Source organism: Dermacentor variabilis, chromosome 3 (genome assembly GCF_050947875.1).
Source record: "Dermacentor variabilis isolate Ectoservices chromosome 3, ASM5094787v1, whole genome shotgun sequence".
Taxonomy (NCBI): domain Eukaryota; kingdom Metazoa; phylum Arthropoda; class Arachnida; order Ixodida; family Ixodidae; genus Dermacentor; species Dermacentor variabilis.
The window spans coordinates 23,958,331-24,080,226 of record NC_134570.1 but is presented as its reverse complement, the minus strand read 5'-3'; the positions used below and the strand labels follow the sequence as shown (position 1 = coordinate 24,080,226).

At 47.3% G+C, this 121,896-nt stretch overlaps 4 protein-coding genes across 6 annotated transcripts; 2 read left to right on the top strand and 2 right to left on the bottom strand.

Annotated features, from left to right (window-relative positions):
- Positions 1-17,134: 17,134 nt before the first annotated feature.
- Positions 17,135-33,231, bottom strand: LOC142575297 (acetylcholine receptor subunit alpha-like 1). Its single transcript, XM_075684546.1, has 8 exons — positions 32,970-33,231; positions 31,545-31,589; positions 30,488-30,597; positions 27,806-27,986; positions 25,736-26,020; positions 24,697-24,972; positions 20,727-20,948; positions 17,135-18,041 (listed from the first exon to the last, which is right to left on the bottom strand). The coding sequence occupies exons 1-8, from the start codon at positions 33,225-33,227 to the stop codon at positions 17,844-17,846; spliced, it is 1,575 nt and encodes a 524-aa protein (XP_075540661.1). The 5' UTR covers positions 33,228-33,231; the 3' UTR covers positions 17,135-17,843.
- A 1,013-nt stretch (positions 33,232-34,244) lies between these two features.
- Positions 34,245-47,237, top strand: LOC142575296 (acetylcholine receptor subunit alpha-like 1). The gene is made up of 7 exons (XM_075684545.1): positions 34,245-34,749; positions 35,470-35,514; positions 36,530-36,639; positions 39,305-39,485; positions 39,870-40,532; positions 44,256-44,450; positions 44,827-47,237. The coding sequence occupies exons 1-7, from the start codon at positions 34,489-34,491 to the stop codon at positions 45,010-45,012; spliced, it is 1,641 nt and encodes a 546-aa protein (XP_075540660.1). The 5' UTR covers positions 34,245-34,488; the 3' UTR covers positions 45,013-47,237.
- A 974-nt stretch (positions 47,238-48,211) lies between these two features.
- Positions 48,212-70,160, bottom strand: LOC142574457 (sodium-dependent low-affinity dicarboxylate transporter 1-like). Its single transcript, XM_075683528.1, has 12 exons — positions 70,089-70,160; positions 69,533-69,619; positions 65,161-65,430; positions 63,143-63,275; positions 62,698-62,773; positions 60,547-60,666; positions 59,449-59,565; positions 58,620-58,700; positions 54,091-54,295; positions 53,260-53,421; positions 51,865-52,026; positions 48,212-50,729 (listed from the first exon to the last, which is right to left on the bottom strand). Exons 1-12 carry the CDS (start codon positions 70,158-70,160, stop codon positions 50,556-50,558), a joined length of 1,659 nt encoding a protein of 552 aa, XP_075539643.1. The 3' UTR covers positions 48,212-50,555.
- Positions 69,761-105,341, top strand: LOC142575295 (uncharacterized). Of its 3 annotated transcripts, none has more exons than XM_075684542.1 (7): positions 69,761-70,251; positions 82,566-82,842; positions 84,741-84,976; positions 85,461-85,620; positions 86,805-86,924; positions 104,047-104,159; positions 105,068-105,341. In XM_075684542.1, the coding sequence occupies exons 1-7, from the start codon at positions 70,159-70,161 to the stop codon at positions 105,137-105,139; spliced, it is 1,071 nt and encodes a 356-aa protein (XP_075540657.1). In that variant the 5' UTR covers positions 69,761-70,158; the 3' UTR covers positions 105,140-105,341. The 3 variants fall into 3 exon arrangements, with proteins under 3 accessions (XP_075540657.1, XP_075540656.1, XP_075540658.1); XM_075684541.1 differs by having other exon boundaries at positions 82,557-82,842; XM_075684543.1 differs by lacking the exon at positions 86,805-86,924 and having other exon boundaries at positions 82,557-82,842.
- Positions 105,342-121,896: the final 16,555 nt, after the last annotated feature.

Genomic DNA, 121,896 nt, shown 5'->3' with positions numbered 1-121,896 from the left:
TCAATTAGTGTTTGTAGCTGGAGACCCTTCCAATCCTGCCTCTGGTACCCCCATAGCGTGTTCTGAGCGTTGAAGTCGCCTATGATTACCAGGGGACTGTCTTTAGCAAGGCGGAGGGTGTCCCCAAAGAGTTTTCCTATGTTTGCCCGCCTTTGGCTGGGGGGGCAATAAATGTTGAGGATGAAGGCGCTCTGTTTCTGGTTGCCTTTGTATATTATTTCGAGAAGTACATGTAGTATGTCCACGTCGTCTATGGGTTTGTGTTGTATGGTTGTGATGTTTCTGTCTACTAGTGTGGCTACCTTCCACTTGTCGTCTTGACTTGTGTGGTATTCTTCGTAGCCATGTAGTGTTGGTCGGGTACCGGGCTCTTGTAGGGCTATGACCCCCGGTGGCTTTGAGGAATGGGTGATCAATTGTGTCAGCAGCCCTTTCTTCCTCCGGAACCCACGGCAGTTCCATTGCCAAATTTCTAAGTTTTCTTTGACTTGCCTGTATGGTCTAGGCATTATTGGACGTTGTGGTCGGTGACGTTACGATTTGGTTCGGTGCTGCTACAGGTGTGGCCTTGTAAAGGTTCTGTCGTAGCGTCTTCCGTAGTTTTATGGAGTGAAGCTGGTTCCTAAGCTTGCTATCTACAGTGGATTCCATGTGTTTTATTGCTGCATCTGTGCGTTGTATTGCAGTCTGTGTTATTTGTTCCAACTGGGCGCGTGTAGCGTCCATGAAGGCTTGCATCTGGTTGCGGATGGCATCGACATGGGTTTGTAGGTCGATGATGTCCTTGTGCGGAGCCATCTCTTGTGGTATTTGTGTGAGCTGTATCACTTGTTGTTTGAGTTGTCTGTTTTCTTGTGTGAGTGTTTGTATCTGTGCGCGCATGGTGGCGAGTTCCTGTTCCAATTTAACAGATAGTGGCGTCTGTGGTTTTTTATACGAGGGGGAGGCTACTGCTGCCCAGCTTACCTCGTGTACTTTGGTGGTAGTCCTCTTGGGTGAGGCTTCCTTGGTCTTTCGGTGGTGCTGCTGGGGCCCCTTGTCTTTGAGTGCCGCGGTGGCTGGTGCTGCCTGCTCTCCTTGTTTGGGCGTCGACCGAGATCGCCGTCTGGGCGACCGAAAGTGAGACCGGGGGCGAGAGCAGGAGCGGGACCTGGACCTTGGGTTGGAACCGGACCGGGATCCGTAGATGCTCGGAGACTCCGAGTAGTCGGAGTCCTCCCGCTCGGAGCTGAACCAGCGCGGGCGAAGGTCAGCCGCCTTGGTCGACTGAGTGACCGGGCGGGGCTGTCGTTGGGTTTTGGGTGTGGTCGTGGAGGTAGGCTTCCATCTGGGTGGAATGCGCTTGAGCTTGTTGTTGCACTCTGTTGCAGCCGTGAGATGGGCCCCTCCGCACAGGGCGCACTTCGGAACACAAGTGTGTCCGGCGTCTGGGTTAATGTGGTTGCAAACGTTGCACGCACGCACCGTTGGGTTGGGGCAGACGTCTGGTCGGTGTCCGGTGATTCTACAGATGGAGCAGAACTGCCTTGTCGGCTGGTAGTCTCGGCAAGGCATCTCCCCTCCGTAGTAATACACAAATCTAGGCACCTGGGGTCCCTCGAAGTGGAGTAGGGCTGTCTGGGATTGTCCGAGCATACGGGCCCGCACGATGCGGACTCCATGTGTGCGGACCCGAAGATTCGCCATAAGCTCTTCTTCGCCGGTGCCTGCGTCGATGCCGTGTACGACACCTTTAAGCAGGCCCTCGGGTGTTGATAGATACACCTTCACAGGGTGTGATCGTCCGTGAAAGGTGAGGCTTACAATTTTCATGAGGGTGGCCGCCGTGGCCTCGTGAGGGGTGCTCACGATGATGATGTTCGAGCCGTGTCGCAGGCGGACGATGAAATCATCCCCCTTGCAGGTCGGCGCACCTCCGGTGGCTTGGACGATCGCCTTGGCCACCTGGTGGGTCTGTAGTTTTCGAACTATGAGGCCCGGGGTCGGGCGGATAATGATTTTCATGTCAGTGCGCGGGAGTGGAGGCGCGCGTCGGCGAGGCCTGCTCCTTACAGCCGCGTCTTCAGAAATAGGTGTACCGGCTCCGCGCTCTTTGCAGGTAGCTTGCGACGTGGCTTTCGCGGCGGCGGCTGGCGCCTGGGTTAGAGCTAGCCCTAACGGTGTGGCTTTCGATGGCGGGGTTTGCCCGACTGGGTCTTGCTCACCAGTGGATTGTTGTTTTTGAAGACGGCGTTTCCGGTGAAGGGAAACGACCGTTTGCCACTGAGATTCTTGATTGTGGAGCTGCTCCGAGAGGACGGGAGACGGCCCGGGCAAGGCCTCGTCAGGCAGGGGTCTCGGGTGACTCTCGGATACGACTTCCATGGTTTCAGTGTCGGTGGGTTGGTGGGCAATGGTGCCTGGGTTTCCCGCTATCGTAGCGTTCTGGGCTGGGTCGCCCCCACAGCTCACCGTAGAAACGGTGGCTGCTTGCGGGTCTCCGAGCTCCCGCGCGCCAGCGTTCGGTGTTAGGGCTAACCCTACCGTCTGCGTGGCCGAACGAATAGGGCTCTCGTTGGTCTTAAAACTGCGGCTCACCGAAGTTCGGTTCCGTAGAATCCCCTTGATGTTTAGAAATATATTCCGCTGATCCCAGTGGTACCAGAAGATTTTGGGCGCTTGGAAAATTTGAAATCACGGAGCCGATGCAAAGCACGTCTGCACGCTTCGAGCTTCTTCTTCTTCCCCCTTGCCTGTAAAGCAGCACTCGGCCTGCCTGAAAGCACAAGCACGATCCGACTGACCGAATTAGGAATGATGAACACTTTCGAGGAATATGCAGCGGCCACTCTAATGGCGCAGCGTGAACGGCTAAACACGACACCTCAGGGGCGCTCGGTTTTACAAAGACTTAACTATCCACTGACACCACAATATTGTGGCGATGAAACAATCCTACTGCCATCTGAAATCCGAGAGCGGATCCACGTGGCGCCGATCCCCCGTCACATGCACCCAGTCCATCATGCGGCACGGAGACGCGCGCGGGCAGCCACCTTACTAAGGCGGCGAAGCGACCCGGATACTTACTTTACAGACGCGAGTTTGTATCACAAGAATCCAGGCACCCTCAATACATTTGCAGCAGTCGTGACTAGCCAAGGACGAACAACCGCAGCAGCATCTATACACACGAAATCGGTTGCAACGGCCGAAGCTGTGGCCATAGCCCTTGCTATACGCGCCGCGGAAGCTAAGGGCCAATCGGCCTATGTGCTGACAGACTCGCAGGACGCCTGCCGCCTCTTCCTTGGGGGGGCTTTACCGGGCTGCGTCTTCCGCATCCTAGGAACGAACCTCACCATGGATCATTGCGTGACCTGGTGCCCGGCGCACACAGGGATAGCGGGGAACGAACGGGCGGACCGCTTGGCTCGAGGCATGACAGGCCGAGCCGCGGGCCACACCGCCCGGGAGAACACCTCGACACCCGGTGCGCCAAGAGAAATCCTCGAGTTACAACGGCTCAGTAGGCGAACCAAAGCCCTTCCTCACCCAGACCTAGACAGGAGGCAAGCACGGGACTGGCGCCGCCTGCAAACAAACACTTTCCCACATTTATACAGGCTACACAAAATGTACCCAGACAAATACAGCAACACATGCCCGTGGTGCGAAGGAACACCGACATTGGAACACATAACATTCCAGTGCGCGTCACGTCCGGCGGCTGCCACCTCGCCGCTGCTAGACAACACTCCACATAACTGGTCGTGGGAGGCGCGACTCGCGGAAGTGGAATTGGGAAGCCAACTGGCGACCCTTGACCAGGCCCGGCGAGCCGCTGTAACCAGTGGGGCCCTGGAGGAGGGGCTCCACCCACTATAACCAAACAGTCTCTTTTAAAATAAACGTTTACTCTCTCTCTCTCTAGAGGGCAGTAAATGGGATATAATAGGGCTCAGTGAAGTTAGGAGGCCAAAAGAAGCATATACAGTGCTAAAAAGCGCGCACGTCCTGTGCTACCAGGGCTTAGCGGAGAGACGTGAACTAGGAGTCGGATTCCTGATTAATAAGAATATAGCTGGTAACATACAGGAATTCTATAGCATTAACGAGAGGGTGGCAGGTCTTGTTGCGGAACTTAAGAGGTACAAAATGAAGGTTGTACAGGTCTACGCCCCTACATCAAGTCATGATGACCAGGAAGCCGAAAGCTTCTATGAAGACGTGGAATCTGCGATGGGTAAAGTGAAAAAATACACTATACTGATGGGCGACTTCTATGCCAGGGTAGGCAAGAAGCAGGCTGGAGACAAGTCAGTGGGGGAAATATGGCATAGGCTCTAGGAATAGCAGGGGAGAGTTATTAGTAGAGTTTGCCGAACAGAATAATATGCGGATAATGAATACCTTCTTCCGCAAGCGGGATAGCCGAAAGTGGACGTGGAGGAGCCCGAATGGCGAGACTAGAAATGAAATAGACCTCATACTCTGCGCTAACCCTGGCATCATACAAGATGTGGACGTGCTCAGCAAGGTGCGCTGCAGTAACCATAGGATGGTAAGAACTCGAATTAGCCTAGACCTGAGGAGGGAATGGAAGAAACTGGTACATAATAAGCCGATCAATGAGGTAGCGGTAAGAGGAAAAATACAGGAATTCCGGATCAAGCTACAGAACAGGTATTCGGCTTTAACACAGGAAGAGGACCTTAGTGTTGAAGCAATGAACGACAATCTTATGGGCATCATTAAGGAGTGTACAAGAGAAATCGGTGGTAACTCCGTTAGGATACCAGTAAGCTATCGCAGGAAATGAAAGATCTGATCAAGAAACGCCAATGTATGAAAGCCTCTAACCCTACAGCTAGAATAGAACTGGCAGAAGTTTCGAAGTTAATCAAGAAGCGTAAGACAGCTGACATAAGGAACTATAATATGGATAGAATTGAACATGCTCTCAGGAACGGAGGAAGCCTAAAAACAGTGAAGAAGAAACTAGGAATTGGCAAGAATCAGATGTATGCGTTAAGAGACAAAGCCGGCAATATCATTACTAATGTGGATGAGATAGTTCAAGTGGCTGAGGAGTTCTATAGAGATTTATACAGTACCAGTGGCACCCACGACGATAATGGAAGAGAAAATAGTCTAGAGGAATTCGAAATCCCGAAGGTAACGCCGGAAGAAGTAAAGAAAGCCTTAGGAGATATGCAAAGGGGGGAAGGGAGCTGGGGAGGATTAGGTAACAGCAGATTTGTTGAAGGATGGTGGACAGATTGTTCTAGAGAAACTGGCCACCCTGTATACGCAATGCCTCATGACCTCGAGCGTACCGGAATCTTGGAAGAACGCTAACATAATCCTAATCCATAAGAAAGGGGACGCCAAAGACTTGAAAAATTATAGACCGATCAGCTTACTGTCCGTTGCCTACAAAGTATTTACTAAGGTAATTGCAAATAGAATCAGGAACACCTTAGACTTCTGTCAACCAAAGGACCAGGCAGGATTCCGTAAAGGCTACTCAACAATAGACCATATTCACACTATCAATCAAGTGATAGAGAAATGTGCAGAATATAACCAACCCTTATATATAGCTTTCATTGATTACGAGAAAGCGTTTGATTCAGTCGAAACCTCAGCAGTCATGGAGGCATTACGGAATCGGGGTGTAGATGAGCCATATGTAAAAATACTGGAAGATATCTATAGCGGCTCCACAGCCACCGTAGTCCTCCATAAAGCAAGCAACAAAATCTCAATAAAGAAAGGCGTCAGGCAGGGAGATACGATATCTCCAATGCTATTCACAGTGTGTTTACAGGAGGTATTCAGAGACCTGGATTGGGAAGAATTGGGGATAAAAGTTAATGGAGAATACCTTAGTAACTTGCGATTCGCTGATGATATTGCCTTGCTTAGTAACTCGGGGGACCAATTGCACTGCATGCTCACTGACCTGGAGAGGCAAAGCTGAAGAGTGGGTCTGAAAACCAAAGCAATGTTTAACAGTCTCGGAAGAGAACAGCAATTTACAGTAGGTAGCGAGGCACTGGAAGTGGTAAGGGAATACATCTACTTAGGGCAGGTAGCGACGGCGGATCCGGATCATGAGACGGAAATAATCGGAATAAGAATGGGCTGGGGTGCGTTTGGCAGGCATTCTCAAATCATGAACAGCAGGTTGCCATTATCCCTCAAGAGAAAAGTGTATAATAGCTGTGTCTTACCAGTACACACTTACGGGGCAGAAACCTGGAGGCTTACGAAAAGGGTTCTACTTAAATTGAGGGCGACGCAACGAGCTATGGAAAGAAGAATGATAGGTGTAACGTTAAGGGATAAGAAAAGAGCAGATTGGGTGAGGGAACAAACGCAAGTTAATGACACCTTAGTTGAAATCAAGAAAAAGAATTGGGCATGGGCAGGACATGTAATGAGGAGGAAAGATAACCGATGGTCATAAAGGGTTACGGAGTGGATTCCAAGGGAAGGGAAGCCTAGCAGGGGGCGGCAGAAAGTTATGTGGGCGTATGAGATTAAGAAGTTTGCAGGGACAACATGGCCACAATTAGTACATGACCAGGGTTGTTGGAGAAGTATGGGAGAGGCCTTTGCCCTGCAGTGGGCGTAACCAGGCTGATGATGATGATGATGATGAATTATGGCGTTCTTATTCTGACCCCGTTGAAATGCGGCTGCCGCGGGCAGGATCAAATGCGCGACCTCGAGATGTGACATTGCCGCAAAGCTACCGCCGCAAGCACTGAAGTGATTTGACTTGCCGATGCTTCCGTGGTGTCGCCTAGACCCTGCAGTGTGCTTTAATTAATGCGGCTCTTTTTCTGCGCACCCTGCGTAAGTTGTCCGCTTGACATATTTGCATGCTGTTTATTTTTCAGAAATAGCAGGGACGTATCTTGCTGTACCTTGAACTTGAATTTATCCTGTTTCCCCACAACCGCTGTCGTGTCTATAGTAGTAAAGTTTTGTTGCCTTATCATGTCATCTTTTCTCTTGTCATCTTTATGATGTCATCTATCATGTCAGCTTTTTGGATCTGTGCTGGTACTTCCAGCAAACATGGTCAGGCTCAAATTATGAGAGTTATGTCCAATAAGTGGATGCTAGATTCTCTCGCTGTTTCACACATGAACGTCAACCCCATTCCTTGCTCCTTGAAAATTTTCAATATGTTCAGCATCTGCAGCGAGCACTCATTTTCCTGAACAAGAATCAGGAATGCTGTGTTGAAGTCATGCCTCCACAAAGTATGTGACAGCTTGTCAGTGCCAGTAGCCCGGCTCCAGATGGCAGGGTTCCCACAGGCTGTCATATCTGTGTCGGGGAAAAAATTGCTCGAAGGATTAGAGAAGCAGGGAGTGAAAAAGGGCACATATGAAGCTAGTGGGACTGAGAAGAAAAAGCTCGCTGTCACCTCTTATGCCCACTGCCTGCCGCATAGGTTGAAAAAATTAGGGTAACGCGATGGCATGAATGTCGTCTTCTCTGCGAAGGATAAGCTCGCCACCATTTGTTCAGTCGTGCACGGGCGTAGTGAAAGATTGAGTAGCCGCACTACATATGTAAGCAATAGGTCTGGTTGCAGTGTTAATCATGTATCATACTCAACTTCGGGGGTGTATTCTGTGCCTTTCTCGTGTGGAAAAACATGGGCCAAACAGGCAGATGTCTTGAAACTAGGCTTAAAAAACATTCCATTTCCACTAAAGGGATTGCACGTACACGTCTTGCAATGCATGTAAGAGACTGCAACTCCCAAGGTAAATGCACACCCTTGTTTGATAATACTGCAGACCTTTGTAGGCACAAAGATCAAACAAGAGAAGTTGTATCGGCTCACAAGATAAAGAAAAAGGGGGCAGGGTGGGCGCACTACGAATGCTTTCGTGAAGTTTGTTTTTGTGCTTACTGGATGGAATGGCGAATGTTCGCGTTTAGGCAGAAAGCTCTAAACTGAATTCCCTGATCGCAGCCTAATATGGGAGTGTTACATGTGCACTGCCAAATGTCATGCCTGTATTTGCAATGGTGTGAAACACACATGAATTGCGTGACAAGCGAAAGTGAACCCCTCCAGCAGTCTCGATTGTCATAGTATTTCATGTAGTTGGTTGTCAGTGACTTGCAGCACAAGGAAAAATAAGTTAATGTTACATACCGTTAGCGGTACCTTTTTTGAAGAGTGCTCCATCTTTAACGATACATATATAGGAGCAAGATCACACTGAAGGTTCTGAAAACGCCTCTGAATTCTGTACATAGCACGTCCACCTGCTTCCATGGCTTTTTAGGCACATCATAGGACACGACCACTTCGTCGCTGTCCACAGTAAGGACTGCGATAAAAGGGAGGATCTTATTTTTAGAGTTCGAATTTTTGAGTCAGTGAACACTTACTGCTTTCACATGCATTGCCCAGTATAAAATCCCCATATCATATAGTGTGCAATAGCTTTAATGAACGTCCTCCGAATGTTCATTTTCCTGCTTCGAAATGGGTAGGCCTGTAGCATCTCTGCCTACGTCTGTCGTCGTCCTGACGCTGTCCTTGTTTGTCTTTCGTCATGTAATCATCGGCATTCAGTAGTCGTCGTGGCGCTGTGATCATCTATCAGTCATTCCATTGTCAACATGCACTTGTGCCGCTGTCCTAATTCCTCCATCATGCCATCGTTGGCATAAAGTGAATGTGGGGTCGCTGTCCTGATTCCTCCTTCGTCATGCCATTGTTGACATACAGCCGTAGTGCAACTGTCGTCATTCCTTCACTCCATCGTCGGCATGCAGTCGTTCCACTGTTCGTCACGTCATCATCGTCATAAGTCGCAGTCGTGCGGCTGTCCTCATTCCTCCGTCATTCCATCACCGCAATAGGTTGTCGTGCTGCTGTAGGCATACTCTTCATCGTACCACTGTCCTGATTCCTGTCATTCAGTTGTCGTGCTGTGGGTATCAGTCCTGCTTTGTCATGCCATCTTTGTAATAAATCGCCGTCGTGCACCTGCCATCATCCTCTGTCACTCCATTGTCCGAATACGGTCCGCATACACATCGTCGAGTCAGTGTCCTCATTCCCCAGTCATTGAGTCGTCGGCATATAGTCGTTGTGCCGGTGTCATTTCTGCATCATTTTATCGTCGACATACACTTGTCGTCGTGCCGCCTTCTGCATTCTTCCATCATGCCATGATTTACTTGTGATCGTTGTGCTGCTGTCAGCATACAGTCGTCGCACAATTATCCTGATTCCACCATGATGGAGTCATGGGGAATGCAGTCGTCGTGCCGCTGTAGGCACACACTCGTTATCATTCTGATTCCTCCATCATTCTGTCGTCGTCGTTTCGCTGACATTCATTTTTCGTGATATCCTTGGCTACACTTGTGCAGCTGTCCGGATTCCTCTGTCACTCAGTCGCCATCTTTGTTTGTTCGTCGTAGGTTTAAAGTGATCGCGCCACTATCCGTCATGCTATCGCCTGCATACAGTGTCGCCGTCCTCATTCCGCCGTCACTCCATCGCCGGAATGGATCGTCGTGCCACTGTCTCGATTCCTCCGTAATGTCATCGGCGGCATAGAGCTTTCGTGCCGCTGTCCTCATTCCTCCACCGCAATGAGCGCTGCGCCGATTGCGCGGAAGGGCACCAAGAGGCCCACTGTGCTGCATTCGGCTACATTTCAGCGAAATGTGAGAAATCTGCACCTACTCTTTGGGGAAGGATTGCTCGCGCTTTCAGAAAACAGTACTATGCCTTTTTGCGCCGTTTTACCGCACCATGTAAAGTGGCATCGCGTGGAGCAGCGGCTGCATTTATCTCCGTGGTGGGCCGAATCAACGGATCGTACTGATGTTTCTTCCGCGGATTGCTGTGTACGTTGCGTGCCTTCCAACCCCACGCGTGCTGGTTGCTTAGGCAACTGGACAACTTCGATTTTCTGGCGGCAGCGAGCGATCGCACTGGCACAGAGTCCGAGCACAGAGAACCTATAAAGCGTGACCGAAATTCCGGACGCTTTGGTGTCTAGCTCAATTTTTTTAACATAATACGCACATTGGTGAAGATATGACTGCCGTGAACAACATTTCCGCTATTCACTTTGTCAACAATCGCCCACTTTTGTGGGCGTAGTGATTTCACGGCGTAAGAATGGCGTACGGCCACTACCAATATTTTGGTCGACTCGGCACCAAACGGCTATGCCGTTCGATGCTGACGAAGCGCCGCTGGGTAAACTTGGCCGTATCATACACGGCCGTGACAAATTTTCGCTGCCAGCAGACGTGGTGGCTGGCAGATCGTCGGGGCCGAGATGACTTCCAAGATTTTCGGACCTGTAAGCCGCTTCGTTGATTGGGTGTGAGATCACTGGCTTGACTGGTGACCGGAAGCTGAGATTGGATCCCTGAGTGACGTGCGGCCAACTACAGCGAACGCTTTCGTAAAGTGGTTTTGGCACGTAAAACACCCATAATACAACATATATATATATATATATATATATATATATATATATATATATATATATATATATATATATATATATATATATATATAAAGTTTGTTATTGGCGCTTACTGGATGGAATGGCGAAAGCTTGCGTGTAGGCAAAGAGCTCCAAACTGAATTTGCTGATCACAGCCTAATCTGCACTTCGCAACGGTGTGCGACGCACATCGAACTGCATTACGAGCGAAAGGGAACCGCTCCGGCAGTGCCGATCATCGCAGTATTTCATGTATATGGTTAGTACATTGCAGCGCAGGGATGAGTAAACATTTCATATCTCCGGCAGTACCTTTTTTTCAAGAGAGTGCTCCATCTTGAAGGATACAGTTATAGGAGCAAGATCACACTGAAGGTTTTCAAAACGCCTCTAAATTCTCCACGTAGCACGTTCAAGTGATTTCATGCCTTTTTAAGCTCATAGGACACCACCGCTTCGTCGCAGTCCACAGTAAGGACTGTCTTAAAGAAGGGGGTGGGGGGTCATCTTTTAGTATTTGAATTTATGAACCAGTGACCACTTACTGCTTATACATGCATTGTCCACTGTAAAAGCCCCATATATTATACTTTACAATCGGTTTCAGAAACCTGCTCCGAAAGCATTTTAGCTGCTCCAAAAGCTGCTCCGAAATGGACTGGGCCAGTAGCATCGCTGCCAGTGCGATAACACCATGGCAGCGCGCCGTATGTAGGTGCGAGGGAAAGCGTGGAGAGTCAGCCGACGTGACTCGTGTGGCGCGACTGAGCGCGTACCCTATCTTGAAAGCGATCTGCGATGAGTGCATAGTCTTGGTACCGAGGGCTGACAGCTTTGTGTGCGCTGTATTATCGGCGCTGCTGCCGCTTTTCCTTACGCCAGCGTTCTGACAGTGAGATATCTTTGTTGGCCTATGCGCGCGTGACACCATGCTTGTATGCTTGTTAACTTAGTGAGCGAATGTTTATGAGTATAAATAGCCAATAAATCTTCTATCCTTATTTCATATAGCTGTCTACTAGTTTGCTATAACAATTGATGCTTCGCCTTTCGGGCTGAACTGCGACTTTTTCTGTCATTTGTTTAACCAGTTTCGTGGGTCCTGTCAGGATCGAAGTAACGGAAGTCGACTGTACTGAAATGTTCTAATCGAATACGAAATGAAATGTAAAGATTGCGTGGAATCTGCTTGGTAAAGCAAGAGCAATAATTAAATTGCTTGATACATGCATGTAATGCTGTTTGCTAGTGGTCATACGGTCAACAGAGAAGCATGCATTCAAAATGTGCGATACAACAGCACTGCACATTGTTTTAATGGGATGGAAACATGGTGACTGGACGTAGTAAATTGCTTTCCCTATATTGAGACTGTTTATAGGCTGCCAGAAAGCAACGAGTTCTTGTTGAATAGCTGGGAATTGTTCAACAGAAGTTATCTGCCCAATGTGTTGGCTAAAGAATTGATGATTCTGTGCTACAACCACAGCTCTCCTGCTGCAGGATCAATCCGAACAGTCTCCACATGCATTTGTCTTCCTCCCTCGAGACCCCAATTGAAGTTTTCTTGTCCCTTACATTGGAATTGAAATGAATATTCAACAGATTTGAATAGTGAATTCTCACATAGAATAGCAAAAATTCGTATGTGAATGTTCGCATATTCCTAATAAAAATTCATAGCCTCAGTAGGTACATTTCAGAAGTGAAAGTAGTGCAGCCTAAGCGGATTATTTTTTTATGCAATTGTTGGATCTACTTAGTTTTAATCGAACAAGCGCTGTTATTGTGTTTGCCACACAGCACTGTATGTTGAATAGCTTTATATAGTTGCAACATGACTATCCTTCTATGTGTCTCGAGGAAATTGTTGAAAGAATCACTGACTGCTGGGGACTGGTCACTCTGATTTGGCTGTACTTGCTGCACTATTCAGGAAGTGCATCACTTTAATCCTCAATTAAACAAGACTTAATTTCAGAGCCTTCGTACATGTCGTCGCGTCTTGATCATCGGTTTAAAGTGTTCATTCCTTTCTGTCGCACAAATGTTTTCCCTGACTCATTTCCGCCGAAAACCAGTGCCGAGTGGAACCGCCTTTCCCCCTCCATCGCCTGCATCGAGGAGGCATCATCTTTCAAGACTGCAATAACTGATTATGTATTGAATTTATCACCTTAATACTAATAATTGTTTGAGCATGTATTTATTATTATTATTATTATTATTATTATTATTATTATTATTATTATTATTATTATTATTATTGTACCCACCCCCTCTGCAACGCCCTTTGGGCCCTGAGGGTACTATAAATAAATAAATAATTTGCAAGAGCCGTCATTATTGCAGGTGTCACACTGCTATCGGAAGAATTGGTTCAATTACTACACTGAAACCTTGTTATAATGAAGTTGAAGGTGAAACTGAATTTACTTCGTTATGTCGATGATTGCCTTTTACTGCAGTATGTGCCCAATGATGTGCAAAGCTTTAGACATTCAAAGAAGACAATAGCTCCGCGGCCGCATATGCGACGAAAAACAGCAAAAGGATCTCCGGTGTGTGCAACACTTGAGTTGTGGGAACATGATGCGACAGCTTTAACAATAACCTCCTCCCACTTTTTACTTGGTTCACTCATCTTGTGAAACCGGCCACGCGGTCGAAGGGAACAGCTAGCACTCTGCGATGCGAACAAGGCGTCGTGTTCGAGCAGCACGTGGCAGGCAACATAGTACGCCCGACTACGCGGCTGGGGCTGTATTCTCAGGCTGGGGTGACCTCCATGACTTTTGCAGATAGATTCACTCACAACTTCGGAATCCGTTACTCGTGCTGCCAACATTATCAAAATAAAGATGACTACGATATGCAGAATCATGGCGACTCTTTCGCCTGGTGCTGTGCTAAAGTTTCCCGATTGTTGATTACAGTCGATGTGTTTCATAGAAGCCGAAAGGGTCCTTGCTGCCAGTCACCTTATGTGGATCGGTCTGAAGGACTTCAACGACAAAACTGAAGTAATAGTTGCTCTGTGCGTGCAGACGTCCGGCTTGTTTGGCAAGCCGAATGAGATTCTTCGAAGAGAAAGAGCCTTTCATGCGCGCGGTAAGTTGTGTATAGTGGGCCTCTCCGAAAGCTGCAAGCACTTGTGTGCGGCATTGCTCCACTGCTACGGGTAAGATACTTGACTGTTTTCGACCTTCATAGGCAAGTCCGCGCTGCGACTCGTGTTGCAATATATCGCATGGCATTCTACAATACAGACCAGTTCTTTTTTTTTTTTTTAACAGCCTCGTAGCGCGAGTGTCAGCCGCGGCGCTACCCTCGACACCAGGTATTGCCTTCTGTTGAGGGCTATGGAGACTGCTGGAGACGGGAGGGAATGGCTGCACTTGTGGTTCCTGTTAACATGCTGTTTTTTTTAGACGTGTTCTTGGCGGGCATCTGCTGAGCGGGATGCATGAATGCTATTCGTCCGGGCGGCACTGTACCGTCATTAGCTGCACAAACTACCGGCAAAAGGGGAAGCTGCTCTTGCAAGAGCCCTGTGATCTACGTTCACAGAGGAACAAGAAACTTGTTTTTCTCGAGTGTGTTCACTGCAGAAGCTTCCTGCGGCGCCTGAGAGACAACAACATAGGACAGTGGCTTTAAATAGAAAAGGATGTGCCCAGCAAGCTTGCTCGCGTGGGCATTATAGTTTTGTTGTAAGCTACACTATAGTTGCGTTTTGCCTGCCCACGCTATGGGCCTGCGGCAACAGCAAAACGATGCCGTTTATAACTCTTCGGCTTCTTTATTTTGGATTCGCTAGGTTCACTTTCTGGATGGAACGCGCGGCAAATAAACATGACTGCACGGAAGTTGGATGGTCTTTGTGTGCTGTTTTTCACGCAGAGGCACATTCGAGTACTTGTGACCACGAAAAGGGAAATCAACATATGACTAGCGAGCTCAGAAATGAGTGCACTCGCTTCAGTGCCTCTTAATTTTCGATTTCATTCGCGCAGTGCGTGGGTGCTTGAACTGCTCTAATTGTCTGATGCTCACACTTATTTACATGCGAAGCATGTCCAGTCGTTTCTAACCGAGTTTCTGCCCACTTCAGCTGTGTCATACATGTATACGCATATTATTGTGTTTGTTATTGACTGTGGGGCACACATTAATAAAGAGCGTGTAACTGGCTGCACACGCGATACATTATGCAATGCTTATATCTCGTGCACAGTGCACTGGCCCACTAATTGGTTATGTTGCAGAGTGCATATATGTGTCCGTTGTCCGTTTGAAATGCTGCTCATATTTGCTTCGCATAAGTCTTACGTAAGCACGTATGAGCTATAGAGCTTTCCCTGCGACTGTGTGCAGGGTGCAAAACATAAAAAGCTTTGTTGGACTGATACTGATCGTCGTATGTTAAGAGTGCACAACGATCGAGGTGACAAAACAGGTTAAAAATGCAGCGCAATGCATGGCGGTAGCGCATAAAACAAATATGATGCGCGCCTTTAAAAAATAAAGAAAACAATGTTTAGCGTACTAGATGCCATCTTGTATCTTTCATACACTGCCTCAAGCCCCCCAAAATTCGTGGGTAGTTACGCAGTTCTCGCAGAAAACAGCTTGGCCAACTGCACGACGTTGCAACTGTATACTGAAGTTGCAGCTCCGGTGAAGCTGGCGGTGCCGCATTGTGCCCTCGCTAAATTATCTCCGTGGTATCTTTCTGTGATCTGAAATTTGATCGCATTAAAGGAGACACACTTACCGGCATTCACAGACGACAAGAAGGCGGCATCACTTTTGAAATCGACCATCGCAGACGATTGACAAGCGCAAACGCGCTGTAGGCCGCTGCGTCCGGCGCCGCTTCCGCAGTCCTCTCATCATCATCTATGTCCTCCATGCCATCACCGCAACAAAAACATGGCGACCGCCTATAGGCACTGGAAATGCTGGTCTCTGCAGCAACGTCTCTTGTCCTTTCAGGAGCTAAATGTGCATATTGTGCACTGTTAGAACGACGCCCAAGACTGTAAAGTTGCCTGGTGAGTGTCTCCTGGGATAAAAGCAATTGAGTTCTGCTTTCGAGTAAGGGCGCGCCTTTCTTCTTCACTCGCCGATCTGTGTGGTTAAGTTGACTGGGTCCGATGACTGGCTCTTGTTCGTGTTCGCAGTATTCGAAGTAGGTCCCAGACTTGAGAATGCAGCAGATGCCCGCCGTCAGTAGGCAAACCCCGGTGAAAAGTGAGACCGTGTGAAATGTGTAACAACCAAGTTGCGTTTCTTTCCGAAATTTAGTGACGATTTCTTTTGAACAAAGTCAAAGTCATTTGTAAAATGCACGACTTAAAAACGAATAGAACCAGTTGTAACGGAATTAAGCTTCGCGTCGGAAAGCAAACTAGCGGCGCTGTGCGCATGTCGAGTGCTCCAAAGCTGAAACAAGCGCCGTTCGCATTTGCTCCTAAATTTCTCGCGGGTAAATAAACTGACAACTCACGGCGTTGACTAAGAAAACAGCCCCTCAGAAAAGGCATATTATCAAAACGATATGTAGCCTCGCAACATAACTTGCGTCATGGTCTAGTTCACGCCTTCGGAGCTAGTTATCGTACCCTGTTACATTCCAGCCGCTTAAACTGCCTAAAACGTTTGTAACACCAAGGCTCCGTCAGAGAAATAAAGAAAACTCAAGCAAGCCTAACGTATATCGCTAAGATTTTATTAAGAAGGCGTGCCTAAACGAAAGTACGTTCCGCCATTTGAAAAGCCCGCATGATATTTAATATATTGCCGCCAGCATTCCGAGAACCAACAGGCGCCCGCCGCATCCTGCGTCCCAAAGAGCGTCAAGCAAGGCACCGCAAAGCAACGCTGGGTCGCGGGCGCCACCATGCCAAGCGCTGACAGACCGGCGACTCGTGCTGGAGAACCGGGTGACTGGCAGGCGGCAGGAGAAGAAACGGCTGCCGCACTGTTAGTTACATTATATACTAAGCAGTGGTCTACTCGCCGGGAACAAAGAAGTCCCGGGTGAAAGGCTCCGTATAAACTAAACTAAAGCTGTGGTGGCATATAGTGGCTATGACGTTGCGCTGCTAAGCCCGAGGGCGCGGGATCGAATTCCGGCAGCAGCGGCCGCATTTAGGTGGAGGCGAAATGCAAATGCAGTGACAAAGACCAGTGTTCCTCGACGGCGTATTCGACGTGGCAATTTGGAACTTCCGCGCCGAACGAGTGCTCGATGCGCAACGGTCGGCATTTTTCAGTTTCGGAGACGGATCTAGTTCGTTTATCCATCGGCAGGGCAATTTTACTTCGTTAAAACGACGTTTTAAATACACGGATCTGTGTGGAAAGTTGAAGGGGAATTGCATTTTCTTCGTTATAACGACTATTTCGTTAGACCCGTATCGTTATAACGAGGTTCGAGTGTATAGCGAAATAAAAAATACATAACATGTTGCATAATTATGCCGGCCACCATAGCCCCGGTCCCAATATATTGCTGAACGAACATGAAAGGTATGGGACTGTTGGTTACACATTTTTAGGCATGAGCTGTAAAACGTGCTTGTTCGGCGGAGTTAAAAACCTGCTTACTGTGTAATGAGAAAATCGAATAAATGCAAAAAGAAACAGTAGGAACACGGTTCATTTTCTCGCTGGTGTTGTTTTACACAAATGTGAGCACTAGAAGTGGTAGAGCATAGCTGTCCATACGTAGAAGACCTACAGATGCACAGGTCAAGAGCTCGGAATGTACAAGTCTGGAACATTCGCAGTTGTCTTTCAACAATCGCTGACGCTACGCGCATATCCAGCAACTCATTCTTTTGCGATCTGGTTTCTGGCAACGCTGCCTTGCTGTTCTTTTTTTCGTATACACGATATTATACGGGATGTTACTGCAATTCTTTTACAATGCAATGCCATATTTTCTTAACCCAACATTGGGCACAGGTCTCAATCCTAAGTCATCGTATCACTAGCTCCTTCACGAACAATGTTTGATATGAATGCTGCGAATCCGGCAACCACATTTATGTATAGTGCACTGCTCTTATTTTTTGGCAAATGCGCAAATTTTGATTCTTATGTAGAACTACATTTGAGCAGGTACAGTCAGGCGTCGTCACAGTCTCCTTCCGTTTTGGACGATCATGTCAAGTTGGCGAGCGCAGGAACTAAATCGCCAGTCTCGCCACACTTGAAACTCGCACTGTGGTGCTATTATCTATGGGCTGCCAAGCGACACGCGTGTTCTTCTACAGCGCACCGTGCTGTCCCACTGTGAGCTCCTCTAACCAGTCGTCCCAACGCGTGCTGTCTTCAGACGTCTGTCCAGGGATAGTCCTTTTTCATCCGGCGAGCCACTTGGGAGAACTTGACGTCGATGGGGTCGGTCTGGTCGTAGAGCGACGGAGCCTGGAGGAAAATTCCCGCTGTGCCGACGACGCAGGCGATGGTGAAGAGCCAAAGAAAGAGCCGATCGAGGACCATGGCGACGTACTTCCAGTCCTCGCGGATCTGCACAGAGGGACGCAAGAAAGGGTGTGGCAGACGATTCGTACAGAAACCAAGCGACGCCTACGTGTTAGTTACGCTGCAGCATGGGGCGCTGTAGGCTTTACGGTACGCATAAAATGCTGTATGCTGGCAAGAGGCAGTGTCGATAACTGTTGCGCAGAGGCATACCTTACGAGTTCGGTCCCAAAAGTTTGCGCACTGAGTCAGCAAAAAAGTGGGAGAGAGCGTAGCGGCACCGCTAGCTCTTTCCACTCGAAAGGACGTGATCGACCTCTCGTACGAGACGGACTGCTGCATGACTAGGCATAATTTTATGCGAGCACTATTTCTGCAACCCATTTTCAGTCTGTCGAAATCGAGATCGACGAACAGACGGAAAACAGGATTAAGAGGAGCTTTAGGCTCGGGTCCTCCTATCTAAAAACATGTGAAGGGAGAATTCGTTTTTCTCGGCAACCACTGCACCAAATTTAACGAGGTTTCTTGCATTTAAAAGAAAATCTTAAAATCTAGGGTCTGTTCCTTTACAACATTTTATTAGATCTTCAATTTTTTGTTAAAATTGGCAAAAATCAAAAATTTTCAGGAAACGAAACTATCAAGTTTACAACTTTCTAACTCAGCAAGGCTAATGATACCACGATTCTGTGCATTTGCATCCGATAGTACATCTAAAGCGGACAAAATTGGTATGTTACACATGAATGTAAAAAAATAATCAGTAATATGGAAATACAGCTTTTGCAGAACCCTTGTACACGACGTAACAAATTCACGTAAGATATAAATTGACATATCGAATTTGTCCACTTTGAATGATCTAATGGATGCCGTTTACAGAACCGCGATATCTGCTTTTGATGCAGAACTATTAATCTATGAACTTCATGCGTATATATTTTTTTCGAATTTTTGAAAAGCCTTTTCACAAAATTCAGGCCCTATATCGAAATTCAGCTTCCAACAGTCACTTGAACTTAACGTTTTCTGTCAAATGCAACAAATTTAATTAAAATCGGCCCAGGGGTTATCTCAGAAAAGCGTTCTTGCGTTTTACATGTGTTTGAATAGGCCGCGTCGGAGTTGGGCCCGAGTTAAAGCTTCCTCTTAATATGAAATGTCTTGTGAAATTAACCAAGAATGGTGTAGAAATTCACAAAATGTTGTAAAAGGCCTATGGAAAGGATGCCCCAAAGAAAACAAGTCTATTCAAATCAGACCATGGTTTTTCGTGAAGTCCGTGAAGACACGAAGGCGGATGCAAGGTCAGGACGTGCCTCCACCTTCCAACCCGCGCGGAAATGAAAACGTTGGCCTTGTGCGTTCTGTTGCGCTCAATGACCGCCGAATGACTGATAGGATATCAGAAACACTTGGTTTGGGAAATTCATTCGTTTACCAGATTTTGTCTAAAAATTTGGAAATGAAAAAGGTTTGCGCCAGGACGGTACCGAAAACTGGCGATTCCTGAGCAAAAGTTGCGACGAAAAGAATGCTGTATTGATTGGGAAACTTCAGACAACAGCGATGAATTCTTGCAAAGAGCCATCAGCGGCGATGAAACTTGGATTTATGATTACAACATCGAGATGAAGTCGCAGAGGTAGGAGTGGAAAATGAAAGACGAGCCAACGCCGATAAAAGCGCGGGAAAACAAAGCAGAAATCAAGGTCATGTTGATCACTATTTTTCACTGCCATGGGATGGCCTGAAGGTCAAACTGTCAGTTCAGCTTTCTATGTGAAGATCGTGAAGCGTCTGAAAGATCGTGTGCGCCGCGTGCGACCAAACTTGTCGAAAGAGGTGCGCTGTATTCTGCGCGTCGATAGTGCCCGTGCGCACGCTGCATTGGTAATCCGTTAGTTTTTGGCACGCAATTCCACACATGTGCTCAAGCACTCTCCCTATTGGCGGGATTTAGAACCTGAAACTCACCAACCGTCCCCACCTCCGTTTTAAAACGTAAACTGGTGCTCAGGTGACGGCTTTTAGGGCATGTGACAACAATTCCAAGAGGGCTACCAAGGGGTCTTCTAGCAATCGAAGAACAGGGGAGACCAGTGTAACGGGTCTAACGTTGAGTATTTCGAATGAGTCCACATTGGGTGTATCTGAAAGTTTGCGAAACATATATTTTTTAAACGTACTGTACGGACTTGTGGGGCAGACCTCGTACGTTGCGTAATTCCGCAAGTTGAAGTCGCGCAAAAACGCTGCGTTGCGTGAGGAACAGATATAGAACTGCATCAGGATGCGATTTGACGTGCGCTTGGTGCAAAATTGTAGCCCCCCGCGCGCCAGCAGAACAGTTCGTAAGTTGGCTGTATGCGTACGTTTACCTTGGACGTAAATTGCACCATGTGCCTGTGGAGACGTTGCTGCGGAAAGAATACACTGACAGCCGAGCTTTCGAAGCGCGGTGCCTTGATGCCGCTTTCCTCGGCACTGGCGTCGAGGCAGCCGCGCTATTTGAGAAGCGCGCGTTAGCTTCACTGGCGTAAGATGCACACGTTGAAGCAAGCTTTCGAAAGTTTGACGTCGAAGATTACCGTTAAAGGTGGAGGATATGCAGCTAGAGGTAAAAAGATCTCAGTGTGTATCTGACATCTACTCCTCCTGCTTCATCGCTTAACATGAACCCCGTTACAACGTTTACGAACACGTGGGTTGCATAAAGACACGCACGCTCTCGAAGTCGTCGTTGTTGTCAATGTGCTGCGCGATGAACATGGCGTTGTGGATAGCTCGCTCGATGTCCCCAGGCGGCTGGTCTCCAACCACGGGGTCTGCTTGGCGCAGCCCTTGCGGCCGCGCCAGCAGCAATGGCTCGGGTAGGATCATAGAATCATCCACGTGCGCGTTGCCTTGGTGTGCTGACTTGGCCGACGACGAGGAACCTTCGTCCACCTGCGAACCAACGGCAGAGGCCCCTTGAAGCCACAATCACATATAGTGTAACGTTCCTGCTCACTTTACTGTCGCCCCTGTTTCAGGGCGTGGGTGGGGGGGTGGGGGAGGACCCAGCTTAGAAGTTGCTCCCTATCAGATGCAGAAAGCGCCAACCCCCGTTGAAAGGCGATACAGCAAGGCGACGCACATGGCGCCAAGACAATTAAGCGTGAACGTGTTATTATTTCTCCATACTTGTTCTTTGTCAATCACTTGAATAAGGAGCGCTGAACACACACATATAGTTCGTGACAATTAAGCGAATTCAGAATTGAGCATGCAGAAGGGGAGAGAGGAAGAATTGCACCTAAGAGATAGTGACATCATAAAGAGCATGTATGAGTATGTGCGCTAAATGTGCAAAGCAAAACGTGCATACGAGATTGAACAGACAGAAAAAATTGGAAGGCGTTTCAACGTCCTGTTGAAATTGATGGAAGACGTCTTCCTGGGTGACTTGGGGGTGAGAATGGTGTATGAACCGTATACGATTTATGGTGAGTGCCTCGCTAGGGCCACAAAGCTTGATCGACGTCAACTAGGGGTTGAATCGCCTTCAAAATTTTCATCACTTATCATCCTCAGCGCAATCGCAATCGTGATCATCATCATAGTAATAACATACCCAGTAACCCCAGTGGCCCGTACTCAATGGCCCATACCCAATGACCCCAGTGACTTATATTCAGACTGCACTTTATTCGGGATCGGCCCACGAAAGAGGCTAGAAGCAGGTTGTAAACAGACATGCCCGATACGGAAGTGTGGTGGTAAGTTGCCAAGGAAGTCATTGTTTTGAAAATCATCACCAGCACGGAGCCGAACATGCCACACCAGCTGCAGCCGCGAATGGCAGCGTTATCAAGACTAGACTCCAGGGAATCACCTTTGTGGGACGGAATTGATAAAACTTTTCTTTCGCAAGAAATTAGCATAGACTGATTAGCTTCCTTCGATATTACGGTTTCGTCGTAGCATATTGTTACTACATGTACCGTTCATTCGCGCGAATGGCTTTGGAGAATTCTGTTCTATATTACGAACGTTATATGCAGTGGAATGTCGTTAACTCTTTCCGTACCGCGCCCATTAGGCATCGTTAGCCCGCTAACGATGGTTTGATACGCCGTTTTCAAGACTTTCCGCGTCGCTCACGAACACACTGGGCTATCGGACGTGAAGGAGGACAACTATATTTTTGTGTTCTAAGCAGTTTGCTTTTTCCCGCCAGGCGGTGATTTTTGAACGCGCTCCGAAGTTTTCGCAATCGTCAAAGTAGAAAGCAAAAATGGCCCCCGCAATCTGTGGTTCTTTCCGCGCCGCTCGCGGACACACTGCGCCATAGGACATGAAGGAGGAGAACTATATTTTTGTTTTCTAAGCAGTTCCCCTTTCCCCCTCCAGGCGTTAATTTTTGAACGCACTACGAAGTTTCGCAATCGTCAGAGTATAAAGCAAAAATGGCCGCCTCCTGGAGCGGCGCACGCTTCGAAAGATCGCAGATCTCGCGGTTCCACTGCGTCTGCGACCGATTTTATCGATGGATAGAGGAACAGCGAGTCTGGGGATGCTGCCTTTTCGTCAGACTTGGTCTCTGAGAGCGACGACGACGCAAGCCTGCCCGGAACATCGGCGGCCGCAGCCCGGCACGCAAAACTGTAGTGCGTGCATTTAAATTTTACGGCGAAGCTGTATACCTCTACCGTCCAAGGAAATTTTCGTGTCGTTAGCAAAAAACTCGCCATACGTGGGCCGATCCCGAAGATACTGCAATGCCGGGCCGACCCGCGGCGGAGGTGAAGCAGGCGTTAAGCACTACCCATACGGGGGCCGATTCCGAAGATAGCGCAGTGCCAGGCCGACCCGCAGCGGAGGGGAAGCAGGCGTTAAGCACTCCCCATACGTGGGCCGATCCCGAATATAGTGCAATATCGTCCCGAACCGCGGCGGAGGTGAAGCAGGCGTTAAGCACTCCCCATACGTGGGCCGATCCCGAAGATGGCGCAATGCCGGGTTGACCCGCGGCGTAGGTGCAGTTCTCTATTATGTGGCCCACCCACATAGCTTCGCTGGTCATCCTTCTTCACAGAGTGGAAGGGCAGTGAATTTTTTTATAGTGGAATATCGGTTAAATGAAAATTTCTGATTTTTTTCGGAGATAGTGCGTCTTACACGGCAATACATTTTGGGATTTTTGTTACATTTGTTTCTTAGTAGATACAAGAGGGTTTTTGCGAACTTCTTTCAATTATATTCCAAAATCTTCCTTCTGGCAATTTATATCTTTCTTATGACATATATCTCGTTAATAAAGCTTTTATGCATGAAGAGGGCATTCATTCTTTTGTTTGTGTATTACGTAAAATATTAAGTGCAGTTGTTCCTTCAGAAAAAAAATCTGGCGTAGCTTACAAGAAACACCTAGTTTCCCCCATGGTAGGGAAAGACTCAAACGTAATTTCTACTTAAAGCCCAAGACGTCGGAGGATAAACTTGCGAGTCGGCCAAAGCTCGCCATGTTGCACTTGAACGATCCATTGTGGCACGGAGTCGTGGAACGAACGGATTGATGGCCCATGTCACTGGACGACTGCGACTAAGGTAAACGTAGTCGGTTGCATGGTTCTAAGAGGTGCATGGTTCTAGGTGCTGTTGCGGCTCGGGGTAGCGTTTAGGCCAGGAATCTTCTAGGCACAGGGATGAGTACCTCCGAGAGTAGGAGCGAAAGGAGGTTTAATTTACCTATTTACACTGGCTCCAGATATGGAAGTCCACTCCCTGCAGAGCGCTTTAAATGCCTGAACTCGCATGTCTGAGCCCACACACGTCAGGACACACTCAGTGCACCAAATATGTCCAATTTTAAAGCAGGAGTCTTCCCTAGGTGGTTAGACTAGATAATCTGATGACTCTCTCGGCCAATCACAATCGTCGAACCGTTCGCGAAATCCCGCCCATGACGTCGCACCGTTCCGCCGAACTCCGCCTCCAATGTTGCGCGATCGCACCGCATACGACGCAACCACGTGGCAATTTGGGAACCTGAAGTCGACGCAGTTCCCGCGGAAGTCCTCGACATTGTCCCCTTACATCAATTTATGGGATTTCCGTGACGGTCAGCTCGCAGCGACCCGGGAAGGCTGCCCTTCACGGTTGTTACCGCGCCTACATGGTTATTGTCACCTTGAAGGGATCTTCGTTGCTGTCCCGTCAACAGTCGGCGTTGGGGCTTCGTCGTCTGGCTGCCTCATCGAAGGGGCTGCCTCGTCGGAAACACCCAAGGAATGCTCATTGGCGCTTTGAGACGTAACAGTGCACCCTGCGCCACTATAGGCGGCGGGCAAAATTTGGGCACACAAACTAAGGCGCGACATGCCGTGCGTGTGTGCTGTGTCTAAGCTTGTCTTCGGCACGTCCTGTTAAAGGTCTCGCGTCGTAACACACAAGCATCCACATTGTCCAATTAACATAGTAAGTGGGAAGGTATGTCGAGTTGGATGCCCAATGTGTTGGAAGGTGAAAGGGTGCGAAATCGAGTTAGAAGAGGCAAATGGTCCAGTAAATTCACGCGTTCTGGAGAAGGAACAGCATAGCAGGCACTCAAGCCAGAACTCGTGCTCCTGCGACTTTCTGGACAAGTTATGCTCGAGGCTCCACCAATCGAAGCCTCCCACTTAGACAGTCCTTTGTGGAGCGCATCACTCACCTCTATGCGGTACTGCGGCGGCCGCATGAGCAGCAGACGCGGCATGAGGTGCACGAAGAGGCGGCGCACCCAGGGCGCCATGCGGTGCGTCGACGGCGATCGAAAGTGCACGTTGAGCACGGCAATGGTCACCAGCACCGAGACTGTGACCAAAATCATGGTGAACACCAGGTACTTGCCCAGTAGCGGCATGGCCAGCGACGTGGGCGGAATGATCTCGGCCAGCACCAGGAAGAAGAATGTCAGCGACAGCATGATCGATATCGAAAGCGACACCTGCGTTATAGAACGTGCCATTGGGGTGATCGTTCACGGAACACGGCTTGTCTACTAGGGCCACATACGTTCGGTTACCTTTACCTGTCTTTCCTCTACCCTGGCGACGTGTAGCAGGCTAGAGACACACTTTTCCGACCGACCTCTCCCCCTTTGTTGTCTTAAAATATCTATCTATCTATCTATCTATCTATCTATCTATCTATCTATCTATCTATCTATCTATCTATCTATCTATCTATCTATCTATCTATCTATCTATCTATCTATCTATCTATCTATCTATCTATCTATCTATCTATCTATCTATCTATCTATCTAATTACTTTACTAAAACAGACATCTGAAATAAAGAGAGGAAACTGCGTTTTGCTGAGACATCTTCACTATTGCGGGGAAAAACAGATAAAATCCTTTCTTGTCTGTTGTTCCTAAAATGCATGCAAAAGTCGCCTTCATTCGCCAGCTGTGGATGTGAAGGAGCTCTGCTTCCTACCCCACTGCCGGAACACGGGGCAGCAAAGCGGGCTGTAGCTCAGTATGCGACAGCTGAGACGAAGCTGTTGCATTTGAAAATTCTAGTTGCACGTTGAAGTTATCTCGATATATTTGCGCTGCTACGTCTGTGCTTGGAGGTACGGCGGTGTCATCGCATTTTAGCCCCTATCGTACTTCCTAACTTCCAACTTCACTCTCATTAGCCACCGTAGTTAGGCGACTGGTGATTGGCCTTTAATTAAATTTAATGAAACCACTGGCTGACCTTTTCGCCGGAGTCTGAAGGCAGGTAGAAGACGAGGACGGATAGGCAGGAAATGCCGACGCAGGGAATGATGAGGTTGACAGTGTAGAAGAGCGTCTTTCGCCGCAGCGTGATGTTGAAAGTGATGTCCGGGTACGGCTGCTCGCAGCACGAATAGAACTTCTCGCGCCGCATGGCCGGCACGGCCATGATGTCCCACTCGACGCTCAGGTAAAACTCAGTCAGGTCGATACCCACCGGCACGATGTTCGTGTCCGGAATCTCGCTCACGTGCTTCAGGTCCACCTGCACAGAAGAAAACAAAACAATGAGAACAAGTACGGGAGTCGCTCAATGGTGGAGGCGTGACAGAAGCCAACGATACCAACTGCACGGCACGGCAGCAGTTGTTCCCTGCATGTCCCCTCCTCCTTGTCCCTCTCACACGCGCTTATATGTAATTATTCCGTATCGGAAACAGAAAACCAATTGTCAAAACAAAGAATCGGGCGAGGGGTTACCCTCGTTGTTGACGTATGTAACGAGTTCGTACAGGAGGCGGAAAGGCGGTGATGTTGATGATGTCTTCTAGCCTCGCATGGGGAAGTAAATTGTCGTTTACGTTTCTTCAACAAATCATACGGTGGACAGCGTTTGTGACATTCAGTCTCTTCTTGTGTTCGTGTGCTAATTTTCGCGCCGTTTTTCCACCATGAACTGAGCTGTCACGTCGCTGAGGCGCCATGAGCAAAGAGCGCGATACACACGTGCATCTGTGGGCGAGAAGGCAGCTCTCACGGTGCGGGTCCGCCGCGAGTTAGTGGGGCATGGGAACAAAGGCAGTGCTCGCCGTTCGCGTTAACGGGTCGCGCAATTATTTAACGAGGGGCTCGATTTAGATTGAGATGACTGCGGTCCCGCTGTGGACTAGGTGGGGAGGCTTTGCATTGTATATTGCACAAGCGCGAAAGAGGTGTCAACGTGCACGGTGCCCTTTTTCGCCTCTTTCACGTGTGTACGGTTTTTCACGTGTGCATAGTTTGGACGTTGACACAGACGGTCTCTTGTTGTTCTACTTGTTAGGAATGTCTGTTATATTACTGCATTGGTTCTTGTAGTACTGAGTTTCCTTCTTGTTTGTTTTTCCTAGAATAAGCTTTGCGTGTGTTGGGATGAGCGGGAAGGGAGACTCAAAGTAAACAGGTGAAGTGCACGATAAAACGAGGCAGTGGGGGAACTTGGCTGGAGCTGGCGGGACGGGTCGGGCGTGTGGCCGGCACTTTCCGGCGCCGGATAGTTGCGCGGAAGATTTTGGACATACGTACGCTTGGACATTCAGAATAACCTTACCGCCAGACATCAGACAAAGTCAATTGCTTAATTGTTTGGTCGATGTGATTAAATACCGTTTTCTCGAAGCCTCTGGCCAGCTGCCTCAAATCGGTACGCTGAAGTGGTCAACGCATTCTCAGTGGCTCCATATACGAGATAATCTACTTCCCCATGAGAGGCTAGAAGACACCATCAACATCACTGCCTTTGCGCCCCCTGTACCAACTCGTTATATACGTCAACAACGAGGGTAGCACCCCGCTCGGTTTTCCGTTTGTTCTGATTATCGGTTTTCTATTTCTGATACAAAATACTTCATGAAGTTCCAGTGGCCCAGTCATGGAAGCATCACTATACCTTCGCTTCTGCGATTTAATCATTTAGACTGCGATTGCTCAACACAATATTTCTCTTTTATATCCTCTTCCAGAATTTGCTTTTTCGTTGGGGGTGGACTTGCAGTGAAGAGGTGGTGGCTTCAAACGAGAGCGCCGTAGTCTCGGGACATCACAGAGTATCAGTTAAATAGCTGAAATGTTTCTCTTCACCAATCATCGCCCTTCATTCGTTTAACAACTTATAGTTGTGGAAAAGCCAGCGACGTGTTGCGCTTGTTGCCAACATTTCCAGTCCACAATGAATAAATGAATGATTGAATGAATTGCTAAACAAATAAATAAATAAATAAATAAATAAATAAATAAATAAATAAATAAATAAATAAATAAATAAATCGAGGCGTCTACTGGCTTAAGTCACCTGGAATCCGTCATAGGTCCAGGATCCGAACTTCATGAAGCAGTCTTGCTTGTCGAACGGGAAGTACTGCACGTCGATCTGGCAGAAGCTCTTGTATATGGCCGGTGGATTCCACACCACTCGACCGTCCTCGTGAATTATAGCTTTCGTCATGATGGTCACCTCGTAGTTGCCGTCAGCACTGCGCATTGGCGGGAGGTAAGGCGCCTGCCAACAATTCCTTCGACTCTACAACACAGACACTTTGGTGTCGAAACTTATTCGAGCTTGATATGTACACTTTTAAGCACGAAATGCTTTTAGCTCCTGTTGTCGGTGGCCTTCGAGTGACCTTGAGCCAAAATCCAGAGCCATTATGCGGACACTCAAACGAGAACATCCGGGCAAGTTGCGAGAACAAAATGAAATATCCCTCCCCCCCCCCCCCCCCCCCCTTTGTACAGGACCGCATTGATATTTTAGTTACTCCCAAACAAGTTGCAAAATATTGCTTCCGAGTTCTGCCTAACGTTTGTTCACAATATCACTCAAGCTTTACCTTCTAGCACGCTGAAGTTTTATTTCTCATCTCCAATAGGGGGGGGGGGGGACATTCAAAAGATAGATTCAGGGCACCATATACTTCAACATTGGGAAATAGAATTTGCTGCAAATCTACTGCGCTTGCCGAGCTTCGGCGTGGCGTGGCGCCGGACGCGTCTGATGCGCTGCTTTGCCTTCATGGAGAAAGAAAAAGGGAAAGAGCATGGAGGAAGGAGATAATAGGAGGGTGCGTACCGCAACGCAATTGAAGCCAAACCTGTCGGCCCAGCGCGTGATCGCTCGTCAAAGTGCGCGGTTGGTTTTAGTGTTCCCGCGCTGCCGGTAGAGCCACGGCAGGGCAGCTGAACGAGCACTTATATTCAAATAAAAACTACTGGCATAGCTACTGGGAACCAAACGTCTCAGCAAATCTCGATTCTTGCTCCGTGATCTCGGGACATCACAGAGTAGCAGATGAATAGCTTAAATGTTTCTCTTCACCAATCACACCAATGCTCCCGCCATTCCTTTTCCTTCTTGCATGGAAAAGAGCATTAAGTCACGCATCCAGCCTTGGCAAGCGAACGCTCCGTGGAGCCAGCCCATTGCTCGGTGGCGATCCAACACGTGACCTGTTGCGTCGAGATCGCGGAGCAAGAATCGAGATTTGCTGAGACGCTTGGTCGCGCCTCCTTCGGACGCTTTTCTTCTTCTAGCTGGGTAATGCTCTCTGTCTCCCTGGCGTCTTTCGCTGCCTGTCGTGCCGCCTCCAGCCGGTTGTCTTCTAGCTGGGCAGCGTCCATATGGACCAGTGCACAGCATGGCGTGGTGCGGTGTGGTGTGCCGTTGCGAACATGCACTACATCCATTTTAAGATCGTGGCTAGTATCATCTCCAACCAATCTGCTTGGCCGGTTGCCATTTCATGCTTACGCACACTCTCGATTACCGGAGCGCCAGTTATTTAATTGCACACCCTTTTATTCCGTAATTTTATCACATAACAATAATCGTCACAAATGTCATGTGAGATAATGGTGACAAGAAGGAAACATCATACCATTGCTTTAAAGTAGGGTCTTTCACGTGGAATTGCTCTGTGAATCTTTATATACGCGTCTCTTCCTCATACCATCATCATCATTCACCAGTCCTTTCCCTCGCCGTCCCTTTTCCCCAGTGTTAGAGTTGCAGGCCAGAGCGAGTCAGGCCGACCTCTCTGCCTTTCTGTAAATACATATCTCTCTCTCACGTGGAATAAATTTTTCGGTAAGGATTCTTTCCTACTCTGTTCCCGTCCCTTTACTGCAAAATAATTTACACCTGCAAAGGTTCTTTGAACTGTGTATATGGCTCATGCCTCTATACCCTCCATGACCGGTAATTCTCTTGAAGCAGCTGTACGATGAATTGTTGTAGTATCATTGCGCCTTAGTTAAATACATGTATTTCTAACCGAGATAACTGTAACAAGAAAACCTTTTGAAGGGAAAAAAAATGAAATTCAGGGGTTTTCACGTGCCAAAACATTGATCCGATGATAAGGCATGCTGTAGTGGGGCACTCCTGATTAATTCTGATAACCTCGGGTTCTTTAACTTGCATTTAAATCTAATCATACGGGCGTTTTTCCATTTAGCCCATCTCGAAATATGGCCACCACGGCCGGGATTTGAACCCTCGGCCACGAGCTCATCAGCGCAACGCCACAGCCACTATGCAACCATTTCGGGCCTTTTTGGATGGAAGATGGCTTTCTTTCTTGGCAGCTTTTGAGTTGATAATTCTAAACAATTTATTCTTGTAGACATCGCACATCGATGGAGGTTGATGCATGCCTGCTATACAACATCGTGCTTTGTTAACGAATCGATGGGCATTGTGATAGGCGCAACCCAGCTAGAGAGACCTTGTGACAGCAGCAAAAAATCCATAAATGCGGAATAATAATAATAAAAAACTTTAATTAAGGTTTAAATCCTTGGATAACAAAAAAGAAAGAGAAAGAAAGGAAATGCATCCAACTATTGCGCTGTAAATCTACTGTGCGCTGTCCTGTAGTGTTCATGAGAAGAAGTTCACTACTAACTCGCTACGCGTTGAAATTCGACGCATGCGCAGGGCCGAGACAAACTCGGAAATTAGCGAAGTTTGACCCACTTGTTGTAGAGGACAATGTCAGGGAGCCAGATTTGTTCCGCAGGTACGTAGAGCTCAGTGACCCCGCCGTACTCCTGCGGGTCCCACTTGAGCTTGTGGTCCGACCATTCCTGCGGAAAATCACGCAATTCTGCGTTTACACTACAAGTGAATAGTGCTGCAGTGGTAAGGTTAATTGGTAATATGTCTAAAACGTGGCAGTCATGACGTGTTTCTGGCTCTACGATTTCTCCCGGCTGCTACAGTCAGGAAAAGCAAAGCCTTAGCGATCTTTATGTTACTCAGAGTAAGCAGTCGCTGGGACGTGAATTTCCACACCATCAGGTAATGCAGGCTGTAAGCGTCGGTGCAGTTAACACGGACCAGCTGTATGTTGAATTATGCATACAACAGTTACGTTCGTGTGGAAGGCTATGCACTCGAGACGCTTTTTTTTTTTGTCACTGAGTAACGTAACTGATTGGGCTAGTTCGTGTTGAAGCATCTTGTTTGAAAGCGCGATACATTTGTGACGGTCTCTAGACGTTAACTTATCTTTGTCCGCCCCACTGTATCTTAATCTATGTTTAGTGAGTTCGCACGTATGACGAGCCACTTCATTAACCAAACAGCATGTGTCCGTAAATTTCCGGCGCAAGCTGAACGTTTTACCTGCATGGTGCGAGACACACCGGTCGCTAATACTTCAACGCGAGAAGCGCATAAGGGCCAGATACCTCGGAGGGACTTGTGTTGCCACTCTGTCACTTATTTGGAATTACGGCATTAGTAGAATTTAACTGTATAAATCTGATAGAACGTGCAGCATAAGGATAAGAATGAAAAGGAAAGGAAGAAAAAAGTTATTGTCTATGTTAAGTACAGCGGGATTGCAGTTGTGGTACATGATGTATTCTAACTAGCATCTGATTGTCACCACTATACAGGTATTACATTGCGTAGGCGGTTCCGACTCGTACACTACGGGTACTCCTTAAGTTGTTGGGCAATTTCTGTGCCGTGCAGAGCGAGAATTCACAGACAAGAACGATATGAGTAACTTGATTTGGCCACTTACCTGGTTGACCCAAACGTTGGTTGTCATTATCTGGTTCTTTAGGTTCTAAGAAAGAGAAATGATAAAAAAAGACACATTTGATTGCACGTTAAACAATGCACAACAAATAAATAATAATAGATGCACTCTATATCTTTTTTCTCCTTGCCATCGATTGTATCGTGTCACTTGTTATTACCCATCTTCCTTCCTTTGATATACGTGGAAAGCTGGTTGTATTTTGGCGTTGTCACAACGAATTTTTATCGCCACATTGGCTTGTACGGATGCCAGATGCAGTCCCTTCCTTACTTATTGTGATAATATGTCTTGCTTCAACAGTTTTGTGATTTCTCTTTCGGAAGAGTTCTGTTTTCGCTTGGGGACGGTGTCAGTACAGCAGGCAGCCAAAGACTTCGCCCTTAATTTCCTCATGCCTTGCCTTAGCGTACTGCTGTTGGCAGAAAATTAGATGACGAGGTCGTTCATCGTTCGTTTCCTCAGCCTCGCTTCCTAGTTTGCGGAGACGGATGTTCACTGTGTTTGACAAGGAGTGGTGAGCTTACAACGGCAGAACATTGGAGTATGAGGCGTGCTGGTTCTTTCCCAAAACATTACGGTTAGAGCACTGAAAAAAAATCACCATTTGTGTCGTATTTATTCTTAGGTTGCCGCTATCTAAATAGTTGTGATATGAGAGATATACCACAGGGTGAACATTGCGTCTTTCCGGGAAATTTAGGAGTGCAGCAGCGGTTACTTTTTCGTTTGTCCAGATATTGACGTTCGTTGCAAGGTTCTCCTCAAAGGAACGAGTCTGCAACAATAAATTTTGCCTTGTAAGCGGCAAAAGCAGCTCAGAACCGAGTCGGGGAAGAAAGCATTCTCACTGTAGCCGGAGACGAAGCAGATGGTGAGATGTCAGAAAATGCCGTTGCCACTTCGTCAAACAGACAACACTGGGCCGGAGGCTACAGCGCCTCTGATCCTTTGGCGACAAGGTACGACACAGTCAGAACGCGAGGGTGGTAAATCTGACCACATGGCACCGCGAGCGTCAAGAACGCAGCCACGAACGGAAAGAGGGAGGATCTCTGGAGCCCAGAGCACTAGTGCGGCGTCTGCCTCCTGCTTCCTTTCTCTGGAGTTGCTTAGTTGCGTTCTTTGCGAGCGCTGCAATTCGCGGTTGTTGGTACGCAATCGAGATGCATGCTTCCCAGAGAAGCGAGAACCAGACCCGGACCTAAGGAACAGACACGCACAGAGAAACAACGCTACACCGGTGCAGGAAGGACATGGACAGCGTATGTGTGTCCACTTCTTGAGCCCGAGTCCCGTTCGCGCTACGCTAGAAGGCTTTCGCGGTGCGCGTTCTTGGCGCTCATCATGCCGCCGATGCACATCGCGCAGCCTGCATATAGGCGGGGCGGCTGTCGCGAGACGTACCACATCTATGAGCTGGGAGAGCTTGAGGCCCATGCGCACGGTGAGGCGGTCCGAGTTGTTGCTCACGGGTCGGATGAGCCGGTTGTAGCTGCTCATGAGGTCATCGTAAAGCCGCTTGGCGTCCGGGTTCCCCAGGCAGCGGGGCGCGCAGAGCGCTAGCAGAGCCGCGACGAGCAGCTCCGCCGGCCCCGCCATGGATGGAGAACCACGTCGTGCGCCGCCGCCGCGCCGCCGGCCGGGGAACGACCACGACGCCATCGCCACCGCCCTCCTCCTCTCCACGTCTCCATCCACGCCGACGTCGGAGAATCGATCCGCTGCTCCCGCATCTCCCGACGGAGAAGGAAGAGGATCCGGGAAAAGGAAGAGAGTCTGCCGGCGGCGACCGGCCTTTGCCGGCTGCCGGCTACGCATCTACCGGAAACATTTGGAAAAAGGGCGATGACAGCTCGGGGAGAGCAACTTTGAGAACACTTGGCAGTTGAGTGGATAGTGAAGCACCAGGACATAACCAATTACGGCCAACAACAACCAGTTGCCACCGAAAGTGGCGCGGCCACACGACATACCGAAGCGTGCGTAAATGCGAAGGAAAACGAAGAAGCCAGATCGACACCTACGTTGTATGGGAATTGGATGGGGCATCCCAAAGAGAAAACATTCCGAGTGAAAGCGAACCGATATATCAGTAAAGAAGGCCAACTAATGCTGGTATATTAAATTAAGACTAACCTTACCATACATACGTCTGAACAGCTCAAGAGTAGTGCGCAAAAGGGTGCCGGTGTTTCGAAAACACAGACAGTGTGGAACAACCGAGGTATCGCTGAGTAATAGCAGTTGTAGAAGTGGTTTCAAAAATATCCGAGAGAATCAACAGCATGACAGCTATAAAATAGAACAATGTTGTTTTACAGAACGCTCGCTATGGTGTAACACTAATCGGTTTCAGAGAGCGAGGCATGCGAAGGAAAAGAGAAAAAGAAGGGCGAGTAACGCAATCTGCGAGGTAAATATACCAGCCTCAGAAGTATTGCTTTGTTGGCTATAAATGTTTAGTATGTTGCGCAATGGTGTCGTCCCCATTGATTTACGTTTTGCGCACTCGCAAAAATAGCCTGTCACACGCTCCCATGTCCACGCATACGCGTGGAGGCGCAGACGGACACGCCTACGACGAACCAGAGAAAGCAAACACGGTGTTCCAACAGCGTTTCGCAGCCGCCTACCGGCGTGCCGCAGAGCGGCGCTTGGCGATATCGCTCGGCGGCCGCGCGCGCGGCTCCCTCGCCCTGCGGAAGAGGAGGCATCCGGAGGGAGGATGCGGAGCGCACTGGCGGAGGAGGGAGGGCGTCGCCGGTGGAGTCGACAGCACGCCGCCGGAGCAGCAGCAGCAGCAGCGGACGCGGTGGCGGCAACGCCGGCGCGGGGACAGCTTCGCCGCCGGGCGCCCACCAGCGCTCACCAGCAGCTGCCCGCGGCCATGCGGCGAGGCATGTAGGCTGGGTGGCGGTGTGCCATGGGCGAGACCCCGTCGAGGACCACGAGCGTGCCGCCTCCGGCCGCTGCGGGCGGCGGGCCGGCATGGCGGCTCCGGCTGTCGGCGCTCATCGTGGCGCTGCTCAGCTGGCGCACGCCGTGCTGCGCGGCCAACGCGGACACCAAGCGCCTCTACCACGACCTCATCAACGGATACAGCTCGCTCATCAGGCCCGTGGGCAACAATTCGGACCGGCTCACGGTCAAGATGGGCCTCCGCCTGTCGCAGCTCATCGACGTGGTGAGCGCGCCATCGATCGCCTCTGCAGCGCAGCACCGTGTGTAGTGCACCCCCGCCGAAACGCGCGTCCGCGCTGTGGCGAGCTGCCGGCTGGCTGTAGGTCGCGGGTTCGATGTACAATTGCAGAAGAACCACTGAACAAACGTATACCAGGACTCCCGCCGTCTATTGGCGGTTTAGTGTGCGGCGAGTTATCGGCAGCTGAAAACAAGAGGGCACGTAACAGGGCGCTCAGACTTACCGCGAGAGGTCAGACGAAACTGCACTCGTAATGGCAAGATTTTACTGAACACTGGTCATTCGTTACTGACCGCTTGCTTTTTGGAAAGTGCACATTTCGCGCACCGTTGTTAGCGGTGGACTTGAGTGAAGTTAATCATTTATACCATCCCACATAAAAGCATTGAGAAATGCATTTCGCGGAAACGAGGAAGGGAGCAGCTCTCATGGTGTAAACACTATTTGCATACGAAAGCTTTATTGGGTGACACCTCGTCGGCAGCAGACAAATGTTGGCGATAACTAAAAAGGTTCCTCTCGTGTTCAATGTTTGTAACGCACTCACACGCACACGCACGCACAGCACCCCAGTAAAATAATCTGTTGGCTGGCCGAATATTAATTGGCCACTCGGCAAGTGCTCACGGCTTGCCGGAAACTGAGTTGCCAGAGTGTGTGTTATTGAAAGCGCTGAGAGAGATACACCTTGCCTCTTTTCAGAACCTCAAGAATCAGATAATGACAACAAACGTATGGGTTGAGCAGGTAAGAGAATACTTTTTATTTCCAATTACTCTGCGAAAGAAGAAGCACGATACGTGCAGCCGCTTTTTCTTTTTTCTTCCATAGCTCAATCTAAGAGCAGCTCCGTAGGAATTGCCTCGATTGTCATGTTTAGCCGGTTTGATGGACTCGTGGTTGTCGTGAGCAAAACTTTGTGCCACTTCAAGCTTTCTTACCGCGACGCTGATGTGTTGGGACAATGTAGAAGAAAGATTGCAAATGCAGTGACATCCGGAATAAAATATAGTTCAACCGGTACTGTCGCAGGTTGTTTTCAATCAATCAATCAATCAATCAATCAATCAATCAATCAATCAATCAATCAATCAATCAATCAATCAATCAATCAATCAATCAATCAATCAATCAATCAATCAATCAATCAATCGTGTTCATATGAAAGCATCAACCTTAGAGCAAACGTGGATAGCTCAGCAACGACAGTAGACGACCTGGAAAGTCTGCACCCTGTAAAGTCTGCATCAGTAACCCTACTAAAGTGCGTCAAACTAGGGTTAAAAAAGAAAGGAATAGTAAAATTAGTGTGGCTTATCATTCATCACTAGCATCCATTGTAGCGAGAAGGTTCAGTGTGCATTAATTTCCGCGTCTGTATCCGACAGCATTTATTGTTTGTTGGCTGTTTTTTGCCGGCGCTCAGAAGTTAGCTAGCATTGTAGACTCTAGTGCTCTATCTAGTGTCTGACTGCGTGTTAGTTCTACTAATGCATGTGCTATGGTGGCTATGCATGTGCTCTGCAAAGAAAAATATCAGCAAAGTTTTCCATGTTCTTGTTTCGCTCATAGCTTAGTGCCTGTCGTGTTGCTCCATCACTTACAGGGCGTCGCATCAGCTAACCGAGGAATGCACTTTGTTGCAATGCTGGGCTGACTATACAAACTTTATTTATAAATAAGATGTGTCACTGCCGATGCACCAGGACTGCAGAGGGATAGAGGGCGTGAAGTGAAGAATTGCGTTGTGCTTTCTCCGTAGGAGTGGAACGACTACAAGCTCCGCTGGGACCCAGAAGAGTATGGCGGAGTGACTAAAGTCCACGTACCGGCTGAACAAATTTGGTTGCCGGACATTGTTCTTTATAATAAGTGAGTGGCTTCCATGGACATTTTTTTTTCTCCTCACAACGAAAGCATTCCACTACGCTGCCGACAGTGTCTGCTCATATTGTTGGTGTATTTTGCGCTCAAGGTAAACAGATTTCAGAGCTGAGGAGCGTAGAACAATATTTCGAAAAGTAGGTGATTATAGTTACGTGAATGCGAGCAGAAATTTAAATAATGCACAATATTTGTACATTGATATTGACAGGTGTACCTATTTGTCCTTTTTAATTGACATTAAGTTACGGGGTTTTAAGTGCCAAGACCACTTTCTGATTATGAGGCACGCCGTTGTGGAGGACTCCGGAAATTTGGACGGCCTGGGGTTCTTTAACGCGCACTTAAATCTAAGCACACGGGTGTTTTCGCCCCCATCGAAATGCGACCATCTTGGCCGGGATTCGATCCTACGACCTCGTGCTTAGTAGCCCAACACCATAGCCACTGAGCAACCGCGGCGGGTTGTCCTTTTTTTTTTCTGGGGACCGCATATCACCCGCTAACAATCTAAGGTTATCGCTCAGCGTAAGACGCGCCGGCATTATTTGGAACTTACTCGAATGTTATCCTTGATTCTATTTGTTGTGTATGTTCTCGCTGAACTTTGTGTAATCAAGTTAAAGCACGACACGGATTGTGTAGTACTTTCTGGAAGGCACGCGGGCACAAGCGATTGTGCTGGAACTACCGTCGAGTCACGTATATAAGCCGACATGCTTGACCCGCAGGCCAGATTTCGACGATCGCCTACCATGCTCGCCGCTATCGTTGTGCTTTGAGTGCCACTTGTGTTGCTGGGTGCAGGTTCGCCCAATAATGAGGTAACGTTTTGAAGTTAAGGTTTTGAAAGTGTGTTTTTCTACGCCGTCACGACAACCTGACACTATGCAAATTTTAATAAAGAATGACAGGAGAACTTTTTGTTTGTTTGTATTGTTCAAAATTTTAAACCTTGCCATTCTCAGACTTCCGAGGAATAACTTTGTAAAGAATGAAAGACAACGTATGAGCAACTTTGGTGGCAGAGAAGTGGTTGGGTATGCTTGATTCAAAATTTGCTTCGAAATTCTTTTTACGTCCGACGCCGGATTTTCTGCGACGCGGGCTCCTTAACGCTGTCGCGTTAAAAACACCGACAGCGCATGTTTAGCTCTTCTCAGACTGAAATATTTAAAGTGCTAAACAATAACAGGAGATCGACCCACGCAAGAGGCCGCGTTTCTACCAGAAAGCTCGCCTTCGTGCATGGCGTTCGTAGTCAGCGTTTCCCGGTAAACGTTACGGTTACATAAGCTGCAGTTGCCGGGAAGCATGAAAATCAGTAAAGGGCCCTTTAACGCTATCGCGTTCCACTCTTAAAGGCGAAGCTAAAGCGTCTTCCAAATTTTGTCGTTGTTGTTATTGTTGCATTTAAGACAATATGCGTACAGGTCCATCGCCTTATTACCTTACCTGCCAACCTGCGATATTTAAAAATCATAAAAATTCCGCGAATGGGGAAGGCGGGGAGGGAGTATGGCACGCATACCTAAGAGCTTTGCGCCCTGAGTACACATCTTTTCTAGCATACGTACGCGCTTTTTTACTGATTTACATTCAGACGGAACCCACAAGCAGCAGCAAAAAGCAGAGACTGAGAAGCAGCACATTGTCTTTAGATCGCACTGCCTTCTTCAGCGACTTCGCTGTTGCCGATTTCGCCTGTTTCAGGAACTACACTGAATACTATATACTGAATAGTGCCTCATTATGGCGGCGCAAGTTCATTCCATTATTGCTTGCAGTTTTCTGAAATTTCGCGTCACCCCATCCATCAACACCTTTAAAACTTCTTTTTCGGCAACGCTATTTATTTTTCATAAAACATGACGCATCACTCGTAAAATCGAAGAACGAGCCCACATTCGTGAACTTAGCGAAACATTTGGTAGAGTTTGCAAGTATGCTATTAATGAAAGCAGAGTCAAACCCTTGACATCTTGTTCGCCAATAATGATTCAATTTCGACTGCATAACGAAACTCTGACTGTCATTCGGACTCAAATGCATGTTTCAAGTTGGAACAGTTAAAAAAATGACATGCAATATTTTCTTTTCGTAGGTTTTTCTGCCTTCTTTCTTCTATGACCTTTCTCTTCCTTGTTCCAGTTCTTGCAGATTAACATTTAGGTGAACATTGGCACATGTCTCTGCGCCTAAAATCGGAGCGTTCTCCTTGCTGAGTTTAACTTCTTCCTAATTTTGTCAGCCATATTTGCTGAAATTTCTCTTCTGTTCCAGGACCTCATGCTTATTAATCCGATCACATCTATTTTGTACCGTATTACTGGTTAGTTTGTCCAGTCTGATGGTTTCGCAAGTCGGCACGACAGTCGAAAACTAGGATATATGTGGCTCAAATAGGCACTATCAAATTTCGGCTCTGTCATTTTTCTTCGTGACTTTGAAGTGACATATTTGTACACAAGACTTCCCTGCCACAGCTTTCCGTCACCATACATGCCAGACAGACGATACTAACTAAAATCTTAGTTTGGACTTTAGAAATGTGACACTGCAGTTTGCGTAGCATGCCGTACATTGTGTTTGTGGTGTGTCGCCAAAATGTGACATCCGCTCCTGTCTCCACTGTGCACTTTTCTGTGGGCAGCGCTGATGGAAACTACGAGGTGACCATCATGACCAAAGCCATTCTCCATTCGGATGGCCTCGTCATCTGGAAGCCACCCGCAATCTACAAAAGTTCCTGCGAGATAGACGTGCAATATTTTCCATTTGACCAGCAGACCTGCTTCATGAAGTTTGGATCCTGGACCTACGACGGATACACGGTTAGTGTCTGCCTATGACACCTTGCGCGCACCGGACTGGCGGTGTGTTTATTGCGCTTAGCGCTGCTCAATGCGACTGTCTGAAATGCGCAGGCCTACTAGAGCTGGCCAATGTAGAACACAGGCCAGCATTTGGAGTATCTGTAAAGGAACTCACGTGTCTTGTCTTGGGGCTCACCTCAGTTGCTTTAACAGGTGCTTGCAAGAGAGTGGGCATAAGCACGCAGCAGTGGCAAAAGAGCTTGAAAAGAAATTGCTTGGTTGATGTGTCATTTGCTAAGCCTCTGTTTTCTGAACAGGCACAGAAAACGGGCACTGTGTGCCGTCCCTTGACGCCATATAAACAGAGAGAAAAGCTTGAGCCGCCGCTGTGCACACTTGCAGGTCGACCTGAAGCACAAGCACCAGCGCGACGATTCCAACGACATCGCGGTGGGCATCGACCTGTCCGAATTCTACCTGAGCGTCGAGTGGGACATCATGGCGGTGCCCGCGCGGCGCAAGGAGAAGTTCTACTCGTGCTGCGAGGAGCCCTTTCCGGACATCACCTTCAACATCACGCTGCGGCGCAAAACCCTGTTCTACACCGTCAACCTGATCATCCCCTGCGTGGCCATCTCTTTCCTCTCCGTGCTGGTGTTCTACCTGCCCTCGGACTCCGGCGAGAAGGTCTCGCTCTCCATCTCCATCATGCTCTCGCTGGGCGTCTTCTTCCTGCTCCTCTCCGAAATCATCCCGCCCACGTCGCTGGCCGTGCCCTTGCTCGGCAAGTACTTGCTCTTCACCATGGTGCTCGTCTCCCTCTCCGTCTTCGTCACCATCGCCGTGCTCAACGTCAACTTCCGCTCGCCGGCGACGCACAAGATGGCGCCCTGGGTCAAGCACGTCTTCCTGAAGGTCCTGCCCCCCGTTCTCCTCATGAAACGGCCCCAAGACGATGATGACGATGACGATGCCAGTGCCATGGGCTTCGATGCCACGCCGTCCGCCGACAACCGAGCTCCGCCGTCTCCTCCGCCGCCGCCACCGCCACCACCGCCGCTACAGGTACGCGCGCTGTTCGCGCACGGCACGCTCGTTTTCCAGATCTCGTGCCTTGACGGGGAGCGCTAAACGACGCGGCATCACGTTTCAACCCTTGCGTGATTTTTACTGAGGCCTGCTATACGTAGGTGTCAGGAAGACAGGAAGCGGCGCGAATGGACCGAGTGAAAGAGGTGTGTTCGCTACGCATGTGCACGGTGTATGAAACGTATGTCGAGGCGACATTTTCCACATTTGTGCCTGCTTCTGAGCGCATATCGCTATGCATGTGTATAAAAATGGACGCAAGTCGATGCAGTCGTCAATGGTCTAATTAAGCCTGTGCTACGGTGATTTCAAAGTAACGAGATGCTTGGCATGCAATGTGCGATGAGGCATCCAGGTACAAATGAGTATGAGTTTGAGTTTATTCAACCCTATGGTAGGTACATAAGAGTACACATAGGCTTGGTTACGTGTGATGAGAAAAAAGCTGCTCTTGACAGCTTGACTGGCCCCATAACGCGGAAAACAAAATTTCAGAATTACAGGCAGCGGAGAGCGACAATACAAAAGGAACACGCATGTGGCCCCATCACAGCAAACCATAAAATAAACCTCTGAAATAGATAAAAAGCATTAAATAACAAAGCAATAGATAATTGCATGACACTAATTAACCATCACAAAGATGACCCAATAATACACGAATAGCACATTCAGGATATCCTACGTAGTATATCAGTTTTGGACAAGATACGTAAACTTTCAACTGTTAATTTCCGTTTGTTCAGTAAGCTCGGAAGACAAATGTAATGTTTGCAGCCCGTAATTAGCACCAGGATATGGTACATACCAATTCTCTGTATGTCGAGCTAGGCGACTGGCCGGATTTGGTTGCAAATCGGCCAAAGTACGTAAGAGGGTACTTCCTCTGCGTGTTTATGACTTAAAAGTTGACAAAAGCTGGTATTCATAATAACTGTTTACTCTCAAAATTCTGTACTTTATAAATAATGGAGCGATGTGCGCGCGTTATGTGATGCACCTTCAATACACCACAGGGCATGTTTCTGTAGCACGACCAGATTATTTAATGATGCTTTAGAGCCTCTGGACCAAACCAGATGACAATAGTATAGATGAGAAGAAAAAAGAACGTTATATAATAATAATTTTTGTTTTACAGGTAATATATTCTGACACTGGCGCAACACACCTAAAACTCTGCAATGTTTATGGCTTATGTGTTCAGTATGGTAATTCTATGCCATATGTTCGTGAAAGAAAACACCGGTAGTTTTAACAATTTGGGAAAGTTCAATTTCATTATTATTTAGGGTTAGCTTGAGATACGTTTCGTATAATTTGGATTTCGCACGGGACAGTACAGCCTTGGTTTTAAAGCAAATAATGCGTAGTGAATTTGCTATAGTCCATGCATATATTTTATTTAGTACTTCATTTGCCGACACCATAAGGTCATCAGCAGTTTCACCAGAAAAAATTAGACTGGTGTCATCCGCGTAGAATACATAATTTACAGAGCTGTCAATTTCTACAATATCATTAATAAAACTATTAAATAAAAGGGGTCCTAATATTCTGCCTTGGGGCACCCCATTCTTAACTTTCATGGGTGATGACAGCTCTCGTTTGATTGATACGCACTGTTGCCGATTTGATAAATAGCTTTTTATTAAAATAACACCCGAACGCTATAACACTGGAGTTTTTCTAACATTTTAGCATGATTTATCCTGTCAAATACCTTGGAGAAAGCTAGGAATATTCGTAGGGTAAGTTTTTGTGCTTGTATAATCCTTAGAATCAATTTCTGACTGAAAGCCGAACTGTGACGACGTAATAACGTTATGTCTATTAAAAAAGACAGTCGAATGAAAATAAGTTTTTCGCATCTCCTAGAAAAAACCGGCAAAATTGAAATCGGTCTATAGTTTCCTAAAATTCCGTTGTCTCCGCCCTTATAATATAACCGTTACTTAAGTGGTTTTCACTTTCTGGGGAAACACTCCTGTGGTAAACGCGAGACTATAAATATGTACTAAGCAAGTATATATGAGATCTAAGATAAATATTATAGGTTCTAATTTTAAGCCACTTATGTCCTCATTTTTGCTCATTATGAAATTTCTAAAAACACTTTTCACCTCCTGTGCGTCTGTGGGATTTGCAAACGAAGAGTCAGTCAGAGCGGGAAGCAAATAACCTGATGAATCGCAATTATGAGTACTGTCAACCAATGAGGTAAAATACTCATTGAACTTGTTCGCTAGCACTGCACCATTACATAATTCATTGTTGATAGACAGCTCACAAATATCGTTAGTAACTTGTTTAATAGATATGATAAAATTTAGTTTATTCCACATTTGTTTAGAATCAATGACACCATCAAACATCATGAAGTAATAATTACATTTAGCTTGTTTTTGTATTTTAGTGAGTTTGTTTCTGCATGCTTTAAAAGCTTTAAATTTATCCGGGTCTCACTTTATCAGAAGCTCTCGATATAGCCAATTTTTTTCTGTTGTCATATTAAGTACTGTTGAAGAAATGCAAGGTTGTCGCGCCCACCTTGGTCTCTTAAAAGCTTTGTAAGTAAAATGTTTTTTTATACACAGAACATAGGGAATCAATAAAACCATTATAAACGGAATCACAGGAGGAACCAAGACAGAACGTTACTCCAATTTATTGTTCTAACTTCGTCTCTGAAAGAAGATAGTGTTCGCGGACTTATTTGCTGAAAATAAGCGGCAGGAAGGGTTTGATTCCTTTTATTAGTTATGTTGTCAAAGACTAAATATATGGATCGCTTATTGGGGCATCAAGCCTGCCTGTATAGTACTATTTGTACTATTTGTAATGAGCAAGTCTAGTAGAGTAGAACTGGTATCGGTAATAGGCGTTGGGATAGTGACTACGTTCCTTAAGAAAAACGAAGCAAGAAAGTCTGAAAATATCGTCTGTTTAGATGTATTGCGCAACATATCCACGTTAAAGTCTCCTCCCAGCACTAATGTATAATTAAGCTCATTTACAATGGAAAATATATTTTCTAAATATTTAATAAATGAATGAATATTGCCATCAGGTGGCATGTACATTACTACAAACATATAGCTCTGATACTTTAAGGCTAACGCCTCAATGTCCTCTGTACACAGAGATAAATCTCCAGCATATTCATACACAAATCGAGCATTTACATATCAAAGTAACTTATTTTAGACGATGGAGTGCACCATGACCTGTTGACCACGACGGCACCCTTAGCGTTTTCATAGGTTTTCCCGAGGTTTTGCCCTAAAGGCTAGTGACTTTCCTATAGCGAAAGAAACGTGTCGGCACGGTTGATAACAAAACATAATATCGGAAACTAAACTACAAACGTGAGGTCTATGCTTCTGCAGAATGTTTTCTAGCAGCTTCTTCAAGTGGTGACATTTTGTCGAAACGTGTTTCGCCTTTTTTTTTTAATGTAGAGTTGCTGTCATTTACTGTTTGTTGTTGGTAAGTGAGTGGGCGAGTCAGTGAGCGAGTGAGCGAGCCATCAGATACATGTCTTGTACACTGCTGGAGTCAGCAGTGCGGGTTGGGTGCCGACAGTGGTTCGTACCGTTGTTCGTTGGTTTCAACGCCGGTCGGCATTTTCGATAACCTGTTCCACGTTATTCCCCCGTCACCGAACCTTCGTCACGGGAGAGTCGCCGCTGTGCGCAGGAACTGACACTATGCGCGTACCACTCCGCCGAGCCGCCCGAGAGCGGCGGGGACGACGCCTCACCGCGGGCGTTGCCTTCGCCTCCCGATGGCGGCGCCGACCCGGGAGCCCTGCTCGACCAGGACCTGGCCAGGCCCGTGTTCAACGTGCGCTTCATCGCGCAGCACATGGAGAATGCCGACCACTTTGACCAGGTGCGCCGAATGCTCGACGTGGTGTCTCTCAGTGAATGCCGGCGCATTGCTTGCCTGTAACACACCGACATTTTGCGGACGCTCTCTCTAGTTGACGCCAATCCTTACTTCGATTATGGGGAAGATATTCACGGAGAGGAAGGCCAGGAAGGACGTGCCTGGAAGGACGTCGTGCTTTTTTTTCTTTGCGGAATATATTTTGTAAGGGTGGTAGTACGTGGTTTCGGTAGTAGGTGATTTCGATGGTATGTTTTGTAAAGAAAGCTTGCGAAGGAGCACGTTTCTTGTGCACGGCATCACGATAGACGCAGTAGCCGACATGTTCGCAGCAACCCTGGCCCAATAAATTTATCACGTGGATCGAACGTGCGCGCAGGTCATAGAAGACTGGCGTTACGTGGCCATGGTCCTGGACCGACTATTCCTGCTGCTGTTCACGTTCACGTGCGTCGTGGGCTCAGCCTGCATCATCCTCGAGGCGCCCTCGCTGTTCGACGACAAGCTCCCGATTGACATCCTCATGTCCAAGGTGGCTCCGCGGCTGCGGCGCATCCACGACTGAGCCTGCCGATATCGGTCGGCCGAAGACGCTTCCTCCACCAGAAGCCCTTCCCGACACTTGTCCTGGCCAGAGGTGGCCTCGCTTCACGCTCTCGCTTCGCGAGTTGGACATCGTCAGCCCAATCCTCGACGTGCTGAAAGAGGACTGTGACACGAGTGACGAGAGAGTGCGCGGCTGTGAAAGAGAGACTTGAGACTTTACTGTTTGTAGTGAGCAGAGTCAAAACGGGGCACAACTGTGGCCGAGAAAACAAATGAACGGGACACACTCGACGTGGGGCGATACAGTCTAGATATTTTGTACGTTCGCCCGCTTCGTAACGCGAGCCCTAGACGAACAAAAAAAAATATTTTGCCGGGGAGCCTTTCTCCTCTGTCTTTCGCTTTTATTTTTCAGGGTTTTTAACGCTCTTTCAACGCGGAGTTACATATAAAATGGTAACGCGGTCTTCGAATAGCGCCGTCGTCCGCCTCGCGTCGTCTTCGGTTTCGCTTGAGCCCTCCCTTTCACATCCTGTGCTCACCTAACGATATCGCTCACTTCCAGTCCTAATTTCCAAATATATCCTCGTTTACTGGTTTAGTTTATGAGTGCGCGAGTTGGCGGGTTGGTACCGACTTTCATTTCAGATTTTTTTTTTTAATTGTGCTCAGCCTGATGCTGCCTGTAGGTGCGAGTCTGGAAAGGGACGCCTGCCGGGTGTACTGTTTTCCCGGTTGCCACTTGCATCTGTCATGCACTTGAGACAAGCACGACGCATTTCAGAGTTTTCAGCCTGGAAACCATTTAGTGTTCGAGTGAAAGTTGTCAGTGCTTGTAGTAGGCTTGATGTGTGTTACTACTGGCCGCCCCGTTTCTTTTCCCCCCAGTACGCACTGTTTCCTTTTGTTTTTGTCAGCGGAGTCGCCTTGTTGTTACGCGTAGGAACGCGCGCCCGTGGGGGGCCGAGATTTCGCTGGACTCGTACGGAACGCAGAGCGCTGATTATATAGGGCGTCTTTAAAGTAATTTATTTATTTATTTATTTATTTTGAAGTGCTCCTAAAGGCTTTCTTATGAGAGTATAGCATACGGGTAGGGGTCACAAAATCAGGTAATAGATAAATACAAACACATTTGCAGGTAAGGCTCAGAATTTCGTCAGACATCGCAATGAAATGAAAAATCCAATTCGTCTGACTGGAAGACTTTTTTTTTGCACCGCCGTTACAGGGACGTTCGCTAAAGTCCTAAAGCGACGAAATCAATTAATGTCGTACATCACAATGAATACACAGCGTTTGAAAGTAGTAAATGAGGCGAAATCGCAAATTAAGTGCGCCAAGCTAAGATTCTAAGGTGCTTTAGACTGAAGTTTGTCGTGCGTCTCTATTTAGAAACGTTGGCAAAAGTTATCAGAAACAACCGAAAAGCAAGGAACACATGTTTTGTTTTGGCTTATTACCAGTACAATTAGTCCCAAGAAGTCATTGTGGAAGGATATAACTCTATTGCAGAGGATAGGGCAAAACACTCTATTCCTAATCCGTGACAGCGCATCAGCGACCTGGTGATATGATACAGAAGGACAGTTTAACAGTCGCACCTGACGGACAAAGAAAACAGATAACAGGACAACGCGTAGGTAACACAACAACGCACGAGCTAGCCCGCCACTGCGTGTTACTTCAGTTCTTGAAGCAGCAAAACACCGCCGCGGTTGCTCAGTGGCGTGCGGGGCTGCTTGTGGGAAGCACGAGGTCGCGAGATCGAATCCGGGCCACGGCGGCCGCATTTCGGTGGGGGCGAAATGCGAAAACACCCTGTACTTCGGTTTAGCTGCGCGTTAAATTACCCCAGGTGGTCCAAATTTCCGGAGTCCCGGGGATCGTGGTTTTGGCCCGTAATATCCCATAATTTTTTAAACAGCAAAACGGCAATGAACAGGGGCGTTGATTGCTCCGGTGGTGACCGCTGGCACGCCCAGGACGCCTCAACGGCGCGTGACGCGCGATTTCGGCGAACTCTCTCCCTCCCCGCAGTATGGCGCCGGTGCGAAACCGTTCAGCCTGTGCTTAGCCCAGTGGATTGTTGCGTCGTAGCATTCCGGGATCAGGCTTTGCTTCCGGTTTAATCTGTGTCGGTGAATGCGAGCTTGTGGCAGAAACGCAAGCCAGAGATAGTTGTCTTCGAGGACTATTTCTGTAGCGTTGTTTCCTAATAAAGTGCGTTGCCGTGCTGCTGCGCGCCTTTGTTGGAATTGATGATATTTCCGCACTCCTGACGCGCGCCATGTCAACACCGAGGTTACTAAAAACGAACAATGTCGCGAAATTTATTGAGTGACGTTTGATCAATGCGTTCATTGAGCTTGAAGGAACGAAGCAGATAGTTGAAGGTGAAAGTGTGGTGCTTCTGTGATATGAAATCACACACTTCTGTGTTCGTGGAACTTATTGTTTCTTTCTGAAGTATCTCACTTTGTGTATTCAATTTCCTTTACGAACGCGTGCCGTATATCAAGACTACAACAATAATAGCATGTGTTCACATATGCAGCACTAGTTGGTGTTGATTCACTATGACGACAATGAAGGAACAGCACGCCCGCCTGTTCAGCAAACTGACATAGACGACACTTTATTGGCCATCAGTTATTGCATTTTTGTTATTTAGAAGGAAGGAAGTATGTGTCAGCATAGGACCACCCTGTAGCAGCGCCTCCAGAATGGAACAAGGACTGAAAGACGGATTACCCGGCTAGGCACCCAGAAAACAGTGGTCCGTCGCTCTCCGGGGGTTTACAGCTCCGTAAACCGGGGTAGTTGGAGTTCACAATTAGTACATAATCGGGGAAACTGCAATATTAAAATGATTACCTCAATCCTTGTCAGAATACCAGGAAGAAGTTCAAATAATAAAACAAAATATTGAAACGCAAAGTGTGAACAACATATATAGAGCACGCGGAACGCACGTGGTGAAAGTTCGAATTGTAAATGAGGAAATGTCCACCTTGTTAGAAAAAAAATTGAACGCATGCTGGCGCTGTGCTTTATTAATGAAAACATTCAAGGGCTTTAGGGTTCCTGAAATTTCGGTGCCCTTTCCTCACTCTGTTTTCTGGGACATATCTTTCGACTCAATATGTGTATATATTTACTCCACCTTCAGTATGCGGTGTCCTGTGCTAGGGAAAAAGAAAGAAAAACGTGTGCCTGAAGGTCTCCGATAAATCAACCAGCCAAACTGCTCGGTTTTTCAGGCTGTGATAGTTGCACAGTTCAAGGAAGTCGTCTAGGAAATACCCAGTTTACCAAGGAAATTATAGTTTTCTGTGGCCCTATAACGTAAAACTATTCCAATATATCTTTATTACAATTTCCTGACCTCAAATTTGCGTAACCGCTGACGCAAGCATCAGGCGGTCACCCGCAGGGTTGTCTGAACAGACGAATCAAACGCTCTCCTCGTTCATAGGAGATCACTTTTGTTTGCTTGAAAAATGAATAACATTGCCTACACTGAGCGGCTTGTCTTGTCTAATTGGCTCACAAGTGGCGAGGAGAATGCTCAAGTGGAGAGGGATTCCAAGGGGCCGAGCCACTGCACTGAAAATCGGTAACCCGATGAAGAGGTTGATGTCGGAGTGTGCGATTGGTCCGCTTTCCCTTAATTAGCTTGCGGTGGCTCGTCGACAATCGCGGCGGCATGCAACGGAAGCTTGAGAATGACGCTAAAACTGATCCTCAGCAAAGAAGAGTTGGCAGAACGAGGTCGTAAAAGTGCCGAAAGTGCTCGAAAATGTTACACGGCCACGCAAGAAGTTTTATTGCACACAAATAAACCCATGGTCTCCGGCAGGAGCGAGAGCCAGTGCCTGAGCGATTGGCGGCAGTCATCTTTTATTCCTTTTGGAACGGGGCAACCTGGGACTATTCAGAAAAAAAGTCAGTTTTGTTCGGCATATTAATGCATCTTTAACGCGTACACGTCACTTTGACGCGGTGAGTTTTCGCGGTTTCGTGACGTCGCGTGACAGGCAGGTAAGTGGGTGCAGTCCGAAAATTTTTGACCAATAGCCGAGGGCTGATGGCGAAAGGGCGCCGAATCAGAAATAACTTTTGCTTTTGTTCGATCAAATCATGCATAATCAGTGTGTACACGTCATATCAGATGGGGAGGTATCGCGGTTTTCGTGACGTCGCGTGACAGACAGGTGAAGTGGGAGTGGTCTAAAAAAGTTTTTGACCAATCGCAAATGGCTGATTGGAGAATTGGAATAGAAAAGTTTGGAATAGTTTTAAGTTATAGCGCCCCTGTTCTAGGAAACCCACCCTCCGAAGATATGACGAGAATAAGGCAATTTCTCTCTCACAAAATGACATTTGGCAGACCGAACTGTGACACACCTTAAGTGCTTCTTGAAAAATATCTGATTGACTGCTGATCACGCATATCGAGCTTACGGACACCACGCATGCCTCACGGAGTTTTCTTTAGTATTAAGTCACTATTAACCTTTAAACTTATAGGCATACGAAACGGATCGAACCTCCGACACAAGAGAATAAAATACGTACGTACAGCCAGTGCTGTCTGTACACGCCCTTATTTAGCGTGTGGTTTTTTAAGCTATTTGTCGTGGAACACTACCTAATGATATTTCTTCTTTCCGAGCACTATAAACCCGATACTGAAGGTGAAGTAAATATAAACACATTTTTCGCCGAAAGACATGTTCGAAAAGAGTGATGAAGGGAAAAAAGAAGCTCCTTGACTTACCTACCCGCACATGCTGTATAGAGTTCGACAGAGATCCGCCTACAACGAAAAAAGAAAGCTTATGATATTAGGTACCCCTGATCAAGGAGTAAACGAACGCGCACGGCGAGCGCACGCAAGCACGTACGCACGCTCACGCAGGCACACGCACAGAGAGAGAGAGAGAGAGAGAGAGAGAGAGAGAGAGAGAGAGAGAGAGAGAGAGAGAGAGAGAGAGAGAAGATTGTCAAGCCTGCATATGCCTGCAGACCACACCGTAGCTGTCTATGCGCGCTGCTGACACCTGGACACTGGTCAGCAATATAAAGAAGGAGTAGGACGAGCGGAAAGATGACAGAGCTAGGACGGGAAAGAGTTCTATAGGAGCTGACAACCCTGCTAATTTTTTGCCGTTTCGGAGGGTTGTCTGAAGAGTAGAAAAAGACCACAGCAATAGCTTAGAAAATAGAACTATATGTTTGACATAAATGCGCCAGCAGAATGAAAGAATCAGGGTCGAATGTTTTTGGCAAAAAGCGCGGCCGAGGTCCGAGCGAGTTGCGGCGTCGTTTAGGAGCGCAGCCTTCACCGATCCCGCAACGTACGCGAAAACACCTTCATCTCTTCCAGGAGGCTCGATAACAGGTGCAGTAGGGAAACAGCCGTCGTCGCACTAAAGTGTTCCGTAAGCATGCGTAGATCAAGAAAGAAATGCAACAAAGTTTTCGCGAACAAGCAGCCGGCAGTGGCCCGTCACGGCGTAGCGCACGGGAGGCGTGGCTGCGAGGTGACGTAGCGTTTCAGAGGCCCCGGAGGAGCCGCTGGATGGCAGGGGTAGAGGAGGCGTTGGGCGCCGGCTGCTGTTGCGCCCAGCTGGGCAACTCGCTCCACGAGAACAGCATCTCGCCCACCGTGTTCATCGAGAAGATGAGCGACGTCAGCGTGACCACCTTCACCACCGTGCCGTGGATGAGCTGCAGCATTGAGAGTGACATACGAAGAAAGAGGACTGTACAGTCTCCCGCCCGTGCCAGCGTTTAGACAACAGCTCGATACTTTCTCGGGAGCAATGACAGGGACAGTCTCTCCCCCCCCCCCCCCCCCCCGAAAAATAGAAGTCAGCGCTGTACTGAACAACATCTAGAGTTGTAAGGTATCTGGCACGTGACGTCACGGACGCAGCTTCTTACCCGTGATGGTTCTCCAATACGGCGTCTAGGATGATATCAGTGTATCGTATTCGCTGCGGCGGGTAACCAGCTTCCCAGAGGAAGGAAACCGTAGGGGAGGCCCCTGCCTTACAGGAGAGAGTTGGAGCCGCGCGAGACGTAAACGGACGAAGTTGCTTACCGTGCTTGTTTACCAACATGGCGCCCAGGATGACGCCAGTGGAAGCCACCTCTTAATTTTTACTCATGTTTCACGAAGAAGGAAAGCTGCTCCTTCACACTTACAGAGGAGGGTGCAGACATTTCACTATTATAAGATATAATACATATGTTGTGTGTTGACTGAGGTTCACGTTAACGAACCCCCGGTGGTCAAAATTAACTCGACACCCTTCACTACAGCGCCTCATAACCAACTGTGCAGTTTCGAGATGTTGAAGTGCATAATTCATGATTAATTAAGGCAATCGCGCAACGCTATTTACATGCACAATGGCAGAACAAGCCCTACACTGACACCTAACTTTATCCAGAGGTAGAACAAACGTATGTACGCGTATTAACAAGCAATGCATTTCGCCGCACTTTCTCTATTACGTGCTCTCAAAGCCGCAGCATTAAGAAGGGTGTCTAGCAAAGGTTTATACTTTAAATACTTGCCTTCAATTGGGCAGTCACGAAATTCCCCATAAAGTTATTCATTAGAACTTAATTAAGCATTCGTTCAAAGAAAATTATATTGACGATTATGTTTGCAATCGCTGTGACTAAAAAAATTACATTTTGTCTCGAATTCGTTATTTTTTTTTTCAATAATCAAGGAGACAGCCACCGCCGAAGCGCGCGGTATGGCGGTGACACCGATTTTTGTCGCAGGCAGATGCAGCGCGCACGCAAGGGATGTGCTGGTGCGTGAATGGTCGAACGCGACGTGACTCACCATCTTGCGCCGGCTCGGAGTGAGCACGTCGTCGAGGATGGCGATCGACATGGCGGCCGTGGGAAGGACGAGCGTCGTGGACGACGCGACTGCCACGGGAATGGCGAAGTACAGCGGGTTGCAGGGTATCTTCAGGGCCTGCACAAACAGGGGATCACTTACCTGACAGTATACATACCGCAAAGCTATATAAACCATTCCTATATACTGAATGGCTCTGGACCGTTCCTGAATCTTCCTCCACTTTGAGGATTTCCGCGCAGCTGATCTGACACATGCGGTGCCCTTACGCTTCAAGTTATCGATTATTTGTGCTTCATCCTGCAATCTGATAGCCTCCTGATTCGCCGAAATCCAAGAGTGACCTCCCAGGAATGGCGTTTGTGCCGGGTTCCGCGTCCGCAGCCGTACAAATTTTTAAAAGTGCGAAGCTTTCTTTCTGAGAATCCTGTATGGGTTTCCTCCGTAGCAGCACACTACCATCGGGCGGATGATATATTTTCCTTTCATGAAAGTTTTTTTCACATTGAGGATTTCGGCGGGACTGAGTTGCCATCGAGACTTGTCAGGTTTCATCAGACTTACTGCATTCTGGAGATTGGTACATATGAAGGACCTATGCGCATGTGTACTTGCAGAACTTGTGCGCGTTTCTCCCAACTTTCTTGTAGGATTCTCCAAACGCTTGGTGCGGCCTTTTGTGCTTGGGAATATTCGTGGGTTTTTCTTGTCTGTATAGCGATTTGGAGACATTTAGCGATATCGCCGAATCTCTTTCTACGACTACTTTCCTTATACTATTGTAAACGAGAGGAGAGGGCCACCCATGTGCGTTCTCACCGTAATAATTTTTGTTTGCTTGCTGTTCTTTTACAAATGACGTGAAATAATTTGGAATGATCCGCACATAGTTGCCTCTCGCTAAAGAAGTGGAAAAGGCACCCTAAAAGCTTAGCGCAACAAGGTGAGCTAGATCGGAGCGTGGCAACTTGGTGTTCAGAAGCTTCGGAATAACAAATACTGTTGTACGCACACCGGGAATCGGTGGCGACCTCATCAATATTTTCTAAAAACGTTCTAAAAACTGCAACCAGTGTTTTCAATAACTGAAGCCACTTTCCGAAGCATCGTGAATCTTCAAGGTGCAGAGAACATCTTCGCATACTCGAACACCTCTCGTTTCTTTAGGGCCATTTTCTCGATACGACGTGCCGCTTAACCGGGTTCGCTTGGAGAACACTATCGATGACCTAGCTTCATCTGGATACCGCGGGCTCGGAGAAGGTAACGTTTTTTTGTCAATCACCGGTGCGTGCGCGCGCACGCGATGTGCATGTGCGATGTGTGTACGTGCGTTCGTTTCGCGCGCGCAGCGTGTGGCGGTTGTGTACTCGCCAGGTCAACGACGATGGGCAGCAGCGTGGCGACAGTGACGTCAATGCTGACGAACTCGGTGAGCACGGAGGAAAGCACGGTGAGCACGATCTGGATCGTCGTCGGCGGGAACAGGTTGAACTCGTTCAACAGCGCCTGGATCCAGTACGCCGCACCGCTCACCTGCGAAGAACGAGGCCATGAACGCGCTGTTGTGTTCCTCTGCGCGAGTATAATACCGTTCACACTCGAGAGCTAAGCACTTATACCGTGAAAAAAAAAGGCGAATTTTGCCGGGAAGACCGTCGCCCTAGCGACCAGTCTGATACACATTTTTATCATTGGAAATTAAGCCCCGTCAGTGTCTACCCGGTGTGAACCAGGTATTAATTAAAAACGAGTGATTAGACATGAGCAATGAATTCATAGATACTAAAACAGCAATATGGACATATATGGACGCGATCGGATAGGATACACGACACTCAAAATGTCCCCGCATGAATGGCGCCGCCATATCAACTTTAAAGCAGCACCAACTCGCCAGACATTTTGTATTTTTCAACTATCACCGATGAATAACAGCTAAGCCAAGATAGGCGGCAGCCATTCGTAAAGGGACGGTAAGCGCGTTTCACAGCTTTCCCGGCTTTCCTCTCGGTAGAATGCTCGTGCACGGTGTGTCACGCAGCTTACGTTACGGCACAGTATGCCACTTAATCGGACCACGAACAAGAACACCGAGTAGACAGTGCCGTTCACCGTCGCCCCACCTGGAAAAGCCCTTATGCGTTGCATTTTGCCTTAAACCCCGATCCGCTCGCCGTCGTCCTGTTTCAGGCGCCTGCGTACTTGCAGAGCACGTCCGATGCACGACACTGAGCCGTGGATGATGAGCGGTCCCCAAAGTATGTGGGGCACCAGGGCGCGCCAGTCGACGGCGCACGGCGGACTCGGGGCGGCCGCGCCCTCCTCCGTCCGGCCTGCGGGCCACTGGGCAGCGACCGACGACAGCAGTGCAACCAGCAAGTAGTCCAGCACCAGGGTCTGCTGATCGCTGTGAACAACAGACAAGCGTACCGGTAACATGCTCATGGCTAAAGCGAATGTGGCACTAACAAACGCAATCTTGCAGTTTTCGTTTGGTCTCCTTGTCTCCTCCTACCTATTATACCGCGTCGTTATTCGTGGACGATGTAAAGCGATTTTTCGCATAATACTCAGTTACGTTTATCTATCAAGATGAGAAACTAACGGAAACAGATAAATCGCAGTGCTTCCTAATGTTTAGTTATGTATATCGTGGCAAAGGCTTTTCCGGTGCGCACATTTATGACTCTTCATTTTACCCGGCGGACTAATAGGTTGCTGGAATAACCGAAGAAGGTTAATGGCGTCGCCACTCAATTGCAATCCCACTGCCTGTCGCCCTCAGTAACCGGCTTAAAGTTACGCTAAAGAGGAACACTGAGTCCGTCGGAGTGACAAAGTATTTTTCAAGAACAATGTTTTTTTTTTGCAAATTTGCTGGTAATAGTATGATTAGTAGAAAAGAAAGGGAAGTTTAAAGTTCCATGTGTTGAATTTCGCGCGGGAATTTCAGTAGCGGTACATCATTGTGACGTAACGTATTTCAAAATGCTCTTTCGTGTACTTGGACCGTTGCGGCTCATTAAAAGTTCCCGATACTTGCTAAATCCAGTATTTGGCTCTTTTAGGATACCACGTAGTCCATCTTTACTCATACGTTAACTAGGGTCGAGGAGGTGCTGTCAAAATTCATGACATCACGGCAGGCTGAAGGCGGCGTCGCCACCCACATTTCGATTTTGCGTCCTTTTTGGCTCACCTATCTCGCCCTTGCGGTTAGAGCGGTGTTTTTATTTTAGCATTATGGTAAAGTAATTCACGAATACGGCTTAAAATATTTTTGTTTTCAGTGTCCCTTTATGTTGCTACACTGCTGTTCACCAGTTGCGCCTTGCTGTTCACGTGTGATTAGATTGAAGCTGGATTGACACACCTGAGAATGGAAACAACTGTAGCAATAACATATTCTCGATCTTCTGCAAATGTCTGATGCGTACCTTATTTACCGAAATCTAAACCAATCCTAAACCTCCAGCACATACTGAAAGATCGGAAAGCCGGATAGGTTACCGCGAATGCATGCCTGTCACAGGAAACCTCAATAATGACAGGTCAAAGTAATGCTTTCTTGTTATTGTTGTTGTTGCTGCTGCTGCTCGAGACGTTGGTTGCGAATCCTCTGCACGTATCGCAGATCGAAAGCTCATTCTCATGCGAGACGCTCACTTGGTGTATAATACGCATCGACATCACTTTAAAATGAAATTATGGGGTTTTACGTGCCAAAACCACTTTCTGATTATGAGGCACGCCGTAGTAGGGGTCTCCGGAAATTTCGACCACCTGGGGTTCTTTAACGTGCACCTAAATCTAAGCACACGGGTGTTTTCGCATTTCGCCCCCATCGAAAGGCGGCCGCCGCGGCCGGGATTCCATCCCGCGACCTCGTGCTCAGCAGCCCAACACCATAGCCACTGAGCAACCACGGCGGGTGACATCACTTTCCTCGTCCCTTTCTTCCCTTACAAAAAGTTTTGTTCTCGTGTGCGTCAGCCATGTTTCGAAGGCAAACCTTTCGAGAAGGTCGCTCTAAATGAATTAAGCAGCAATGCTTTTTGTTATAATTCCTTTTTTTTTCGCATGAACTACTTCCAGTTGGTGACCTATCTGCACTGGCGCGACTGGTTGGGTTTAGCTTGTGTCCTCTATGAACCAGCCATTCGGTCAATGGTCGCTTTAGGTGTCGCAACTCACACCTCAAATCCTCAGTTCACTCCTAGATACGCAGCTTTAAATATACGAAGAATCCCGAGCTTTTTAAAGGATGTCTCGTAAAGAAAAGGTGTTGCATTAGAGCTACACTGTACGCTGAACGAAACGGAAAATTGTAATCCACCGAAATATGTTGGGGAACTAAAAACAACACCAATTCTGTTTTTTTTTAATGTTTCTGCTAGTTCCGAATGCATTACAATTTTTCCTTTCACGGGTTCTGTCACTGAAAACCAGGGGGTGTTTCGACGTGTTTTACCCGAACCTTTCTCTAACTTGCCTCGTAACACGCCTGCGGCACGTGTACAATGCCGGCTCATCTGACATGGATATTTTCAGTTGAGTGTATGCGGGATCGAATCCTGGCCATGGCGGCCGCATTTCTATGGAAACATAATGCGGAAACACCCGTATATTTAGATTTAGGTGCACTTTAAAGCACCCCAGGTAGTCCAAATTATCCAGGAGTCTTCCACTACGGCGTGCCTCATAATCAGATTGTGGTTTTGACACGTAGAACCTCATCATTTAATTTTTTATTTGAATGTTTCTGTTAAGTTGACGCCCAGGATGCTTGACGTAATTGAGTTCAGCAAGCGCGTATGCTTAAGTTTCTTATACAAACTCATGCCTTGTATGTTTACTTTAGCATGCGGGAAATGCTGTTCTGTTTTCATACTAGTGACCTGTCGCCAAGGCTTTACAGTTGTTGGGAGACACTGATATAAACAATAAACAAATAAACAATAAACAAAGCTTCTCCCACCTAGCGCACTTTCGCAGCACTCGTTTGCTTAAAAACAGGAAATATGCTGGACACCTAAAAATGAACATTTTCTTATTAATGTCAAATTTTACTTATGCATAGCTAGAATTACCAAAAATGTATTACCTAACAAATTAATTAATTAATTAATTAATTAATTAATTAATTAATTAATTATTAATACTTAATTAATTCACCGTGCAATACTTGTGAATTTATGTACGTTTCAATATTACCAAGTGGTAATGTACCGGGACTTCAGTCAAGTCGAAACATGGCTTCTATAGACCCGGCCCTTTATTTCCGAGAACGAAAACAAACTTGGAATTCATTGATTGAAATAAACAGGGAGAGGTGCGGAAAGAAACCTGAGGCTCGTGAAGCGTCCGCCGTTGGCGAAGAAGGCGATCACGTGAACGGCGAGCCAGAGTGTGGCGGTCACGATGACCGCGACGATAACGAGACGTTCGACGGGCCTGCGAGGCATGAGTAGCACTCCCGCTTGAAACCAGAAAACAATAAAGGCGACAGAAAATATACTGACATGCAACAAACGTTTATGTCGCATCTGTGCATGGAACGACGAAAATGTTTTCCTGTCCTCACGACAAAAGAAACTTTTCCTAAGGCTTACGATATATTTTGCTGTTGATACATGGGGCGCAATATCGAATCATTGCGACGATAGGACGTTATATCGCATTGCTGAAATTTGTTTTGTTTCTTCAAGGAGTTGACATGACAGCAACGCATCTCAAAGGCTAGAGCAAAAGTTTCTGCCGCTAAAGTATAATAAATAAAACTAAAATAAAATTTGATATATATTTAAAGTGAGGTGGCCTGATGTCAAGGACGTAACGGAAGGCGATATACAGACGGGTTTACAGCAAATACCAGCGACACACATGAGTGTCGGTAGGGTAGCTTGTAATTTTTGCGCGTCTATCGAGTGCTTTCTGTCATGTGACGCGTGTCTATCGCCTTTTGTTTCTAACTCATTGTCAGCGCTGGTGATGGACAGATCAGACGAACAATAAAGGGAAAAATGAGACGTCCACCGAATCGCAGCAATTGCTACAAGGGAAACCCATACCGGTTCCTCGAAAGAAAAGCATTCAGTTTGTTGCTGTCCCGAAAAGCCTTCAGCCATGCCACTCATAACTCAGTCATCGCAAAGTTGGGCGGTGAGGACGGATAAAGTGGCGACGACAAACCGCGAAAGACGATTTTCAGACGCGAATGTTTGAAGATTTGCGGCTTCGAAGACGTGAAGCAAGATGAAAACGCAGTGGCGCAAGCTGTTTTGTTACACCGTAGAGTGACGTTGTTCGCCTGCGTGTCCAGCTTGATACGAGAAAAATGGTCACATGCTATATGGCTAACAGCTAGCAGTGAGTTTGCGCAACTATAAATTAACTAGGTGCTTTCTAGTTTTGTAGTAACACATTGTTAGTCGAAGGGCGATTTAGTCACAATGCTGATTTCTTTCAATTTTTTTACGGAGCCCCTCGTGAAGACTAGAAGACCTATAGATTTCGCCACAGTGTCTGCGAGTACAGAAACTACCAATGTTAAAAAGACAACGACCAGCGGGCCATGCTGGCGGACGTGGGTTCTAAGATTCATTAAGCGCCAGTTGCCATACTAAGCATAAACAGACCTGCTGAAGCCTTTCGTGAAATTCAAGCGACGCACTGATTCTGAAGGATGCCAAACTCACGTGTAGCAAAACGCGCGCGCACGCTCAACTCACGTCAGTGCTCCAAGGTCTTCACTCTGCTTCTCGATGACCTTGAGGATCTCCAAACGTGCATTCTCGTCCTCTTCGGCATCGCTTTAAACGAAAAAACAAACAAACAACGGAAGCAAGATAAAAATAAATTGAGGAGTTGAGATTTTTGCAAGCAAGAAAACCGCACGAAAAGCTAATACTCTCACGTCTAATGAGACTTTCCCATTGGCATATCATATTAACGCCACTAGTGACAAGCTATTCAATAGGCTTCTGCAAAGGACAGACTCACCTGCTTTGTTCAAATTCGTGATGGGCAAGCGTGGCCATATCTCACAATATACAGGAACAATAGTGCTTAGCTCAAGAAAAGGAGAGGTCTACGAGTTGCGGTACGTCTATGGCTAATGGTCAACTGCTTAACATGAGGTCGCGGGTTCGGTTCCCGATCAAATTTTTACGAGGGCGGAATTCAAAAGCACTTGTGTGCCCTGCTTTGGGCGTGCGTATTGTGGAAGACTCAAGGCCCCCAGTGTCCTAGCCAGAAGGCCTCAGCCGTGGCTGGAGTGTTTCTCTTCTTCCGCCTCCATTGTTGCAGTGCCGCTGCCACCATTGTCTGGGGCTGCTCACGTCAGAGCTTCCCACAGTGTTAAAATAATCCCAGGTGGTAGAAATTATTCCGGAGTTCCCTACTAAGCCGTTCTCATAGTGGCATTTTGGCTCTGGAAGAAGACGATCAAGAGTATCTTTTTCCTTTTTCTTCTTGTAAAAGAAAAGCACCGATAGTTCTCAAATGTATCGCTTCGCTTTACCTCACCACGTAAAAGCAATGGCAGAGAAAATGACTCACTATTGTCGCACTAGGGCGAAGTACATGACGGAGAGACAGGCCAAGAGAGCGCAGCCAACAACGGGAACGATGATCATCACCCAGCTGGTTATGTGCAGCACGAAGTTCGAGAACCTCCTGCCGTCGAAGAGAGCGCGGTGTGCACGTCATCCACGTTCACGAACTTTTTCTGAAACCTTCACAAATTTGGCAAAATTTCCCTCTCTTCGTGTAGGCTCCTATGCGAATAACTTTGTTCGCTTTTCCACACAGCGTGATTCTCAGAACCTGGTTGATCTCGCCTGTACTTGGTGTAGAGTTTGAACGTCTCTTTTCTTACGTGTGACAGATAAATGCGCGCTTTTCATTTTAGTCATGCAATGCTCATTTTCGATGTGCCAGATTTCGATTAGGAACCCAATTTATTCTTGAAATTTGCAATATCTGTATGTTGCTAAATGAGGGATTACACGGTGAAGCCCCCTCGACTTTTCGATTTGGTGGTTCACCTGCCATTTTTGTTGCAACAGAGGTTTGGCAAGCGCAAGGTGCGAGGTCTTAAATGCACTAAAAGAGTTAGCCTTTAAACTTTGCAATACTGTCACTTGAAGCTGTAGTTTACCGTCATCAGGACATTAAAACAACTCTCTAACTGGGAGAATTGGCAAGGCAGGCTAGCTAGTTTGAAGTTCATTGCGAGACCAGTAATACTAGTCGTGAACACAAAAACCTGTCCCTGTACTCAATATGAATATCATACGAGAGCTCGGAAGCAGCTTTTGCGACTCATCGGCGCAACGCCATAGCCGGGAACCTACGTATGTAGCAGCAGCAGAGAGCGAGAAAACACTGCCTATAAACTATAAAATAAAAGGAATAATGACGACTCTATTTGCGGATTCACCAATCGCTTTAGGCACCCACAGTGCAGCAAAAGTATGACCTTCGGGAGCGGTTTCCGTTAGTTTGACGGAGCCATCGTTAATTAGCTCATCAGTTTCCGCTGCTTAAACCAGTCACACCGCGTTCCTCAGATAAATTCACTGTTAAAATTGGATTCCAAATAAGACCCTGATCGTGCTGAAGCCGTCTGGCCTTCGCTATCGCCGGCTTGCTCACATCTGCAAGTAGCTGAACAGGAAGATGTTGGCCGTGTTTCCCCGTGGGGTGACAATGGAGCCGACGACCGTCACCATGACCGCGCCCAGCAGTAGGTCCTGCTGTAACGACGTGTACCGCCTGCATGACACACATATAATGCTCCCTTGGAACATTATTTGCCAACTGCTCTAGAGATTAATTTGCGTGCTTTCAACGTGACTCGGTAATCTTTGAAAGTGGATATATCAATCGTAGGGCCACGCAGCGTCGGTTGGTAATAATTTCGAATACGTGCGCGAGACTCCGTGGGGGGGGGGGGGGGGGGGCAGTGATAGGCATTGTTGCTGGTGAAATCCTCACTTGGGAAGATATTTCTTTAGAGCTGAAGTTTCGTGAAAGTGTTGTGGTGTTACCTCGAGCGACAAAACGTGTCCCTGTATTTGAAGTTCACATTTGCACGCTGATGTGCGCTCGGTGTCTGAGTTGCCTGTGCACCCTCATTTAAGCAAAGACTTGCATGCTGTAAACAATAGAGGGTATGACCGATGGCTATGCACGCGAAGCGTGTCTGCCGCAATATTCTTGCTGCTCTTAGGCGTTATAAGCTACCAAACTGAACTGTGAAAACAACATTACGCGGAAAATTGTAGCATGGCGCCCCTGAATATAAGAGGTACAGTAGGTATGGGTACTTGGTTTATAGCCCGACTCAGTGTGGTGTGCAGATTTAAACATTTCAGTAATGCTGAGAAGTCTGTTAGGCTTCCAGAAATATTATATGAGGGCAAGGTGGGACGGAATGGGGTTGTGCATTCCATTCATAGAGTGTTACGTCATAAGTGCCTATTGTGTTGGCTCAGTCATTATGATTTTATGCTGCTGAGCATGAGGTAGGAGTTTGGTACTCGGCCGCGGTGACCGTGATTTGATGTAGCCGGTTTGGTATTAGGCTCGCGTTAAAAGATGGTCGAAATTGATCTGAAATATTCTACTACGGCGTCTGTCGTAACTAGCACGTACCTTTGGAACACCAAACTAACTAAATCAATGAATAATAAATAAATAAATAAATAAATAAATAAATAAATAAATAAATAAATAAAACTGAACACCAGCACATGCGTGTGTGCATGTGTGCGAAGCTCCAACGAACACAATCGTCACAACTGGCTTTCCCACAGCAAGCGCCTTTGTAAGGAGAAGCCTGCTTCTCTACTCCCCCGCAGCGTCACGGGAGCACCCGTGATACGTACTTGTTACGTTGGTTAAGCGTACGTAACCCAGAACCCTAGTACTTGCAGGTTTAACGCCTGTATCTAACCTCGCCACACTGTACTAAGACCGGTGCTCTGCCGACTACACCACGGGGACATCTAATGCTCAAAAGTGTTTAGGACGTGCTTCGCACTCTTTGCCTTGAAACGCTTCAAAAACGCCAGGACGCCGTCTTTCTCTCAGTGCGTCTAACTACCAACTAATCCTTATGATCAATTCACTGATTTGATAACTCGAGATTGCGATGCATAGTTAAACGGGAGGGTGTAACTGAGACGAGCATTCTATGTGCAGGGTCCTGTAGACTACGCTTGTCCTGTAAGCTGCTCCACCGAGCATCCACTTTTCGCGCTGCTAGGTATCAGTGTGGAAGTTTGGAAACGAGCCCATTATTACATTCATGTCAATTATGAATCACCGCTGAGCACGTTGTACGGGGGTATAGTTGGTTGAAGATAAGAAAAAAATGTTACCCCGTACGCCCGAAACACTTCATCGGAGTAGAGCACTGCACTGCAATTATGCTGCTTGGCAATTCTTGAGATAAGGAGTTGAACAAACACGTCTTTTTCTAGTGTCTGAGAATTCTTCTCTACGAAATTTTCTCACAGATATTGCAGACTAGCGTATCTGAGGCATACCGACCCTTTCAGTCAAGGGATGGCGCTACCTTCTGCTTTATGATAGAAATAACGAGCATGGTTGCGCTAGTGACCACCATGTTTGAAACAGGATACTCAAAGTACACCCATCCGTATACGGATTCGATTGCGTGCTTTACGCAAGCAAAGCAATGACGACTTGGCTAAGTATGAACACAGCTACATGCACTTCAGTTTGCCAGCTGCAAAAACACACCGGCGAGCAGTCGCTCAGACAATGACGAAAACGTACTCTGTTTCCCACGAAGCGATTTCCTTGAGTCCGATAGAGTCCATGGCTGCAGTTGACATCAGCGTCATACGTCGAGCTGTCAATAATAATAACAAAAGATGAGATTTTAATTGCACGTTACTCGCGAAGGTCAGATCTCATAATACAGCAACAGGCAAGCACGTGAACGATAACTGTATCGGCGCCGTCAGCGGCGTCATCTGGAAGCCCGCACTGCCAACGCACGTCCACAGCGTTGCCATTAGAGACAGTACCAAAGTACTCTGCATAAAAGGAGACCACCAGAAGTAGACCTTTGCGTCGCGCCCATGATGCGGAGGGCATGAGTCGCGGTTTGCGCGTCCCCTGTGGTTTGATTCCACGTTGCGGACACTTCGCAAGAACGATACCGTCGGGAGCGTGCGTGTGCGTGCGCGCGCGCGCGCTAATCCCGTGCGTGGCATACCTGTACAAAGGTTTGCGCTGTTTCCAAAGCCACGGGCTCGTGGTGGCGTGGGCGACGAGATTCCTGGCAACACCACGTGGCCGCGCTCCATGATGGATATCCGCCGGGGCACGCTACTGTCGTGAAGCCGGAACTGCGAGCCAATAGATATATAACCGTCAACACGTGCCGACCGGCACAAATCAGCGGGGCAGATTACTCAATACATTTCGCCGAATCTCTGTTTCGTGTACAAGGACCTTGCGCTCTCGGGCGCTGCGAAATCGTTTAACGCAGGAACAGAACACGTATGCAACGAGACAAAAGCTGTTATGTGGAGCGTCCGCGGTGCATGTATTCCGCCCCCAACACCTGGCGCTGTTCACGCGCGCTTTCAGTTATGCAGTAGCGTGTCCGCTGAAAAAGGTGCGTGACTTTCGAGCGGGTCCGCTGTAATCGCGTCGCACTTTCTAACGCTATCCCTAATTGCTCCAGCAAAAATGTGGACCACATAGGGACGTCACGCAAACGCTTCGTTAACCTAAACGAAGCGGTGGTAGCTAGGCCGAAGCAGCAAACTTGGGTTGGTGGTCATCTCGCCGATTATGCAACGGCCGCTTCGCAGACAACTGATTTGTGACAAGGGCCTGTAGGTTCTAAACCAGAAATAAGTGCAGCTTCATGTGAAAGGTCGGTGACGTTTCGCCCAGAATGGACAAACAAATGCAAAGGTAAAAATGCGTTATTCTTAACATGTATGATAAAACGAAACGTCCAATTTGTTCTCGAAAGAATAGCACGAACTGCGGTTTTTATAGCTTGCTGGCGTTTAACACTGTGACTCCGCACGACAATGACATTCAAAACCAAGATAAGATTTTGAGGGACACTGTAAGTGAGGACTCCGAATTAATTTTGACCACCTATGGCTCTTTAATGTGCACTTACATCTAAGTAAACGATCGCTATGCATTTTTTTTCCCGATCTAAATGCGGCCACCGGGGCAGGGAACCAAACCCACAATCTCGTGCTTAGTAGCGCGACTCCACAGCCGCTAAACGTGAATTTCGAGGTCGGACATGTAGCGATAGTTTTTTCTTGGTCACTGGAAATTGCTTAAAAGCGCACATATGACGAAGCCAAAACCCTCTGAGAAAGGAATCGAGCTTTGTTTCATGGTTTGGTGGTCGCTTAGTTGATGCCGGGGAAAAAGAAAGTACTGAGAACACTTCTTTCGTCGCTCCGAACATATTTGGGTATGTTGCGAGTTTGGTTATTTTTTTACTTAGATGAGAAGCACACTTATTGTAAACATTAGGTCGTTTCTGAACATTTGTGTGCCAAACCATAACAGGTTACACGCCACCTATGTTGTTTTAGGGCACAGTTACGCAAGTGATGGCGTCTTGTGGAACAGTCCAGATCAGTCAGTAATTTTTTGAACTTCTCCAGAAGGTTCAGCCGCACAGCTTAGGCACGAGAAACTGGTGTCTTCTGATATTTATCGTAATGAATAAAAAAACTGAAATATAAATGAGAAATAACTGAGTGATCACAATTTCTTTCTTATTCTTCACTTTCTTACAGTTAAATAATGAGTGAGACAATGAAATAATCATTCAGAACGCATAGTAAGTTAACTTGTTTGAGCGAGTTCATATCTTGCAGTTTATTGCGACGGTATTCACAGCGCACGGATGGCTTAGGAACATGCGGGAAAACCAGATAGTGTAAAAGCGCTGACTTCCCACCGGTGTTATGTGCACAAGGAGCTGAACATATACATCATTATAAATACGGCAAAAAGAAGAGCAACCTTCGGTGTTTTGAGAAATCAACTTTAATTTTCAAGCACGTGGCCACGGTTGCCTCAAAACTCGGCAAAGATTTTAAAGCAAGCTTTAAGAGCGCAGCGGAAGGTACGTGCACGTGACATATATAAGCCTATCATTTCTACCTCGAAGATTTCGCGGGTCCTCTGCGTTGCCAACACTTTGCATTGGTCAAATAGCCTCGCTTGAAGCCGCATACCACTCACCTTCATATTGGACGCCAGGGACGACTTCCTCGTCTCCTTCGTGCTCGAAGCCAGCGATGGGGAGCACTTGGCGGGGTGCTGCTCGCACGCCTCCCACACGGCGACGTACTCGTCTTTGGAGGGCTCTGCAGAAGGCGCTGGCGAGCACGGCTGGTCGTGTTGCTGCAGCGCCTGGCACTGCTGGTGCGAGGTGGCCTCGGTCTGCTCCGCGTCTCGCATCAGCAGGTCCTCGAACGTCTTGCGACGGTGGCGAGAGAAGCCACGCGTAGCCTGAGAGCACGCCGCGGTGCAAGAAAAGGGCAGAGTTATCCACACTGGCAACTCACGGTTCTGTCACGTACGAAACAGTTCGAACTTTGGAGGGAAAACGCCATGGTAGTAGCGCACGACGAAGCTCGCGAATTTCAGAGAGCGATGGTCCAAAGAATGGAAAAAGCCACATACCAACGGTTCTTCCGTAGAATGCACGTGTCGGTAGTGTTTGAGTGTGCCAAAGGCTGCAGAACTACATTAAATTCCAATACGCTCAGCGAGAACGGAGTTAGAAGAATAATTCGCAGTTCCGCCCGAAAGGCGCAGCACCGATTGCGATAGCGAATTAGTAGATAGCTGTATGAAGTAAGGATAGTAGTTTTATCGGCCCTATAGACTTGTAAGCATTCGCGTACTAACTAAATTAACAATGGTACAATATATAAGCGTGACTCAACGAGGACATAGAAAGAAACAGACGCACAGAGACAGAGCTGCTTTTGTGCGTCCGCTTCTTTCTACGTCCTTGTTCAATCGCGCTTACACGTTTTATCATGGATTCAAACCAGCTAGCTCGCCAACGTGTTGTTTGAACTAAATCAACCAGCACGGCGTCACGCGCGCACACGTAAACATGTAACACAGGTAAACGCGCGCACGGGTAAACAGATACCGGATGATATTGACAGGCTCCTTAGCAAAGGCCTGAAGTTCAGTTTGGTGCCGCAGGTAACCGGACCTCAGCTTCTGGCTACCGTTCATAACATAGCGGAAAAGGCCCCACTGGAGGAAAAGGACAGGGCCCTTTCTGAAGGAGTTGATTGCCTGCTGAGGTAGCACGGAAAACAGAGTGGACGTGACGACAAAATTCTCGGACGTGTCGTTAAGCACTTCAATAGCCGGGAGCTGAACCTGGTACAGTCCGACAAAGAAGGTGGGTTTGTCGCGCTTCCAAAGGTTCTCTTTCAAGAAAAAGCAGTCCGTGCCATTCAGAAGAATGTTCGGCCAGTGGATGTGTCGCCCAAGAAGTCAAAGGCTCTATAAATAAAACTCCCCAAGAAACTGAAGCTTGAGGCCTTAGAAAAAGCCGCAAAACTAAGTAAGCAAGATGTGTTACGCGTGTTTTTTGCAGCTAATACGCACAAGCCAGATATTCCGTTTCGCGCTATCGTCACAGAAGGGGAGTCATGCCAGATAGTGATTAGTGGTTTCCTTCAGCGTACGTTGAAAACCCTGGATACTTCCGATCCTTTTGGCGTCCAGAGCTCCTTGGAAGTTGTGGACTGGTTAAAGTCAAGTGAGATTTGTGCCAATGCTGCGATGTCTGTAGATATTGAGGATCTGTTCTATTCTATCCCACACGATGACCTGTGCACAGCTGTACGTGATCTGATTGAAGAAAGTGGGGAAGCAGCTTTTATGAATTCCTGCGCTTTGTCACTTGAGTCGTTTATGGAACTTCTCACATTTTACCTGTCAACCACGGTAGTGTCTTTTAACAAAGATGTCTTCATTCAGAGAAAGGGTATTTGCATCGGATCTAAGGTTGCTCCTGTACTGTGTAACATTTTTTTATATCAAAGTTTGACCGTAATGTAATTCACAGGCTGCAGGACAAACGTATTGTGCGAATTTTTAGGTATGTGGATGATTTTTTAGTGCTTTTAAGGTTAAATTTCGATGATAACCTTGAATCAAACGCGAGAAGGATTTTAACGTGTTTTGAGGAGTCTTCCCAGGATCTCAGGTTCACGTTCAAAGTTTACAAAGAAAACGATCAGATTTCTTGATTTGGAAACTAAATTTAAAAGTGAGACTCATGTGTGTGGGCAGTATTGCCCTAGACTGAAAAAATCGCTCCTCCCGTGCGAATCGTCCCACTCCAAATTAATAAAACGTGGCATAGTTTCCTTGTGCTTGACGAATGCTCTTAACAAGAGTTGCACCCACTCATTGCAGTAGAGTTTTGAAGCCCAGAAGGCGAGATTATTGTCGGCAAGGTACCCAGTCTCACTTTTGATGGCTGTGTCAGAATCCTTGTTTAGAAAATACACAAAAAAGAAAACCGTGGAAACCGCCGACGACAATAAATCTTCAAAAAGAAAAAAAGGTCGTAGTGATGCCGTACTTGCATGGCTTTTCTCATAATCTTAAAAGAGTGGCCACTAGGAATGGCGCCACACTAGCGTTTTCGGCGCCGAGCAAACTGGTTAGGTTGTGCAAACGCATCACAGGAGAGAAGAAAGATGCGACTAGTGGCTGTAGAAGAAAGCACACCACTTTTTTCCACAAAAACTGTGCATCTTCGGTTGTGTATCGCATACCTTTCTCATGCGGACTGTCCTATATCGGCCAGACAGGTCGCTGTATTAATGACCGCATGCGTGAGCATCGCTATCTGCTGCCATGCAGGTACAGGAGGGAACTTGCCATTGCATTGCAAAAAGCACAAATGCCGACCAGTTTTTCATAGCGTATCTATAGTGGGGAGAGAGCGCAGCAAACTGGAAAGAGAAATTAGCGAAGCGTTCCACATGAAAAAGTTGGGCGCGCATACATGTGTGAGTGAACCTTCGGTTCATATCAATGATAAAGAAGTGCAATTTCTAAATTTATCATGTTAATCCACGTGTTCTTGCCTTTGTCGGGAAGGGGTGTGACTTCGCTTTTGTGTACGTGTAGAACTTTTGTTTATAATTGACTACAAACCTTATTGATCTCGGGTGTATACACATGCGTGGCGGAGATTTGTGGAATGTTTTCACAATAAACTTCAATTGTGAGTCCAGCGTTGTTCTGTCTGTTTCTACTTCTTGTGCTCGCGTCCGTACTTGCTGGAAACCATTATACGTTCACCGTGCACCAACTGGCCCAGCAAACTACTATACTAAACATCTCGCTCGATGAGCGCGGAAACTCGCTGTCAAACTTCTGGAGTGAGGAGTGGTAGCAGCAGCAAGCGAATTGACCTCCATGCTTCTCTGGCTTCAAAGCGAACAAAAAGTCGAAAGCACAGCGCATACAAAGGTACCGGCACTGCGCGCACTATACAAACATCGCAGATCGTATTGAAGATTAGGCCTGCGTGAACGCGCACTTTGGCCACATCGCAGATCGCTTTCAAGACACAGAGCGCCGGCAACCCGTCTCTACGTGGTCCGCAAAAGGCGTCTACTTCGGCGTCCGCGATTCGCGTGGCCAACGCCGTAGTAGACGCCGCGGTTATCTCCACTCTGTACAGAGCCACGACAGAGCGGCGGGCGAGGAGAACATCGAGGCACCCTAGCAGCCGCCGGAGAAGAACGCCCACCTCCTTCGCATGACCCCCATGCCTCGCGGGGGCGCTGCAAGCGTTCAAGAGCGGACGTGCGACACATGGGCTCCGTTGGCAATCTTCGATTGCGGCGGATTACAATATTGGATCACTGTATATTTACCATCCACGGGTTCCCTTCAAAGCCTGGCATCTCCTGGTACCACCAGTGAACCTGTGAGTGCCATATTCTCGGCGGTAAAGCCTGTCTGACTTCTCGGCACCACGCGAAGAGCGCTAACCCTAACGGCCGATTGGTTTGGGTGCCTCACCGCGGCGGAGACGCAGGTGCGCCCGCGGATGCGCGGCATGGCGTTCGCGCAACGCTGGGTCTAACGACGTTCGCCGATGAGTGCTCCCGCTTCACTCATGACTACCACGACTACTATGAATCCCCTAAGAGGCTACGACCCGACGGAGATGGACATCAGTCATGTACCAACATCCCAGCAGCAGCTGATGCCCCTGCAGGATCTCCCGAAGGAAGACAACAGCCATGGCTGGAACATATGGTCCCGGCGCAACAACGAAAGGGCGGCGCAAGCTAAATCTACAGCTCCCAAGCAAGAGCCGGAGCAGAAAGAACGCCGAGAGCCTTCCGCACCGAGACCGCCGCGTCTACCGAGTTTGAAGAATTTTCCATACAAAGTCATCATCCGACCTAAAACCACGGTGGATCTGCAATGTGTGGCTCCACGCTCCTACGATCTCGAATTAGGGATCCAAGCGGCCCTCGACACACCTCTACAAGAAAAGCCAACGCTGCGCGTTGTTAGCCAGCAGAACATTATAATAGTATGTACTCACTGTGAGGAAGACGCGTTCCGCCTCGCCAAGCTTAATAGTCTGCACCTCGATGGCATGAGTATAACAGTCACCGCCTACGTTGCCTTGCTAAAGGATGTTTGCAGGGGTGTAATACATAATATCAAGCCTGAAGTTGGTGATGACTCGATCTTCCAAGACGTCTCCTCAGCCAGCCATACGATCCTGGGAGCGCGTCGTCTGGGCAAGACTAGGTCGGCAGTCATCGTCTTCGCCGACCAGAAAGTTTCATTCACGGTCAACTACGGGTGTTCTGAGCGCCGCTGCTACATCTACCCGAAAACGAGGGCGGCTTGCATCAACTGTAGAATGCCAGGTCACCGAGCAGACGTCTGCCCGAAACCCAAGGGGGCTGCTTGCCAGAACTGTGGAACGCCGAGTCCAGATGAGACGCACGAGTGCGCACCCGTTTTCGCGCTGTGCAAGGGTCCGCACAAGACTTATGCAAGGGACTGCAAGGAGAAATTCCACAGACCACTGAACAAGAACGATAGCGCCACGCCATCAAACGCGAGGAGCGTCGTCGTCAGTCTCCCACTCGTTCCACCTCTCGCGGCCGTTCGAGCTCGAGACTCTGGGCACCCGGCTCCAACCAGAACACCAGTCGCATGGAGGCGGGTAAACAACAAGGGAAGGAGAACCTCACGAAGACCACCGAGGCGCTGAAGAAGACGTCCTCGGGTCAGCTCTCAGATTCGAAGGTGAGCTTTGCAGAGTGGCGTCCCCTCGTCCTCCCCGCAGAATAACACGCAGTTGGTAGCACTTAAAGAATAGATAGAAAGCCTTAAAAAACAAGTCAGCGCTTTAACAATCCAAAACCAAGAGCTTAAGCGAGCCACTACTAATGCAATAACGCCGGTAACTCAGCCGACTCCTCAAAACCAAACAAAGCAGGTACCTAGCTCCCAGCCTGCCTTAGGCGAGGTCTACCAACAAATTATGCAAGAACTCCGATCCTTCAAGGAGGAGTTTCGAGCCTTTCCAATTTACGTGAACGCCCAATTCCGAGAAATTCGAGAGCAGATTGCAAACAACAGACGATACATGGAGACGGCAATTTCTGCACTTGGGAAGGAACATGCGGATAAAAGACGTAAGTCCAAATTCGCTCGTACAATGCAAGTGGACGAGCCCTCCGATACGGATTCACCATGCCAGCCAAACCTAGAATAAAGATATGGTTGGAGTGGAACTACCGGGGCTACAGGAGAAAGCAGGCAGCTCTTAATCACCTTCTATCTCAGGAATCTGACCCACCGGCAGCTATCCTAATTCAAGAACCCCACCTAATACCTATCAAACTCCAAAACTATGTGACTTATCAGCACGACCAGTTAACTGCCACGTTAGTGCACAAACTATACACTGCCATACTGCACGACCCTATCGATCCGGATATTGCGCATTGCTATATTGCTATTCTTCCTCTCCAAAGAGGAGCGACAAGCACGAATGTATTGAATGTTTACAGCCCTCCCAAAGACAGGCACGAAGATTGGGTTCCCTCAAAGGAATTTCTGAGCTTAGCGGGCGATGCCCTCTGCGTGATTGGGGGCGACTTCAACGCAACGCACCCTTCATGGGGCTACCCGGCGGCGACACCAAAAGGCAGAAAACTGGAAGAAGTAGTGACGCAAGAAGGGATATCGATCCTCACCGATCCAACTTACCCTACGAGGCTGGGAAACAGTGTTAGTAGAGATACGTGTTCGGACCTGACATTCACCAAGAACATAAACAGCGCCATTTGGAAGAATATCGAACAGCACCTGGGAAACGATCACTTCGTCCTCTCTGGAGATAAGCACAGACGCGTGCAAACGCAAAATAGGTATCGCAAGAATTACGAACTGGGACAGGTGGAGACAAGCCGAGGCATCTACTGCAAACCCTATTACAAACCTAAAAGAATGGGTTAAGGGTGAAGTGCAAGCTTTGAAAGCCTTTACGAAAGAGGTCTGCACGACAGATGATTACCCCGCGGTCGATCCGCACCTTCGACATTTATGGGAAGCAAGACACTCATTGGCAAAGAGATGGCGAAGACAACGGCTTAACCGCAAACTCAAGAAAAAAATAGAGGAGATAAACAAAAAGGCAGAATTTTACGCCATATCCTTGGCCAGACAGAACTGGAATACGCTCTACGATGGTATTCAGGGGAAGCTAAGTGTGTCAAAGACTTGGAAGCTCCTGCGTGTCTTAATCGACCTCAGCAGCAGCAAGGCGGCCACTAAAGACAGGCTCACGAAGATTATACACACCATCCCGTGTACGGACACAGAGTTGATGGAAAAGCTCAAGACCAGGTATCTGTGCACGGCCCAAGTCGTGGAATAACCGGAATATTCTGGGTTGCCGAATGCCAAGCAACACAAAGAATGCCAAATAACAGCAAAGCTCTTATTTAACCTCAGCGATGACGCCATCACTCGCTGGTGGAATGCTTCAATGAGCAGCATTGAGCTACAGAAACGCTACCAATATCCTGCAAGACGGTCGAGGTTCGGTTCATTCCGAAACCGAACAAACCCCTTAAACTGGATAATCTAAGACCGATATCGCTGTCCTCATGTTTGGGGAAGCTCATAAAGAAAGTCATCAACACGAGACTCAGTAGACACTTAGAAGAGAACAACCTCCTAGCTAACACTCAATTCGACTTTCGCCCTCACCTATCGACGCAGGACGCCCTCTTGTACCTGCATAATGACTTCCTTGAGACACCTCCCATGTCACAGACAAGGGCCATCCTGGCACTTGATTTGAAAGGAGCGTTTGATAACGTTCTCCATAAAAATATTCTTCAAAGCCTCGCCGACACCAACTGTGGCGCCAGAACCTACAACTATATCAAAAACTTCTTATCAGCAAGGCAAGCCACTATAAACTTCGGTGGAATAAAATCAGATCCCATCACCCTAGGCCCGAGAGGAACTCCGCAAGGGGCGGTACTGTCACCCCTTTTGTTCAATTTAGCTATGAAAGATCTCCCAGGCCTTCTCTCCGAAATCCCGAGTATCAAACACACATTGTATGCGGATGATATCACTGTCTGGTGCAACTCGGGGAGTGACGCCGAAATCGAGGAGCGTCTTCAATCAGCAGCGGACACGGTGGACCAGTACGCCAGGGAGAGATGGCTCCAATGTGCGCCGGAAAAGTCCGAGTTGCTCATCCTGAAGAACCCGAGGACACCCCTGGCGCAGAACATCATGGTGTATATAGACAACCACTCGGTACCGAAACCCACGGAGATCAAGATCCTAGGGCTGTATATTCCGCAGGGGCGACAGAACACCACCACTATAAAGAAGCTTGCAACATCCACCGAGCAAATCCTCCGGATGATACATCGTATCAGAAATAAGCACCATGGCATGAAGGAAAGGGACGCCATCCGCTTAGTGCAGGTTTTCGTGATCTCTCGGATAATGTACGGGACGGCATTCCTTAACCTCTCCAAGTCGGAAATTGAAAAGTTGGAGACACTGATCAGGAAGGCCTACAAGGCGGCACTGGGGCTACCAAACTCCACGCCAACGGCAAAGCTCATGGCTCTAGGAGTACATAATACCCTCAAAGAGATGTGGGAAGCACAATGCCTCTTACAACTCAATAGGCTAGCACTCACAAAACCAGGTAGAGATCTGCTCGAAAAGATCCATATTAATCTGCCCTATACGATAGACCATAGGGAAGAGGTACCACGTGATGTGAGGAGACGCATCAACGTGTACCCCATTCCGCGGAACATGCATCCCGAATATAACATCGAAAGGAGAAAAGCAAGAGGGGAAGCCCTGCAGAAAAAAATGGGACGAGCAACCTAACACCCTTTACGTGGACGCCGCAGGGCCAAAGAATGGAGTGATGACTATTGTGGTCTCAACGCCTTCAGGATCGATGGTGAACTGCACCTCGATGAAAACATCCAACCCCACTCACGCAGAGGAAGCAGCTATTGCATTAGCTATAGCATCTAGCCCCAACGCCGATGTGCTCACTGACTCCCAGAACGCCTGTAGCAACTTCAATAATTTATTAATTCACAGGTCAGGGTTGTCATTGCTGATTCAGCATCCACCCAGCCAAGCCTCAGTCATCTTGTTTCCCGGTCACCTGGAACTACCAGGAGGAAACGAAGCCGCTCATAGGCATGCCCGAGCTCTTCTATACCGGGCGTCTCCCCCTGATGATCTTGAAGGGTGCTGCGACCTAACTGCTTTAGCAGTGTATGCTGACAATCTCGCACCATACAGAACAGCCAGGAAGGAGTACCCAACACCACATAAATCCCTCAATAAGTTAGAAAAGAACACTTTTAGGAGACTACAAACCAATACATACCCAACGCCAGCTAAGTTACACCAATGGTACCCTACACTATACTCCCCGCAATGCCCACACTGTGGAGAGGTAGCTAACCTGTACCACATGGTGTGGGCTTGCCAATTTAATCCCATAGTTGACTCCATTCCAAATCCCTCAGAAGAGCAGTGGGAGGCTATTCTGCTCAGCGATGATCCTGACCGTCAGCACTGGCTGGTGGGGAGGGCCAGCGCAGCAGCTATAACCAATGGACTACCGGACTAGGCGGCCCACCCACGAGTTCTACGAATATTCTGCAAATAAAGCTGTTTTCAATCAACCAATCAATCCCCATGCCTCGCGCTCGACAGGAGAGGGCACGCATCCAGGCCGCGTACCTCGCTCGCGCACGCGAGACGTTCAATCTCGCTCACCGACGGCTCACCCTCAGACGCTTTCACTTATACGGAACCTCACGGCGACGATGGCGGCGAGGGCAGAAATGCACCTGGGGTGTCCAGATAATCGCTATCGCAATAAAATTGCGACTGGCGAAGCATAGCGCTTACTCATATAGTTCTTCCGCTGTTCCTGGTTTCTTATATGCTGTCAAATACTAAGACATGTGTACCTATATATAAACAATAAACGGGCGTGCATTTGAATCACTGTACGGAACATCGAAGTGAAGTTCCATAAAACCTTATACGCTCAAGCTTGGCATTAAAAACGTCAAAGTAATTCTGTTTTGGATACAAGCGTGACGGAGTAACTGGTATAGACTTGTAAACTTTTACCAAATCAGCCTGCTCGGTTTCTTTCCTTTTTGGGGGTCGCGGGGGAGTTATGGGAAAGGGGGCGAATGTGCATCACGCATGATTTAAGTGCGCCATCGATCTCGCCTTGTTGAAGAGCGCCCTCTTCTGGTAAGCCTGGATGGTGTTGTCCTGCAGCGCTTTGGCGGCGCGCTCAATAAGCGCCGCCATCAGCAGCGTGGTGACGCCGCTGTCCAGGAACAGCGTGGCGAGCAGAGACAGCGCGGAGAAGGCCAGCATCAGTGAGCGCACGCGCGTCCCCTTGTGGCGGATCACGACCACGGCGGCGCGGTCGAACAGGCTCAGCGAGCGGCACAGCCGGATGACCAGCATGACGGCCACGACGTGCAGCACGTACGGCTGGGCGACCACCACACAGTCAGAGTATATTCGTCTTGAGAGGCTTTAAGGCAAAGATAGCCAGGTAAGGTTTCCAAAGAGGCCGGCAAAATTCTGCAAGCAGGCAAGGAGAACGTACCTAACGACCTAATTAGGATAATATGGGCACCCGCTCATAGTGGACTCACAGGGAACGAGATCGCCAATGAGGTCGCCCGAGGACTCACACACCGGGCCCCAGCGCAGGCAGATTACTTCCTGTCCAAAAAGCGAGAGTTAACCACATACAGAGAAATTCTAGAACACTACAGAATGGGGAGGAGAACTCTGCCTCCCCCCCATAGATCTCTCACAAAGCCGGAAGAGGTAATATGGCGAAAACTGCAGACAGGTACCTTCCCAAACCCGTATATTCTGCACAAATGGCATCCTGAGGTGCACTCTCCAAAATGTAAAAACTGTGAAGGCACAGCAACGCTAAATCACATGCTTTGGGCTTGCCCAGCACTAAACGGCCTACATGGAAACAGAGAGTCATGGGAATCCTCCCTCCATAGCCAGGAAGAGCAAGCCCAAAAACAGGCCATCCGTCAAGCCCAGGCCGCCGCCGGAAGCCAACTGATTCCGGCCGACGTCTAGGGGGGAGGTAGACGGTGATAGGGAGAGCTGCGTCTCACCCGATCACCCATACTCTCTGACGGGTGTAAATAAAGTGCTATCTCTCTCTCTCTCTCTGTCGTTCTCATTTTCAGGACAATTAGAACAACCAAACCAAGATGCAAACAAATAGGGAAAAGCACCGGACAAGAGCCTACGCACAACTAACACGTTACTTTCTATATGCAGAGTAACCATTGCGTTTTTATTATCCTCAAGGTTTTATTTATTGACTCGCGTGTGACTGCCTGTGTTAGTGGTGTTAGAAAGAGGGATGTTAGTTTCAGAACGACAGAAAGCTGAGCTAGTTGGTAAGGATTCCACCCGCCGTGGTTGCTCAGTGGCTATGGTGTTAGGCTGCTGAGCACGAGGTCGCGGGATCGGATCCCGGCGGGGCGAAGTGCGAAAACACCCGTGTACTTAGATTTAGGTGCACGTTAAAAAACCCCAGGTGGTCTAAATTTCCGGAGTCTCCCACTACGGCGTGCCTCATGATCAGAAAGTGGTTTTGGCACGTAAAACCCCATAATTTTATTTAATTTTTTGGTAAGGATTCATTATGCAAAAAAAGGTGAGGCGTGAAGACAGGACACAAGAGAAGTGGACAACACGAACGCCGACTATCAACTGAAGGGAGCACTGAGGCGAAAGAAAGAAGACACAAAACTCGTCTGCGCAAGCTCTGGAATGGTATCACCAGGTGTCAGTCGGGTACATGTGCCGGTCTACATGAGAGATAGCTGTTAAGGCACTTAATCGTGCGTGAGTCAGCCTTCGATTACTTTACACAAGGAAGAGATTAAGTGTCTTAACAGCTATCTCTCACGTAGACCGGCCCATGTACCTGACTTACACGTGGTGATACAATTCCAGAGCTTACGCAGATGAGTTTTGTGTCTTCTTTCTTTCTTTCGCCTCAGTGCTCCCTTCAGTTGATGGTCGGCGTTCGTGTTGTCCACTTCTCTTCTATTGTGTTCTGTCTGCACGCTTCACCTTTTTTGCATATTAGTTTCAGTATATGGGCATTATCTATATAAGAAGGCGGTCTGTGTGTGTGGGGGGGGGGGGTGGGGGTGAAAGCGTAATGGACGAAAAAGAAGGAAAATGTAGCGCGTGAGTACTGAGAAAAGCGAGTGAACGCGCGCCATTATTGTGCTTCTAAGGTTATCTGCAACGGGCGAGTTCACTCGCTAGAGGGAAAGTGAGCGGGTGGATGTGGGTAAGTAGTTTGCTCGTCACCCCTTTTGCTCATTCTTTATCTCTCTATAGGGACCTAAACAGTTCGTCTGCTGAAAAACTGAGTTCGTCAGAGATAATCATCCTCATCTGGCCGAATTGATTGCACAGCGCACAACAAAGGGCGCTCCCAAAGCTCTCCCGTACCAGCATTGTCCTGTGCTGAAAGAGCGTTCCCATTAGAAGACCTACAAATTCCAAATATTCTTTCAAGGATGAGATATATAAATACCCGAAGAGCTTATATTTCATCTAGATGCGCAAAATACACTGGGAATGTACATAATTTAAGAAAGGAAAAAATATTTTGTGGAAGCTTTTTCAGCAATAGGGGGGCGACACCAGGCAGAAGAAAGGAAGTGAGCTTCGCCCCGAGTCTTCGTTTGGAACATTTACAGACAGCTCTCGTCGTCATATGTGAACCCTAGATGCACATAGCATTTGCTTTACATTACTTGCGTGGTACCATTGCATCCAGAAACCTTGCATCGGCCCGTCTCCTCCGACCGTGCCTTCAAAAGAAAGTGAGCCACGTGCCCAACTTCTTCCTCGTTCCAGGTTTCTGCTCCAAAGCAAGAAATTATGCTTTCTGCCTGCCATTCGGCGTGGCTCGAATGCACTTAATCAGAAGAGCCATACTCAATACAAAACCCGGGAAGACATTTTTTTTCCCCATGTATGTTGCCTGTAGAAGACACTCGCATAGAGTAATATTATTGCTTAATTTGAACATCTAGGCTTCCATTCTGCTTCTTTCCCATTCTGAATCTGCGCCGTTTCTGTGACAAGTCACCGACAGATTTATGGAGTCCGCATTCTACCCTGGCCCTAGCTACAATTCACGCCAGAACATTATAGACTCGGGTTTCCTCAGCTACAACCACAGAAGCAGCGCGTCCCCATGGCTTACAGTGGTCCCGTCTTTTTGAGTGGACAACAAACAATGTGGACGAAAATGAGAGTATGACTTACCGCGACGCATGCAAGCGGGGTCGCTAGCGCATCCCGTGCTCTTGCACAAGATGTTCCCAACAGAGCATGACACTTCATGTCCTTTTTGCAGACGGTCAAAAGGCACTCTAGCACACATCGTTGCTGAGTGCACTAAGCTCAAGAACCCCCCACCAACCCTACCCCCCACCCTCCCCGGCCCCAACCCACCCGAGCGATGGGAGACCTTGTTGTCCAGCCCCGACCTACCGACTCAGCTCGCGCTGGCGGCTAGGGGCCAAGAACTGCTGGACGCATATGGGACCTGAGAAGAAGAACTCAGCTCGCGCTGGCGGCTAGGGGCCAGGAACTGCTGGACGCATATGGGACCTGAGAGGAAAGTTCCACCCCATCTGGTGCCATCGCGCACCAACCGTCACTAACGGCTCAGTACAAAAGTTGATTCTCTCTCTTACCGACGTGTACCCGGCGATGGCGTCGTCGTCGCTGATGGTGTTCGAGGCGGCCAGCACGAGCGGCGGAAACACGCAGGCCACGGGAGCCGGCAGCACCTGCATCAGCGTCCACACCACCAGCACCAGCAGGCAGTAGGCGCAGCGGGCCTCCTGCGTCACACAGCGCCGAAACCATCGCCCCGTACAGCCGCGCCATTAAACGCGTGCGACCCTCACGTAATCGTTATGCGATGCTTGACTGTGCCAAGGTATCCAACTTTAGCAGAGTATGCCGGTGCTTGGATAAGGCAGTTCAAGGTAAATGAAGATGGGATGGGGGGAGGGCTGGTACTATGTCAGGTCGCTGTACTATGCAGTTCTTCACTGATGTTACCAATGCGAGGAAACGGGGCACAAAGAGGTGACGCAGACAACACCGTTTCTTCGCGCTGGCAACACGAGTGAAGAATCTCGCATAGCCCTGCAACCTTTCAATACCTCAGACTGTGCTCGTTTAGAGCAAAACTAAGGACAATGTCGAGTCTCTTCTTACCGTAACTTAAGGCTGAACAAAGTAATGAATTCGAACGTCTGTAATGCGCAATTACGTAGACTCCAAATAAAAGACAGTGCGGGCTCGTTTCCGAAGCTAAAACCATGCAGAAGCCAAATTTACAGACACTAAAGAGGCGCATTTTAGTTGCCAAATTACGTACTAAGTCTTATTTTTGCTGCCGGCAAGACAAGATTTAGAGTTTTTTTTTCTTTCGTAAGCGCGCCCGGTTTCATAACGAAAAATCCGCACCCCATGTTTGCAGCAATGAAGACTGCCAATGAAGACTACTTATTTCTTGTACCACCGACGATGACGCAAGCTACAGAACGATGCAAAAGGTCCGCCTGGAAAGCGTCGAGTAAATTTGTGATTTGGTGCCCCGTTTAAGAAAAGTTCGCTTATTCCTGGCCCAAAAATCTGCGTCAAGTTCGCACGTTGGACCATATACACTGATCACTTTAAATTATGTGCGGAATATTTCTGGCTTTCGCGCACCGGAACATCAGTGCCACGAGTACTGTGTGAATGGCCACGTGAAGAAAAGCACAGTGCTATACAGCTCCCGCCTAATCTGTGTTAACAGTGACGAACACAATGCGAAGTATAATGTTCACTGCACAACGCATGCAGAATAGCTGCCTTGCCCCGTGGGAACCGGCTGCCCAGCTCGAACCAGCTCACCGGATGCTTTCCGCTGAAGATGGGCAGCGCGTAGACCGGTGCCGAGTATCCGATCAGTACGGTGGCTGCCGCCTCCGCATGACTACGCAGCGGAACGGCCGACGAGTATTCCATGACTCAGCGCCTCCGGGAAGATCGTACGGTGGCGGCAGCGCTGACGCTGCGTCGGGAAAGCCACAGAAAGAACCGTCACTGGGCGTCAATGTCAGTGTGACATGGCCGAGTTGCATAACTGATGGGGTGGATCTACACGCTGCCTCTAGCTTCCTGCGCCTTAGAAGAGCATTTAAACGCATGTCTGACAGCTGAGATTCCACTCAGTATGCGCGCAGTCTTTCCGGGCGGAAACAAAAGTGAGCATTTAGTGTGTATGGAATGTATGTGCGCATGCGACTGGCATGCTAACACGCTATTGTTGCCTGCGTAGAGCGTCACGCACCTCCACGTTGCAAGCAGACTCGCTGTGCCGCGAAGCCAGCTTGAGAACCACGTAACTCGTACTCTGCCTCGTGACGCTGTGGTTTATTTATTTATTTATTTATTTATTTATTTATTTATTTATTTATTTCTATCTTATATAGTGATTTAACGCGATGATAATCATATGATTGACATCTTAAAGCGCCCTTAAATGCAAGGTCTTGCAGTAGCAGCCATCCTTAAAACGGAAGTCTCAACAGACGAAACTTTCAACAACGTCGCAATGCTGCCTTACAAATTACGTGATCGATCATCGATAGATTTAAAAAGATATGTTTTAGGTCCATAAGCTGCCAGAAAAATGGATTGTGTAGATGACTGGACGACACCTACGTGGAAGTCAGAGTCGGTGCTTTCCAGGACCAAGGAACTCGCGGCCACAATGGTATGTAGAAGATAGCGTGACTTCACAAAATTGCGAGGTGACCAACGCAATACAAAATGACGTTTTGTGTCAGGCTGTCCTCGACTGCTCGGACTAGGCTAGAACAGCGAACCCACGAGAACTAATGTCGTCTTCTTCTGCGCGTTCCTGCGATGGTGGTGATGATTCCAGAGCGCTTTCGGGGATATGTTTCTATCCTGTTAAAGTACTAAATGATAAAGAAGTCAAAGAATATAACGGTCGTGGCAACAGAAACCTGGAGACGAATTCACAAAGGTTTTCGTTCATAAGAACTTTTTATGATTGGTCGGCGGCCTTCGATAATGATATGTTTGCGGTCCCTTTTGGAATGTTCTTGTTCTTGAACTGTACTAGCGTAAAAACTTTTTGTGAATATGTGCTCTGAAGCCGTATTCACAAAGCTTTTCTTTTTCGCAAGCGCTCTTGCCATTGGCCGGTCGCGTGAGCTAATAATATGACCAATGTCAGGATTGGCTGAAGTTTCCTCTTAAAAACAATTCTAGCGTAAGAGGCTTTTGTGAATACGGCCCTTGATTTATAACCACTCAATGTTTGCTACGTCTTCTATGCACTATTTCTTACTTTCTCACGCATGCGTGTTGAAGAATCTGATAGAAGGCGCTTTCGTGAGATCATTATTCGAAAACCTTGATTTTTTCAAGACAAAGAAGAAAATAGTATGAGCGATCAGAATTTATTAACCAATTTATTTTATTTTACTTATTGAATCATATTACCACCCGATTCGTGGCCTATCCCCCACAGTGGGTTTGTGCCATTAACTGAGGCTTCATCATCATCATCATAATGTGAATGTGCCTTAAACGCTCATTGTCAGCCTTATCGCGGCTATTTTACACACATACAAGTACAGCTAAACTATAGAGTCGCGTGGCAAGCCATCTGGAATTTAAAAACCTAGCGACGCGATGCTCGTCTGCTAGAGCCTAAATGACTGTTCCGACCATTTCCCGCTATTCGAAAAGGAACTGGCTATAATGAGGAGGCCTGTCACTATCGCCATAACACTCTAGTGACGGGATAACAACAGCCGATGCAAAAGCTGTGTAATAGCAGACCTTCCCGTCTGGTTTACCGTGTGAAAAGAATGAGAAGAAAAATTCATGGCCCTGCGAAAAGTCGTTGGGTTCATGATTTGGGGCCCTGAATCTGAACTGAGTTCTGACAAGTTTCTTACGTTTTTCTTTTTGTTACGTTGCTGCATTATTGTTTTTCTCGTTTGATTTCTGGAGTGCTTGTTCTCTTACCCTAAGCTTCGATCGCCACCACGCCTGACACGGAGGGCTCCTGCCAAGGGGAGCGAAGCGACCCGTTGCGTAACCCAGGGTTAGAGGGGTTCGTAACCCAGGGTTAGAGGGGCTCTTAGGTAGATGTCGCTTTAGCGGCTGCAGACCAATGAATAATGACTCCTTGTTACGTTGTTACTGTGCGCCCCAGTTAGACGGGCCAATCAGCGCAACTCTGTGAATATGCGATGCAGTAAAAAGGGGGCCCCTCCTTTTAGCAACTATATGGCCAAGGGTCCACCTACAATACTGTATATATAGGCTATTCTGACGGGCTCCCTCACTGTGCAGCGAGTGCCATTTGAAAATGCGAGACCTGGGAAGAACAATGCCGCTGTTGCTATGACTGCTAGTGAGTAACTGAGCAGGAAGTTGGCTTGTAAAGCTGTTACTTGACTGAAAAAGAAAGAAAGTATCAGTCGATAGAAGATAAATTTACCTGTATCGCTGTGACGAACATTGCATAAAGACTGTCATCATTTAGGTTGTTGTCGTACGCGTGCGTCGCGTTGGAGAAGCTGGAACATTTAGACTACATTTGTCATATGAGCAAAGAATGTGTCCTTATCCATATGTCGCTTACCATGCTATTGTCATCATCACAATTTCTGACACCCATCCAGTTCATTATTTCTCGTTGTTGGTCTTGACTTGACTGGTCGTGGTCCATACCGTCAGCGGAGGAATCGGGTGGTTAAATGGTCTTCGCCGCCGCCGCCGCCGTTGCCGCCGCCGACGACGACGACAACAGTACTCTAACAACAGCAAATTGTACTAAAGTATTAAATACTTCATCGCTGTTGTATGCAATACCGTTTCACACAACGCTGCAGTCGTTGCAGGATTCTTTGCGTCATGGTGTCTACGTCCACCCTGACTGTAGCGTCGCCATTGCCACTGCCATCACCAATGTCGTCCGTGGTCGGTGTCGGGACCGGCCGGCGGCAGGCATGGAGCCCAGGCGGCTCCCGGCGGCCCTGCTGGCGTGTGTGTGTGCGCTGGCTATGGCGGCCGGCCATCCTGGAGGTCGCCCTCGAGGAGACTTCCTTAGCCAGAGGGTTGCCAACGGGTCTCAGCGGAACGCCGTCAAACCCACCTACACGCTGTCCTACCGAGAGCGTAAGCGTCCTCTGAACTCAAGAATGCTGCGCGAGTCGAGGCAAAAAGCTGATATGGCACCATAACGGAGGTTTTAGTAGGACGTTGTGGTGGGGGCTAGTTGGCTGATAGCCTCAGACGTTCCAAGTGCGCGAAAAAAACGAGGACACAAGAAAGAAACACACACCACACCACGAGCGCAGACTGTCAACTGTTCGCTTTTGGAAAGCAAGCAGCATACATATATTTCATTCAGGAACCTGTACCCATGCCCGCATTGATGAGCCGATAAACATAAAAACGTAAAATTTATCTGCTGGGTAACAGTGTAGATGAAGATTGCGAGAAGAGATCACCAAAATAACCATGACCCATTCTTACAGTATCATCAAAAGAGGGAGAGATAACAAAAAAAAAGAAGCACAGGAAGAAAAACGGGAAGAGACCGTGAGCATGTGAACGAAATGGATATGGCATTTAACACATAACCAGTGTAAAGGTGAAGGATCAGGACATAAAACGATTTTATGTCCTCATCCTTCGCCTTTGCAATGGTCAAGTGGCATAGTGGCAATGGTTAAGTTAAGCAATGGTTAAGTGGCATTAAATGGTGTTAAGTGCCATATCCGTTTCCTTCACGCGCTCGCGGTCTCTTCCTGTTTTTATTCCTGTGCTTTTTTGTTGTTGTTATCTCGCCCTCTTTTGATGATACTGTAAGAATGATACTGTGAGAGTCACAATGCGGGCACGTGTACAGGTTCCTGAATGAAATATATTTATGTTGCATGCTTTCCGAAAATAAACAGTTCGCAGTCTGCGCTCGTGGTGTGGTGTGCGTTTCTTTCTTGTGTCCTCGTTTTTTTTTCTCAGTTAAAACAAACGTCTAAGGAGTTTCTAGGAACGGCGAAGATGTTTTCGTCTGTGACCTGCCTGCGTTCTAATTCCCAACGGAGGAAATCGTCAAACAATGGTGTGTGATGAATCAGGAGCGACAGGTCCCGTTCGCGTAAGACGCAAAAAAAAAAAGAATTTAAAAATGACTCACTGAAGTTTCTCACCGTCTCCGTCATTGTCGCCTGTCTTTACTACTTTCCCATTGCTGACAATTGCGAAGGCTGCGAAACGCTTCATAATGGATCGAAACAACTGAACCGAACGAGTTTTACAAATGACTATAACGTTAAGCGAACGCAATAATGTGAAATGTTTTTAGGATTTATCTTCTACGTTATGGGGGGGGGGGGGAGTGAACCCGTACCCGGTGCCGTTTTCTGTTGCGGAAGATTACGGAGAACCTACGAAGTGTCAGGCGTGTGTCTAAAGCGGCGTCCGAAAGTGCAGTGCGCTGGACGATCTATGAGGCCACAGATCACCGTCATCATTATCGTCATCATGTGCATTGAAGGAAGAAGGCCTTTCCCAGTGATCTCCAATTACCCCTGTTTTGTGCCAGCTGACACCACATTATGCCTGCAGATTTTCTAATTTCATCCCACCACCTAATTCTCTGCCGTCCTCGACTGCGCTTGCTTTGCCTTGATGCACATTCTGAAACTCTAATAGAAGACTGATTATCTACGTGGCCGGCCGTACTCCATTCCTTCCTCTTAACGGGAACTGGAATATCGGCTACTTGCGTTTGCTCTCTAATACATACCACTGTTTTCTTGTCTCTTAACGTCACGCCCGTCATTCTGCTTCCCATCGCTCGTTGCGCGGTCACTGATTTATTCTCAAGCTTCTTTGTTAACCTCCAAGTTTACGCTCCATATGTTCGTACCAGTAGATTGCAATGATTTTAATTTTCCTTTCAAAATATGAGCATACGGCCCATAATCGCGGTTTCGAGGCACAGCTCGCACCTTATGTCAGCTGCAGCCGCATTTCCGCGTGCGCTGACAACGGCGCCGTGCGCGCAGTGTACCTGGAAGAGGCGTGCGGCGGCCTCGCCAACAAGGCGCAGCGCTCGCACTACCTGAGCCTGCGCGACCACAAGGCGAGCATGGCCATCTACTCGCACCGGTCGGGGGTGCTGCCTCGCAGCGTGAGCAAGTGCCGCATCCAGATACTGACCGAGTCGCATGCACGGCTCACCATCTCCTTCGTCAAGCTGGACACCGTCGAGCAGCCCTTCATATGCTACATGTACCTCAAGGTCGGTCGGTGCGAGCCACGATGAAGCCCCCGAAAGAAACCATTTAACCACAGTCAACTAACTCCGTAGGCGTGTAATTGTATAAGGCACACAGATAGTCAGTATATCTTGTAGGTAAACGCTTATGAAGTTTCTTTGAAGGAAAATCGGCTGCTGTCTTAAAGTCTACGCACTTTCTGTAAACTGCTGTAGACGTTAACTTTTTATCTAGTTCGAAGACATGTGTCTACTCATACGTAAGGTACAGAGTACGGGCCAAATGATTTGCACTTAGAAACAGCGGTGCTATTTCTGATGTCTTTAAGCCGGTGGGATCACGCTATAGGCTTCGTCTTTAATTGGTGCTGCTACTTACAACGAAACTGACATTTCAGGCCTTCTTGAGAATGACTTCGGGAATTTCATCAGTTTTCAATTCTAAGCAGTAGATGACAGAAAGCTGTTTGCTAATATCACAGTGGTGGTTTCGCTCTTGTCCCCGCAGATCTACATGACCGACAAGCCCGACCTAGTGTGCGGCAAGCAGGCGACCGGTAAAAGCATCAGCACCAGCACTTCGCAGATGGCGCTCGAGTGGGTGATCAACAACGGCGGCGAGAAGCCTGGAAGAATAGAGATGATCCTGACCAGCTATAAAGAGAGCGGTACGCCCATCAGTGCAATCAACCTGTTGAAAATATTTTGAGCTGCGGCAGAATTTTTTAGCGACAGTGTGTTCAAGTGACTGTATTCTGGCCAAACGCAGCGATTCCGCTTCACTGGTTCCCATGCACGCCTGTAACCACCACACATGCATACGGGCAACTAACTGTAGTGGCCTCATCGACTACAGAACTGCGTGTGAGGCGCTAACCGGTATTTCTGACGGCAGACAATGAACAGCGTTTGAATTAATCTAGGCAGAACGCATACAATTTTGATGCTTTTCCTGGAGGTAGTCGTGAAGGCGACAACGACTAATTTATCAAAGAGCGAAGATGCGATGATGCGCGGAACTGCAACGGCTGTGATCAGCCAGGCAACGATCGAAAGCCAGGTGGTCTTTCACCTCGGAGGCTATATGTACGCTCAAGGCAATTCCACTGCATTTTCAAACCTCCGCGGTGGCTTAGTGACTGTGGCGATCTGTTGCTTAGGACAAGGCTTCGGGTTCAATTCCGGGGCGCGGTGACCGTGTTTTGACGAGGTCTTCATCCAAAAAACACTCGTGACGTTGAATCCACATTAAAGCACACCTGAAGGTCAAAGTGAATGGGAAGCCCTGCGCTACGGTGCTTCTCATTGCGCATTTATTCCACTAAATCAATTTCATACCTCCCCGGAGAATTATCAGGGTCTCGATAACATTAGGTGCCAAGTTTGTTTGTGCGTGAAGTAGTAAAGGCAAGGCGCAGAAGACCAGGACTCAGGAAGAAGAACACAAACGACAGGACCTGGTCTTCTTCCTGGGTCCTGGTCTTCTGCGCCTTGCCTTTACTACTTCAAGCATGAACCAACTAGTCCAAGCAAGAGTTTTATTTGTTTGTGCGTTAGGGACAGTAAAAGGCAGACACGCCGCGTGAAATCTCGTGGGCATGTTTTGAATTGTTGGTTCTCTCACACCATTAAAGCAAGCGCTTGGCATTGAACACATAAAGCGGTAATTCACTCGAAGATCCTAGGCAAAATATTTCAACTTTAATGGTCGATACTGACGTGCATCCAAGCTTGTTCGCGTGGGCCGTTTTCGCTCGTTCGTCGTTCTTCACGTTGCGTGCTTATAAGTGCGCACGACGACGTGAAACTCGCGCCTCAGAAGGTGCAACATCCCGCGTCCGCTGGGTTGCAGACCTGTCCGGAAACTGCGAGTCTGGCATGTACGCCTGCAGCAACCGCCACTGCATCTGGTCGGGATTCATCTGCGACGGCGTCAACAACTGCGGCGACGGAAGCGACGAGCGCCTTTGCAGTGAGTGAATATCGCCTGCAGCAAACATCGTGTCAGCGTCCTCGGGCACTCGCGCATGCGCGAGCTGTACTTGACCTTTTTAACTAGTATTTCTCTAGCGTTGCTACTCGCAGCAGTCCGACTTTGACATACTAGAGGGCCGCAGACTGACCGTTCGTTAATAGGTCTTCGCCTAAGGCAGGCGCGTACGCAGGATCTTTTTTCCGGGGGGTGGGGGGCAACCCAAGGTAACGTTTCCATGCAAATGAGGAGGGCGTGTAACTTTACTAGTACAAATGTGAATAACGCCCACCATTCGCCATAAAGACGCGTAAACCTGCAAAAGAGAAATGAAATAAAGTGTATCTCGCAGGGTCGACAAGTAAAGGAGAGGTGTATCTCACAGGCGTAAGTACGCCTGTGAGATACACCTCTCCTTTACTTTTCGAACAAGGAACCACGTCAAATGGATTCACGCAGGAAGGAATAGTAAAAAAAAAGATTACTATAGTAGAGTACAACTTAAAAAAAAAAACAGCAGTTGGCAACCAAGGCACACGGTCGGCGCGGGTTTGTGTTACTCCGCCAGCCAATCACAGAAGCAAACAAAATTGTCGTCATGCGGCCTTTTCAAAACGGCGTCGTACTTGATACCCCCGGAGCGTCTGCTATTCTTGAAGAGTTTTCACCGGCGGAAGCAATGAGGTGTGCAACAGACATGGACAACGTGTATAAAGTCTGGACATTTCACTCTTCAAAAGTCTGCGGTACAGTTCATTTCACTGCTGAACCCGTTTTACTCTTGAAACCTCACTGCCAACTGGAGTGAAACTTGGCAGTAAATAGTTGCAGCTAAGCAAGCGTTTTATTTCAGTTCAATAAAGAATTAGGCTTTCACCGTTCTACTATAATAGAAGATTGAAAACGTACAAAATTACGCGCTAATAATTTTATTTTTGTGGTTACTCCCTTATTTAGGTAACAGGAAAAGTTTGAAGTACGAATTATTTGCAGCCTCGTGGAGGAACAGTGGCTGGCGGTTATGAGGGTGTGGCGGGGCTTCACTGCAGACTTAAGTTGTACCCGACCATAGTAGCGTTTTTTGAATTAGCTCTAGAAGAATTATAAAGAAATAAATATTTGTGGAACAATCACAGTTCTTTTGGCTCCCTCGTGTACTGCTCTACCAAGTTAAGTGCCCAAACCGACTAGTATTGCTATTTGGGATGTTGTGTGACGATGCGTGGCCGCCAGTCCCGTACAACCGCTTAAAGCGCAGGACTGTGGTGTTCTAGACGTACTGCGCCCACCATGGAAGGTTAGAAAAAGGTGGCTCGACTGATAACTGTAGAAGCGCCATTCAAAGCACATGGAATTGTTCTCCACTTCCGGCGGCGTTTTCTCTACTTCCTTTTTAGATAAAATGATGTTGATCCATAAATATTTTCCTAAACAACTGGTAAATTGGTAATTTTCGCTTTTCCTTCCTGTTTGGCTGTTGCCTCGGCTCTCTCGCTTAGTAGATCGCTTAATTTCTCAACTCCTTGAGACTGTTGTTTCTAGTTGCCAATTTCGCACGAAAAGGTCTGTACAATTAGGGAAAAACCAGACAAGGTAACGGGTGACAGTCATATTGCTTGTGGATTAAGGGTTGTTGCAGGGTTTGATGATGGACACTGTTTCGCATTATTTTATTTTCCACCTTATCTAACCCATATCGCGGGCATATGGTTCCGAGGATCCGCCAGCGTCGCGGCGAGCTGTCACTCGAGGAAATAAAGAAGTGAAAGAAAAAGTTAAACGCAACTGACGTTTTCTCCGGCCGCAACTCGTTCCACGAGCATGCAGACCAGCTGACCGTGAACCGAATCACTTTCCTGGTTCCTGGATGAGTCTAAACAAAGAAGGCTGAACTAACGAAGCAACAGCGATGCGCGCGACAGTTGAATAGATGGTGACAACTTAACGCACGTCGAGTTAATAGCGCGGGCACCGAATCGATAAGAAAATTGGCCTTCACTCCCCAGGAGAGTCCGAAACCTACCACCATACAAAAGAAGTGAAAAAGGCAGCAAAACGTTGACCGCCGAATAGCTGTCAAGTCTCAACATTGATTTGGTGGTGCATCAATTTAGTTTGGCAGCGGTGCGCAAACGGAAAGCACGTCGCTAATTCCTTCTGCTCTTTGCAGCATCAAACGTCTACATTTCATCACATGTGCCTGAGCTCCGTCGGACTACGTTGCGCAATCACTCCTGCCTGGACACAGCGGATTTCCTGCGGCACCTTGGCCGCAATCGGCGTCCAATCGGCGCCCGACAGCTGTCTTCTGCGAGCTTAAAAACAGCGACACTCCTGAATCTGCAACAGTTTGGCAGCGGTGCGCAAACGGAAAGCACGTCGCTAATTCCTTCTGCTCTTTGCAGCCTCAAACGTCTACATTTCATCACACGTGCCTGAGCTCCGTCGGACTACGTTGCGCAATCACTCCTGCCTGGACACAGCGGATTTCCTGCGGTACCTGGGCCGCAATCGGCGTCCAATCGGCGCCCGACAGCTGTCTTCTGCGAGCTTAAAAACAGCGACAGTCCTGGATCTGCAACAGTTTGGCAGCGGTGCGCAAACGGAAAGCACGTCGCTAATTCCTTCTGCTCTTTGCAGCCTCAAACGTCTACATTTCATCACACGTGCCTGAGCTCCGTCGGACTACGTTGCGCAATCACTCCTGCCTGGACACAGCGGATTTCCTGCGGTACCTGGGCCGCAATCGGCGTCCAATCGGCGTCCAATCGGCGCCCGACAGCTGTCTTCTGCGAGCTTAAAAACAGCGACAGTCCTGGATCTGCAACAGCTTGGCAGCGGTGCGCAAACGGAAAGCACGTCGCTAATTCCTCCTGCTCTTTGCAGGTGAGCGATTTCAATCGCCTTTTATTCAGTGCATAGTTTGTTGCGCACTGCTGCCAAACTTGAACATTTGCGTATTTGCTTTTCTGCTCTTCCCATGTCGAAAGAAAAAGAAATTATGAAGGCTTTAGAAGATTTCAAACGCGAGATTAGGGCTGAGCTGCATTCCGTCAAGGATAGCCTGAAGTTCTGTAGCGACACTTGTGACGAGACGAAAGCTATCAGCTCTGATATCAAGGCGCTAAGAAAGGAGATTAGTGATCTTGTAAGCTGTAATGAAAATCTTCGATCTGAAAGCAAACGCTTGGCTCAAAAAGTGGAAGAACTTGAACAATACAGCCGTCTAAACAACCTAGAAATCAAAGGTATGAAGTCGCATATTGAACCCAGAGAAGTAATTGAGAAACTTGGCGAGGCCATTAATGAACAAGTTTCTATCGCAGAGTTGGACACGTGTCACAGAATTCCCACCAGTAGTAAAGGCGAAACCAACATTTTGGTCCACTTTGTCCGCCGAGATAAGCGCCATGCATTTCTTTCTAAGGCTAGAAAGCACGCGCTATCTAACAAGGACCTTGGTCTCAATGATTGTGGACGCATCTATGTAAGCGAACACTTGACTTACGGCGACAAACAATTGCCGGGAGCAACCATTTCCCGTAAGAAAGAAGTAGGTTCGAAATTTGTTTGGATGAACGGAGGCAAAATTTTTGCACGCAGGGATGAAACATCTGACACAATAAAAATTTGTGCACGATCCGACTTGAGCAAAATGACCGACTAGGCAACCACATCTTTGTCAGCTGGTGACTAGCCAGTCGTTGTCATGGATTACCCGCCCCACTGTATTCATTATGATGCTTCTTGCTTTAACAATAAGTTTACTCCTCTCAAAGAAATGTTCTCTGCTATGCATATTAATGTCCGCAGTATGAAGAACAAACGCGATGGTCTAGATATGTTTCTTGGGTTAATAAACCGACCATTTGATGTGATTTTGTTTACCGAAACATGGCTTAGAACACATGATGATCATCTTCCATTCAAAAATTACCAGTGTCATGGCCTCCTTCGCTCGAATATGAGAGGTGGTGGTCTTGCCGTGTATGTAAAGAGTTGTTATCCACAATGTGGTGTTAGAAGAAATTTCTGTAACAAATTCCAATGTTGAGTGTTTAGACGTATCGCTGTCCAATGTCATTGTAGCTGTTGTATACAGATCTCCCGCAGGGAACAAACTACCTTTTTTCAAGTTCCTCGAAAGCTTACTCTTGAACCTCGCTAATTCCCGGTTGCCTTTCGTAATAATGGGTGATATTAACATTAACCTCATGCACGATGATCACAGTACGCGCGAATTTAATAACCTTATAGCATCTTATGGTTGTTTAAATACTATAAACATGCCTACTGGAATTAGCGTCGCCACAGCTTCCCTGCTGGATGTTTGTGTCACAAATATGGTGTCTCCAGAAGCGGAGTCTGGCCTGTTATCTTCTGAAATCAATGACCACATCCCGATTTTTTTTTCTTCCTCTCAAACGCATCAAGTCAGTATCCAAAAATGCCTCCACGGTAACTAGGGTCATTTCTTATGAAAATCTCGCCAAATTTATGACTCTTATTCAGAATATGTGTTGGGAGAACGTATACAGCATATCTGAAGTCAACTCGGCGTATACTGCTTTTCTTGCCAAGTTCATGGAATGTTATAATGCTGCATTTCCTGCAATCGAGGTAAAGCACAACTTCCGAAAATCTAGAAAGCCGTGGGTAGATAAAGTGTTATATAACAGAATACGTATTAAAAATAAAATGTATCATGACTTTCTACGTACTCGCGATGCAGCCCTTTTTAGAGAGTTCAAAAAATTTAGGAATAAACTAAACAAAGACCTCAAGTATGCTAAATCAGCTTACTATACAAAACAGTTCTCGAGAATTTATAATGGCCGCAAGAAAGTTTGGAGTGAGATAAACGAACTATTAAACAAACACAAGTGCAGGAACCACCCAGAAATCGCTGCATCCAATTCCCAAGCTAGCGAAACTCAATTAGCTAACACCACAAACCACTTCTTCATTGATGCTGGCAAGCCTACGTTAGATCAAGCTCTCTCTAATGCTCCCGTATGCAACCTCATTATCACTTTACCTAACTCTATTTCGTTGCTGCCTGTGGTCCCACAAGAAGTACCTACCTGCATTGGGAAAATAAAACAATGTCTCAGCAGGCCATGACGACATCAAAGCGATACCATTGAAATATGTGTCTGCATTAATATGCGAGGTTCTAGCGTATATTATAAATCTGATGTTCACAAGTGGTACGTTCCCAGATGAACTGAAGATTGCTCGTGTTTGTCCTATATATAAAGGAGGAAATAGAAATGAAATCACGAACTATCGTCCCATCTCCGTGTTATCAGTGTTATCGAAGGTATTCGAAGGAGCCATTAATAGTGGATTAGAAAAAATTCTTTAGCGCTCATAACATAATTAACCCCTCTCAGTATGGCTTTTTGAAAAATAAATCGTCTGAGCGAGCTTTACTCGCCGTTAAAGAAAAGATAATTGGCAACATTGAATCCAGAGCATACACTCTCGGTCTGTTCTTAGACCTCCGGAAAGCTTTTGACTGCGTACAGCATGAAATTCTTTTGAGTAAACTAAACAGTTACGGGATACGCGGAATAGCTCTGAACCTGCTGAAAAGTTACCTAAATAACAGAATACAATACGTTAAATGGAATAATTTTGTTTTGAACCGTTTGCGCATTACCCAAGGGGTTCCGCAGGGATCTATATTAGGTCCACTTTTGTTTTTATTATATATAAACGACATCTGTAACATACCTGATTCTCCAGATTTGGTTATGTATGCTGACGATACAAATATTTTTTCACATCACGTACTCTGTCAGAATTAGAAACTATCGTGAGGGCTTATTTAGTAAAATTATACGCTTGGATACAGGCGAATAAGTTTAGTTTAAACTTGTCAAAAACCAGGTACATAATTTTTAGACATATTAATGCCTTGTTCATTACACACTTAACCTAATATACGCCAACACAAAACTGCAACAGGTAACAACTCAGAAGTTTCTTGGTGTCTGGGTTAATGAATATTTATCATGGAACACGCATATTTCAAAACTTCTTACCGACCTTAGTAGAACTGTTGGTTGCCTTTACCGGATCAGCGATCTCTTGTCCGTTTCCCTAAAAGTGTCCATATACTACGCACTGTTTTTCTCCAAATTGTCCTATTGTGCAGTGGTCTGGGGTACTACAACAATAAGTAATTTTCAGAAGTTATTGCTTTTGCAAAAGAAGGCATTGCGGGCTATTGAGGGTTACCATAGTAGGCCGGAAAACCTACCAACATTACCACTCTATCATAAGCATAATTTACTTAAAGCAAACCATGTTTACATATTTCGCCTGTTACAGTACATCCATCGTAATGGTTTGTATTCCATTGCTCCAAGCCGCCCTCCTACTAAATACCCCCTTCGGCAACACAGAAACTTGGTCCCTAAAACGAGGACAAATTACGGAAAACAAAAACTCGATTACCAGATTCCAGTCGTTCTCAATAACCCATCTTTAAGTGTCATGTTTGAGCTCCCTAAGAACAAACTTAAAAAAGACATCAAAAAGTTACTAATAAGCACAGACTCCATATAATTTGCTTTTTACTTAGCGAAACATCTCTTGTATTTGTGTCAAGTTGTTTGTCTGTGTGTTTTCTTTAGCGACCTCATGCCATGTTTATACACTGCCTTTGATTTATGGAACCCTGTCTTTGTATCGAAAGCAATATTTCTCATGGTAATACTGTCGTTTGATGCAATGTATTTAGTGCAATGCATTTTGTTCACTATAATACTATGTTAATATTATTTCTGTGTTGCTCACTGCTGTATCCACTGTTTTGGGGAACTGTGACCTCGTCAGGCTTACCGTCTTTTGTCGCAGTTCCCTCTTTCATCTCTGAAGGAAAATAAACTTCAAACTTCAACTTCAAACTTTAGGAATGTGTGTGAGGAGTGGTGGCGTATGTGGGGAGGGGGGGAGGGTATGCCGCTTAATTTCGAGGGGGGGGGGGTTGCCCCCCACTGGGTACCTGCCTGGCCTAAGGTATATCTTCTTACTCGAACAAAATGCAAGCGATACTGGAGTTATAGTTCCAGCATTTCCTGGCTTCAACGCCAATAAACTTTACCCGAATAGAGTGCACACGCCGACAGAATTCTCTGTCGTTCAATAAAGAAATCATAAGTGTGCACAGCTTTGTGCAGCCCACATCATTTCTTTCCGAAGCGATGGAGGGCTGTAATGCTGAACAAAAACACAGATATTTAAATGGTAAATTCGTGGTTTTAGAAGTAGTGCTAGAGCTCGTGAGCTCAACGAAAGCCAAGATAATCTGCTACCGTCCCTAAAACGTCTCATTATCTTTGCGATTTCTTGCGTAAGCGCTTTCTCTTCTTTTGAGTACACGGCTACAGCGCCATAGAAAGCCGTGACAGAGGCTACTTATAGCCTTTGTAAAAGGGAAAAAATAAAGAATAAATAAACCATAAGGTCACCACACTCACCACCGCAGCTGACTTTGCGGCGTGTAGTCGGCCACCTGTTGCATCCATACCGGTACCTGGGAACGAAGGCCAACTCTCGTCCTCGAAATGCTGCCAAGTGCTGTCAGCAATAGAAGCCTTTATTTGTAGGGCACAACGCAGCGGGGATTCAGCAACGATAATTCTTCTAGCGGATTGGTTTCTTTTGAAAAAGGCTTGCACTTAACAACTGAAGACGTACGAGCTGATGAACAGAGCAGTAGGGCTTGTTCTCCTTCTTCGCCATTCGATTTAGCTAGCGCGGAAGTGCGGCACAAACCTCGGCTTCTGTTACATTTTCAACATTTCTCTGTGTCGCGTACGCTTTGCGAAAATGCGTTTCTAAAGTTTGTTACACCGTTTTTTCTTTTTTCTTTTTTATTCGAAGCACTTAAAGAAAACTGTCATATCTAGGCATCTGCCGTTCTTGCTGATAAGGCTACGTGGCTATAGGTGGACATTAGCAGTAAGAGAAATCCCAACAATAGTTTGTCGAATTAAATAAAATATGCAAATTAACATTTATTTCTAAATTTAGGGCACACGCTGTTATTGTGAAATTGAAGCCGATGAGTAATGAAGCTTCATGTCTGCTTAGGATGCAAGCCTAAGACTAGCCCAACTGTCGAGATATACGACCTTGAAATGTGCTACGAAATGCACTGGCGCTCCAGTAAACAGTTTCGCAAAAGCGAGACTTTAACAGCTCGGAACAAGCTTAACTGGAAAGCGGATGAAATATTTAGCTAATTTTGGGAATGGATGTCTCGACAGTAGTGTTAATCTTAAGATCTCTGCAAAGAAGATATGACTTCACTGCTCCTCAGCTTCACTTTTGAAATTACATGCGCACGAAGGCTGCAACTAAGAAAATCGACTAGAATATTTTGGGTATTTAGCGAAATTATTGTTGATTTTTTTTCTGCTAATGTCTGCCTGGCCACATAGAGTATCTGCAAGAACGGCAGGAGCCTACATATGGCTGTTTTTTTTATTAAGCAAGTGTTCCGCATACAATGGAACAACTAGCATGTGCAGCTGTTATTACATGTTACATGCTGTTGGCTGGAAGTTACAGAGGCTTTGCAAACAGGTGTCTCACTGACGGCCCGCAGAATAGTGTAATTCAAGGACAGCCTGGAGCATATCTTCAAACAGCCTTAACAAGGAAGCGTTTAGTGAAAAATGGCACTAAACACGGCCTGATAATTATTCACTTCACTTACTGTCCTGCGGTGATTACTCGATGCTTCTATTTGTCCCCTGTTTGCACCAGTGAAGAGCGCGTGCGATAAAATTGAGCTCGAATGAATTTGCTTTTATCTGAGCGTGCTCCTGCATAATTGCTTATACGAAAAAGCCGCAAGGTGCTTAGAACTGATTTCCTCCATTATTACATCCGTCATGATCATCAGCCTATTCTTATGTATACTCTAGGATGAAGGCATCTCACAGCGATCTCCACTTTTCCCTGTCTTGTGTCAGCTGACTCTACTGTTCGTGTGTTATTTTTCTGATCTCATCGTGCCCCCATTGTCATCTGCCGTTCTCAACTACGTTTTCCTTCCCTTGGCAACCATTTTGTTAAGAGGCTAGGGTTTTCTGCTCTACACATCACATGACCTTCCCAACTCCGCGCCTTCCTCACTTTCTCAACTACAACATCAGCTTACGAAAGGGAAAATTGTCATCCAGACTACTGTAGCACGAAGCTATGCTAAGGGTATCATTTGTAGGTTCGTTCTACGCATTCGGGTGCATGAAAATCTTCAAGTAGCGCGAGCAGACGGAGACAGAGCAAGGGACGGCCATCCCGTCCCCTTTCTTGCTGTGTCCCTGTCTAGTCGCGCTGATAACGCACTTGCAATGTCGCACCAACTACCGCAACGAAACCCGTTTACAATTTTCTCTTGAGTGAACGTTTCTCCACCAGTGCGGGCAGCCGCAGAAAGGATTTTCTACAAAATCAGTTGTGCTCGTTTGCTCTCTTATCCACAGCGCCATCTTCCTGCCTCTAATTACTGCACTGTACGTGTACTGATACACTGCGTCAGTTCATGGCCCCTAACATACGGACGGAATCGTACCCAGCCCTCACGCTTCACGTGTAGCTGGTATAACGTATAGCTGCTCCCAGACATGTTAAGTTCCGTCAACTGGCATGCGCGCTCATCTCCTATTTTCGAAACTGTTTGGATGTTTAAAGAATGCGGCCTTGAACGCCGTGTGCGCTGCGCAGTTTTGGGATCGAGTCGCTGGTGAACAAAACAATCGCAAGCATCCATCTTGTGAGCTGCAGTTTTCCCACCTCCAAGTGCGACCACAAGTAATCTCATTTCTACCGGTTATAAGTGCTGACACATTCGTAATATTTGTCTGCTTCTATTTAACCATTCCCTACGTGAATATCCTGACTTTCGGCTACTTCTGCCAGTGGCTTGTCTCTTAGTTTATCTATTTTGCTTTTCTTATAGTTCGAGATTGCTCCCTGGCACCACACCGTTTAATGCTCCCTGCCTCAGACCGTGCACCGGCAGAACACCATAGTGCTTTTGGCGTAGGCTATACCCCACTCGGCTCGGCCCAAAAAGTGAGATATTGAGGTCACCGACCAAGTCAAAATTATTATTTGACGTCACGGAACCCGTTTGACTTCCTCGGGCCGTATAACGTAAAACTATTCCAATATGTTTTTATTCCAATTTCCTGACGTCAAATTTGCGTAACCGCCGACGCAAGCATCGGTCGGTCACCCGCAGGGTTGTCTGATCAAGCCAATCAAATGCTCCCCTCGTTCATAGGAAGTCACTTTTTTTTTCAGCATTGCCATTTCTTGGACGTGTTGGTAAACTGAAAACATATTTAGCGCCAGCAAACAAGGACGGAAGGGAGACGACACCACCAATGCGCTAACTTCAACAACTTGATTTTCAGGAAATACACCTATATAACCCATGCACAGTGGCGCCACCTTATCCAAATCTTACCCATCCAAGAAAAGCCGTCTCCTTATCTAACAAGTCGACTGAAGGGGTACTAACACACGTGTCACCATTCCGCCAGATAGCCTGAGCCTCAATAATCTCTCGCACGTCTTTATCTTTGTGCTTCGCAAGAACCCGGCAGGATCCATACACCGGCGCACAGCCGCATTCCTGACAGTGGGTTGACAGATGACCATATTGCTTATTTTTCACATTTTGGCAATGTTCCCGTAATCGGTCATTAAGACATCTCCCTGTCTGTCCGACGTACTTTTTCCCACAGGACAGCGGAAGCTCATATACAACAGCTTCTACGCATCCCACCGGCGCTTTTCGATGATTCGTAGAGCATCCGGCAGCTGGCTTACGGTACGGGTCCGTTAATCGACATATTTTTGCCAGCTTTTCTGGTGCGGAAAAGATCACTTTTGTGTCCACCCGGCTAGCCATTTTCTTAAGTTTATGTGCCGTTCTATGCAGGTAGGGCACTACCGCTACCTTCCTTCTGCGTTCCGTCCCTTGATTTGCCGTGTGCCGAGTCGTGCTATCTGACCTGCACCTTTTTAGCAGCCCCTCGACGACCGAAACTTGCACTGATTCCGGAAACCCTGCTGATGATAACCTTCCCGATTGATCCATAAGACTCGTATAGATCTTATGGCGGCAAGACTTCTTTAGAGCATTTCCAAAGCATAAGTTGGCAATGCTCCTCTTGACGAGCTTCGAGTGGGCTGACCGATACGATAACAGGGGCTTATTAGCTCTAGGTTTACACTCCCAACACGTGTGCCGTTCCATAAACTCGAGCTGAATATCTAGGAAACGCAGCACGTTATTGGTGGGCTCTTCAATCGTGAGAGTAAGTGGGCTAAGGTCTGCAGAAAAAACTTCGTAAAGCTTGCCTGCTGTAAAACGTGCGTCTGGTTCAAAAAGAACGAGATAGTCGTCAACCTATCTGACAACTTTAACCACCCTGTGCTCCGACACGGTGCGGGACAGGTTTCTGTTATGGTGAGCTAGAAAAATGTCACTTATACCCCTGTCACACGGCAAATCTAATGTCATTTCCAACAAATGACATTTGTTGCGATTAATGTCATTATCACAGCGCGCTGTCACACGGCGAAAACTAATGTCATTTGAAAATGATTACAATGACGATAGTAAAAAAAAGACACGCCTCAAACCCACTTTTGTCCAAAAATTATTTTCTAATATGCTAAATTCCACTAGAATATGTGATCGTTGCTTTCAAACCGTAACGTTCGATCACTAATTTGTCGACATTGCCAACGAAGTCGAGTCACGCCAAGCCAAAGCTAAGGCAAGCAACAGGGCGAAGAGAACGATAGGCGCGTCCGCTACATCTGCTAATGTGGTACGAGAAGGGCAGTTGCATGTCATCGCCGCTGTGATGTGTGATGTTCATGCGGGCTTCTAATATCCTCATTCATGGCGCCTGCAACAGGAAAACACGCGCATGCTTTTACGGCAAGTCAATTGAAGCGGCCGCGGCCGATGCTCCGGTGCGAACCAACACGACTGCGGCAGCGAAAGCTAAAGACGGCTGTCTTGTCACTGGACTGAGAGTAGTTTTCTGTATTTACGCACGTGGTGGACTTCAATGTCGTTAAAGCAACAATTAGGTTATAAAATTGATAGAATAATAGTGATCTTTTGTTAAAACAAAAAGAAGCATGTCCTGTTTGCGAAACACTGGTGCACTCGTGGTGTCGAGGATACACATTCGGTTCCAAACGAATGCGAATGAGTTTGGCGAACTCATTCGTTTCTAAATGTCGTTTTCGACGAATGTCATTACGTTTTACCGCGTGACAGCAAACAAATGGCATTATCAGCAAATGTCATTCGTTGTACATGACATTAGATTTGCCATGTGACAGGGGTATTAGTATGGGCGCCAAACATGAACCGATGCAAACTCCTTGCTTTTGAATGAATATGTCGTCATTCCATGCTGCATATGTAGAGTGAAGGCAGCAACTACGCATATCTAAAAAGTCCTGAACGGACAAGCCGGCTGAATTTTGGAACGGAACCACGCCATACTCGTCTATGCACTCTTCTACACAAGTTATAAGTTTCTTTTGAGGCAAGGAGTAGTACAAGTCCTTTATGTCAAAGGAGCAAGCTGATAAGCTTTTGTCAGAATTTTCTTTCAGGAAATCTACGATTTCTGCAGAGCTCCTGACCAAAAATGGGTCGTCAATGTTAAGAATTCGGAGCTTATCTTGCAAGAAAAGAGCGAACCTTTTCTGCCATGGCCCTGTTTCTGAAACTATTACCCTTAATGGGTAACCGGGTTTGTCCGTCTTCGCCTTGAAATTATGTTTCGTGCGAAGACGCACAAACCCGATTACCCATTAAGGGTAATACTTTCAGAAACAGGGTCATGGCAGAAAAAGTTCGCTCTTTTCTTGCAAGATAAGCTCCGAATTCTTAACATTGACGACCCATTTTTGGTCAGGAGCTCTGCAGAAATCGTAGATTTCCTGAAAGAAAATTCTGACAAAAGCTTATCAGCTTGCTCCTTTGACATAAAGGACTTGTACTACTCCTTGCCTCAAAAGAAACTTATAACTTGTGTAGAAGAGTGCATAGACGAGTATGGCATGGTTCCGTTCCAAAATTCAGCTGGCTTGTCCGTTCAGGACTTTTTAGATATGCTTAGTTGCTGCCTTCACTCTACATATGCAGCATGGAATGACGACATATTCATTCAAAAGCAAGGAGTTTGCATCGGTTCATGTTTGGCGCCCATACTAAGTGACATTTTTCTAGCTCACCATAACAGAAACCTGTCCCGCACCGTGTCGGAGCACAGGGTGGTTAAAGTTGTCAGATACGTTGACGACTATCTCGTTATTTTTGAACCAGACGCACGTTTTACAGCAGGCAAGCTTTACGAAGTTTTTTCTGCAGGCCTTAACCCACTTACTCTCGCGATTGAAGAGCCCACCAATAACGTGCTGCGTTTCCTAGATATTCAGCTCGAGTTTATGGAACGGCACACGTGTTGGGAGTGTAAACCTAGAGCTAATAAGCCCCTGTTATCGTATCGGTCAGCCCACTCGAAGCTCGTCAAGAGGAGCATTGCCAACTTATGCTTTGGAAATGCTCTAAAGAAGTCTTGCCGCCATAAGATCTATACGAGTCTTATGGATCAATCGGGAAGGTTATCATCAGCAGGGTTTCCGGAATCAGTGCAAGTTTCGGTCGTCGAGGGGCTGCTAAAAAGGTGCAGGTCAGATAGCACGACTCGGGACACGGCAAATCAAGGGACGGAACGCAGAAGGAAGGTAGCGGTAGTGCCCTACCTGCATAGAACGGCACATAAACTTAAGAAAATGGCTAGCCGGGTGGACACAAAAGTGATCTTTTCCGCACCAGAAAAGCTGGCAAAAATATGTCGATTAACGGACCCGTACCGTAAGCCAGCTGCCGGATGCTCTACGAATCATCGAAAAGCGCCGGTGGGATGCGTTGAAGCTGTTGTATATGAGCTTCCGCTGTCCTGTGGGAAAAAGTACGTCGGACAGACTGGGAGATGTCTTAATGACCGATTACGGGAACATTGCCAAAATGTAAAAAATAAGCAATACGGTCATCTGTCAACCCACTGTCAGGAATGCGGCTGTGCGCCGGTGTATGGATCCTGCCGGGTTCTTGCGAAGCACAAAGATAAAGACGTGCGAGAGAATATTGAGGCTCAGGCTACCTGGCGGAATGGTGACACGTGTGTTAGTACCCCTTCAGTCGACTTGTTAGACAAGGAGACGGCTTTTCTTGGATGGGTAAGATTTGGATAAGATGGCGCCACTGTGCATGGGTTATATAGGTGTATTTCCTGAAAATCAAGTTGTTGAAGTTAGCGCATTGGTGGTGTCGTCTCCCGTCCGTCCTTGTTTGCTGGCGCTAAATATGATTTCACTTTTTTTTTTTTGCTAGAAAAACGACTAACATTGCCTGCACTGAGCGGCTTGTCTTATCTAATTGGCTCACAAGAGGCGAGGAGCACGCTCAAATGGAGAGGGATATATGGGGCCGAGCCACTGCACTGAAAATCGATAACCGGATGAAGAGGCTGGTGCCGGCATCTGTGATTGGTCCGCTTTCTCTTACTTAGCTTACGGTGGCTCTTAGACAATCGCAGCGGCATGCAACGGAAGCTTAAGAATGACGCTAAAGCGTATCCTCAGCAAAGAAGAGTTGGCATAACGTAAGAGGTCGTAAACGTGCGGAAAGTTCTCGAAAACGTTACACGGCCGCGCAGCAAGTTTTATTACACGCAAATAAACCCATGCTCTCCGGCAAGGGCGAGTAGCCAGTGTCTGAGTGATTGGCGGCAGCCATCATTTATTCCTTTCGGAACGGGGCAGCCTGCAGCTATTCAGAGAAAAAATAACCTTTGTTTCGCATATTAATGCATTTTTAACGCGTACACGTCACGTCGACGTGATGAGTTTTCGCGGTTTTCTGACGTCGTGTGACAGGCAGGTGAAGTGGGTGCAGCCCTAAAACTTTTGACCAATAGTCGAGGTCTAACGGCAAAAAGGCGTCGAATCAGAAATAACTATTTCTCTTTTGTTCGACGCAATCATGCATAATCAGTGTCTGTCCGTCATATCAGATGGAGAGGTATTGCGGTTTTCGTGACGTCGCGTGAAAGACAGGCGAAGGGGGGGGGGGGTCCAAAAAGTTTGTGACCAATCGCGGAAGGCTGATTGCAGAATTGGAATAGAAAAGTTTGGAATAGCTTTACGTTATAGCGCTCCTCGTTTCACATGTTTCAAAACGTCAAGCGATAACTATAATTTGTTCAGTGACATCACTTTTTAACTTTTTTGTAACATGCTACCTGACCATGGACCCTATAAATCAAAACCATTGCAACCTGTTTTTATTCCGATGTTAAGTTTACGTAACCGTCAACAGAAGCACTGGCCAGTGGCCGGCAGCGTTGTTTAGGGAGGTCACCGAAACGCTTTTCTTTTTGCTTTCGAAGTGAATGGCATTGCCTGCCTTGACAGGTTTTCCTTATCTAATTGGCTGGCTAGAGGCGAGGAGCACGCAGAATTGGAGAGGGTATCGTTGTGGCCGAGCTAGCGCACTGAAAGTAGATAACCGGATGAGGAGGGCGGTGTCGGTGCCCGCGTCGCTGATTGGCTGGTTTCCCCTTGCTTAGCTGTCTGTGCCTGGTAGCAAATCGCGGCGGCGCGCAACGGAAGGGCAAAAATACTGCGAAACCGTATCCTCGGCCAAGAAAAGTTGGCGGAGTGATGCTGTGTACGTGCCTAAAGGGCTTGAAAACGTTATCTGCCATAAAAACATTTTAAATGCGCAAACATTTATATGGCTACACCCGACGAGGAAGCCCGTCCATCCGTCCCGAAAGACGATCGCTTTCAAGAGAGGGCCCGAAGCAGCGAGCGAATTGACCTTCGTGCTGCCTCTCGTTTCAACGCGAACTAAGTGGCTAGAACACAATGCCGACGAAGCTATCAGTACTCGGCGCACTCTGTCCCCATCGCTGATCGCTTTCAAGATAGGGCCCTCGCGGCCGCACCATACGCAGCCGCCGCCGGAGTACGTTTGATCACGGTTCATACTGGTTCGCATGGAGAGCAGGCTACGACATCGACCACGTCAACTTACGAGGTCTACCGTACGTGACACTTTTCAATTACGTCACGTACTACAGCGCGCTTCCGCCAGTGCTAATCTTTCACGAAGCAGCGGCACCATCCACACGTACCATCACATAACGCGAGGGAACATGGCTGTATGCTGTTCGCCTCTTCTCAGTCGTCTCGTGCCGTTCTCAGTTAACATTTCGGTGTTGCAATCGCGCTTCTCCGTTTCCTTTTTCTTTCGCGGTGCCGCAATTATACCAAACAATTAAATCAGCATACGACGAAGAAACAGCAGGTGATTAGCAGCAAATGCTTGCGTATCATTTAGATAGCTCCAACAGGAGATTCTGCGTGTAATTTTTATTGTGCGCTAATAAATCTATTCTCCCCGGCAGCTCCGAGCAGCCAGTGCCAGAGTAATCGGCGAGCGGCGATCATCGATTCATTTCGGAACAGGGCAGTCACCAGCTATTTAGAAAAAAAATATTTAGTTTTCTTCGTCATAATAATGGATTTTTAATGCGTACACGTCACTTTGACGTGGAGAGATTTCGCGGTATTGTGACGTCGCCTGACAGACAGGTGAAGCGGGCGCAGCATGAGAAATTGCAACCGATAGCGGAAGGCTGATGGTGAAAAAGGCGTAGAATGAGAAATAATTACTTTTATTTTGTTCAGTCTAATCATACGTAATCGGTAAGTATACGTAAATATCAGATTAGGCGTTGTCGCGGTTTTACCTACGTCGCGTGACAGGCAAGCGAAGTGAGGGTGGCCCGAATAAAAAAAAAAGGCCTATCATGGAGGGCTGATTGCAGGAACGGAATGGAAAAGTTTGGAATAGCTTTACTTTCTAGCACCCCAGACGAGCTTTCGTCGAACCAAAACTCGTCATTTGTGCGCTGCTTTCGTCGATGCACCTTTCGCAAGTAATGATGCGCGGCGTGTCTCTGCATCCTCTGTGCGCGGCTCGCAGTCGGCGGCCGCCAGGACCACACGCTCATCCTGGCCATCGTGGTACTGGTGGCGCTGTTCGCCGTTGGCACGGGCATCGTGTTCCAGATAGCCTACAACCGATACAGCGGAAGGGTGAGTACTGCAGTGCGCCATCTCGACAAGCCTGTAGGCCGCGGCAGCAAGGCTGCACGCGGAAGCGGGAAATGGCCGCCGACGTGTCTGTTTCACCGAGCATGCCTGTTCGTGTCAACATCGGGGCCGTCGCAGCGCTTGCCGCAAGATGTATATCACCCGCCTAAAATCTCCGCGCTGTGCGCAACCTTTATGTGTTTTGTTTTTCTTTTAAATTCGTGTTCCAATTCGTGTTTAAATTCGCCCACTCGAGCTGGTGGAGCTTTGAACCGTACCGCGACCATTGCACAATCTGGAGCAGGCTTTTTTTCTATTTTCCTTCGTTCTTTTTTTCTTTATTGACAGCGTTCCGACTATGAGTTGCATGAGAGGTGGATGGTTCCGGTGTTCTTTCCCAAAAACCAAATAAGAGCAAAACAAGACTTCGCTTTTGCAGTTGGCACAGGTAAATCAAGAACAAATGGAGAGACACGGTCACACTTAGTGACGACATCGAAATTTTGCTTTTTGCATGAAAATAAAATAAAGAAAATTTGAAATGTGCCCTTACGTGTGACCGTGCCTCTCTTTCCTCTTCGTGTTCATTGCGCGTTTTTTTGCGTTCAAACCGCGCTACACTTGCAGACACTTACCGGCGGCAGTTGGAGTGGAACTCTCGCAATAAATGCAAATGGAAGCGCAGTGCTCGAACCTCCACGCCACCTTTACACGGAGGCAATTTCGCATTAATTTGATTTAGAATTAGATTTAGCGCCTATTACTATCTGACGAAGGTACACCGTTAATAGTGCAATAAATTAAAGAGTAAACCACGACACACGCAACGAAATCTTGATCGTTCATTTATTGGCTTGCGCGTACGTGTTTTGTAGAGCCTATACGTCTCTGCTTTCCATTGTTTCGTGCAGGACATCCAGACACAGTACGTGGTCGGCCCCAACCTAGAGCAACCTGGTGTCGTTCACGTGCCGAAGCCCTGATGACCTACGCTATACCGAGACAACCGCTCGCGTCGCCCCTACACTACATCGCCGGGACAAATATAATGCCGCCTCATAGCAAGCCCGCAGGCAAATGCGGCCCTAATTATTTATACTTTCCTTGTATTCTAGCAGAATAGATGGTGCCATTTTCTTGCGCTTTACCGCAATTTTTATAGAATAATAAACAATACAACATGCTTCGCAATCACGAAAATCAGTGGAAGAACCAGAGGACAACAGTTCACGCTTGCACAGGCTAGGCTGCCTTGTGTGTGTGTGTGTGTGTGTGTGTGTGTTTGTGTGTGTGTGTGTGTGTGTGTGTGTGAGAGAGAGAGAGAGGGGGGGGAAGGGGAAGGCAGGGAGGTTAACCAGAGGGGAAGATCCGGTTTGCTACCCTACGCTGGGGAAAGAGGCAAGGGGAGGTAAAGTGATAACAAAGTAGAGGTACACTAAGAAAGAAGCACACAGAATCACAGTCGGTCACTGTCACCGCATACTGCCACCGCACAGCACAGTAGCACTTGCAGCACTATGAACCATCTGTTCATGCTACAGCCGCTTGTCCAATTATGTCGCCCTTAAAAACTGCAACAGTGCCCTCGTCGCCCTCTGCTGCGATGGCTTGTGATGACGGCATTTTAAAATTTCTTCTGTTAGAGGTCTTCGGTTAAAGCGCGCTATCGCGTTTGCGAGCGATCGTCTTTGTAAATTACAGCGAGGACAGTCATGAACAAGGTGTTGAAGAGTCTCCTCGTCACCATAGTCATAACACGAGGCGTCGTTGGCCCATCCGATTCGGAAAGCAAAAGACTTGGTGAACGCCACCCCTAGCCATATTCGACAAAGCAGGGTGGCTTCGCGACGGCAGAATCCAGCTGGAATGCAAAGGCGTAGCGAAGAGTCTAGTTTGTGCAGCCGGCTGTTTTGAATACTTCCTGCATTCCACAAGGAGAACGTGATATCACGGCTGAGCATTCGAAGCTTTCTAGCGGCATCTGTCCTTGATAATGGTATTGGCTCCTCTTCATCGCCTTGAAGAGCCGACCGAGCAGCGTTATCAGCGTGTTCGTTCCCTCTGACGCCGCAGTGACTTGGAAGCCACTGAAATGTCACGTGGTGTCCTTTCTCGGTCAAGGTATGGATTAGTATTGTAATCTCGTATACCAGTTTTTAGTGTGGTCTACGTCGCAGGGCTGATAGCAAAGACTACAGGGCTGCCTTCGAGTCACTGAATATTGACCATCTTCGAGGTTGTTCTTGGCTGACGAGACGAAGTGCAGCGCGAAGAGCTAAAAGTTCCGCAGCCATCACTGTCTTTGGGTGACATGTCTTGAAACTGATGGTGGTGGCGTTCGCTGGGAAAACCACGGCTCCAGAGGAACACTGGAGAGTTGCCGATCCATCGGTATAAATATGTACGTGGTCGGCGCACCTCTTGTGCAGAAGGAGCAGAGTTAGTTGTTTAAGAGCAGGTGATGACAGCTCAGATTTTTGCCTGGTTCCTGATGTGGTGAGGTGCACTGTAGGTCGAGCCAAACACCATGGAGGAATCGATTGCTTAGTTGCGGGGATGAAGCCTGATGGAAGGCAGGTGTAATAATCCGATATCGTAGAACAAAATGATGCCTGTGGCCTTTCTGACGGTAGTGATGTCAGATGGTGGGGACGGGCACGGGCAACGTGCCTAATGTGCACTCTCAACGCTTCAACCGCAATGTGTGTGTGTATGGGCTGGCCCGGGTAATCGCAGTAGTCGCTACCTTCGATGGGCATTTTGGCAAACCACAAACCCTGAGAGCCCGAGCTTGAATAGCCTGTAGAGCACGAATATTTGTCTGGCAAGTGTTGGTAAATGCGGGCAAACTATCTCAAGAAGCACAGAAAAAGAGCCCTGCGCAATTTCAACATTGCATGCACTGACATTCCCCAAGTCTTTCCGCCCAGAAACTTGAGAGCTGAAAGATTGCTGTCAGACGCTGTTTCAAGTAGGCCACGTGTGGGCTCCATGAGAGATCTCCATCAATGATCATTCCAAGAAATATGTGAGTCTTCTCGTAAGAAATTATCTGGCCATTTATCGATATGGCGTAGGGTGTCATTGGTTTGCAGGTGAATGCCATCAGTGCACATTTGTCTGACGAGATTTCAAGACATTGGTGGCGGAGGTGTATAGCTGTCAGAGTAGCAGCTTTTTGAAGTCTTGCACGTATCTGAGGACGTGTCACACCTGAAGACCACATACATATGTCATCTGCGTACATTGATATCTTGATCTCTGCTGGCAGATGAGCACCGAGACCAATGAGTGTGAGGTTAAATAGGGTAGGGCTTAGTACACTGCCTTGAGGAACACCTCGGTAGGTGTAGTGTCGTGTGGTTTTACCATCTCCGGTAAACACAAAGAAAGATCTCATAAAAACGTAATAAGAAATCCACTGAAAAACGCGATTACCTAGGCCAACCATCTCAAGAGCACCGAGGACAGCCTCGTGAGATACGTTATCGTATGCTCCCTTGACATCCAAGAACAAAGCTGCAGATAATCTTTTGCGTGACTTTGGATGCTGGACATACGTAGCGACATCAACAACAGTGTCTACTGATGAGTGATCTCGACGAAAACCAGCCATGAAACTTGGTAACAGGTTGTTGTGTTCCAAGTACCACACCAAGCGGGCAAGGATCATCTTTTTCATTATCTTTCCTACACAGCTGGCCAGCGCTATTGGGCGGTATGAGATGAGTTCAAGTGGGGACTTGCCTTGCTTCAGGAGAGGGACCAAGCGGCTTGTCTTCCATTCTTCGGGTACCATGCCATCTTGCAAAGATACGTTGTATAGATGTAACAGTTCTCTCCATGCGCCATCACTCAGGTTGTTCAAGGTGCGGTAGGATACTCCATCTGGTTCCGGGGATGAAGAACGCCTGCATAGAGCACTAGCCGCTTCTAGTTCCTCCATTATGAAAGGAAGATCCATGCGGCAGTCACGTGAAACAGGGCTGTGACTGGGGGCTGGAAAGCCTGGACCGGTTGCTTGGCCAGCGATCCTTGCACAGGTCTTCTGCAACATCAGCATCCAGTCGCCTCTGGAAGAGCGCCAGCGCTTTGAATGGGAAGCCTTGTTCAGGGAGGGAACGCAGACCACGTATGGTTCTCCAGATGTGGGAAAGTGGCTTTCGGGGGTCTAGTGACTGGCAAAACATTGTCCAACGTCAAGATGCCAATTTATCCATGCGACGTTGAATTTTATTTCGTAATCGTCTGGCTATCTTAGGGTCTTCGATGGATTTTGTACGCTGGTAACGCCGCTCCGCACGACGACAGGGCGCACGAAATCGCTCCAACTCTATATCCGATTCCGTGTGCTTCGACAAAACTGTGACCGTGCGCGCGGCGTCTCGTATTACAGACTTGATTGTTTCCTCTAATCCAGAAGACAAGCCCTCCCGACAAGCATCTTCCATGGAGGAAGTAAAATTAGTCCAGTCTATTAATCGAAGGGTGTTCCGTGGGAAGGACCTGGACATCCCTTTGATGACAAGGCACTTGGGAATGTGATCACTCCCGTGTGTCTCGATATCCGAAAACCATTTAACACATCTTGTGAAAGAGCTGGAGGCGAAAGCTAGGTCAAGACAGCTGCCATTATTCACGCCTCGTATAAACGTTGGGCTGCCGTCATTCAGGAGTGAAAGGCCGTGGTTGCAGGCGAAGTTTGGAAGTCTTTGCCCTCTTGCATTTGTCCTTGTGCTTCCCCATGCCATATGGTGCGCATTAAGATCTCCGATGATGACATATTGAGCAGGGCACATCGACAAGATGTTCGTTAATCTTTTGGGGTCAAAATTACTTGAAGGCGATATATAAACGCCTACAAGTGTAAGCATGATGTTGCCCTTTTTAATTGTTAGGCAATCATATTGATTGTTATCATGAGGCGGGATCGGTTGGTGAACATAGGTAAGTTCTCGACGAATAAAAATGATGACTTTGCTGCATGCATCAGTTGTTGCGGATATAACAGCTTCGTATCCCGATAATCTGACTAGTTTGGCACGTTAGGCTCACATATGACAATGATTGGGAACAAATTAGTATGAATATACTGACGAAAGTCTGAAAGGCATGACCTTAGTCCTCTTGCGTTCCACTGGATGATTGACGCTGCCTTGACTTCTTCTCGAAGGGATGGGCGATGGTTGGCCATGTCTCTATTCGAGAAACTCAAGCACTTGGCTTAAGGCGTCCAATACTTTCAGTGCACTTCGAGCAGACGTGGATCCAAGGTTCGAATGAATCACTCGAATGGCATCTATGAGGGGACGCAGCTTTGAAATAACTTGACGATCTGCTGGCCGTCCAGAGTGTCCGCGATCGGGCCGTCAAGGTCGGCTTGGCAGTCCCTACGTTGGACTAGCCGGGTGGCGCGGGGTCTCCCCTGCGTCTTCTCTGGACCGAAATAAAGTTACTTCACTCACTCACTCTTCTGTTTCGCGCGTGCCATCAGCGGCAGGAGCAGGCTCCCTAGCGGGCTTGACAATCTATGGTTCTTTGGGAAGTTGCTGGCTCGAAAGCGCAGGCCATTCTTCTTCAGAAAGCTTCAGTTCAGCTGACTTTTTTGAGCTGCTCAGCCCCTTTGTGGCCTGATTGGAGAATGTCGGTGCTACAATGGAAGGGCCCCTCCTTTCATGTCTCTGCCTTTTTTTTAGGAGGCTCGGTGACGCCGACGCCGATGCCGGATCGTTTCAGCAGCCTCCTTGTGTGTCGAATTGTCCCGAACCATATTCTTGAGAACCGCGACCTCTTTTTTGATGCGAGGGCAGTCCCTAGACGAGGCAGCATGGCAACCATTACAGTTGCCGCACTTTAGGACAGTAGCCCGGCACGTGTCCTCCGCGTGAAGTTCGGCACGCCGGGGACACATCAACGAGTTTGGACCGACCCCCTTGACATGTCCAAGCCTAAAGCGTTGATCGCATTGAAGAGGCTTTTGTACGAAAAGCCGAACAAGGTGTCGGAAGTGACCGACTTTGACGTGAGATGGTAGGAAATCTCCTTTGAAAATCAGTTTGACGCAGCGCGAAGTTTCAAGGCGGCTCACACAATGACAACACCCTCACTTGCTGGTTTAACGAAGATAGGCAAGTCGGCGTTGGGAATGGCGACATCAATGTCATAAATTACACCTGCTGTGGATGCATCATCCATCGGGATAAAGGAACGCAGTTTGATGCGCCCTAGCTCCGAGATTTGCTTCAGTTTTTCGAGCGCACTCTCGCTTGAAACATCGATGGCCAGGACATTTTTGCGTGTATTTATCCGAATGTCCTTAATTTCATTCGGCACGACCCCTTCCAAGAAAACAGATAGTTCTTGCCTATTTAGCAGTCGGAGGTTGCTTGAGGGTTCCTCGGGTACGAACACGATGGCGTGAGGCCAGCGTTCAGGCCTTGACTTCAGTGTCACGGTGCTCGTTTGCGTTGATGTATTCGCGTTGACAGACCTCCTTTTGGCCCTCTTTCTGCGGACAGTGATGAAGCTGTCATCAGACGAGTCTTCATCCGACACTGAGTACAGCTCAGTGTCCTCAGTGTCACTGAGTACTCTTCCTCGCTTCCTCGTGAAGGACGGCCTTGATGACCTGTGGCCAGGAGGGCCTCTGGAAAGCTCCGCGTCCATGGCCACGAGACCTGGAGCCGAGGCACCAGGAAATTCCTAAGATTTCGCCAGAAACCAGAGAACACAGATAGAAGCGTTCTACCTTGTGTGATATAAGCCTTGTGTGAAAAAAATGAGAATTCAGTGAGCTCTAGCAACGATAAAAAATACTTTCATCTTGTCATCTCGCGATGCTTGTGCTTGGTCGTACCTTTGAATAAACGTTCGTGGAAAGAGAATCATCACTCAGACAATCGCGTTTGTCTAAGCAAGCAAAAGCCGCGTGGCGCCGCAGTTTATAGGGATAAACACAAGCAGCAGGTCAACGTATCGACAAACTTTATTCACTCTGTACTCAATGAGGAGGTATGAATACAACTATAGCTGCTAATATGACTACCTGTCATGTTTCGTGTATTTTTGTGCTGCTGAAGGACGACAGAAAATTGACTCAGAAGGCTACGTACTAGCTATTCAGCTTTTTGAATTTGCGCAGAACTTCTTTTATAATGTCGAAGCGAGTAATCAATCAATCAATCAATCAATCAATCAATCAATCAATCAATCAATCAATCAATCAATCAATCAATCAATCAAGCAATCAATCAAGCAATCAAGCAATCAATTTTATTTTCTTTGGATACGAGGAGTACGTGACTAAAAGCTTGAGCAGCTTGACGAGGTCCCGACCCCGTTAATGTTGGCAAAACAGCAGGATGACGGTCAGTCATGCACAGAGTTCAAATAAATTAACGAATATTACATAACATCAAGTAACACAAAATTTTGTAACAAGGCGCGAAACAATGGAAGCCATTTGCATAGGCTTGAAATGGCATGAACATGAAAAGCAGCGATCGACAAGAAGAGGGTAAAAAAAAAATCGAAAGGACGTACTGTTCCTGAAAATAAATAGACTGGACGAAGAGTTTAATAAGACAACTTTGATTACGTGAAGGATCAAAATCTTCATGGTTTAATAAGTTTAGAAGGGAAGGTAGCTTAAGTAGTTCTAGTGGTGGGTACAGTCCACATTTCATTGTGCCTGGTTGGACGAACACTTGTGTTTGCTTGTAACTTAGCGAGATTAATTATGTTATTGGTACCATACTTAAAAAAAGCTTTATAACACAGCATCAAAATATAATTATATAAGCAGAATACTGGAAGAATTTCGTACTTTGTAAAAAGAAGTTTTGTAGAAGAAGCATAATGCACAGCAGCAATATGTCGTATGGCTCTTTTCTGCAGCAAATGCAGCTTGCGCATATTTGTTACATCAGTAGTACACCACACTATGCTGCAGTACTGAGACAGAGAGGACACTAATGCATTGTAGATCATAATCTTCACCTTTGTAGAAAGAATACATTGCGTACGTGCAAGGACACCAATGGTGGATGACATCTTAGAATGTAGGTTTTCAACATGTAGAGGCGCCGACAAAAGTGGTATAGTCCACGCAGAGGGAGCTGGAGCAGCGGATGGATGGATGGATGTTATGAACGTCCCCTTTGGAACGGGGCGGTGGGTTGCGCCACCAAGCACTTGCTACTATACTGCCTAATGTCCTACCTATGTTAAACAATGAAAAAAAAAACACTATGAAATACCACGCCCAAATTTTCTTATCCCCTATTGCGAACTGTGCTTTTGTACGTCTCCGTCTTTTGTCATTTCCCTACTTTTCTTCCACCAATCCTCCAATCGCCTCTTAGTAATGTCTATTGCGGACATATTTGCTTTACCACTGATCCCGCTGAACCCAAGGGCTTCAAGGAGGCCAGTGGTGCCTAAATCGACCCCTGGGTAAACGTCTTCGCATTCTAATATAACATGCTCCGTCGTTACCCTAGGTTTACCGCAGCAAGCACATGCTTCTTCTTCCTTCTTATATCTCGCTTTATAGGTACGTGTTCTAAGGCATCCCCATCTCTCTTGGAAAAGTAATGAGCTTCCCTTTGAGTTATCATAATAGGTTTCATTCCTGATTTCATTTTTTCCTCTTAGGTGGTTAGTCATGGCAGGTTTCCTTTCCATTGCCGCCACCCATGAGATTAATTCAGCCTCTCTGACTTTCCGCTTGACCTTTGTTGCTGTGTGACCCACCCTACAGGCCGCATACTTGCTGGTAAGCTTCCTAGTTCTTTTCCTCCACTGTGAATCAATGTTTTTCCTGTACAGATATCTGAACACTATCCCAGCCTATTTACTTCCATATTCCTCAGCTGTTCTTCATACTCAGTTTTACTGCGAGCTTCCCTCACTTCAAAACAAGTCCAGCCCATACACCCTGCACAGCTTCATTTGTAGTCTTCCCGTGAGCGCCTAATGCAAGGCGACCCACTGACCTTTGGTTCTCGTCGAGTCCTGATTGTACCCCTAATTTAAAGCAAACAACCGCATTTCCAAAAGTAAGTCCTGGAACCATTACACTTTTCCACATACCTCGGAGGACCTCGTACCTATTGTATCCCCATAGCGCTGTGTGCTTCATTATGGCTCCTGCATTTCTCTGCCCCTTCACCGTTATTGTTTTACCTGTGTTTCCATATATATAGTGTCTTCGTTTATCCATATACCAAGGCATTTATATTCTGTTACCCGAGGTATTTCTTGGCCCTGTATCTCCACTGTCTGTTCACTGTTTTCATTGAATACCATAACACCTGATTTTATAACACTAAATTGCAAACCTAAATTGTTGCCTTCCTGTCCACAGATATTAGCTAGACGTTGCAAATCACTTTGCTTGTTAGCTAGCAACACAATGTCGTCCGCATAAAATAAACCTGGGAGTTGCTGCTCTATTACTGTACCCGCCTGTTTGTATGAGAGATTAAACCCGATATTACTTCCTTCTAGCGCCCTCTCCATCCTCACCATGTACATCATAAACAGCAGCGGAGATAAAGGGCACCCCTGCCTCAGTTCCTTGTTGATATGAACTTTCTCCGCGCTCCTCATCCCTTCCCATTCAACGCAACCGGTATTTTCTAGGTAAATCACTCTCAAAAGCTGTAGACAATCGTTACATAAGCCTTCCCCTTCCAGAATATCCCACAAAATGTTGCGTTCTACGTTGTCGTAGGCTGCTGTAATGTCTAAAAAGGCCACATACAAAGGTCTGCTTTCTGCTTTTGATATTTCAATACACTGAGTAAGAACAAACAAGTTATCATCTAAACGCCTACCTATTCTGAAGCCATTCTGAAGCTCTACGAAAATGCCATTATTCTCTGGCCATGCTTGAAGCTTTAATTTGATTGCCTGCATTGCTAGCCTGTATATTACCGACGTAATGGTCAATGGTCTATACGAGTGAATTCTGTCTTTCTCCCCCTCGCCTTTATAAATTCAATTCATTCTAGTTTGTCGCCAACTGTATGGTACTCGTCTATCTTTTAATTTTTTTTTCCACTGCTTTCGCCACAGCTTCCTTACTTTTTCATTTATCAGCCTAACTCAGCCTAGTTCCTTTATCAGCCTAACGGGAACCTCGTCTAGCCCTGTGGCTGTGCGCTTAGGAATTTTCTATTCCGCTTTCTTCCAGTTTAAATTTGTCAGTACCAACTCCTTTTCCTCTTGGGTCTCTTTCGTGCTTTTATTTTCTTCAAATACAACCTCGTCATTGCCTTGGAAAGATTCGGCTGTTACTTTTCGGATGTAATTTATTGACGCTTCTCCTTCCAGTCTGTTTTCATCTTCGTCTAGGATATGTTGTTGTATTGTTGTCGACTTCCTGCCTAATAATTTTATGTGGTTCCAAAACATTCTAGGTGCGGCCTTCTTTCTGTCACGTATTTCTGACAACCAACGTTCACTTTAACCTTTTAATTTTGTTTGCACCAGTATTTGAACTATAAACTGTTTCTCCCGGTATATTTCCCATTTACTGGTAACTTCATCCTGCGGCAACTACGCTTTCTTTGCCTGTCTGTGCTCTCGAGATGCTTTCTGTCGTTCGGCGATCGCTTCTCGTATCCCCTTGTTCCACCAGCTTTTCGATTTCTTTTTTCCTTTCCAACGAACATGTTTTTTCTCTTTCCGTTTCTCTGTCGTTATTACACTTAGAAGCTCACCATATTCGCACTCTTTACTTGGCCATTTGACAAGTTCTTCCTGAACTCTAGTGACTATATTTGCTATTTGTTCAGCGTTCAAATTTGGACTGGCCATATTGCTCACCTTGCTCTCTTTCCCAACTACATGTCCCATTTTCAAAATGATGCATTTATGGCCACTTCCTATGCTCTTAAACCCTTCCTCATCGATGACCATTTCTCTCAACTTATCATGAATTCATTCTGTCATCAGACAGTAATCAATGGTCGATTGCCGGTTTCCCACTTCCCACGTGATCTGTCCTTCACACTTAGGCCCTGTATTGACGATCAACAGTTTATGTTGCTCACAAAGGTCTAGCATTGACTTCCCGTTATTGTCGGTATAGCCATCTAAATCCTGTATGTGGGCATTCATGTCACCTAATAGGACAATTTCAGCGCCATTCCCGAAATTCTTAATATCAGCGCTTATGCATTCCACTAACTCTTAATTCTTCTCTGTGCAATTATTTCCTGTCAACAAATACGTAACGCCCAGCCAAGTTTTTTCCCCACTCATTGTACTTGATAACCAAAGATGCTCTTGACATTGTGAATTTACTCTTTTCCATTTGGCTCCTTGATGGATGAGCATTCCGACTCCCCCTCCCTTTCTTTTCGACTTAGTTCTGTTGCACCCTTCCCAAACATAATTATCAATAACTGGCGGCTCTTCTGAGTCTCTAAGGTGCGTTTCTGTAACCGCATACACGTCTATTTTTTCTCTATGTAACTGCTCCTCAATCTCTGCCCACTTTTCCTTTCTTCAGCCGCCCTGCATGTTTATGTAGCCTATTGCATGGCGAGCTCTTTTTCTTGCTTTCCTCCTTTTTCTGTTATCAACGGCGATGCTCTTCTGATGTTCCCCAAGGGGACCTTCTTCATTACTATCTACTCTCGTCTCCTGAGCGCCCGCGGGCCCCCTAAAAAAGCAACAGCGCGACCACCAAGTCGCCGGCCCACTTCTCGTGCCAGCCTGTAATTGAAGTGGATCCCGTCTCGTTTAAAACCCCTAAAACTTCTCACTTCCCTGTTTACTTCGACAACCTCGAAGCCTTTCTCTCGGCTCATTTTCCATATTCGCTCATTAGCAGTCCCTACGGCTCTTTGTACGGGACTATCACGTACAGGCACCTCCGGCACCGTGCACACCACCATCTGCACCTGAGGGGATAGCTCGCGCAAGTCGTCCACCCCCTTCGCCAAGCGCTGGGCTAGTCCAGTTCCTTTCTTGTTTAGGACGTCATTTAGCCCACCTGCTACTATGACAAGGTTGCGCACGTCGGCATTTCCGCGAGCTTTTCTTTTGCTCGCTCCATGACAGAACCCAGTGTCCGCCCTGGAAATGTCCCTACCGCCACTCTTTTGTCGCCTTTCACCCTCTCCACAATTGCTTTTGAGCACCCAGCCAGGTTTGAGTCGCCAGCGATAATCACCCTTTCACTCTCTCCTACCTCGCCCTGCTTCCCTTTGTCCTTTACCGCGTGATTCGGACTTGACAAGGGGCATTGTTCCCTGGGCACCTGCTTTTTCCGCCTGGCGGCCTCAAGGTAGGTGCCGCTCTTTCCAGCCAACCCTTCATCAAGCTGCATGCATTTCACGTATTTCGCTGACGCACCCTCGCGTGTCGCGCCGGGGTCTGCGTTCCATTGTCACGCACATTCTCGTTCACAATGGCGGCCCTGTTCAGCTTTTCCTCGGCTGCTTCAAGTCTCTTTTTAACTACCTTCCATGCATCACGCTCCCTGTTTAGCTCATTTTTGAGCTCTTGCGCCTGTTTGAGAAGCTTTTCCTGGAAAGCCTTCATTTTCTGCAGCCTAGTATCGACATCACATTGTGTGCCCGTTGATTCGATGCCCTCTCCATTCTCATCCGTCTCCTCATCTGCCTTGAGGGACCCCCGCGCACTGCTTGCTTTCCCGTCTTTCTCGCCATGTATGGCACGGCTTTTTGCAAATACTACAATACTATAATAATGCCACTATTGATGCAAATACTATAATACTATATCAATGCAGCTTGCCTTTTAGCAAAGACCGATACGCACAGGATCCAAATCCTCAAAATGTCGCAAAGCAACTCTCACCACTGTTTCAAAAATAATCAATGCCGCGGAGACCGAAGGTATGACACGCTCTCGCACGCGCTCAACCACGCTGCCACGCTCTCACTTTCCTACCAAAATACGCACAGTAAAACCACTAATAGTTATTTGTCTTGCCACTTCCAAGCTACCATTTAAAGACTACACTCAACATCCCACCCGGCTGCGCGTGTTGGAGCACGTGGCGTGAAAGGACGCTCTAACCATCCTGGAAAACAAATGTACACGAAGAACAACCACGCACCCGAAATACGAGAGAAAAAAAAAGAAAGAAAAAAAAAGAAAGAAAAAGAAAACCACCTAATTACTATTTAAAGGCAAAGAATCAGCAAATAAAAACGGAAGCAAGCCCAAAGCATGAACAAAAACTTATGATTTCGTCGCCGCCACGGAGCCCCGAAAAGCACGTCCATTCGCCACAAAATCCAATCTTCCAAATTGACATGCCCGCAGATAATAAAGGGCGCCCATTGGCTGTCTCGATCCCAGATCCTGCCTGTAGATGGCGTTGCGATGCAGTTTGCCGTTGCTCCGTCTCCCGCTGCGTGGAGTATACCACTTTTGTCGGCGCCTGTACATTCCATGCAAGATGCTCGGAGAAATATACTCCAAGCGTTTTAACAGAATCCATGAACTCTAACTGCTGAGAGCCTAGAAATAAATTGAACTTCTTTGTCAGCGTTTTTCCTTTAGGCGTGTACAAAACAACTTGTGTTCTTGAAGGGTTTATATTTAAAGAATTCACCGAGGCCCAGGCATCTAGGTCAGACAGCGTTTTGTTAGCCATCGCTGCTATCTCTGTTTCGAAATTCCATGTAATAAAAACTGTCGTGTCTTCAGCATACGTGATGAATGTTGCGTTGTCTGTGCAGTGTACAATGTCATTCATGTAAATCAAAAATAAGAGTGGCCCTAGAATGCTTCCCTGTGGCACACCAACAACGATCGGCTTCCTTGCAGATGTTTCATTGTTTGTATCAACGAATTGTGTCCTGTTTGAAAGATAGGATTCTAAAAGCGCATGCGCTGTTCCACGCACAGCATAGTTTTTAATTTGCTAAGATACATGGTAGGATCAATTAAGTCAAACGCTTGGGAAAAATCGACGTATATGCCTAATGCCATTTGATTACGACTGAATGCACCTATAGTTGTTTCTTTTTGAGTCAAGAGAGCTGTTTCGGTACAGCGATGCTTCCGAAACCCGTGTTGAAAATCTTGAAACAGATTGTGGTGATTAAAATATGATAGCAATCTGATATGCAATAATTTCTCAATACCTTTCGAAAACACTGGAATTATCGAAATAGGTGGGTAGTTGTTTAGTGGCCAGTTATCACCGTGCTTGAAGACTGGAACAACGCGTGAAGTCTGCATATGTTTAGGGAATACACCTGTAGATAATATTATGTTATAAATATGGGTAATAACAGGGCATATAATATCATCCACATACTTTTTGGGACGAATTTGGATACCACCGGCGTCCAGGGACCGGCTGTTACCTATATCGCTGAAGCAGGAAAAGACTTCTAAGGGGTTAGTTGGGGCAAGAAATAGAGTGTTATTAAAGGCGCTTACAGGCAGGAACTGAGTATAGCTCTTGAGGCCATCAACGTCATTTAACTGAAGTTTTAGCGAAAAGATTTCATTAAATGCGTTTGGTATAGCATTTCCGAAAAGTTTCTGCCCGTAATGACACAAAACATCTGGAATAGCTGAAATTGAATTAGGCTTTAGCAAAGCATTCAATTTGCGCCAGATTACATCACTTTTTTGATTGGCTGGGTCACTAAAAGACCCCACGAAATAAGCATCCTTAGCAGCCCTAAGCTGATTTGCGGGATTATTTCTATATTTCTTAAACTCCCTGAGCAGGGTAGGATCTCTTGATTTCACAAATCGAGCATACAGGGCAGGTTTGTGTTTAAATATTCCAAGAAGCTCAGGTGTTAGCCAAGGTTTTCGTGCTTTGGATTGATTGATTGATTGATTGATTGATTGATTGATTGATTGATTGATTGATTGATTGATTGATTGATTGATTGATTGATTGAGTAACCTTTATTTTACAGTCCTGCAGAACGCGTATTAGCACGTCGCGGGCCGCTCCCACGTCGGGACCGACAGGCCTAGCCTGCCAGCCGCATCGTGGGCCTGCTGGACTGCCCAACGTTGCTCAGCCAGGAGTGGGTTGCGGAGGGCCGCCTCCCACCTAGCTGGCCGTGTAATTTTTTTCATGGGGAAGTGTTCATGGTAAACAGTTTTGAAAGTGATCATAAAAGCAGTATACGCCACGCCAATATCTTCTGTTCGGTAAACGCTGTTACATGAGTAAACGCTGTTACATGAGTAATAGCTTGGCGAAAGGCTTCAAGATTTGATGAAGTAATGGACTGAATAAAGACTGGTCTTTTAGTTTTACTAGCAAAGCCGTGAATTCTATTTACTAGAAACAAAAGCAGTATACGCCGCGTCAATATCCTCTGTTCGGTAAATGCTGTTACATGAATAATAGCTTAGCGATATGCTTCAAGATTTGATGAAGTAATGGACTGAATAAAGACTGTTTTTTTTTTAGTTTTACTAGCAATGCAGTGAATTTTATTTACTAGTAATATAATACCCAGATGATCACTGATATCAATGTACACAACTTCGACCGCTAATGAATCAATATTAATGTTTGAAATGGATACATCTAATTGGGATGCACCTTCAGTAGTCCCGCGCGTTGCAGTAGGTATTGTGTTTGTAAAACCATAAGTTCTGATAAGATATTGAAAATCCTTTTGTAGCGGGGAAGACGAAAGCATGTTTATATTGACGGCACCGCCTAAGATTAAATTGATTTTCTCTTCTAATGTATAACTGAAAAGTTTTCAAGAAACACAAGAAATCGGGTGGCGTCACCTGATGGGGGTCTGTACATCATCAGGTGCCGCGGGAGGTGTCATCAGGTGTCATCAGGAGGTGTAAGAGAATAGAAAGACAATAATAGCCGTGAGCAGTAAAACAACACATGCCTAAAGGATGCTAAATGAGAAGTAAAAAATGGGCGAGTTGGTATCTGAAAGGTTTATTCGAATGTTTACAAACTTTGAAGATATGTCCTATACGCCGTCAGAAAGAGCAGGTAAACAATTCAAGAGCCATTCCACTTTGTGAAAGTGGATGCCCAGCGGAGCTGTGTATAACTATGAAACAATAAGATAAAGCAACAATGGAAAATAGCCCAAATATGCACGTTGTTATGTTTATTTGTATTCACGTTTCACAGTAGTTATGGCTTTATGGTCGCTAGGATAGACGGCCATGAGCTCTGTGATGACACTGGAGATGTTCTTAATGAAGGTTAGGTCTATGCACGATCGATGGCGCGTCGTGGAGACGCTGTTCTTGGTGTAACATTGAAGGCCGAACGCCAAGAACCACTTTCCGTTGGGACGAGACAGATAGACGTTGTGGGAGGCGGCGCGACGAAGTGGCAGCCGTTGCCACTGTTTACTTAGGCCGGCCAGCCATGGTTTCGCGGGATCTCGGGAGCAGGCCGAGCGTGTTCTATTCTCGCGCTACCAGCACGTGAGCCCAACTTCTTCGCCTGCTTTGGAGATCGATAGTCGCGCCGCTACAATGTTGAAGTCACCCACAATGACGATGGGATCGGGGTCCACCGAGAGGATCCACCCAAATGTGTCGATCATAAAGTCTTCGCGGTCTCTGTTTGACGTTCCGGGACGAACGTGCACGGTGGCGACAACGAGTCCCTCCCCAGTCTGTACGGCGCACGCGTCCGCACATTCCACGGCAAGGCCCGTCGTGCGTAAGGCATATGGCGCAACGGCCGCGCTGTCGTTTTTTTTTTTTTTTGCGTAGATCTCAACGTCGCCCGCTCGGGAATCGACGTGCCCGTCGCACACGACGGCAACTGACATCATGACTCTATAGGCGAACGATGTAGTTTATCTCGGTTCCCTCTCACCTTTACAATCGGTCGGCCACGTGTCGTCCGGACTGCGGAAGAACGGCGCGCGTACGAAGAGCAACGGCAGGAACAGAAACAATACCCCTCATCCATCACCGGTTTTGACACATCGGGTCTCAAACGCAGCTGGGCCACATATGCTAGCCCGATTTCGCCTTATGCTTAAGCTATTTTAACTCTATAGACGCCGCCATCGTTTTTGCCTACGCACATCACGAAAGGCTGGAAACTAGCCTAAGGCAGCTCCGCTGTAAAACAGATAAAATATTTGGTGTTACGTACACCAAAAGATCTGCCACGGGTTAAGTTGCATAGAGAAAAGCCAGTTCATCGTCAACATCATGAAGCGCTATGGAGGCGTGGCTGACAAACCCCTTCGTCTTTTTCTTTATCTCGCTGTCTTCTGCAACCTCTCCTGTCGTTTGACCTTTGTGCTTAAATAGGACTTTTTTTTTTCAGGCCGGTGTATACACTTATCATGCGACTTGCAGTCTCTTATATGCATTGCGAGGAGATGCGTGTGCGCCGTCCCTTTTGTGGAATTCAAATGCTCCTTCAGCTTGGTGCTGAGACACCTGCCGGTTTGGCCAACATATGTATGCCCACGCTGGAAAGGCAGACACAAAATACACAGCTGAAATCGAGCAAGAGACGAATCTGATCATGTGTTTGACACTACAGGTGGACCGATTGCTTACATGCGTAGTGCAGCTGTTCGATCTGCCACTACGCCTGTGCACGGCCGAACAAATGCTACCGAGCTTGTTCGCCGAGAACACAGCTTTCTCGCTGTAGCGAGAAGCAATCTTTTTCAGCCTATGCGACAAGACTTGGACGTATGGGGCGACTGCCAACTTCTTACTCTCCGACGCCCAGTTTCGTGTGTTCCCTGTTCTGCTC

What these genes read in the sequence shown, in the direction of transcription:
- LOC142575297 (XM_075684546.1), bottom strand. Translation starts at nt 33,227, where the DNA reads ATGGCGTCGTGGTCGTTCCCCGGCCGGCGGCGCGGCGGCGGCGCACGA. An exon ending in TCTCCCAGCTCATAGATGTG is followed by an intron (nt 31,590 to 32,969) that starts GTACGTCTCGCG and finishes TCTCTTTCTTAG; the next exon opens with AACCTAAAGAACCAGATAAT. An exon ending in CGCCGCAGTACCGCATAGAG is followed by an intron (nt 20,949 to 24,696) that starts GTGAGTGATGCG and finishes GTTGGTTCGCAG; the next exon opens with GTGGACGAAGGTTCCTCGTC.
- LOC142575296 (XM_075684545.1), top strand. Translation starts at nt 34,489, where the DNA reads ATGGGCGAGACCCCGTCGAGGACCACGAGCGTGCCGCCTCCGGCCGCT. An exon ending in CAAACGTATGGGTTGAGCAG is followed by an intron (nt 35,515 to 36,529) that starts GTAAGAGAATAC and finishes CTTTCTCCGTAG; the next exon opens with GAGTGGAACGACTACAAGCT. An exon ending in GACATTGTTCTTTATAATAA is followed by an intron (nt 36,640 to 39,304) that starts GTGAGTGGCTTC and finishes TTCTGTGGGCAG; the next exon opens with CGCTGATGGAAACTACGAGG.
- LOC142575295 (XM_075684541.1), top strand. Translation starts at nt 70,159, where the DNA reads ATGGAGGCGGGTAAACAACAAGGGAAGGAGAACCTCACGAAGACCACC. An exon ending in CACGCTGTCCTACCGAGAGC is followed by an intron (nt 82,843 to 84,740) that starts GTAAGCGTCCTC and finishes CCGTGCGCGCAG; the next exon opens with TGTACCTGGAAGAGGCGTGC. An exon ending in TATGCTACATGTACCTCAAG is followed by an intron (nt 84,977 to 85,460) that starts GTCGGTCGGTGC and finishes TTGTCCCCGCAG; the next exon opens with ATCTACATGACCGACAAGCC.
- LOC142574457 (XM_075683528.1), bottom strand. Translation starts at nt 70,160, where the DNA reads ATGCGACTGGTGTTCTGGTTGGAGCCGGGTGCCCAGAGTCTCGAGCTC. An exon ending in GAAGACCTTGGAGCACTGAC is followed by an intron (nt 54,296 to 58,619) that starts GTGAGTTGAGCG and finishes TGTTGTTCACAG; the next exon opens with CGATCAGCAGACCCTGGTGC. An exon ending in GCATCGGACGTGCTCTGCAA is followed by an intron (nt 53,422 to 54,090) that starts GTACGCAGGCGC and finishes CGTTCTTCGCAG; the next exon opens with GTGAGCGGTGCGGCGTACTG.